The 144179-nt window shown below is 42.4% G+C and overlaps 1 protein-coding gene and 1 long non-coding RNA gene across 3 annotated transcripts; one reads left to right on the top strand and one right to left on the bottom strand.

Moving 5' to 3' along the window:
- The first annotated feature begins 51223 nt into the window (after positions 1-51223).
- kdr (kinase insert domain receptor (a type III receptor tyrosine kinase)) lies at positions 51224-134836 on the top strand. Of its 2 annotated transcripts, XM_041197801.1 has the most exons (31): positions 51225-51523; positions 51994-52444; positions 58362-58443; positions 59915-60120; positions 62863-62987; positions 67858-68026; positions 72464-72603; positions 75418-75589; positions 83505-83622; positions 84305-84480; positions 86062-86218; positions 89741-89873; positions 90174-90282; positions 94306-94656; positions 94996-95142; positions 96684-96815; positions 105455-105561; positions 106014-106149; positions 106736-106840; positions 109443-109556; positions 110084-110172; positions 111858-112011; positions 112314-112411; positions 112951-113073; positions 114128-114239; positions 114364-114463; positions 115300-115405; positions 119230-119375; positions 120596-120689; positions 123162-123247; positions 132267-134836. In XM_041197801.1, exons 2-31 carry the CDS (start codon positions 52381-52383, stop codon positions 132463-132465), a joined length of 4050 nt encoding a protein of 1349 aa, XP_041053735.1. In that variant the 5' UTR covers positions 51225-51523; positions 51994-52380; the 3' UTR covers positions 132466-134836. The 2 variants fall into 2 exon arrangements, with proteins under 2 accessions (XP_041053745.1, XP_041053735.1); XM_041197811.1 differs by lacking the exons at positions 58362-58443; positions 59915-60120; positions 62863-62987; positions 67858-68026 and having other exon boundaries at positions 51224-51523.
- Positions 54903-57191, bottom strand: LOC121283343. The gene is made up of 2 exons (XR_005944231.1): positions 56942-57191; positions 54903-55195 (listed from the first exon to the last, which is right to left on the bottom strand). It is a non-coding gene; the product is annotated as an uncharacterized LOC121283343 (long non-coding RNA).
- Positions 134837-144179: the final 9343 nt, after the last annotated feature.

The raw sequence follows: 144179 nt of genomic DNA, 5'->3' as shown, positions 1-144179 counted from the left end.
TGGCATGGATTGAGAATTGTTTGGCAGACAGGAAACAGACGGTAGGAATAAATGGGTCTTTTTTGGAATGGCAGCGATGAATAGTGGAGTACCGCAGGGATCAGTGTTTGGGTGCTGGCTATTCACAATGTATATCCATGATTTAGATGAGGGAAGCAAAGGTAATAATTCCAAGTTTTCTGATGAAACAAAACTAGGTGGAAATGTAAGCGAAGAGGTGGGTGTCAAGGCAATTTAGACAGGTTGAGTGAACAGGCAAATACATGACAGATGCAGTATAATGTGAATAATTGAGAAGTTATTGACTTTGGTAGGAAAAACAGCATGGTAGAGTATTATTTAAATGGTGATAGATTGGGAATTGTTGATGCACAAAGGGACCTGGGTGTCCTTGTACACCAATCACTGAAAGCAAGCATCCAGGTGCAGCAAGCAATTATAAGGCAAATGGTATGTTGGACTTCATCATGAGAGGACTTGAGGAACGGAACAAGGATGTCTTACTGCAGCTGTACAGGGCATTGGTGAGTCCACACCTGGTGTATTGTGTGCGGTTTTGGTCTCCTTACCTAAGAAAGGATACACTTGCCATAGAGAGAGTGCATAGAGACTGATTCCTGGAATAGCAGGATTGTTGTATGAGGAGAGATTGGGCCAACCAGACCTGTATTCACTGGAGTTGAGAAGAATCGAGGGGATCTCATTGAAAAGTATAAAATTTGGACAGGGATGGACAGTTTGGATGCAGGGATGATGTTTCCTCTGGCTGGAGGGGAGCCTAGAACAAGGGGTCACCGTCTCAGGATATAGGGTAGAGCATTTAGGACTGAGATGAGGAGAAGCGTCATGTAGTAATTATGGTTTTATTTAGTGTCCTCCTTTAAAGATAATATGTGTTAGGAAAGATCACATCAACTGTCGTCACCAATAGGGAACTAGCGTGGGCTACCTCATCAGATAGTGTAGAGATAGAGTTGGAGTTGAAAGCACACGTGTAGTTGCTGTTGAGTATATTTGAGTATATTGTAAATAAAATTAATGGGAAAAATTTTCCGCCTGTGGTGGCGGGGGGGGGCGGGGAGCGTTATGCAGGGGCAGGTCAAGGCAGATGCAAATCCAATCAGCACCCCTGATTGGGGACGCGCCACCATTTTACGTGACACTTGCCCGGAAGTGCTGTGTGTTCCCTGTGCAGGCGGGGAGGATTCCTTAAGTGGTTCCCTGCGCTCTTTCGCACACAGAGGTGCCTCAGGGAGATCTGTTTGACATGTGTAAGTTTAAATAAAGGAAGAAAAAAGCTTTCGAAACATGTCCCCTCATGTGACACTGTCAAATGAGCTGGGATATGTCAAAGAATTAATGTAAAAATTGTTATTAGATTTTAAAATACTTCATGAAACTTCATCTCGCCCGTGGATGAGGTTTCATGAAAAATGTAAAGGCCGCCTGGGCTCCTCGCCAGCCTGCCAACCTTAAGATTGGACGGGCAGCTCATTTAATTGAGTTAATGACAATTTAAAAGGCGTTAATAGGCCTTTGAAAGTTCGATGGATGTGCAGCCGAGTCGGCTGCGCGCCCGCCAAACTTAAATCTAAATGACGTGCGGTGACATTGGGACACCCGCTGGCCGACGGAAAAATGCTGCCCAATGTTTCCACCCAAGAAGTGTTTGCAGATCAGCCCAATCATTCGTAGTACAACCTGGCCACCCTGCAACAAACTGGTGATGAGAGATTGAGCAGAAGAAATCAAGTTGGAAAGAAACTGGCACTGTATCTCATCCCCTGATTGTACGTAGGAAGTTCTGTTATAATTGAAGAAGTTATTCTCTCTCAAAATGCCACAATTTGAGAGAATTGATCCTTTTGACTGGCCACAGGCCAGTCTCAATACATAGAATGCCTCATGTTCTTTTTTCAAGCGAACAAGGTTATGGGGGAAGAGAAGAGTGATCTTCTTGAGTACTTGTGGGAGCAAAACCTACAGTTTGATTCGAAGCTTGATGGCATACAGTGCCCCAGGTTTGAAGAATTTCAATGAGTTGGTGGATGTAGTGAAGGGTCACTTTCAACCAAAGCCCTCAATCACGATGCAGATGTTCAGCTCTAATTCATAAAATAGGGCCCCAGGTGAGACAATCGCATGCTACATGGCAACTCTGAAGCAGCTAACGGACCATTGTGAGTTCAGTACCACTCTGAATGTCTTGCTCAAAGATCGTTTAGTGTGCGGTGTAAAAGAGGACACAATTCAGAAAAGATTATTGTCCGAAGTGAATCTGGATTTCAAGAAGGCACTAGAGATAGCGCTGGCCATGGAAAGCACTGTAAGAGATTCACAAGCAATACAGGGTGCTCAAAATAATGCCATCCTCCACATCAGGCAAGAAACTTCATGTGAAAGTGGTGTGAAAAGGCAAGACTCTGCCAAGAAGCAGGAAACAGCCCCCGCTCGGCAAAGAATAAAGAAAAATAAATTAGCAGTGACATTGAGAAATAATTTTAATAAAGGTGAAAACAATCAGCCTTTTAGCGATTGGCAGTTTAAAAAAAACCAAATGCTACTATTGTCGCAGAAATGGACAAATAATGAGGCAATGCAAGGAAAGATTCAAGCAGGCTTGTAAACAAAAGAAGATGCCCAATGAAATCTAATAGACACGGGAGCTTCCACTGCAGTTATTGGGGAACAGATCTTCAGATATTTGAATAATGATGAACATCAATTAAGTTTAGAATAAACAGTTGCCAAGCTAAAAACATATATGGGTGAAGACATTTAAGTAAAAGGCATAAGAGGAGTAACTGTCCATTATGGAAGCCAATCGGCACAGCTACCTGTGATGGTGGTAGCAGGTAAAGGGCAAAGCATCCTGGGGTGAAAATGGTTAAAGGAGATTAAGTTAGAATGGTCTGAAATTTTCCAGTTGAGAGCAAGTGGGCTACCAGAGCTACTTAGAAAGTACGCCACTGTCTTCAAGGACGAACTGGGGAAAACCCAGGGCCTGCACGCCAAGATTTATGTGGATCCAGAAGCAACCCCTCACTTCTTGAAGGTGAGACCGTTGCCATATGCCCTGCGAGAAAAAGCCAACACCGAGCTGAACAGACTAGAGAAACTGGGCATTATACAACATTCAGTTCCCAGAATGGGCAGCACCCATAGTCCCTGTCCTTAAACCCAACCAAAGCAGATGAATCTGTGGAGACTACAAATTGACGGTTAATAAAGTAGCTAAACTAGACAGGCACCCTAATTCAATAATCAAGGACCTGTATACCAAGCTGGCAGGAGGGACAACATACACAAAGCTTGACGTGAGTCATGCTTATCAACAACTAGAATTGAATAGTGCCTGCCAGGAATTTGTCACAATTAATACTCACAAAGGGTTGCACTAATATACATGATTGCCTTTCAGTATGTCCTCAGCTTGTGCCATCTTTCAGAAACAATGGAAAGTTTACTGCAGGGACTGCCGCAGGTTGTAGTCTATTTAGACAATATATTGGTGACAAGATTCACTGAAAAAGAGAATTTGGAAAATTTAAAATTCTTAAAAAGTTTCTTGCAAGCTGAAGTGCATCTAAAAGAAAGGAGCACGTTCCAAGAGAGGGAGGTAATCTATTTGGGTCAGTGGGTAGATTCACAGGGCCGCCACCCAGTTGAGGAGGAAGTGAGAGCCATAAGAGAGGCACCTGCGCCAAAGAACACCTCAGAGTTCAAATCATTCCTAGGAATGATCAACTATTATGGGCGGTTCTTACCAAATTTGTCAACAGTGCTGGCCCCTGGCATTCTCTATTCAAAAAGAACCAATGTTGGTCTTGCAAGGCGTCCCAGAAAGAGGCTTTCATAAAGGTGAAACAATTGGTGCACTAGTCCAAATTTATTAGTGCATAATGACTAGATGAAAGAATTGGTGCTGACATATGATGCATTTCCCTATGGAGTGGGAACAGTGCTCTCTCATCGGATGGACAATGGCATGGAACAGCCAATAGGTTATGTATCAAGGACACTCACCAAAGCAGAAAAGGGATATTCACAGATAGAAAAAGAAGGCCTGTTCATCATCTTTGGTATCCAGAAATTTCATCAGTACGTACACAGCCACCATTTTACAATTGTTTCAGACCACAAACTACTGCTAGCTTTGTTTAGTGAGGAAAAGGCTATACCACCCATAGCCTTATACCCATAGCCTAGAATACGATGATGGACCTTAATTCTGGCAGCATACGAATAGACTTTTGTACATGGGCCTGGCAATCAATTTGCAAACACCGACACCCTTAGTCATTTGCCTTTACAAGAAAATGATAAGTACATTCCAGTTCCAAGGAGACTTGTTTTACTATTAAATTTCTCAGATTCCTCACCGGTGTGTGCTTGACGATCAGACACTGGACAAGTCGGGGCCCAGTCCTATCTCAAGTATGAGAACAAATGCTACATGGTTAGTCTCAGGAGACCGTATCTGATGTATTGAAACCTTACTTCAACAGGAGACATGAAATAACCAGTCTGGATGGCATCCTATTATGGGTTGCACGAGTGATAGTTCCTCCAAAGGATGGGAGCCACTTTTAGTTGAGCTACACAGTCCCCATTCAGGAGTTTCCCAAATGAAGACCATTGCATGCAGGGATGGACGGCAAAATAGAGAGTTTAGTATGACATTGTGTGCAATGTCAGCAACTGCAAAGGTTAACAGTGGCAGTTCCGTTACAACCATTGGAGTGGCCAGGTAGACCCTGGGTGAGGTTTCACATTGACTACGTTGGGCCTTTCCTGGGAACAATGTTTCTGCTCATTGTCGATGCCCATTCAAAATGGTTGGATGTATATGGGGTGAAGTCACCAACATCAGGCACTACAATTGAGAAACTGAGTCAGAGCTTTGCCATTCACAGAGTACCAGAAGTTGTCGTTTCCGATTACAGTATGGCATTTACGAGTGCTGAGTTTCAATGGTTTATCAGCCTCAACAGTTTCACTCATGTAAAAACTGCACTGTACCACATTTCCTCAAATGGACTGGCTGAAAAGGTGGTCCAAAGCATGAAAGACAGGCATGAAAAAGCTAACTGGTGATTCTTTAGCAACCAAGCTAGCACACTTTCTTTTTCATTACAGGACTACCCCTCACACAACAATAGGTGTCACACCTGCGGAGTTATTGTTGAAATGCCGTGTCAGGACGAGATTGAGCTTAATAATGTTGAGTTTAGAGGGGAAGGTGGAAAGGAGTCAGTGAAGCCAGACTGGCATAGTTGCGAGAGGAAATTTACCATGGGAGACCTGGTATACATGAAAATTTTGGGAAAGGACCAAAGTGGGTACCGAGTGAAATATGTGCAGTGGCTGGACCTGTATCTTGCCACGTGGAGGTGAAAGGCTGGATCATCCGTAAACACATGGACCATTTAAGAAAGAGAGAGACAAATCATCAAGATTTGGTTCCACCAGTGACCATGGCCTGGTCTGCGTTTCCTGTTCAGGATGCTCAACACAAGACTGACATGTCTGATGTTCCTGTAAGAATTGAGGATACAGAACTGCAAGTGCCCACCGAAGCACCTGATGTTCAGGCAACTCTGGAAAAGGAGGTTCCTGACAAAAAACCTGCAGTTGTGAAGCTGCGACATTCCACATGTACCAGGAAACCACCTGAAAGACTGAACTTGTAAATACCTTACCCAGTGTAAATATTATGTTGTCTTGAAAAATATGTACTTGTAAATATAATATGTATAGCTGAGTTAAAGGGGGAGGATTGTAGTAATTCTGGTTTTATTTAGTGTGTAATGTACCTTTAGGAATAATACATGTATGAAAGATCACACGATCTGTAGTAACCAATAGGAGAGTAACATGGGCTACCTCAACAAATAGTGTAGAGATAGAGTTGGAGTTGAAAGCACATGTGTAGTTGCTACTGAGTATATTGTGAATCAACTTAATGTTTCCACCCAAGAAGTGCCTACAAATCAACTCTATCATTCATAGTACAACTTGGCCTCTTCACTTCTTCACTCAGAGGGTAGTGAACCTGTGAAATTCTTTGCCACAAAAGGCTGTGGAGGCCAAGAAGGAAATAGATAGATTTCTAGACATTGAAGGCATCAAGGGATATGGGGAAAGTGTGGGAATGCATTGAGATAGAGGATCAGCCATGATCATATTGAATGGTGGAGCAGCCTTGCACAGGCGAATGAACTACTCTTGCTCCTATTTTCTCTGTTTCTATGGACAGAATTTTGACCTCTGTAGGCGGGCTTGGCAAGGGCAGATGGTGGCTGTCGGGAAGCCGACCTGCGCCCGCGATCGAGGCCGGAAGGCAATTTCATGTTGGCGGGCTAATCTGCCTGTGCGGGGTGGGGGTGGAGGAGGGTGAGCAGGGTGAGCTGAGCTCCGTGCATGCATGCAAGTGTGCACTTGAGAATCTCCCTGAGGCACAGGGAGACGAAGAGTTTTCAAAAAAAAAAATAAAGATTTGAAAAATGTTATAAAACATGTACCCTCAAGTGGCACAGTGGGGACATGATATAAGTGAAATTTAAAAAATTTTTATTTGATGTTGGAAAACTCACCCCGCCCGTGGATGAGGTTTCCAAAAAAATGCAAAGGCCACTTGGCCTTTTCGCCTGCCCGCCAACCATAAGGTTGGATAGACAGTGAAAAATTTAACGAAATTGATACTTTAATAGCCTTAACAGACCTGTTAATTGTCGGCGACTGAACCTTCGCACAGCTGCACGTTGACGTTGAAATGCTCACCCGATGTCAACATGCACCATTTCACACTCCAGCAGGTCGGCGCGCGCCCACCCGCCCGCTGAGGTGAAAATTCTGTCCTTTGTTTTATGAGGTTTGTAATGTTAGTGAGTTGCTGACAATGGTGAGATTGTCAACAAAAATAAGGAAATGGCAGGCAGGTTGAGTTAATATTTTCAGTAGCGGTAGACGTCAGCTTGCTATACATCCAAGGAATCAAATATTGAATTGGGGTCAGTGACATACCCAAGTTATTATAAGCAATGTAACAGTCATGATGAAAATAATGGCACTAAAGACTGCCAAATCTTAGATTTAGATGGTTTCCTGGCCAATATTTGAAAGGGAATAGGTGAGAACATTGCAGATGCTCCAACTATAATCTTCCAAAGTTTTCTCAATTCGGAAACTGTTCCTTTAGATCAGAAAATTGTGCATTGCACTCCACTATTTAAGGAAGATGACAGGGGGTAAGCAGTGAATTATAGACTAGTTAGTATAACATCTGCTGTCTGCAAATTGCTAATGTCTCTAATTAAGGGTGATCTAACTGAACACCTTGAAATTTTTCAGCTGGTCAGAGAGAACCAGCCAGCATGGATTTATAAAGGGTCGTTCATGCCTGACAAACCTGACTGAACTGTTGTAGAGTTGACTAAAGTAGTGGACAGGGAAATGATTCTGAATATTATTTATATGGACTTCTGGAAGATATTTGATTAAGTCCCTCATAAGACACTGTTAATAAATCAAAGCTCATGAAATTGAAGGCAAATTATTGGCCTGGTTAGGAAAGTGGCTGAGCAGCTGTAGACAGAGGTTCGGGATAATGGGTAGGTACTCTGGCAGAATGCAAATAATGGTGCCCCACAACAATCTGTGTTGGAGTCTCAACTATTCACCATATTTGCTAACAACTTACATGATGGAATAGAAAGCCTTTGTAACTCTTTCAAGTACAAACCCGTTTCCATCTGTTTCAGATGAAGTTACATTGTTTCATAGTTTGCCATTGTGAGATTTGAACTCTTGATCTTGGGGTTACAAACCCAGTACCATAACCACTTGGCTATTTAGGCCAAGCTAGAAAGCCTTTGTAGGTGGAAGCATAACGTTACAAAGTGATATTGCTTGTAAATGGGCAAAAGTGATGAATGGATTTCAATGTAGGCAAATTTGAGATCAAAAAGTATAGAATTGGGTAATTTGTAATTGTTGAAAGGCTAGAGAGAGAAAGTTCAAAGAGAACTGGTGATTCAGGTACATAGATCATTAAATACCATGAACAGAAAATAAAAGTACAGCAAATAATCAAAAAAGCTCATGGAATGCTGCATTTTATATCTAGACAAATACAATACAAGGGGATAAAAACATGTTTCCACTATATAAAGCCCTGTTTAAACCGCACCTGTAGTATTGCAACCAGTTCTGGGCATCAGACCTTAGGCAGGATATTTTGGCCTTGAAGGGAGTACAGCGTAGATTTACCAGAATAATATAAGAACTCCAATGGTTAAAATATGAGAAATTACACAAATCAGCGATGTAATCCCTGGAATTTATAAAGTTAATGGATAAATTAATCAGAGTTCAAGATAATCCAGGAAACAGATATTATTCCTGCTGATTGGTGAGTCGAGGACTAGGAGGCATAATGTAAAAATTAGAGCCAGGACTTTCAGGATTTAAATTAAGAAACATTTCAGCAAACAAAGGCTGGTAGAGGTTTGGAATTCTCTTCTGCACAATGCAAATTTAAACCTGAGATTGAAAATTTTGTTTAGCCAAAGGCTTTTTTTATTCTTCCATGGGATATGAGTAATGTTGGCAAAGCCAATGTTTGTTGCCAATATCTAATTGCCCTTGAGAGGGTGGTGGTAAGCCACCTTATGGAACTGCTGCAGTCCATGTAGTGTAGGTACACCCATGGTGCTATTTATTAGGAAGGACCCTGTGCCCAAGCTACATTGTTCTTGTGATGCGAGTTTTAAATGTAAATGGCCTAATTGGCCAGGAGCCCAATTAGTGGTGCCAAGCACTTCCAGGAGGCGGGAGCTGTCTATCTGCAGCCAGCAGCAAAAGTAGGCAGCGGCTATGTTGGGGGATGCTGCTGCTGATTGGAGCAGGCAGCTCTTTAGAAGGTCAGGAAGTCAAACAAAGCAGACAGCGGCCTTGCACAACAAGCTTAGTACCAGCAATCATGCCAGCACTCATTGATGTCACAAATTTGTCTCAAAAAGATCTCAAAAGAAACTTATTTGGGCCATATGGCAAATTGGACAACTGTACTATCAGGCACAAGGCTTTTTTGGATTCAATGGAAAAAAATAGAAAATTGCTTTCGTGAGTGAGCACTCCCTTTAACAAGCTCCTTATGGAGTTTAAGGGGCCATTAATTGATGGCGAGCTCCTACCTGCTGGCACTTTGAAAGTTCAAAACTGTCCTGGAGATTTCAGGATCCCATGCGATTTTCAAAGCCCACCTACTTTTGATCCCAATCGTGCGACCATTTGAAATCCGGCCGATAGAACCATAGGGCAGAGTCCTGTTGTGGCTTCAAGGGTCTTGGAGGGAATGCCCTCCAAACCATAACTAATCAGGCAGTGATGAGGCCAGCGGCAGGCCTGCCCCTGGAACCAAGACCCCGGGACAGAAGTCCCATCTAGTGAGATTTGCCAGCCAATCAGAGGCCATCAGTACCTGTGCTCAGCAGTGCCACTGGGGAGACCATGGGTGCTGCCAGAAGGACACTTGCAGGATCATTGAGGACCCAGGCCACAAGTAAGTAATGTGGTTGTGGGCTGTGTGGAGAGAGGAGCAAGAAGGTTGGAAGGAAAGACAGGGAGTGGCTTTCAGCAGGCTGCACATCCCTCCCACTCCCCGCCTTTCCTAATGTCCAGTCCCTCGATGAGGTACTGATTGCCTTTGATCAAAGGATCCAATCCCATTCTCCCCTCCCCGCCGAGGTGACAGGTGGCCTGCACAGTTTCACCTGCCGTGCCCGCCTCATGGTTAGTGGCCTACTTGCAGTTGGGTTAATCTCAGCGGCAGTAGGATGAGGCCCTTAAATGATCAGTGATTGCCCATTTAAGGGCCTCGATTGGTGACGAGGCAAGCAGGATAACAATGGGCCTTCCCTTCTAGAACTTAATTTTGGTGGAGGTGGAAATGCATCGGGGCTTAGGTACACCATCATCTTGCCTAATTACATGCTCTTCCCACCTCCAAGCTCGCTACCAGAGGGAGCAGGACCTGCCTATAGAGTGGCTGCAGCACAGAACTAGGCCATTTTGGCCTGTTGAACCCATATTAGGTCACTACAAGGGCAATTTAATTCTGTTCCTGCACCCCTTTTAGAATTGTACCCATCATTTTATACTGCCACTCTGTGTTCTTCCTACCAAAAAGTATCACTTTGCACTTCCTTGTGTTAAAATTCATTTGCGATATGCCCACCCATTTCCCAAGCCTATGTCCTCTTGAAGTCTATCACTATACTCCTATTCTTACAAGTTTTTTGTCATCTGGAAATTTTGAAATTGTTCCCTGTCCCCCTAGCCTAAATCATTAAAATATATCAAGAAAAGTAGTAGTCCTAACACCACAATATACCTCCTGTAGTCTAACAAGCAACTATTCAAATTACTGTTTCCTGTCACTTAGCCAATTTTGTATCCATCATCAGGATTGATGAGGGTAATGTGGTTGATGTGGTGTAAACGGACTTCTAAAAGGAATTTGATAAAGTGCCACATAATTGGCTTTGCAGTAAAGTTGAAGCCTATGGAAGAAAGGGAACAGTGACAGCATGGATACAAAATTGGCTAAGTGACAGGAAATTGTAATTTGAATGGTTGCTTGTTGGACTACAGGAAGTATATTGTGGTGTTAGGACTACTATTTTTCTTGCTATATTTTAATGATTTAGGCTAGGGGGACAGGGAACAATTTCAAAATTTCCAGATGACAAAAAACTTGAAAGAGTAGGAGTATAGTGATAGACTTCAAGAGGACATAGGCTCGGGGAATGGGCGGGCACGTTGCAAATGAATTTTAACACAAGGAAGTGCAAAGTGATACTTTTTGGTAGGAAGAACACGGAGAGGCAGTATAAAATGAAGGGTACAATTCTTAAAGGGGTGCAGGAACAGAGTTAAATTGCCAGTCATCTTATTGCCTGGCAGCGCCACCAGGAGCTTCTTCATATTTTCCAACTGTACTGATGAAATGCTAGAGAAAATAATGGGACTAAATGGCCACAAATCATCTGGGCCTGATGAGCTATACAAAGAATCTTAAAGGCACAGAAGGAGGCCATTCAGCCCATCATGTCTGCACCAGATCTCCAAATGAGCATTATGACTTAACGCCATTGCCTTGCCTTTTCCCCATAGCCCTGCACCCTTATTTCTATTCCAATAATCATCTAATGCCCTCTTGAATGCCTTGATTGAACCTACCTCCACCATACTTCCAGGCAGCGCATTCCAGGCCTGAACCACTCATTGTGTGAAAAAGTTTTTCTCATGTCACACTTGCTTCTTTTGCAAATCACTTAAAATCTGTGTCCTCTCGTTCTTGACCCTTTTATGAGTGGGAACAGCTTCTCTCTATCTACTCTGTCCAGTCCTTCATGATTTTGAAAACTTTTATCAAGTCTCCTCTCAGCCTTCTCCTCTCCAAGGAAAACAGTCCCAATTTCTCCAATCTATCCTCATAACTGAAGTTTCTCATCCCTGGCATCATCCTAGGGTTTTAAAAGAAGTAGCTACAGCGGTATTGGATGCATTGGTTTTGACCTTCCGGAGTTCATTAGATTCTAGAGAAGTTTCTAAGGAATTGGAAGCAGCAAACATAGCCCTGCTTTTGAAGAAAGCAGAAGAGAGAAAATAGGGAGGTACAGCCCAGTTAGCCTGACATCAGTAGTCAATAAATGCAAGAATCTATTATTAGGGACATGGTAACAGGTCAATCAGAAAATCGAAATATGATTAAGTGGAGTCAACACAATTTATGAAAGGGAAATCCTGTTTGAAAAATCTGTTGAGTTTTTGAGGATGTAACTAATAAGAGAGATAAGGCAGAGCCAGTGGATGTATTTGGATTTTCAAAAAGCATTCGATACGTGCCAACAAGAGATTATGACACAAAATTAGAATTCACAAGATTGAGGGTATTATATTTGCATTGATTGAGGATTGTTTACTGGACTGCAAATAATGTAGAATAAACAGGACAATTTTGGGTTGGCAGGCTGTAACTAGCAAGGCAGCCCAAGGATCAGTACTTGGGCCTGAGCTATTTATATCTATATGACTTAGATGAGGGAACTGAGTGTAATGTATCCAAGTTTTCTGAAGATATAACGTTACCTGGGAAATTAAGCCATGAGGACACAAACAAAATGCAGAGGGATGTAGACAGGTTGGATGAGTGACCAAGGACAATACAGCAAAGTGTGAAGTTATCCACTTTGGTAGCAAAAATAAAAAAGGCAGAATATTTTTGAATGGTGAGAGAATGAGAAACATTTGCATTCAGAGGGGCTTGGATGTCCTTGGACTTGAATTACAGTAACTTAACATGCAGGTATAGCACATCAAGCAATTAAGAAGGTAAATGGAATGTTATCTTTTGTTAAAAAGGGTCTGGATTCCCTGGGATAATCAGAATCAAGCCATTCATTCAAAATCAGCTGAATTTATGGTAATGGTAAATTAGAGCTATGACAGACCCATAAAACAATGTGCTCTGCAGGTTAGGCTACATGCTAGAAAATAAACTTAGTAGCATTAGGCTTGACATCAACATTGCAAGAGTATTATCAAAAAAATAGTTGACCGGTGCACTAGTAGTTGTGTAGATCATCACATCGGTTTGAGGATCATATAGAACCATAGAGGTTTGCATCGCAGAAGGTCATTCATCCCATCATGTCTATCCTGATTCTTTTTTAATATGTGTTCATTCTCAGGATGTGGGCATCACTGGGAAAAACAACATTTATTACCCATCCCTATTTTTTCTTAAGGGGATGGTAAGCCTCCTCCTAGAAGCACTGCACTTCAGATGGTAAAGGTACTTCTATAACATTTTAGGTGGGATGTTCCAAGAATATTGATTCACCACTGATGAAGGAAAAATTACATTTGTTCAAGTCAGGATGCTATGTAACTTGGAGGAGAAGTTCCCATTCTCCTGCTGCCCTTATCTTACCACATGGTAGAATTTGCAGGTTTGGAGGTGCTGTTGAAGAATTCTTGGTGACTTGCATCCTGTAGGTAATACATACTGCTGCTGTAATATTCCTGTGATGGAGGGGATTGATATTTAAGCTATTGGATGAAGTGCCAATCAAGCTGACAGCTTCATCCTGTAATCTGTTGAGCTTCTTGTGTGGTGTTTCAACTGCACGCATCCAGGCAAGTGTTGAATATTCCATTATATTCCTGACTTGCGTCTTGTAGGTGGGGGAGGCTTTGGTGAGTCAAAATATGAGCTGCTCACTGCAGAATACACAGCCTCTGATCTTCTCTAGTTGCCATGGTATTTATATGGCTGGTCCAGTCAAGTTCCAGCTCAATGGTGATCACAATATATTGATGGTGGGGGTCTCAATGATGATAATGACGTTGAATGTCAGGGAGAGGTGGTTAGGTTTTTTTCTCGTTAGAGATGATCCTTGCCTGGCCATTATGAAATGCAAAGATTACTTGCCACTTATCAGCCAAAACTTGGATGTTGACCAGTTTTCGCTACATGCAAATGTGGATTGTTTCATTATCTGAGGAATTATCTATTGGACACTGTAATTGTCAGCAAATGCTACTTCTGGCCTTATGATGGAAGAACAACACTGATGACTCAGCTGAAGATAACTGGATCTAAAACATGGCCCTGAGGAAACTCTGTAGTGATGTTCTGGGACTGAATTGATTGACATCCAACAATCACAACCATCTACCGTTGTGTTAGATATGACTCCAGAAAGTTTTCCCCACTGATCCCCATTGATTTCAATTGTATAGAGATCCTTGGTGCCACACCTGATCGAAGCCAAGGGCAGTCATCACCTCTGTAGTATTGTGCCTGTGTTTTGGCCAAGGCTGTAATCAGGTGTAACCGAGATCAGAATGAGGGTGATCTTGGTAGAATCCAAACTGTGTAACCAGTTACTGGTGAGTAACTGGTAGTTAAAAGTTCTGTTGAGCCTATTTCCAGCACCTTGTTGATAATTGGGATTAGATTTAAGGAGTAGTAAGCGACAAGGTTAAATTTGTTCTGTTTTTTGTGGACAGGACCTACGTGGACAATTTTTGACTTTGGGTATTTGTCTGTTTTGTATCCGTATTGGAGACAGCTTTCCAAATCTACCCCAACTGCATTGATGTATCTTAATCTATTAAAAGACCAATGGTGTCTGCCTCAACTACTCCCTGTGACAAAATGTTTGATGCATCAGCACTTGATTTTGTCAAAAAAAAATTGCTGATCTCTCTTCTCACTCTCAGAGACAATTTGAAAATGTTGACTCCTTGCCACAGATTATTCAACCAGAAGAATATCAGCATATTTCCCTATTTACGCTGTTAAAAGCCTCCCTAATTTTAAAAACCTGTTCAATTGCCACTTAGCCTTCTCTGTTCCATTGGCAACAATCCTGGTCTCTTCTCCTCTCATTATTTCAGTTTCTCATTCTTGGTATCATCCTGACAAACCAACATTTTATCCTCTCTTTGGCATTTATGTCCTCTCAATAATGGGGCACCTAAAACTTCACACAATACTCTAATGATTGTCTGGTACAAATTTATCATTATTACTTTGTCCTTTGACTCTAGGCTCCAGTCTATCAAACTCAATGGGCAGAATTTTGTTGTCGGTGAGCAGGGGGCTCACCGACATGTAAAATGACCCGGGATGACAAAGTAGGTAAAATTATTTTTTTTTACCTCTATTTCATCTCTCTTGTAACCCTATCTTTTATGCCCTCCCTTTATTTCATTTTCTGTATATAATTTTATATTGAATTAAGCAGCTTAATTTATTTCCTGGTTCAGACTCTGTGGGGGTGAATGTTAGCAGCATGTGCAGATGCCAAAATCCTCTGAGGGCTCTTGAGCTAAAACATCAGTTTAGCCTGTGTTTAGTGCAAGGCATTACCTATGTAAAGGAGCTGAAGCCTGTGTTAGGAATAGCTGCCAAAAGGCTATTTAAGGGCTGATAACACTTAAAATGACTAATAGCACTCATTAAGGAAACTGCATTTTATTTTGATGGTGAGCACTTGTTCTAACATCCTAACCCGACAGCAACCAGCTATTTGGGAATCAATATGATGTTGATGTAGATTTCAAGCATTACTTAAAGGCATGCTCATAATTTCATGTTCATTTGCTGCTGAACCTGTGAAGTGAATCTGTGATAAATTTCAAGAGACTTTCTAGGATTCTTTGGGGCTTCACCAACATTTCAGCAACATTTATTCCACAAATTCCCTGACTACTTCATCTGGTAGCGCCGCTGCAACATTTGGAAAGCTTTAAGCAAGAGCCTGGAAAAATCCCAAAAGAAGGCACAAGGCTTGAATGTATTCCTTTTTTCAGTGCTGGTGTGGGGTCAGGTGAGTAGGCCATGTATCCCAGCGATTAGCTGATTAAATCAAACAGCGAGTTCCTTTAGCGTTGTTCATAATAAGCAGAGTACAGACAGTACTCAACCAGCCCGCACTTGCAAAACCCAAAGCAAAATGTTTACCATTAGATGTGATTCCATGATAGGGCAGCACTTGTTAATCAATCCTGAGTCTGCTAATAACCACACTAACAACCAATTTAAGATAATCAGTCAAGTTCATAACATGGCTTATTTACGCTTGGTAGAAGTGACATACATACTCTGCAAACAAAAAGAATTTGTTCAAGCCTTTTGCCTTTTTTGAAATACCCAGGAGCTTAAGGAGCCTATAGTTCCCCGTGGTATTCTCCATGGCAACACCTCAGCAAATCAGTGTCAACTTGTTAACCAATCGGGACCCTTTTCTCCTGTAGCAAAATTCTTGTGATCTTTTGAAATTTGGTATTCTTGTGTTTCCCCTGATGAGTGCAAGCTGACAAGCTTCAGCAACAGTCTCTCGTTTCAGCAATATGTTTTGACCTATTTGCTAATTTCTCTTCCTTGTTAATTTGATTCAGATCCATTTTTATATCATAAACAAAAACAGAATTACCTGGAAAAACTCAGCAGGTCTGGCAGCATCGGCAGAGAAGAAAAGAGTTGACGTTTCGAGTCCTCATGATCCTTCGACAGAACTAGGTGAATCCCAGGGAGGGTTGAAATATAAGCTGGTTTAAGGTGGTGGTGGTGGTGGTGGTGGTGGTGGTGGTGGGGGGGTGGGGGGGGGTGGTTGCTGCTGCGGTTTGGGTGGGGGGAGAGAAGTGGAGGGGGGTGGTATGGTTCTAGGCAAAAGCAGTGATAGAAGCAGATCATCAAAAGATGTTACAGACGGCAGAACAAAAGAACACATAGGTGTCGAAGTTGGTGACATTATCTAAATGAATGTGCTAATTAAGAATGGATGGTAGGGCACTCAAGGTATAGATCTAGTGGGGATGGGGGGAGCATAAAAATTTAAAAATATTTAAAAATAATGGAAATAGGAAGGAAAAAGAAAAATCTATATAATTTATTGGAAAAAAACAAAAGGAAGGGGGAAGAAACAGAAGGGGGGTGGGGATGGAGGAGGGGGGTCAAGACCTAAAGTTGTTGAATTCAATATTCAGTCCGGAAGGCTGTAAAGTGCCTAGTCGGAAGATGAGGTGCTGTTCCTCCAGTTTGCGTTGGGCTTCACTGGAACAATGCAGCAAGCCAAGGACAGACATGTGGGCAAGAGAGCAGGGTGGAGTGTTGAAATGGCAAGCGACAGGGAGGTTTGGGTCATTCTTGCGGACAGACCGCAGGTGTTCTGCAAAGCGGTCGCCCAGTTTACGTTTGGTCCCTCCAATGTAGAAGAGACCGCATTGGGAGCAACGAATGCAGTAGACTAAGTTGGAGGAAATGCAAGTGAAATGTTGCTTCACTTGAAAGGAGTGTTTGGGCCCTTGGACCGTGAGGAGAGAGGAAGTGAAGGGGCAGGTGTTACATCTTTTGCGTGGGCATGGGGTGGTTCCATAGGTGGGGGTTGGGGAGTAGGGGGTGATGGAGGAGTGGACCAGGGTGTCCCGGAGGGAACGATCCCTACGGAATACCGACAGTGGGGGTGAAGGGAAGATGTGTTTGGTAGTGGCATCATGCTGGAGTTGGCGGAAATGGCAGAGGATGATCCTTTGAATGCGGAGGCTGGTGGGGTGATAAGTGAGGACAAGGGGGACCCTATCATGTTTCTGGGAGGGAGGAGAAGGCGTGAGGGCGGATGCGCGGGAGATGGGCTGGACACGGTTGAGGGCCCTGTCAACGACCGTGGGTGGAAAACCTCGGTTAAGGAAGAAGGAGGACATGTCAGAGGTACTGTTTTTGAAGGTAGCATCATCGGAATAGATGCGACGGAGGCGAAGGAACTGAGAGAATGGGATGGAGTCCTTACAGGAAGCGGGGTGTGAGGAGCTGTAGTCAAGGTAGCTGTGGGAGTCGGTAGGCTTGTAATGGATATTGATGGACAGTCTATCACCAGAGATTGAGACAGCGAGGTCAAGGAAGGGAAGGGAAGTGTCAAAGATGGACCATGTGAAAATGATGGAGAGGTGGAAATTGGAAGCAAAATTAATAAATTTTTCCAAGTCCCGACGAGAGCACAAAGCAGCACCGAAGTAACCATCGATGTACCGGAGAAAGAGTTGTGGAAGGGGGCCGGAGTAGGACTGGAACAAGGAATGTTCCACATACCCCATAAAGAGACAGGCATAGCTGGGGCCCATGCGGGTACCCATAGCCACACCTTTTATTTGGAAGAAGTGAGAGTAGTTGCAGGAGAAATTGTTCAGTGTGAGAACAAGTTCAGTCAGACGGAGGAGAGTAGTGGTGGATGGGGATTGTTCGGGCCTCTGTTCGAGGAAGAAGCTAAGGGCCCTCAGACCATCCTGGTGGGGGATGGAGGTGTAGAGGGATTGGACGTCCATGGTGAAGAGGAAGCGGTTGGGGCCAGGGAACTGGAAATTGTTGATGTGACGTGAGGTGTCAGAGGAATCACGGACGTAGGTGGGAAGGGACTGAACAAGGGGAGAGAGAAGGGAGTCAAGATAATGAGAAATGAGTTCCATGGGGCAGGAACAGGCTGATACGATTGGTCTACCAGGACAGTCCTGTTTGTGGATTTTGGGTAGGGGGTAGAAGCGGGCCGTCCGAGGTTGGGCAACTATCAGGTTGGAAGCTGTGGGAGGAAGATCCCCAGAGGAGATGAGGTCAGTGACAGTCCTGGAAACAATTGCTTGATGTTCAGTTGTGGGGTCATGGTCCAGGGAGAGGTAGGAGGAAGAGTCTGTGAGTTGACGCTCAGCCTCCGTGAGGTAGAGGTCAGTGCGCCAGACAACAACTGCACCACCCTTGTCAGTGGATTTGATGACGATGTCAGGGTTGGACCTGAGAGAATGGAGTGCAGTAAGTTCAGCGAGAGAGAGATTAGAATGGGTGAGAGGAGCAGAGAAATTGAGACGACTAATGTCGCGCCGACAGTTCTCAATGAAAAGATCAAGAGAAGGTAAGAATCCAGAGGGAGGGGTTCAGGTGGAGGGAGAATATTGGAGGTGGGTGAAAGGATCCGTTGAACGGGGAGACGACTCCTGCCCAAAGAAGTGAGCCCGGAGACGAAGACGGCAGAAGAAGAGTTCAGCATCGTGCCGAGCCCAAAATTCATTAAGGTGAGGGCGTAGGGGTATGAAACTAAGTCCGTTGCTGAGCACTGAATGTTCAGCATCGGAGAGGGGAAGGTCAGGGGGTATGGTGAATACATGGCTGGGACTGGGATTGGAAGATGGGGTGGGGACGGAGGGACAGGCAGTGGTGGAGGGTCCTAGATGGGAGTTGGTGTCGATGAGTTGTTGGAGCTTGCGTTCCTTAGCACTTGAGAGAAAGAGAAAAAGTTTCTTGTTGAGGCGTCGGATAAGCCGAAGAATAAAATGAAACTGGGGGCACGCGCAGCTTTGAAAAAGAGTACGACAGTGCTGCTGGAGGGAGAGGTCGAGTGTGTTCATATGGCGGCGCATGGCACTGAGTGTGGATCTCAGGATGCGACGGGAACAGCAGTCCAAGAAACGTTTTATGTCCCGGAAATACCTGTAATCCTGGGTGGGTTCGAAACATGAGGGGTGGAATTTCAGTTGAAATCCACATGGGGTAATTCGGAGACAGAGACAGTCACTGAGAAAGGAGATATGGCTGTGGTTTTAGTAAACACCTTGTCAAGCACCAGGAGAGAAGTGGAAAGCAATGAAGGTGAACAAGGCAAAAGAGAGATACAGAAATCTTGTCGCAGAGACGAACAGAACTTCTTCAAGGAGGTAGGCATTTCTTGAAGAGCAGTGGCAGTCAAGTAAACACAGAGATAAAAACAAAAAACTGCGGATGCTGGAAATCCAAAACAAAAACAGAATTACCTGGAAAAACTCAGCCAGACCTGCTGAGTTTTTCCAGGTAATTCTGTTTTTGTTTTGGATTTCCAGCATCCGCAGTTTTTTGTTTTTATTATTATTATCCATTTTTATATCGCTTAACTTTGTTTTTTAAAAGTCTGGCATATTCATCTTTGACTCTTTATTATACTTTTCTATTTATAGATTGAATCTTATTACATTGTGGTCTCTATTCCCCAATTCTTCTTCTACTCTCACGGCAGTTATTTACCCTGTTGTGTTTCGTAGGATCTGATCGGAGAAGTGCAAGAGACAGGAGAGAGGAGTGGTGGGGGGGTGAAAAGTGTAAGATCATTCCACCACTCCCATGGCCTGACAGGTGGGAGCTGTGTTCCCAGTGGCATGGGGAAGGAGGCTGCTAAAGATGCTACCGAAGCCTGAAATGGCACTTGTACCTTTCTGCTCCATGCAACTAAAGTGCCCTCCAATTCACCCTGCAAGCTTCATCTGGAACCACAGCCCTGGGAATTTTGGACTTCCTTTATTTATTGAAACACTTTTTTGACTTCCTGACAACATGGTAACACAAGGTTACTCTTTCCTACTTGTTTGATGAGACGAGGGGTTGTCAATTCTAAGCTTTCTTTAGCTTAGAATTAAAAGTATGAAGACGGGTCTTGTGATTGGGAAATATGTGTATATTTGTACAGCTAACAATATTTTTGACAGGAGGATTTCTGCAGCATTCTCCTGTTTTCATCATAATTGTGACAGAAGATAGATGGAAACACTGGAGGACTTATGTAGAGACATTTTTTTTAGCTATTTTGCTTAGGCTTCCCTTAGTTTTTTTCATTGGAAAAACAAATTCAAGCTGATTGCCCTTATCTCTGAACACTTTATGGCCCAGAAATTGTTGAAATTAAACAACTGTTATTAATATACAAATGGGCCAGCAACTTGTTAGAGCGAATAAATACCCCATCAACTACAAATCACCATAAATTGCTGGATGATTTGTGCAGCTCCACCATTTGTTTTGTGGAAAAACATTTTGTCCTTAGCTAGCCCTTAAGTTTCATGAATTCGCAGTATTACACCTTAATTGCCCATCAAGCTTATGACAAAAAATTAAATCTAGTAATGAAAAGCATAAGTACTCTTACAATGGCATGATCATTTTAATGTTGATCAATCAACCTTTCTGGCCTAGAAAGTGAATAAAGTGTGACATCACATTCCTTCAGGTGGTGAATTGTTGTTGGAGATTTTTCTAAATGGCAATTTTTTTTTAAAAGTTAATTTTATTTCTTTTTCTTTTCCTTTTCTGTCCCCCATAATCCAGACTTTCTCTTCCTCTTTTATTACATTTTCTGTGCCTGATTTGATATTGAAGCCACCTTCCTCAGTCATTCCTTGGTTTAAAAGAACAGAAAGATTTGCATTTATAACACACCTTTCATGACCTCAGGACATCCTTAAGTGCTTTAGAGACGATGAAGTACTTTTGAACCATAGTCACTGTTGTAATGCAGGATCCTAATATAATCTTGATCCTTAATACTCCTTGATGGCCCTGCCCACTCAGTTAGTCCAACAGCATGCTGTGAGATATCTCATTCCAACAAATTCAGGGAAAATGAAATGTCCTGGCTCAGACCAATACTTATTATGTCCTATATATCTAAACATCTCTCAGTCTGTTTTCAGTCATAACTAATCAGACATAGTTTTGCAATTACTACATCCCCTGAGTCATAGGACATTATTACTTGTGTACTTAATGAGGAACTGTGCCTCTCAAATGAACATTTGATTGTTCAAACTGTCTGCTGGGGAGACCAGCAGGATGTCATAATGTTAATGGGACTAACTTGCAGGTGGCAACTCTCCTAACAAGAGGATGCCAGGGTCAGGAAACATGTGGAGAGGGGAGCTGTGATCATGCAATTCTTCCTGAAATTAGGATCAGGCCAAGGAAAATTAAAAGCTGTCCAAATGTACTTTCATAAACTTCAATTGCAGAAAAAACTTGCACCATCTTATCTGCATTTTGCAGGGATTAAAAACCATGATAACAGGGTGTGAGTTCAGTGCGCAGCTTGTCGTAGAACAAAATACTAGCTAGCAAATTATTACATATGGGACTTAAATGTTAGTGAAAGGAAGAGGATTCAGTTAAGATGAAACGATTCAAGCACTTGACCCAAGAACATGTACTTTTTGAAGCTGTATATTAGATCTTGTGTAATTTACACTTATTAAGGTCAGGTCAGTTACACTACAGGAACTGAATGCCAAGTTGTCTTAACCTAAGCAAGTATTAGACACAGGTTCATTGCACTGTTTACAATAATTTACACAATTGTGACATAATGTAAAATTTTGGGCTGGTAAATGCTTCTCTGAATTTTAGGGCAATTTTGCATTGTGCCAGTGCCAAACTCAACAGCAACAAGGGGCTGAATTTTTCCCCCATCCCTGGGCAGGAATGAGCGTGAACCCGATCGGCATGCCCAATCAGGTGCGCTCTGCCATTTCACGTGGGCAGGCGCGACCTTAAGGTTGGATGGGCAGCTCAGTTAACTATTTCAATTAGTTTTTAAAAGGCCTTAATAGGCCTTTGATGGTTTGGTGAGTGTGCAGCCAACCTGGCAGCGTGCCCACCTAACTGAAAATCTATATGACACGTGGTGACGTCGGGATGCCCACCCGACCTCACTGCGCATCATTTTATGTGTCGGTGAGCGGGCCCCGCCCCCACTCGCCAACCGGAAAATTCTTCCCAAGAGAATGCTGCAAACAGCAGACAACCGGGGCAGAATGTTGCTGTCGGCGTGCGGGAGTGGACCCGACACGCAGACGCATAAAATGACGCGCGATGACATCGGGCATGTGTCCCGACATCATCGCACGTCATTTCAATATTTTGTTTGGCGGGCTCGCACTGGAGGCGGCCTTAAGGTTGATGAGCAGGCGAAGAGCCCAAGCGGCCCTCGGGTTTTTCAGGAAACTTCATCCACGGGTGTGATGAGGTTTCTTGAAACGTTCATAAAATAATTAAATAAGATGTCCTAACTTCACAAACATGTTCCAGCTCATGTGACACTGTCACATGAGGGGACATGTTTAAATAAATCTTTACCTTATTTATTAAAAAGTTTCCTAATCCATCCAATCTTCCAGAGGCAGCTCTGTGCTTCAGGGAGATTGCTCCTGACTCTCCCTCCTCCCCACCCCCCGCACAGGTAGCGTTACAGGCCACACATTACACTGAGCGGAACTTAATTGGTCCACCCGTGTAAAATAGCGGCGCGCAGCCGACTGCCGATCAGCTCCGTGCCCACCCCAGCCTGCCCCCCATAGGAAAAATTCTCCCCAAGGCCTGAACAGCAGATGCACCTTACTGCAAAGGAATTGATAAGTTTTCTTGAGAATGCATGGTCAGTGAGGGAAAGCCTGACTTGAGCCTTGAAAAATATGTTAATAATGGATGTCCCATACTTTTGGCCAGCTGGAATCACAGCGCTGAGTTCACTTTGGAAATATATCGCTGTCCCTTCACTGCCGTTGGCTCAAAGTCCTGGAACTCCCTTCCTAACAGCACTGTGGGTGTACCTACACCACATAGACTGCCGCAGTTCAAGGCAGCTCAGCACCACCTTCTCAAGGGCAACTGGGGATGGGCAATAAATGCTCGCCCAGTCAGCGAAGCCTACATCCCGTGAATGAATTTTTAAAAACTCTGGATATGATTGCAATCTTCACGACCTCTCTGGTGGAAGCCCCACCCATAGGATTTCCCATGCAATAAGCTCATGGGTCAAAGCCCTCTGTAATCACATCACATTATGAGTGATTGACAGGAGGGAGGGACAATACATCTAGTTACTACACTTCCTCCCCCTTTAAGTTTCTTACATTTACAATAACAAAAATGTCAGAAAAACCAGCAAACATTTCTACAGATCTGGTGATTACAAATCCAGTCTGAGGAGTTCAGCAGAGACAGTTAAAGCAATGTAGCTCTACCGAAGGAGGTTCCTGAACAGAATTAATGGGCTATGGGGCTGCACTTGGAGATACATCTTTGGAACTGGGTTGTTCTGTATTTGGCAAATCGTTAGATACATATGGAATATCAGCTCGAGGACAATCCCACACCTCAGAAGTTGGCAGCAAAACATCAATCACAGGTTGATTTTGCATGCATTGGGATGTCTCTCTGGCCCTAACGTGATCTACATTTTTAAGTACAATTTTATCTGCGACTTGCACTTGAAAATATAATGGATCTGTCTCTAAAATGGTGGCTCTTGGGGTCCAGTAGGGTCCATTTCCAAAATTACTTATGTACACAGGGTCACCTACATGGAACGTACAAGCCTTGCTGTGTAGATCATAGTTCAATTTTTATTCTGGCTCTGTGTTACCTTCCCCTCTAGATTTGGAAACACCAGAATCACAGAATTACAGAATTGTTACGGTGGTGAAATAGGCCATATGGCCCATCGTGTCTCCATCGGCTGTCTGAGCATTTTAACTTAGTGCCAAGGCTCCTGCCTTTTCTCCGTAACCCTGCACATTGTTTCTATTTAAATAAGCATCCAATGCCCTCTTGAATGCCTCAATTGAACCTGCCTCCACCACACTTCCAGGCAGTGCATTCCAAACCCTAACTACTCACAGTGTGAAAAAGATTTTTCTCATCTCACATTTGCTTCTTTTGGAAAACATTTTAAAACTGTGCCCTTTGGCTCTTGATCCGTTTGTGAGCAGGAACAGTTTCTCCCTATCTACTCTGTCCAGACCCTTCATGAGTTTGAAAACTCCTATCAAACTCCTCTTAGCCTTCTCCTCTCCAACGAAAACAGTCCCACCTTCTCCAACCTTGACTCATCCCTGGAACCATTCTCGTAAACCTCTTCTGCACTCTCTCCAGTGTGTTCACATCCTTCCTATAGTGTGCCACCCAGAATTGCACACAATACTCCAGCTGAGGTCTAACCAGTGTCCTATGTAAGTTCATCATGACCTCCCTGCTCTAGAGCTCTATGCCCCTATTAATGAAACCTAGAATACTGTATGCTTCAGTAAAAGCTCTCACTACCTGTCCTGCCACCTTTAATGACTTATGTACATACTCACCCAGGTCTCTCTGCTCCTGCAAACCCTTTAGAATAGTATCCTTTATTTTATACTGTCTCTCTATGTTCTTTTACCGAATTGTATCATCGCACACTTCTCCACATTGAACTTCATCTGCCACCAATGTGCCAATGTCCTTTTGAAGTTCTACACTGTCCTCCTCACAGTTTACAATTCTCCCAAGTTTTGAGTCATTCGCAAACTTTGAAATTGTCCCCTGCACACCAAGATCTAGATCATTTATATATATATCAGGAAAAGGATCTCAATACCAACTCCTGGGAAACTGCACGACAAATCTTTATCCAGCCCGAAAAATACCCCTTAACCATTACTCTCTGTTTCCTATCCCTCAGCCAATTTTGTATCCACCAAGTGTAAACATATGCACAAACATAGTTTCATCAGTAACTCTGACAGTGTCGAGCCTGTTGTGGTATGTGGTGTTGTACGGTAACTTAGGAGAGATCTGGAAAGACAAGACTCTAGAGTACCTCCAGATAACTTCTTACAGTATCACAGTGCAGAAGAGGCCCTTCGGCCCATCAGTCTGCACCGACATGTGAGAAACTCCTGACCTACCTACCTAATCCCATTTACCAGCACTTGGCCCATAGCCTTGAATGTTATGACATGCCAAGTGCTCATCCAGGTATTTTTTAAAGGATGTGAGGCAACCCGCATCCACCAGCTTTCCAGACTGTCACCACCCTCTGGGTAAAAATGTTTTTCCTCACATCCCCCCTAAACCTCCTGCCCCTCACCTTGAACTTATGCCCCCTTGTGACTGACTCTTCAACTAAGGGGAACAGCTGCTCCCTATCCACCCTGTCCATGCCCCTTTTAATCTTGTACACCCTGATCAGGTCACCCCTCAGTCTTCTCTGCTCCAAAGAAAACAACTCAAGTCTATCCAGCATCTCCTCATAACTTAAATGTTCCATCCCAGGCCACATCCTGGTGAATCTCCTCTGCACCCTCTCCAGTACAATCACATCCTTCCTATAATGTGGCGACCAGAACTGCACACAATACTCCAGCTGTGACCTCACCAAGGTTCTATACAGCTCCAACATGACCTCCCTACTTTTGTAATCTATGCCTCAATTGATAAAGGCAAGTGTCCCATGTGCCTTTTTCACCACCCCACTAACATGCCCTTCTGCCTTCAGAGATCTATGGACACACTCGACAAGGTCCCTTTGTTCCTCAGAACTTCCTAGTGTCATGCTGTCATTGAATACTTCTTTGTCAAATTACTCCTTCCAAAGGGTACCACCTCACACTTTTCAGGATTAAATTCCATCTGCCACTTATCTGCCCATTTGACCATCCAGGCTATATCTTCCTGTAGCCCAAGATGCTCAACCTCACCGTTAACCACCCAGCCAATCTTTGTGTCATCCGCAAACTTACTAATCCTAACCCCCACATAGTCATCTATGTCTTTTATATAAATGACGAATAATAGGGGACCCAACACAGATCCCTGTGGTATGCCACTGGACACTGGCTTCCAGTCACTAAAGCATCCTTCTGTCATCATCCTCTGACTCCTACAATTAAGTCAATTTTGAATCCACCTTATCAAATTACCCTGTATCCCATGTGCATTTGCCTTCTTTATAAGTCTCCCATGTGGGACCTTGTCAAAGGCTTTGCTGAAATCCATAAAAACTACATCAGCTGCACTACCCTCATCTACACACCTGGTCACCTCCTCAAAAAATTCAGTCAAATTTGTTAGGCATGACCTCCCTCTGACAAAGCCATGCTGACTATCCCTGATGAAACCTTGCCTCTCCAAATGGAGATAGATACTCTCCTTCAGAATTTTCTCCAATAGTTTCCCTTCGACTGACGTGAGACTCACTGGCCTGTAGTTCCCTGGTTTATCTCTACAACCTTTCTTAAATAGTGGAACCACATTAGCTGTTCTCCAGTCCTCTGGCACCTCCCCCGTGGCCAGAGAGGAATTAAAAATTTGGGTCAGAGCCCCTGCGATCTCCTCCCTTGACTCCCTCAGCAGTCTGGGACACAAATCATCCCGACCTGGAGATTTGTCCACTCTTAAGCCTGCCGACACCTCCAATACCTTGTCACTCCCTATATCAATTTGTTTAAGAGCCTCTTGGATACCAGCTTTAAAGGTCTGGACAGCTCTCTCAGCGAGACAATTGGATGAAGGATGGCAGGGAGAGGTCTTCATGTGCCGGATACTGTTCAGGCTTGTGAATCTCTGAAATTCCACGCTGGTGAAAGCTGTCCCATTATCAGAAATAATGATCTCAGGTAAACCATGTATACTGAAGGAATGATGCAGCTTTATAATAGTTGCGGTTGAAGTTGACATCAAGCCCTTTAGAATGTGCATCGATGATTAATAGGAACATGGTGCCTAGAAATGATCCCACATAGTCAATATGCAGTCTAACCCAAGGTTAACCAGGCCATTCCCGTGGGTGAAGAGGAGCTGAAATAGGTAGCTTCTGATTTGCTGGCAAAGGGAACAGTGTTTAAACATGCTCTCAATGTCACTGTCTATTCCTGGCCACCAGACGTAGCTACGTGCTAGCATCATTACCTTCGATATGCCTGTGTGTGCACCATGGAGCTCTGCCAAGAGTGACTCTCTACCATGTGATGGGACCACAACTCTTGTACCCCACAACAAAGTTCCTTCTTAACAACCCAGTTCAGTATTTCTGGAATAAAATGAACACAGAAATGTTCTTGGCGTCCTTGTAAAACAAAGTATTTGACTTTTGACAGTACTGGGTCACTTTGTCCATTCTGGACCTGTTTGGCACATACAGGTGATGAATCCAAGAAATTTAACTATAACACTAACTCTTGTGGAACGGCTGTATTGACATGACTACGGAAAACAAAAGACAACTAAGTGCATCGGCATTGATTATATGCGAGCCAGGGTGGTACATGAATGTGTACTCATAAGCTGATAGCATCAAAGCCTAATGTTATATTCTTGCTGAAGCTATAGGTGGAATAGTTTTGTCTTCACTGAGCAAATCTGTTAGCGGCTTACGGTCAGACACAATTTTAAAATGTCGCCAGTGTAGGTATTGGTGAAACTTCTTGACACCAAATACAACCGATAATCCTTCTTTTTCCAACTGAGAGAAGCCCTTTTCAGCTTGCGAAAGTGTTCTTGAGACATAGCCAATGGCTTTTTCTGATCCATCCTCTATTTGATGTGATAGAATGGCTCCTACACCATAAGGAGAAGCATCACATGTCAACACCAGCTCTTTAGATGGGTCATAATGTACCAACAAGCATGATGAATGAAGCAGTTCCTTCGCTGTTACAAAGGCTGCTTCTTGCTATGAACCCCATGACCAGCGGTGGTTCTTCCTCAGCAACAAATGTAGTGGTGCCAGTACAGTGGATAGATTAGATTAAAAAATGGCTATAGTAATTAATCATACCCTGGGAAAGGGAAAGGATTAGAGGGTGATGGTGCATCTTTAATGGCTTGAATCTTGTCTTCCATAGGATGCAACCCCACTGTGTCCACTCTGCGGCCTTGGTAGGTTACCTTCGATGCTTGAAAAGTGCATTTTGCTCGCTTTAAACACACCCCTGCTTCCATAAATCTTCTCGGCACTTCCTCAAGGCTGGCTAAATGTTCAGCTTCGGTCAGTCCAGTGATGAGAATGTTATTTAAGTACACAACCACACAAGGAAGTCACTGCAGCAGACTCTCCATGATTTGCTAAAATTGGACATGCTAATGAAACTCCAAAAGGTAATTGAGTGTTTTGGTAGAGGTCTTTATGGGTATTAATTGTCATGTATTCTCTTGATGTGCTATCCAATTCCAATTGTTGATAGACATGACTCATGTCTAGTTTTGTATTTGACTTGCCTCCTGCTAACTTGACATCCCAGTCATCGATTCTAGAAATGGGATATTTGTCTAAATTTGCTGTTTTATTGATGGTCAGTTTGTAGTCACTGCATTTTTGTATCGTCTAGTCTGGCTTGACAACTGGGACTTTGGGTGTGGCCCACTCAGAAAACTGAGTGAAAACAGGCTGAATTGATACCAGGTTTTCCAACTTGCACAACACTGCTTCCACTTTTTATTTTAGTGAATAAGGCACTGGCCTGGCCTTGAAGAAATGTGGTGTTGTCTGGGGATCAACACGCATTTTAGCTTGCACGCCTTTCAGTTTTCCCAATTCATCTTGAAAAACCGTGTAATGTTTCTTCAAGAGCTCTGGCACTCCATTGGGCTTCAAATGGAATATTTCTGACCAGTCAAGTTTTATTTTCTACAGCCAATCTCAGCCTAAAAGACTGGGCCCCTCCCCCTTTACGATTATCACAAGCAGTTGGGCTGTCTGTTGTTTGTCGCAGATTGGGACAGCAGCAATGCCTTTGACCCGAACTGATTCTCCAATATAAGTTCTCAGCTTGGCACACATCTGCTCCAATGTCAATGGCTGACTCCCTTCACTGAGCTACTTGAACATGTGCTCCCCAGTAACAGTACTTGAAGCATCGGTATCCACCTCCATCTACAGATGCTTGCCATTCACTTGCACTGTCACTGTAATGGGCTCAGGTTTAACAGCGGTCACATGGTACAGAGAGTATACATCAGTAGTAGCAGCCTCAGCCTTTGCTGTATCAACTAGCTCAATCAGATTTGTTTGTTGTTTTGCTGTTTGCCTATTCTTTGTTCAGTACTGCCTAACCAGGTGTCCTTTCCTGTAGCAATAATTGCATTCTGCCTCTTTGAATCTACAAACTTCTGCTCCAAATCTGTAGCAAATGCATATCTGATGAGCTGACATGTTATCATTAGGCTTCCTAAATCTTTGTGTGGTGGGCATAGAATTGCGTTTAAAATCTGCTCTTCTGTTTTTTTGTGCCACGCTCAGCAACAGGTTCCCGCCAACATGGAGTATGGTGCCATTATCCACATGCTGCAAAGCCTGCAAGTCTTTCGCAGAACTTTCAATAGCGAGAGAAATTCCAGGGCGCACTTGAAATCATTGTCGGATTTGCCTAGGAGGTGCTGCATTGGGTCATTCTTGACTCTGCAGACAAGTCTGTCCCACAGCATATCATTCAAGGCACCCCCAAACTCTCAGTATTCGGTTAACTCTTTCAGATTTGCCACAAAGGTAGCAATGGACTCTCCTGGGGTACAAACTCTCAAATTAAACTTGAAACGCTGCATGATCACAGATGGTTTGGGCTGAAAGTGAGATTTCACAAGTTCCGCTAACTCACTGTACGACTTAGAACTGGGTGAGTTCGGCGCAGTCAGGTTTCGAATCAGGTTATACATTTTGCTTCCACATGCACTCAGTAGGATAGCTATGAAATAGAACCCAAGTCGCTCAACATACTAGACTCCAATCTTCAATGTTAGCATCGTATGAATTGATTCTTCCGAACAATGCATGGCAGGTAAGTATTGCTCAACTTCATTTTACTCACATCAACCACGGTGAACTGCATGGCAGAAGTTGGTTTTATCCATGTCGCCAAATGTAATAATTTGATGGAGCAACAGGTTTAGTGAAGAAAAGGCTAAACTTTATTTAGGAGACATGTAGAGATGCTTGCACACCAGGAGCGATCTCTCCTTTGGAAGCCCCACCCACAGGATCACCCATGTAATAAGTTTATTGGTCGAAACACCCGTAATTGCATCACATGATACATCTAGTTACTATAGATATTCATCATAATTTCAAAACATAAGAAGGCCTTTTGCTCAAAGAGCTGAAGGCAAGCCAGGTTCATATAATAGGGTATATCTTGGGTTGGAAGCATGAGCAGCAGTTATTCTTTCTCAGTTGCTACCTCCACTTGTTTCTCCTCACAGTTGATGGGTGCTTCACTTGATTGCTGATGATACCTCTACATGAGCTCATACATCTGTTTAACATGCTTAACAAGAGCTTTAACGTAGCACATCACACACAAAATGAAGCAAAGGTCCAGATGCTTTAACAGTTGGGATGGCATCACACAATACAGCTTGATCAAAATCTTACATATTATTGTGGTTTTCTGCTTGCTCCAGAACTTCACAGTACAATGAAGAATCCGCACAGCCTAAAGAAGGATAAATATCAACAAGAAGGAAGCATTCAGGAGGCTGAGTAAGCCAAGGATACATCAAATGAAACATGTTTTACCAACTGTAAGAGCTGTTTGTCAGGTTGTCATCGAGGATAAATATCATTATTAATTCCTCCACCCCTTGTAGAAATGGCTCACCCCACATCTTAGCCCTGCCTTCAATAGATGCCCCTTTGCCTATATTTATTTTCACATCCTATTAAACTACCAAACTACCAGTTCTGTAACCTGCTGGTTCAGTATCCAACGCAATAACAAGACCAATTTCTAGGACGCGACAACTACTGCTGTATTTTGTTTTGCCCTTTGTTCAATGTGTTTTACTAGTGTTTTTTGTTGCATGTTCTACATACTTCCACCAGGATTGGAAACACCAGGTTTGTTGTCCGTGTGTCTGTGAGGACTGAGGAGGCTCTCGAGCTCTGTTAGCAGAAGTCTTCAATAGTTCAGCGAAGGTTCACCATGGCTGCAGCTATGGAGAGGTGAAAACTTTGCCTCATAAATGTAGTCCTCAGAAGTGGAGGGAGAAGATCCAGATCATCCTGAGAAACAGCAGCCCCATTGTGCCTATTCCATTCTAGCTTTTCTACTGGACACTGTTTCACCAAACTCACCAAATTTGTGTGACAGCAAATGTGACATGTTAGTCTTGGTTCATTAGTAGCACTGTCGCATACAAGTCTGAAAGTCATGGTTTCTAGCCTAGCATCAGAGTCTTGAGTGCAATATGTAGGCTGGTACTTCAGTGCAGTATTGTGGGAATGCTGCACTGTCAACAGTGCTGTCCTTGAGACAAAATATTAAGTCGAGGCCCTATCATTTATTGCATAAAACCTGGGCAGGGAGAGGTTGTCAACACTGTAGCTCCCCTTCCTCTTCATCTTCCTTCACTTCATGTTGCATTTCCTCCTTCTCCTCCTCCTCTTCCTCATATTCCTGCTCCTCAGCTTCTTACCTGATAAGTAGAGTTAATGGCTTTATGGTGAGGTAATGCAGTAACTCATTATGGTGAGGTAGTGCAGTAACTCATTATGGTGAGGTTGTGCAGTAATTCATTATGGTGAGGTAGCGCAGTAACTCATTATGGTGAGGTAGTGCAGTAACTCATTATGGTGAGATAGTGCAGTAACTCATTATGGTGAGGTAGTGCAGTAATTCATTATGGTGAGGTAGCGCAGTAACACATTATGGTGAGGTAGTGCAGTAACTCATTTTGGTGAGATAGTGCAGTAACTCATTATGGTGAGGTAGTGCAGTAACTCATTATGGTGAGGTAGTGCAGTAACTCATTATGGTGAGGTAGTGCAGTAACTCATTATGGTGAGGTAGTGCAGTAACTCATTATGGTGCGGTAGTGCAGTAACTCATTTTGGTGAGATAGTGCAGTAATTCATTATGGTGATGTAGTGCAGTAACTCATTATGGTGAGATAGCGCAGTAACTCATTATGGTGAGGTAGTGCAGTAACTCATTATGGTGATATAGTGCAGTAACTCATTATGGTGAGATAGCGCAGTAACTCATTATGGTGAGGTAGCGCAGTAACTCATTATGGTGAGTAGTGCAGTAATTCATTATGGTGAGGTAGCGCAGTAACTCATTATGGTGAAGTAACGCAGTAACTCATTATGGTGAGGTAGTGCAGTAATTCATTATGGTGAGGTAGCGCAGTAACTCATTATGGTGAGGTAGTGCAGTAACACATTATGGTGAGGTAGTGCAGTAACTCATTATGGTGAGGTAGTGCAATAACTCATTATGGTGAGGTAGCGCAGTAACTCATTATGGTGAGGTAGCGCAGTAACTCATTATGGTGAAGTAACGCAGTAACTCATTACGGTGAGGTAGCACAGTAACTCATTATGGTGAGATAGCGCAGTAACTCATTATGGTGAGATAGCGCAATAATTCATTATGGTGAGGTAGTGCAGTAACTCATTATGGTGAGATGGTGCAGTAACTCTATTCAAGAAAGGAGAGAGATAGAAAGCAGGAAACTAAAGGCCAATTGGTTGAACATTTGTCATTAGGAAAATGCTAGAATCCATTATTATAAGAAATGGTGAGAATTTGAAAGTATGCCACAAACCAACTGATAATGCACAATGAGTCCTACTAAATGGCTAGGTAAACAGACCAACACTTAAAGCATTGTTCAAGAGAAGAATATGGAACTGAAATCCATTCTAGTTAAGGCTCAGCTGTGATGGGCTGGTCATTCTCACAACACCAGGTGGGTGGCTCCCTAAGGTCAAGCTTTACTCCCAGTTGAAAGAAAGAAAGCAGAGATGTCAAGAAGGAAAGTACAATGTTATTAGGGCACACTGAGGGGAAACATTAACCATTGTAACATCACTTACATTTTGTGGGAAAACATCACAAAAAACAACAAAACCATCATTAGCGAATTGCAACTCCAGGAATCAATTAGTGCCAGTTTCAAAACATCTGAGAATTTTCAGAAGAAGGATGCAAGAGAATGAATCACAACCATGTTATATCTCAAGTTCACACTAGATAACTTTTCCATTTGCTGTATGTGAAGAGTTTACTTCCATGGACAAGCCCACACTTCTAAAGAGTCAAGATGTTACGTAGAAAGTAATCTGGGTAACAGGTCAGCCAATGAACCAATTTATTATTATTGGATAACATCTAGAAAATTCCACAATAATGTTTTTTATTCATCCTCAGGATATGGGAGTTTCTAGCAAGGCCATTATTTATTGCCCATTCTTAGTTCCCTTTGAGAAAGTTGTGGGGGGCTTTCATCTTGAACTGCTGTCGTCCATGTGAGGCACACTCACAGAGCTGTTAGACAGGGAGTTCCAGGATTTTTATCAGATGACGATGAAGGAACAACAATATACTACAGGTGCAGTGACTTGTTTCAAAAGCTGGATAATATCAGTCATGCTGGGCGCTTTGACAACATGCTGAACTATCAAAGTAGGTTTATCTCTTGAGTTATTTACAGAAGAAAATAATATAAACGAGTTATGAAAAGCAGTCCAAAAGCAGAAGTTTGGACCCAGTTCACAGGGGGTTAAAGAGATGATCCACGCTGTTGAATTTCGTTTAAAATTTCCTTGCAGGGTATATGATAAAACAAATACTTTCACAGAGAGATAGCAATCTGATTCCTTAGCAGACTGATCTAGTGCAGACTTTGCAGGATTGTCTCAGATACATTTAAAGATACACGTTCCAACTCATCGTGAGATGAAATTGAACTGAAACCCAAAATGTATGGGATTTTTATACTCGCAAAAACTCTTTGAAGCCAGATACTGATGCTTAATGTAAAAAAACTAGATCTATTTTATAGGCCATTGATATAATCTAATGGCATCTGGATCAAAGCAAGCATCCTCCTGGGTTGGGTAGAGTGATATTTTCATTATTTTTGAATCAAAATATTCATATAATGAAGATACCAGACTGGAATCCCTAGCAGTTATGGTAATATCATGGTAGAACATGGATGAAAACTGCCTGAATGTTCTGTGTGCTCCACTGGCAGTCAAATGTACGGAGATTGAGTGACAGTTGCTGTCAGTCCTAATAAGGGGCGAAATTTCCATCTACCTTTGTACAGGCATTCATTGCCCTTTTAAGGAGTTATCACTTTGATTTGTTTATTTGTTAAGTTGCCCATTCGTTAAAGTTGTACTCAAAAAACTATAAAGAGAGAGGCTGCTAATTTGTTCATGGCCAAAATTTTACGCTGGTTGTGCAGGCGCGTGCCCAACCCGACAGCACGTGAAATCGCACAAGGAGACAGTGGGTCCGCATCCCGACACCATCACGTACCCACACAATATCTTGCTTGGTGGGTGCGCACAGCTGTCGGAAGCATGCCTGCTGATAATTAAGCGGGCAATTAAGCCCATTAAGGAAGCAATTGAAATTGATTTTACCTGGCCTGCCCACTTTTACGGTTGCTGGATAGGCCAATCAGTCAGGTGGCCTTTACGTTTTCACTGAAACCTCAATCCAGGGAGGGGTGAAATATCCGGAGTGAAATATAATTTTAAAAAGATATTCAGGGACTGATCATTTTTGAGCCCTGCTGTCAGGTGCTTGAATGTGCCGCATAGACACAGTTTGCTGCAGTTTTTCTTGTCATTTAATCTGTCCAGGTCTCCAGCTCCCTGAGGCAGCTCAAAGCAGCTGTCTGCCTTCAGGGGGCTCACTCGAAGCACCCACCCACACCCTCACTTTTGTCGTGCCTGCCCTCACCTGCCCTGAAGAAAAGTCATATGGACTCGAAACGTTAACTTTGTCTTTCTCTCCACAGATGCTGTCAGACCTGCTGAGTTTTTCTAGCATTTTTTGTCTTTGTTTCAGATTTCCAGCATCCACAGTATTTTACCTTTATAAACAGAGACCACCTCTTTAAGGGACAATAACTTTAATTTGATTTGTTTATTTGCCAATTTGTTAAAGGCATACTCAAAACGTATACAGGCAATCATAACAGTGGAGCAATAAATGGGAACCTTAATTTAGGTGGATTCCAAGTTCCTAATCTCACAGGAACCTGGTAAAATGTTGGAACCCAATAAACCTGAATAGAATAAAAGCAAAAAACTGTGGATGCTGGAAATTCAAAACAAAAACAAAAATACCTGGAAAAATTCAGCAGGTCGGACAGCATCATTTCGAGTCATACGGACGCGAAACGTTAACTGTATTCCTCTCCGCAGATGCTGTCAGTCCCGCTGAGTTTTTCCAAACCTGAATAGAAGGCAGGCACCAGTCTCATGAAGGGTGAAAATCAACCCAAACAAAGGAATACAGACAATCTTTATTACAAGTAATTTTTTTCAATATACTATTTAACTGCAGCCCTTGTGCAAAGTATGCCATTTGAAGGTGAATATCTGTGTGTCTGGGGAGGCCTCAACATCACCCCACTGGACCTGACATGACTGGCTCCCTGGCAGCTTGGGGCAATAGCGGATGTGCCATCAGCTGGTGTTCTTTCCTGACACTGCATGCTCCAGTGGGGTCAGTGCTGAAAGGCAAATGAAGTCTTGACATGCATAATGGAATCATGGCCAGAATTTTATGTTGGATGAATGGACGTGCGCCTGACACAAACCAGAATTAATAGCACGAGAGGATGTCATGCGCACGTCCTGACGTTTTCGTGCTCACACACATTATGGTCGGCGGGCGGACACAAGAGTCGGAAGCATGCCCCCCCGACAATTAAATGGGCAACTAAGCCCATTTACAGCCCAATTGATCCAAATTTTATGTTACCCGTGTGCTTTAGCACTTGTCGCACAGGCAACACAGGCAGGCAGCCAATCTGGTTTTTCTCATTTTTCATCCAAGAATGGGATAAAAGGGGACATGAGCACTGGCTGTGTGAATTGTTAGGGGTTCAGGTGAGAGTTTTCTGATGATTAGTCCTGGGATTTCACGCCTTTTCCGTGGTTTCTGCTGAAGAATTCGCTTTGTTAGCTGTTTTTGAGGACTCTTTAGTTTTGTTGACTCTCTTAGAAGATTTCTGCCGAGTGCACTCTTCAATGCCCAAGGCAGTATCATCAGCATTTCAGCAGATGGGGATTGTCTATTCCACTGGTGAGACCTCCTCTAAAGAAGAAGCGAGGGGCAGAAGGGAGAGGAAGCCGGGTGTCCACAGGCAGCGTCCTAGGGAAAGATCTGTGGGAGGGGAGGCGCGGATACAATGGGTGCAGGGCCACCAAGGCAGAAGGGGCGACAGAAGCTGCCACTGTCCTGCTGCCAGATGTACAGGCAGCGATCCAGCTACCTCAACATGTTTGAGGTCTAGTGCCGCAGGAGGCTCCGCCTTTCGAGGGACACTGTGACATCCATATGCCAGATGTTTGGGCCAGAGATCATCTCCAACTGTGTGGATAGGCAGCCAATGCAAGAGGCTCTGAAGGTCACTGTAGCCCTTACTTTTTTCGCATCCAGATCTTTCCAGGGGTCAATGGGGGATCTGTGTGGAGAGTCCCAACCAGCTGTCTACAGTTACGTCAAGCTGGTCATTAACGCTCTCTTCATATGGGTCATGACATTCATTCATTACCGGACAGACGAAGCCAGCCAGGCTGAGCGAGGCAAAGGCTTTGCAACGAATGCTGGGTTCCTCCACATCCAGGGTCCATTGACTGCACACATGTGACCATCAAGGTGCCATCATGTCATCCGGGTGCCTTCTTGAACCGAAAGGGCTTCCACTCCACGAACGTGCAGATAGTGTGTGATCACAAGGCACAGATTCTGCAAGTTAATGCAAGGTACCCTGGCAGCTCCCATTATGATACACCCTGTGATACTCCCAGGTGCCAAGGCTGTTCATGGCTCTAGCTCGGCTGGATGGTTGGCTCCTGGGTGACAAAGGATATCCCTTGAAGATATGGCTCATGACACCATCCCAGCATCCTAGGACAGAAGCGTAAGAGAGGTACAATAGGAGTCATGTCTCCATAAGGGCGGTGGTTGAGAGGACCATTGGTCTGCTGAAGATGAAGTTCCGCTGCCTGGACCGATCAGGGTGTGCACTGCAATACCCGCCAGAGCGCATGTTGCTTACAGCCGCATGCTGTCTCTGCATAATTTGGCACTGGCAAAGGGGGACCAACTGGAGGATGAGGATAGCAAGGCAGATCCACACACCTCAGAGAATGACTCTACAGATGGATCTGATGAGCAGGCCGGGCAGGCACAAGGTGAGGACATGGAGGCAGAATTAAGGAATCTTCAGGGAGGCAGGGGCACCAGGGAGGCCTTCATTCAACTAGGCTGTTAAGGCATGGCTTGATCCCATGACAAGGGTGCCGCCTCCTTACTACACATTTCTGAGGAGGCAATCCCATGACCCCAGTGTCGCTTCACAACCTCTGTAATAAACTTTGCTGCCCCTGCCGTCTATCATAAGGCACTGATGGGGCCTGCACCTATAGAAAACATGAGGGACACTCAGGGCATTGAAACAAAATCTAGACTTATATCTATTCCAGTGTTGCAAAAAAGGAATATAGCATAAGATAGTTGCTACAGTCACACAAAAACAATACATAAAATTGATTAAATGAAAGAATGACACCCATGAAAACCCCATCTTGTGCTCACGCTTCCTTAAACTTACGCTTGTGAGTGCAGCATTGGAGGCAGATTGCTGACTCAGTTGTCATGTCGACTCTGATGACATTGGCAGTTGCCTCTGGCTGGTGGGGCCTGAGCAGGCTCTGCCTGCAAGGGTGCAACCAGCTGGGCACTCCTCAGTCGTCCTCGTCTCATCAGATGCCAAGGGGCGGAGGAGCTGCCACCCTCATCCGGAGTGCCACGAGAGGAGCCCACAGGGACTGACAGCTCATCTGCCTGCATGAGGTGCGTTTGCACCGCCTTGTTCACTAATGATGGATGACCACCCAGCAGAAAGACTAGGTGCCTCATCCATCTTTCACACTGGCAGTGACCTCCTGCGGTCACTGCCGGTGTGTGGGAGTGCAGGTCCAAGCACAGCCCCAGGAATCACTGATTCTGTTCCTGGACCTGCCTCTCCATGAGAGTCATATTCTCGCAATGAAGGAGGCAGTGCACTCAGCCATGAAGGTCAACGCAGTGCTCATGCTCCGCATGGACTCCTCCACAACAGAGATCATGGCATGCATATCCTCATGGATCTCTGCCAGGTCTTCCCATGCATTCCACTGGACATCCAACATCTATCGCCTGATGGACAACTCCAGAGCTTTATCATCTGCCTCGGACTCAGCATCGTTCTGATCATCAGCAGTCCTCCGCCTGTCGGTGCTTTGGGAACTGTCTGCCTCTGCCAGCTGCTCATGCAAGTGTGATGTGTCTTCACCAATGTACACTACCAACTGATCCAATGAACTGATGCCTACCAACATGCTTGTATCTGCGCTGGTACCTGGTAGCGAGAGAGGTGGTGATGCTGGTGGATCTGTCTATGGCTCCTCCTCAGATATCAAGGAGGGGCCCTCAAGGTCCCAGCAGCCTCTGGAGGATGGCTCATCTGAAGGAGGAAGACAATATGTCAGTATATCAATCATCTCATCAGATAGTCAACATGCATGCTAGGCAGGCAGGAGAGACTATGGACAACTGCACCATAGTGGCACAATGATTGCTGGATCATTGGGGACCTTGCTTAGAAGTCCTCAATTAAGATGAGATGACCCTACATTATTTGCATTCTCCGCCATTCTCGCATCTGCCCACTAGCCTCTTACCTTCCTCCGACACACCTGCCTCTTCACGACCTGTGGACCTTGCTCCTCGTTGGCACTCTAGCTCAAGGGTGTCCATCTCAAATTTGATCAATTTGAGCAGGTTGGCCACCTCACCTGTGCTTCACAGCATTATGGATTTTCTTCTCCTGTTTGGAGCAAAGTGAATTCAATAGTCCATCTTCTACATTCAACAGCATATCAAACTTGCCACCAACCTCCCCCCTGCGCCCCCCCAGCACCCCCACCCCACCCACCCCACCCCCCAGAGGATGAGGTTGATGAGCCCATCAAATGTTCATACCTCACTCTTCTATGCCCCCAAGACTAGTGGCCAGATCTCCCAGCCTTGGTATATGTGCCTTTTGTCACTCTGATTCTTCCAGTCCTGAGCATCACAAAGGTCAGCCACCTTTCACGACACCTCCATACCGTATCATGGCAATCTGGTACTCACCCTTGCTGATCTCAGAAGATCATTAAACCATTGAGCACTACGCCTACTGACCTGGTCTGCCACCTCTGAACAGACTTTCTTTATCTGGTATGGTGGCCTCCTCTTGCTACCCCACAGCATCAGAATGTCCCACCTGGCACTCACTGCCTCCACTAGAGTGTGCAGGCACTCATCCAAGAACTGGAGAGGGGACAGTTAGAGCGCCCACCAGTGTTGCCCTCCCGCCTTGAGTGCCCAGTGGGTGCTGAGACCATAACTCCTGCAAATTTCAAAAGTCTCTTCAAGACAGCTCCCTGATGCTCCCCAAAACCTCCTGGCAGTCTTCCTGGAAGCTACCTCTGCTGTTTTCAAATGCCCCGCCAGGTTCCCATTGGCCTGGCACCCACCATGCCCCTGCACCTGCTGCCAATGCATCACCAATGTCCGGGCACATTTCATGTTGACCAGCCCTTAATTGGCCAGCCAGTGTGAAATCTCTTTTGGTGCCCAATCACAAACAGAAGTGAAAATTGCTTCCGTGCCGCCATTCAAGCACTCTAGCCCATGCCTTGTGGAAATTTGGGCCCAATATGTTCCCAACACTGAATAGACATCTCCACGATTTAAGCCAATGCATTTGCTATGACAAAGTTAGGTTATCTTGAAAAGACTGGGGTTGTTCTTCTTGGAGAAAAGAAGATTGAGGGGAAAATTGATAGAGGTGTACAAGGTTATGAAAAACTTAGATAAGATAGACCAAAAAAAAACATTCTTCCCATTAGCTGATTGCTCAAGGACTAAAGGACACAGAGTTAAGATTCTGAGCAAGAGTAGCAGGGAGAATGTGAGGAAGAATCTTTTTACGCATCAAGTGATAATGACCTGGAACCAGAGCAAGGGGGTGGGGGTAGGGGTGATGATGGGTGTGGAAACAATCAATGATTTTAAAAGGAAATTGGATAGGCATTGAAGGAAATAAATTTGCAGGGCTACAGGAACCAAGCAGCAGAGTGGGGCTGACTAGATTGCTCCACAGAGAGCTGGCAAGGACTCAATGGGCCAAATGGCCCCTTTCCATGCTGAAAGTGACTTTATGGCCAGGATGCAGCCAGCTGGCCAAACGTCCATTGACTTGCACGGCATCGGTAAATTCCGCCAGTGGGCAGGACTGGAAGTGCCCATCATATGACTCTATGAATTTCATTTTGACTCCGAAACTAATTTAAACTAAAAGGCACAGTACAGAAAAAGAAAAAAAAAATGCTCAAAAAAATTCAAATTTTACCACATTACAAAACAGAACACAATCAGCAGAAGGTCAAACATTGCTCTGTGATTTAACTGTTACTTACACTTTGATTGCCAAGGCCACCGATGTCTGAATTTATGGCCAAACTGAACAACCAAAATAACCTACATTATGATAATGAATGGCCAATAATTTGGGAGTAGCAACCATTATAGCCATTTCCTGGAAACACATGACTCTGAGTCCAATATTTGCTGTTTCAGCAAATCTTTTTCCAATAAAATACAAAACTAAAACTCCCTGAAATGTGACTCATAGCTTAAGCGATTCAGTACAACATTTTTCTTCAGCTATTGCCTCAGAAAAAGAAAGCCCACTCAATAACAAGATTCAGGTTGGTCATTTCCAGCTGTTTAGCTGGTTAGAAAATGGCACTGTTGACAGTTGGGTGGCAATTACCACATTAATGCTGGAGGAAACATTCTTAACAGCCACAAACAGGATGATGCCACCCATCATTTTTAATGGCTGGATTAATGAATTACAGCTGCTCCCAGATGAATGTACAGATCAACTCGCAGTACACTCCTCAGAGCAGGAAATCAAAATTACTTTTTGCTTGGTCCTGAAACAGGGAAACGGTCGGTCTGATTGATTTATACAGTAAAAGTATAGACATCTTTTTGTCCCAATGCATTAATGGTATCATTGAATATAGTAACCAGAAAATGTCTTCTCTTCAGAATCTACACCAAAATAACAAACTATTCTCAGGGTCAACTTTCCAGTGTAAGTGCCAGGATGTGCTCATGGTTGGCTTCTGCTCCTGACCTCATGAAAATATTGGGCTCAAATTTATTTACATGTTGTCAGTGGGCTCCTGTACCACTATGAGTTTATCTTGGGCTCCTGCAGTAGCTTGTGAACAATGTCTGTTCTGGGGCTACCTCCAGAAATGTGCCACAACATGGTTTATAAGTATCTTTGATGAAACAAATCATCAGAGAGAGGCCATAAATATGCGGCCCCACCTGGCACACACTCACTGCAAATCCAATGGCTGTGCTGCTCAGTAGGCCAGGGTCCAGATATGATGAAGCCCTCCTTCTTCTTCAGTGCCTGTGGAGCTAATTTAAGATCGGGACCTTAACACACCCCAGGTAAGGTCTCATGTGTCAGAGAGGTCGTGGCCAAGGGAAGGGGACTTTTAAAGCGGAACTTCTTTTGACCAAACAGCAGTTGCGTAGAAAAGGCATATTGACTGCTGCTAGGCCCCATCTTGGCCGATAAAGGGTGCTGATGGGCTAACAGGCATATTTGCTAATTATGGATTGTGGAAGTGACTCTTGATGGGATTCCTTTTCAGTACCTTGGAAGATAAGAACAATTTGTATCAATAATGAAAAGGCCATGTGCACAGATCTATTCTTGTTCTGTTTAATACTAAGTGGCTGACTAACAGATGATTGCAAAGCCATTCAGCACAGCTGCCACAGCTCTTTCAACAACTAAATCTTGGGCATGGAAACAATAAGCAAATTATTCATTGATCTTAAGCTTTGATTTACACATGCATGTTCTGGAATGCAATGATTGTTAAAATGGGCAAAAGCACAGATTAACAATGGTGTTCTACTATTGGGATAACTTGATGCAAGATAGAATTTTTTTATGATATAGCACAAGCTTGTTGGAACAGGCAGATCTGTTGTTCCAGCTTATCCAAAAGCTGTTTTAACTATATTTATTTTAAATCGAAACATTGCCTGTCAAACTTCACTTACTTCACAGCAGAATACAAACAGCAAATCAACAATCTTCCCATCTATGATAATTTATTGATAACCTTTAGCTGTGTGTATTTAATTTATCTTTATGGCTAGATTGACAGATGACTGACTGCACACTTGAATTAAGAGCATCATTCCCCTCGCCCCATAACAAGTAGTGTTTATTATTTCATAAGTGCCATGGAGAACAAAATTATTTCAGACACAGTAGAACTGCAGCTAATTTGCCAGCATTTCCTATAGCTGCAGCCAATTTAAATAAATAAACATCAGTACAGACCAATTATTGCTCTATTACAAAGAGTGAGACATGCATTACTTTTAATGCATTTGGTTTAGGAAAATTGTGTTTTGTCTAATTTATCCAATTGGCTAGACACAATAAATGATGTAAACAGTAATATAATTTTACCATTAATTTTATCATAAGTTTTTCAAATGTCATAACAGTTATCACATTAACTTCAGGGTCCAGATGGTATAGAAGTATCATATCCTTCCTCTCTTCACTGAAATATGAAGTTAATAAAAAATGTTTTTTTATCTTGATTATAGAGATGCCTTTACGTGTATTTTATAGTTATGTAGATATGTATCAGACTTGCCTCACTTTATCAAACAAGTATGACTAATAATCATGACATCCTCTACCTCTTGCTGACTCATAGATTCCAGTCCCACACCATAAGCTTACAGGATTCTCCAGAATAATTCATAGTGATCATGAATTGTTATTAAGTATATTGCCATAATGTTAAGATTTTTAAAATGGCAAATTTCCTTTCATGGCCATTTTTATTTGACTCTTTTTCAAATTTCTGTGGTCCATAGCATATTTTGGAGCTGTCAAATTGATCCCTGGGAAGATTCATGCTGGAACAAGAGAATGACAAGACATAACTTGTAATTGTTGGTTGTTGGTTCTGGTAACAAACTGTTGAACTGATCATGGGTGCCTGTCTGTATATAATGACATAGTGGTCTACAGCGTATACGTCTGCAATAACAAGGCGTTAATTTACTAAACCTGGTGGAAAAGCCGATACCCATTCAGAAAGTCCCTTCTGTACTTATTCTACTATTTTAACAACAGGCTTAACTCATTTCCTAAGCTTCTTGAGTCAGGCCTATTGCCAGTGCATGCATACATTTAGGAAAATGGAACCAAAGTTGGCAGCAGTAAAAGTTAGTAGCATCCCTATTAACAGTATTAATATATTGACCTAGCATCAGCATAAACAGACTGGCCCTAGTAGCAGCATCTCTCCTAATTTACTGTACAAAGGATAATCTGGTCTAATTAGAAAAATTCTGATTTACCTGAGTTGATCGTAACCATTCAGAATCATATTGCAATTAATATATTAGATTATTATACTACAATGCAAAAGGCAACCATGTGTGCATGCCTGATATATTCCAGAGGCAGAACTTTACACCGGCGGGATTTTATGGTCCCACTGAAGTCGATAGACTTTTGAACGAATCACCACATTTTACGGCCCTGCCTCAACCACAACGGGGCCATAGATATGCTGAAACATAGTATGATTATTACATGCCTCAGTATACACAGCACTGTTGCATTATAAAAATAAATTCTGAGGCCACCAATGGAAGTATCAAAGGCATTCCCAATGGTATATAGGTCAAATATACTGCTTGGTGTCATACACATAAGGGAAGTCTGATGGTTAAGCACCAGCTGTGCTGAATTGTTTGGGGATCAATGCAATTTTCAATCGGGGGATCAATGCAATTTTCCTCAGCATGCTAGGCTAAGGAAAGGAAAAGTCAACTAGGGTTTCTACTTATAATTGCTAACCAGTAATTCCTGTTGAAAAATGCATGTGTAGAAGCTGAACACATATTATTAAGATCATGTGACAATCTCTAAGGTGAAATATTTAATCAACTATTCAATCACTATCCAATTCATTATTTAATCAACCTCATGAGGAATGGGCACTAAGGCGAGGTACCAGAATTTTGCCAGAGTCCATGAAACTGGTACCTCAGTAAAAAGTCAGTGTTTTCAAGAAAGAAATGAAAGCTGGGGAAGATGAGGATCGACATCCATACACCAGTAGAAACTGAACAATTTTATCATGGAACTACCATGTCAAATCTATATCCGTTTGACATTTTGTGCCAGTGCTGGGGTGGTTTTAGGATACTGGACAGTTTTTTGAGAGTGTTAACATCTCTGTTGAAAAGTCACTGTGTAAATGTCTATATCTCAAAAACAAAAACCTCAATTTTGACCAGACACATCCAGCAAGAAGTGAGCATGTTTGGCTCAGATGGCTGATTTACATGTCCTTCAATTTTTGCCTCCATTGAAGCCAATGTAGCATTAATTTGGGCAGGGTGTAAAATGGACTTGAGACCCCAATGTGCCCCATTCTTGCCTGGCACGTTAGGCTGAAATCAGGGCTTAAATGTCTTCTGTGTTGAAATTAGTTTACTTTTTAAACTTGCTATAAACAGACAGTGATGGGTTTAAATGCACCTGAAGTGTTACAAGACTACTGTTCATAATATCATCTGACTCACCAAATATCTGAAAATGATACACTGATACTATTCCTTGGAATGTCATATTGTGTTAAAATTGCTACAGAAATGTAAGCTGTTGTATTAATTTCACTGGGTTAACCACAGTTGCTCAAGACACAGCCATATAAATAATGGTTGAATTAAGGGCCATTATCCAGTGAAATTTTGAAAAAGATGTAATTTTTATATGCTTCAGCAGTGGGTCTAAAATAATGCTTTCCAAACTGTGGGTCGTGGGTGACAGGAAAATAAAAACAAATAATTGCGTCCAGTTGTGTCGGATCACTTGAAGGTGAAAAAATTTGCATGGATGGCAACTCAGAGAGCAAAACTATCCCATTCTGCCTTCACCAATAGCACCTTTGTGAAAGGCTTGGGCAGAAGCAGAACTCAAATGCCACGCAGTTATCACAGAGCAGAACATTGTTTTTGGTTTCTCCCAGGTGACTAACACTATAACCTCCACTATCATTATTGTATGCTGCATACGCTGCACAATGTTGTAATGCAAACAAGCACAAACATGAAGGGTGATTAAGGTCCAGCCACACTCAAGGCTAGAGGAAAACATAAAAATCAACAGAATACCAGCAGAAAAGCAGCAGATTTTTGTTATTATTATTTCATGGGACATGGGCTTCACTAGCTGGGCCAGCATTTATTGCCCATCCCTAGTGGTGGTGAGCTGCCTTCTTGAACCACTGAATCCATGTGGTATAGGTACACCCACATTGCTGTTAGGAAGGGAGTTGCAGGATTTTGACCCAGTGACAGTGAAGGAAAAGCGATATATTTCCAAGTCAGGATGGTAAGTGACTTGGAGGGGAACTTGCAGGTGATGGTGTTCCCATTTATCTTCTGCCCTTGTCCTTCTGGATGGTAGTGGCCATAGGTTTGGAAGATGCTGTCCAAGGAGCATTGGTGAATTCCTGCAATGCATCTTGTAGATGGTACACACTGCTGCTACTGTGCTTCAGTGATGGAAGGAGTGAATGTTTGTGGATGTGGTGCCAGTCAAGTGGGCTGCCTGGACGGTATCAAGCTTCTTGAGTATTGTGGGAGTTGCACTCATCCAGGCAAATGGAGAGTATTCCATCACACTCCAGTTTATGCCTTGCAGATGGTGGACAGATTTGGGGATTCAGGAGGTGAGTTACTTATTGCAGGATTCCTAGCATCTGACCTGCTCTTGTAGCCATTATAGTTATATGGCTAGTCCAGTTCAGTTTCTGGTCAATAGTATGTTGATAGTGGGGATTCAGTGATGGTAATGCCATTGAACATCAAGGGGTGATGTTTAGATTCTATCTTGTTGGAGACAGCCATTGCCTGGCACTTGTATGGCGTGAATGTTACTTGCCACTTGTCAGCCCAAACCTGGATATTGTCCAGGTCTTGCTGCATTTGGACATGGACAGCTTCAGTGTCTAAAGAGTTGTGAATTGTGCTGAACATTGTGCAATCATCAGCAAACATCTCCACTTCTGACCAAATGATGGAAGGAAGGTCATTGATGAAGCAGCTGATGATGCTTGGGCCTAGGACACTACCCTGAGGAAATCCTGCATGATGTCTTGGAGCTGACATGTCTGAACTAAAACAACCACAACAATCTTCCTTTGTGCTAGGTATTACTCCAACCAGTGGAGAGTTTTCCCCCCTGACTTCCATTGACTCCAGTTTTGCTAGGGCTCCTTGATGCCACACTTGGTCAAATGCAGCCTTGATGACAAGGTCATAGGTTTGGAAGATGCAGTCCAAGCAGCCTTGGTGAATTCCTGCAATGTACCTTGGGAGTTCAGCTCTTTTGTCCTTGTTTGCACCAAGGCTGTAATGAGGTTAGGAACTGAATGGCCCTGGCGGAACCCAAACTGGGCATCAGTGAGCAGATTTTTGCTTAGCAAATGCCAATTGATAGCACTGTTGATGACCCCTTCCATTACTTTACTGATGATCGAGAGTAGACTAATGGAACAGTAATTAGCCAGGTTGGATTTGTCCTGTTTTTTGTGTACAGGACATCCCTGGGCAATTTTCCACATAGCTGGGGAGATGCCAGTGTTGTAGCTGCACTGGAATAGCTTGGCTAGGGGCACGGCAAGTTCTGGAGCACAAGTCTTCAGTACTATTACCGGAATATTGTCAGGGCCCATAGCCTTTGCACTGTCCAGTGCTTTCAGCCATTTCTTGATATCATATGGAGTGAATTGAATTAGCTGAAGACTGGCATCGGTGATGCTGGAGATCTCCAGAGGAGGCCGAAATGGATCATCCACTTGTCACTTCTGGCTGAAGATAGTAGCAAATGCTTCAGCCTTATATTTGCACTGATATGCTGGGCTCCTTCATCATTGAGGATGGGATATTTGTGGAGCCTCCTCCTCCAGTGAGTTGTTTAATTGTCAACCATCATTCACGACAGGATGTGGCAGCATTGCAGAGCTTAGACCTGATCCATTGGTTGTGGGATTGCTTAGCTCTGTCTATCACTTGCTGCTTATGCTGTTTTGCATGTAAGTAGTCCTGTGTCATAGGATCACCAGGTTGACACCTCATTTTTAGGTATGCTTGGAGCTGCTCCTGGCATGCTCTCTTGCACTCTTCATTGAACCAGGGTTGATTCCCCTGGCTTGATGGTAATGGTAGGGTGGGGGATATGCTGGGCCATGAAGTTACAGATTGTGTTCAGTACAATTTTGCTGCTGTTGTTGGCCCACAGAGCCTCACGGATGCTCAATCTTGAGTTGCTAGATCTGCTTGAAATCTATCCCATTTAGCGCCTTGGAAGTGCCACACAACACGATAGAGGGTATCCTTAATGTGAAGGAGGGACTTCGTCTCCATAACAACTGTGCAGTGGTCATTCCTACTGACACTGTCATAGACAGGTGCATCTACAGCAGGCAGGTTAGTGAGGATGAGGTCAAGTATGTATTTCCTTCCTTTTGGTTCTATTGTCACTTGCTGCAGACCCAGTCTAGCAGCTATGTCATTTCGGACTCGGCCAGCTTGGTGAGTAGTGGTTCTAGCAAGCCACTCTTGAAGTTCCCCAACCAGAATACATTCTGCGCCCTTGCCACCCTCAGTGCTTCCTCCAAGTGGTGTTCAACATGGAGGAGTACTGATTCATCAGCTGAGGGAGGATGGTGGATGGTAATCAGCAGGAGGTTTCCTTGCCCTTATTTAATCTGATGCAATGAGACTTCACGGGGTCCAAGCTGATGTTAAGGACTCCCAGGGCAACTCCCTCCCAACTGTAGACCACTGTGCACCACCTCTGCAGGGCCTGCCCTGCCAGTGGGATAGGACATACCCAGGGGTGGTGATGGTGGTGTCTGGGACATTATCTATCTGTGACAGTCCTTGTTCAGCCAGATAATCTGTTCAATTTTTAAGATAGCCATTTAAATTGTACCGAAAGAGCACAGGGCAGGCCTGAAGTGTATGTTGACTTTTCAGGGCCATGCTGCTCATGATTTTCCAAAAAAAAATAAATAAATTTACAGAAAATCGTGTGGAGCCTGATCGAATTTACAATATGCATTTTCACTAAGTAAGGTTACTCGTTGTCAAAGTCAGGAAAGGAGCCCTTATTACTCACCATAGGGAGATTAGGCAGGCACTTAGATTAACCCGTGGACTGTGTACTGTGAGCTCTCTTGTAATACTGCCACCTTGGCCTTCACGTGAACTAAAAGTTTATTTCTTTTTATGTTGATAAGAGCCAGGCCAGAATGAGTAGGGTACATGGACGATATACAGCGCGCCTCATGCTTATCTCATAGAAAGCCAGAAACCCCACAAGTCTTTTTTTCCTAAACTGGAAATCGTGACAGAAACTGGTCAGGCGTGACTGCAGGACATCATCTGCAAGGCGCAAAAAACATTCCTGCGAGCAGGAAGTTTTCTCCCATTGTGGAAAGAAAGCACTTAAGGGAATGCAGCTTTTTTTCCGATGTGCCACAATAGCTCATTTTAACTTATGTGGAACAGTTAGATCCCGTGTAAACCATAGCGCAACATGTGAGTCTCACAGTCACAGACGGGACCTCCTCCTGTTCGCTCTGAAGTGTAGTGTTGTTGACAAGTCAGCAAACCGACAACATGTGACTTGACTAACCGGCCTGTGAGAGACTCTGGTGATTAATGGTTTCTGTGATATTTCATATTTGCGAGAATTGATTGGGACATCATTTCATAAAGATATTAGTCTTTCCCTAAGCAAATCATAACACGGATGATGTTATGTCACCCAAGGCACACAGCTGCCTGAGTCCAGTTTGTGGTGCGCAAGGGCTGTGTCGCCTTTAGTGACAGAGACCCCTCAGAACTCGATAAGGACAGGCAGCGCCTTTACCAGCATTAATCTTCAGTGTTTGCCCACATCAACTCGGAGCAGCTTCCATTGAGTTAGTTGTTGGGAGTGTTATACAGATAAGCAGAGCGCAAATACTGCATCAGGCGGGCCACTTCTCCGGTTTCAAAGGTAAAGCTCATTGCCTGAAGGTCCTGAAAATAAAAGCCCTTCCCTAGTGGTCATTTCCACGACCTTCAAGTTTATGGGGAGCCCACACAATGTTGAAAACTTGCTGAATGAAACATAACATCGGTACGTGACAGGGACAGTCCTGAACACCGAGCCGCAACAATGTAACAGGACAACGGCAGCCACCGTGCAACTCTGAAACACAAATAAAAAATGCTGGAAATACTCAGCAGGTCAGGCAGCATCCGGAGGTGCAGGGACAGGGTTAACACTTCACTTCGCTGGACTCCCTACAGAAGGTCATCGGCCTGGACTTCGTTAGCTGTGTGTGGAGATAACACTTGACAACTTCTACTTTCTCCTGTGATTGTTAAGCATTTGGGTGCATTTTAATACCCTCTGGATTTTGATTTTCTGATTGGGGCTGTTTCTCTGCTTGATTTTATTTCCACACTCCACTCCTGAATATGGTGATTCATGTTGGGTCATAACTCCACATTGATCATGCCCATGTGATTAATTTTCATGTATAGTCGAGGGCAGTGACTATCCTATCATAGGGCAAAACATGGCCAACTTAATTCGGATATTACCACAGAAATAGTATGCTTCGATCACCTTTAGAGATTTGTGGTTTACAGTATCACAGAGATCCGAAATAAATCCTTTTTTTGTCGATTTTAATGGAAAATGTGCTCTTACTGGAAATTCCAAAGGACTCTCAATGTTCAGAGTTCTTAAATGACTGGAAACAGGATCGAGTAAAGTGCTTGAGATAAGACCTAATAGGTCGGAAGCAATGTCTGCAGCAGCTGACTTTTAAACATAGGGTAACAGATGCATGGAAGTGTTTGTCTCGAAAGGAGTTGAGTCGTTTCGAAAGTGTCAGAATGAAGTTTGAGTCATTTATTTATATAGTCACCTAAAGCCAAAAGGTGTTTACACACAACTGTAAATGTTTAAAATAATCCACCGGACAGTAGTATACGCCGCAAGGCTGAAGAAAGTCAGCATTTTCGCCCACAGGCATGACTCAGATCAGGAGACCGGTATTGTAGGGACTCGCAGTTGTCAATCACATCGCTGACGGCTCGAAAGGCTGTCTTCCGAACGTGTTTTTTTTTGTGCATCGCGTGTTCTTCGATGCGAGGAATAACAATGCTAGGCTGTTGTGCGGGGCAGAATGGTAGTGGGGGAAATGAAACGTTCTCCTAAGGCACTCGGTATTAGTAGAAACACTTGCAAGTCACTCAGCCTTTAACACACCAATTTTCTTCCCCCAGTTTTTCCACCAATTACATCGAATGAGGCTGTCAGTTAGTGCCGACTGGTGCCAAATTAAATATCGTTCTCTTCTCTTCATCGCATCTGAAATGATGCCCTTGCCTATCTCAGTGGATTCATTGCAGTCATCGCATCCGACTCACGGGTCAAAGATTAGGGAGTGAGGAGAGGAACTTAGATGTGTACTTGGTCGTGAACTTGCAATTGAAATGAGTTCCAAGGGGTGCCGATACAATAATTCATCAAGGAAGGGCAGCAGGAAGGGAACAAGTCACCAACATGGCAAAGTTTTTGTAAAATATGACGGGAAAGCATCAGTGAGTCACAGGCGTTCATGATTGTGCGTATAAAATAACACAATGGTAATGTTTTAAATAAAATCTAAAATGTGCTGTCTGGAGATAGCAGATGTATTGAAAGTAAATGCGTGTAGTCTAATTTATTGTATTTGCTTGTGGTCCTTGTGTTCATTAAGGGAAAGGTGCCTCTGTTGGTGAATAGGACACTTACATTACATGCACCCAATGTGAGGATTAGCGATTCATTATCAGATGAAACACAGGAAAATGCAGAGTGAAGCTCCCTCATTGTACTCCCAATTTTTTTTGGACGGATCTCCCACTGACATTCTGTGGCTTTCGTGAGCTACCAGTTTGATCCAAAATTTAGCAGCTTTGTGCTGCTGATTCACACCCTCCAGGAAGTGGACTGAGACTGCTCGAATGTATTTCACACAGGATCATTAAAAACTGTTCAAGGGATGCAGGTAAATCATCAGACTGATAGACTAGAGCTCACTGCGGAACTCAGCAGCGAAGAGATCTGACGCCACATGTTACTGGCAATGTTAAGAAAGCTGTGAGTAATTTAACCTACACATTCAAATCGCTGGGTAGTAATAGGTGCTCATTGTAACAAGGTGGACTAATTTCTCTTTTAATTCTCATTGTTTGATTTGTGGCAAATAATTGGAAATAGTAATGGGTCCAGATAAAACGTTAATGCACATTCCACTTCGTACAATTAATTATGTTTTTTTTTAAAAGTGCATGTGTTCTTGGATTGGGCCAACAAAACTCCTTTTCATTTCCTAATAATATTAAAGGGGTGCCGTGCTACATCATTTCAACATTAAGAAAGTTTACTTACGCATTTTAGAACTGTTAGGTTTAAATATGATCTTATTTTCAACGTTGTGTGCGAATGTTGTTTCTATACATATTTCAAGATGCGTTTTTAGCGCGGGCTCGTTTTTATGTGGGTGATCTTACACCCACATATACTTACTGCACTTTTTGTAGTCAACTGTGATTACCTTCCCTTTCTAGATTGTTTGGGGTCTTTTTCCCTTTTTAAGGATACACTACTCTCTCACGTCACGTGATGGGTGGATCAACGTTTGGTTTGGAACCTCCTCCTGTATATAATCAGCAAATTGCCAGGTCCACTTGACACTCATCCAACTGAACCCAACGTGTAACATCTTCCCTTACTGGATTATCGCTTTAGCGACGTTTGCAGAATTCCCCTCCTTCTCCAATAAATGAAAGGTGACTTTAGTATGTTTCGCGATCTGATCGACAATAAGAGAATAAGACTGTGAAGCTGGAAAGCATCCAATACCTATTTGAGAAAATAGGCGTTTCGGAGCAGCGGCTGCGAGAATCATCCACTGGAGATCACGTCAATCTGGATCCCGGGGTTCCCATTGTGACATGTCGAAAACATGGGTTTTCGCGCTGTTGGTGTGGCTGCGGATGGGATTTTCTGATGCAACGGGTGAGGGCTATTTGCAAACTAACACAGTAATGTTGTTGTTGTGTAATAGTTAATGGCACCAAATTCAACCCGAGGAATTAAGAGCACAATTCAAGTTGTAGGAAGCCCAGCAACTGTTTCGTAATGTAAAGTTGAATTAGTTTTACAAATTAGTGAAAACATTCTGCAATTGAGTTTTATCTTGAAGAGGAATTTAAACCTGTGTGAGATTTAATTTCGTTTGAAGCTAAACCCTGAGTATGAAGTATACAGATTAAACACCGACTACAAAAGGTGGCTTGTTGAGTTTATATCACTTGATTGTGTGAAACATATTATGTATCCAGAAGCGGTGGTTAATTTGAGCTGTCATAATGCAACGCTGCCGACTCCTTTAAACAGCCATATACTCTGCCAAGATGACAGCGAATTGTAGGATCACTTTATGAAGGTAAAAAGCAAGGGGGTGGGCTAGAAATATTGGATATCTATATTCATGATCGAAATGATTATACTTGGGCTCCCTGGTCAGGGAAATTTTAACAATAGTTAATTGTTTACAAAGGATTGAGGATTTAAAACAAAAAATTGTAAAAACCTTTAATTTGCAATACAGCTCGACACCGGGCTACTCGCCGTGTACATTGCATGAAGTCTTTCTCATTGTCCTGCTAACTGGTGGGACCCAGGGGTTGTGGAAAGTTGAGCAGGGAGTCGACAGTTTTGGTACAACATTCATGTTAAGACTGGAGAAAAAAATACGTCGACTCTTCTTTGGGCTGATGGTGTGGGGATCTATAGGCAGAGCCCAGTCATCAACCCAAGTGAAACATAGGACTGAGGAACAGGTGTTGGCCATTCGGCCCTTCCAGCCTGCTCCGCATTCAATAAGATCATGGCCGATCTGGTTGTGGTCTCAGCACCACTTTCCTGTCTGCCGCCACCTCCCCCCACCGCAACCCCCCCCTCCAATTCTTGACTCCCTTGTCGATCTGTATAGCTCAGCCGTGAACAAATTCAATGACCCAGATCCACTGCTCTCTGGGGAAGAGGATTCCTGCAGATTAGTGATGGAGATTCAGCGAAATCAGTTCAGGGAAAACTGGGAAACGCAGTACTGTAGCTGGAATCTATCGGGTTACTGTGTGCGAAACCCCCCTCCCGCAGTTGCTCAGCTTCAACACTGTGGAGTATATAGCGAGTCTCTGATGCGAGAGAGCAGATGGTCCAAGCCACCGGGACAAGGGTGCTGGCGATTTCAGTTATCTGAAGTTCAGAAAGTCTGAAATGATCAACAGATGTCCCAATGTCCAAGTATTCGTACCTTGCAGCTTTGTTTTCGAAGCAGTGTGTGCTAAAGTTGGTGCAGGCTTTGGCTGCCCATTGAGGATATTCTCCAGGATCTGGAGAGGAGGGTGTTCGTGTACCGATGTGAGGTCTCATTTAGTGATCGCACTCTACTGTAAGATCTGTATAAGCAGCCCGCCAAACAACCAATAACGTTCAAAAAACAGAACAAATACCAGCGGAGAAGCTCTATAGATAAATGGGTCCGAGCCTCGTTCCCATCTAAATACAAATAACTCCAGGCAGGAACAAATTCACTATTTGTGATCCAATTTAGACACACCTTCTTCAAAGTTAAACCTATCTGTTCTCTCCCTTTTTATATAGTTTACAGTTTTCTGAATTTCATAAATATATTTTGATTTCATCGCGTGGATTGGGCACCTCTCATTTTTAAATCATGGTGCACATAATTTGGCCTCCGAAGGAAAAGAAATAGAACCAAATAATCTGATTAAAACCGCCAGTTTTCCCACGTATTCCTAGTAAAGGAAAATTAAAAAGGCCGAGGGGCAGAGAGGCTTTGAAACCCTCTGGCCGTTATTCGCTTTTACAAGGTTATGAAAAACCAGTGCGGTGAATTAAATCACTGCAGTTCCCCAGTAGCTGATTAAAGGTGAGCTGGTAAATAGTGTGTGGTGGTGTTGGGGTGGGGGGGGGGGGGGGGGGGGGGGGGGGGGGGGGGGGGGGGGGGGGTGCGGGGGGAGGGGGGGTGGTGTTGCGGGTAGTGGCAATCGAATCGCTGAAGTCTGCTGTCAACGCGGATTGTCTCACTGAAGTACCTCATGACAGACGGGCAGGAGATGTGGGAGTAGTTACTGATCAGAGGAAATCTGTTACACAATAAGTGCAAGTACACGAGAACAGACAGTGGTCTTCCTAATGAGGCGAATCTGTGCCCATTTTAAACTGAATTCAATTCTGGATTTGGACCCACAATTGTTTGTTCCTCCTGCACCCCTCCGAGATGGATGTCTATGCTGCAATATCTTAGACTATTTGTATCAGTCACATTTCTCAAACTGTCACTGCGATTATTTGTCATAACAATAATCGTGCTGTTAGCTGGGCATAAGGAAGTTATATAAAGATTGCAGTCCACCCATAGAAAGAAATAGAGAAAACTTGTGTACTGTTCATTGCACAAAGTCCAAAACATTTCATAATGGACTTAATTATTCAATACTTATTTAATTTCTTTATTGATCCAGCAATTTGAGAAAAGAAATGTTTAGAGAAAACCTTGATATTTCCCAATGGGTGAAATCATCTGCTGATTGTCCATTTCATTCCAATATTTCACATCCTTTGTAAGTCCTTAAAATTGGGCAACTTCAGAAAATCAGAACTCTGTCCACAGTTCTTGAGGCTTCAATGAATCAACTAATGCTTGACCATCTGCTCTTCACCCTGTTATGATAGAGACTGCAGAGCACCACACTATGATTTAAAGATATAGTATTCTCTTTATCAACCAATATTTCAGAACTATTGCACCACAAAACAAAATACTCTGGATGTCCCATCAATACATTCCTACCATTGTTAAAATGTTCATCTAGTTATTCAAACATTTCCTTTTGAATGCTGTGTTTCCGTGAATCACATGAAGTACACTGCTTGCCATCCACAGTCACTGTATCATGTTTGGCTTTCTTGAGATAGTTAAGCATAGAAATAAACAATATTGTGCATTTTTCACTTTTCTGATATATCAACTTGAAGCATTTTGTGGATTAGTAGAATGTGTATTGTGTCACATAAAATCACAAGATACTTATAGGCCCATCCTAATCCACCTGTTCAGAACAATATAACACTCCCCCATATACAGAGTCATAGAATCATAGCCCCTAATTGTTTCTTTAGTGATTCCAGGGTCTTTGTTTCCACCAATCCCATGGTGGCCCATTTTAAATAATTAGCATGAATATATTATAATATTTGTCATTGTGTTCAAATGCAACAATGCATGTAACACATATGCACACATCACATATACTAAAGAGCTTTCTGGTCTTTGTCATCTTTCAGTTTTCCCTTAAAATTCAAAATGCCAAGTTGGACATAAATTATTACTATTTTTCAAAAGCTACACTATAGGAAGCAAAGCAGAAGTCTAACCTACAGCTGGTGAAAGTCAAAAGTTAATCTTAAATGCTCTGAATTAACTACAATTTAGAGAAGCAACATCTTTACTAATAAGGCTAATAATATTATGCCTAGTAGCCATAGTTGCCAAATGCTTAAAGTGAAGGTTAGTTGTACTATCAGTTTTTGGGGCAGGTAGGCCTTCTCTGCACCTGTTGAATGCACCATGGGGGTAATGCAATGGGAAATCATCAGTGTCACTGAGGGCCAGCATACCAGTATTGCGCTAGTTATTGCTACCCCAAAAAATATTTAAGAACCTTGCTTTATGACATAGTTTTGGTCCCTGACAGCACTGCTGGACCTCAGCACCCATAAGAAATAGGTACCTTTTAATTGGCCCCTCAGCCATGTTGACTCTAGTTCTGTAAGTGTCTCTATTAGGCAGTTGCAAAATCTTGATGCAGCAATTTTGTTATTTACTCATGGATTTTGCTATTGTTCCTTTTTAAAGTTGGGCCTCATTTGTCATCAGTTAGGCAAGGGAACTATAATTGAGCTCAGCCTAATGAAGAACTATGGGTATTCTACTGCTAATTCTAAAAGAGGAAGGACAGGACAGAGGAAGCAAGTAATATGAGTTGACCTTGGTGTTGGGGATGATTGATATCTGGTGGGCCTTACACAACCTCAGCATTCAAAGGAATACAATAAGAAATGAAGTTCCCTCAATCAGTCACAGGCATCACCTAATATACCTGATGCTCAGTGATTGTTCCTAACATATCTCATTGCTACACTGAAATGGCAGTAGAGAGTGCAGTGCTAAAAATATGCATGCCTGTTTATTTGGAAAATAAGTGAGGGAATGTGCCATGGATTCTTGCTCTGTGATGTGTCACCAGACTTACAATAACACCTTTTAAGATTCATTGCTAAGCAACACTGTATAATTAAGCAAAGCCTAAACATGTTTAACCTGGCAACATTTCAGAGAGCAGCAACTTTCTTCCCAACCTGTTCCAGCACCTGGCCATGGTTGAGATACATTCATACTTTGTGCTACCTCCATCCACTTACCATTGTGCTAGTCTTCAGAGAAGGTATCCCCTGCTCCGGAAAGAACTGCTCTTCTCTTCAGCACCACTTTGCAACATGACATCCAAAGGTCCATCCTGGAAGAATGTTGTTCATCGCCATGGGCCTGATACAGCCATTTCCTTTTTAGCAGCAGTACAGTTTTAACTTTAGCTTGCAAGAGCTCTGGACAGCATTTCATGAGCCTCTGTTCTTCATGTGCTGTGTGCTGATAACACCACAATGTTATGTAAAGGAGCTGACCTCACATTGTAATATGAGTTCAGCTCATAGAATTAAAAGTGCAGGCAGCACATCACTCTCATTACTACAGCACTGTGACTGTGTGAATGAAAAATCATCAAGCTGCAATATTTTGTCGATATGTCATTAAAGGAGTTAATTAGTTAAAAATATATTTTTTAAACATGCCTGGCTCTTTTTGCAGCCATAAATGGCATTCCCTAAAAATGGCTTTTGTGTCACCATGCTGGCTCCTGAATTAAGCTTGTCATGCAGTCAACCCTCTTCTGGAATGTTTTTTTTATATAATAGGTTCTGTTAAACAAATGTTTGCTAATTAGGTCACCATATTTTCCATTAATCAAATTGATAATTTGCTTCATTTTCCTAAATGAGACATTATGTATCTACATAACTCTTGGTAGAGTCAGGCTTTATTTATTGAAGATAAAGCTAAAGCACAGTCCATGTTTAATAAAATAGAACTTGCATGCAAATTAATGTGAGATTTGTAGCCAACATAGTGTATGTAATATAGTTGCACATTTGCATTGTTTATTGAAGAATTTGTGATAGAATGTCAAGATAGAAAGGTTTGTCATAACAACTTCACACAGAAAATTTACTGTGATTTATTAAAAGCAACACCAATGCAATTGGTTAATTTTCAGGTATATGTTGGACTTCCACTACCTCATCCTCATTGTTTTATTACAACCTCCAATCTTTGGCTGGATCCTCAAATATTGCAGCGGGCATGGTCTCAAGTGCAGGAAAATACATATTTGAAAATATAGTTTTGCAAAGTTCCTCAGGGGAAACAGTCCCTGGACCCTCCCTAGAAGAATTTCCTTCCTATCTCCCTACAACAGTAGTTACATATTTTCTAGTCCTTCCTGGCTACACCCTTGTACTATGCATAATGCAATGTCAATTGACGGCTGATACATGGACAGGTTTCCATTCAATAACACTAATAAAACAGTGAGGTGGCAAACAAGTGTTGTAAAACAAGGACAACGTGTTTTGTTCTCACAAAAATCGTGTGAGCATTTGGATTTTTCAGCCTTCAAACTGACTTCAGCATATCTATAAATAGCCAACTAATATGCAAGAGTGTATTCACTCTTGTTTTTACAGATGTTTCTCTTTAAAATTAATCAGATGTTTTAATTTGCAGGCTCATACTCTTCCCCACACCTAAGCATCCAGAATAAAGACCATGTAATTAATGCTAATGACACGTTAATAATTACTTGCAGGTAAGAGAAGATTCTGCATTTACCTGACATCTATCACATAATCTTGCACTTATTTTGTATATTTGTGTGTGTGTATATGTTATAAATGTGTTTATATATACATCTTTATGTAAATATATGCATATTTCTGTGCATCTATTCAATCCATCCATTCATCTATCCATCCATACATCTATTCTACCTACTCTACTCTATTCTATCTATTCAATCTATCTACCTAATTATCCTTACGCATACCAACTATGACCTAAAATTGCTACTGGCAATATCAGTGGACATACACTTAGTTTATTTGTATAAGATTCTATTAACCTTGCATAAATGAGGACCATTTGAGATAAACAAGTTAACACTTGTGTTTAAAATTTACAGCGTGAGCAGTAAGTTCATCCTATGCCTGTAAACAGACAGCTGTCCTCCATTTCAGGTTGTTCTGTATTAAAACATATTGGCTAGCTACAACTTTGAAAGAAAAAGCAAGACTTATAAAATCTGCTATAGAAGTTTCACAATTACCTCTAATTATCTTTCACTCCAGTCAAATAGAAAAAATATGATGTTGTCATACACAGCCCATTGTTCGTGTTACATTTCTGTCAACAAAAGTGGCATGTGGACAACGCTTTGAGTTCATATAACTTCTCCCACAAACTCTCAATCAGAAATTTTCAAAATATCTTAAAATGTATATTTAATGTAAACATTGAATTTGACACCAATTTTTTTTAGAAACTGCTGAAATGTTTTCATTTTCTGCATAATGTTTTTACCGTTATTGGATTGATTCAAATATTTCAAAAAGAATATCCAGTTGCTGTGCAAATTTCTTCCCTGACTTCTCCCTTTGTACTGCCTGCTTCCAATTCATCTCTCTAAGCTGAATATCCCAGTATATGTTGATGCACCTAAGGCAAAGAGCTGTCAATAGCAGAATGCACACTGAAGGCTCCTCACCAGGGAAAGCTGCTGGTTTTAGCATTACTCCATGAAGGCAAAATAGTTCTATAACATGTAATGCTCTGGAGCTGCTTTTCTTTGCAATTTTCATTTTTAAACAGTAGTGAAATTGCAGCAAATGTGTATTACAGCAGTCTCTAATTTATTAATTATGGGACTTAAACTTTCATGAAATTATCTCACTGTGCACCACTCTGACCTATGTAATATATTCTAAATAATTGCTCTTTATTTCTATTAAATGATTATTGCAATCCCCTCCCCGAAGAACATCAATCTATAAATTGTAATAAATCTGTTTAAATAATATGTAATTTGTATCCTGGTCTTTATTCCTTTGTGGAAACAAAATGGGAAAAAAATGTGTAAAATCATAGTTCAACACTTCATGTCTTCATTTTGGTAAATGAGCTTTTATCATTATTTGTGGTTAAGAAAGCAACTAAATAAAAAGAATTTTATGCAGCTCTGCATTTCTAATTGAGAACATGTTGCTTTTGAATGATTGCTGTAGTGGACGTGAGCCATTGGAATGGTCATGGCCCAGAAATCACAGTAGCATGGAGCACAGGATATCATTGAGTGACTGCACCAATGGGACTTCATTTTGCAAAACTCTCATTCTGACAAAAACCATTGCAAATGATACAGGAACATACCGGTGCTTCTACAAACACTCCACGGTGCAAGTAGCTGCAAGTATCTATGTCTTTGTTCAGGGTAAGAGAACTTTCCTTAAAAAATCATTATGGCCCTTGGAAAGAAATTTGTTGCGTATGTTCCAATAAACAGCAAAACATTTCCACTTCACCTGATTACTCCCTTCGATGTCACTTCTTCTCTGTTTAGTATATAAATATTCCAATGTTGAAATTTAAAAAGACAATAGTAAAGGAAAAAATTAGAACCAACTTTTTATTAACCTAGCATTATAAGTGAGAGCAGCAGCAATAGCAAATAATTTCAATTCTAGCATATGGAAATAAATACAAACAGAGCTCAATTTCAATTGGTTACAATTTCTCCAGTAGGTAGCATTTCAATTTAAAACTTGTATTTCCTGCAGCATGTGGATTCATTCTGTTTTGCTCTTTGATCTCACGGCAATGCTTCTTTTGTGGGAACAGATACAGATTCTTATCAGACGCCGTACAAATGATCACCTTTGCTTTGACTGGAGTAGTGTACCCACAATAAAGCCCACCACATGCTGAGGTTAACCTCCATAGGGTTCCTGTTCTCTGACTTCCAAAGCAATGTGGTTAAATGCAGATTGCCTGCAGCACTTCCTTCTGTCTTACCGATCAGACAAAGTTATAATGAGAAAACAAACCAATTTCCTGATTGGTGTCCTTGACGCCCTGCATTTTATGTCAGTCATGCTATTATACTTCATACAATTGCGAATCAACCTCAAACAGCAATTTTTATAATAAAAGATTGCAATTCTCCTAGAGCTATAATGCTTAACAAAATTACACTTTTGAAGATCACCTTGTAAATTTATTGGGAAAGAATGCTATGTGTTCTATTTAAAGTTAGTTGGCCCAAGGATCTTATTAATACCTGATGCAACTCAATTACTCAAATATTTTATAAGATAGTTTATTTTAAGATGAAACATACAGCAAATCCATCAGTGTCATATAAATAAGGAAAGCATCAGTAATGAGCATAAACAGTCTGAGAGAAAGCTCAAACTTTGGTCTCAGCATAGGTTGACATTCTTTTAGCTTGTATCTTAGTTACATGCCCAATATCTATTGCTTATAGATGAGTTTCTAATGAGATTGTTTCTAAGATCACTAACATCACATTTTGATCCATTTCTAAGCACCCTCCAGCTTTGGAATTTTTGGTGTGTCATTGGATTTTCGAGAGGTTGCAATAAGATACATTGATTTACAATTGTTAATGTGGCTGTAGGTTTTCAGGCTGATACAAAGTTCCCTCAGAGATCTGTAAGTCTATCTTGTTACAAAGTTTTATTCATTGAATGGACAGTCTCTTACAAGCCTTTGGAAACTTTTTACCCCAATACTGACATTTTTGTTTACCTATACTTTATTTTAAACGTGTATCAAAATTGGAAGGAGGCAGGTAAACATTTGTCAAATGTGAATGACAAATTGCCTCATTGTTCTCACTGAATTTTAGATGTGGCTCAATTAACTTGCAATTAGTTGATGAATGCTTCATATGAAAATTGTTTCAATAAAACTGCAGCCGAAAGAAAAAAATGAATCAAAAGATTTAGGCCCAGCCCATAGAGATTCAGCTATCTTCCATCCTAATCCTGATGAGAGTCTGGCTGATCCCACCATAAAACAAAATCGGCCTGGTTGTTTGGCAACCTCCATTTCTGGAATTTCCCAAAAAGCCTTGTAAGGCACAGAATTATTCCCCACCCCATCCAAGGCCAGCAATGTCAGGAGGATCCCACTAAGATTATTAGCTATGGTGTGGGAGGGTGGGGGCCTCCTTATCCTAGAAGTTTGTGTTTTCCTGGCTTAGCTGAGACCTAACTAGAGACCAGTGTATCAAAAGAGATGAGGATACCAGATCTAGATATGCCAAAATAGGCCCCACAATACAGGTCAGGGAAATGACCAGGATGACCAAATAATGGAATTTAGGCAAAATAGTAGATATGGATTGGACTTTTTCACAGAGAGCTGTGGGATTGCGTAATCGAGTCTGCAGAGAACCAGGAAAATGCCCATCCCCCTTCACAAAGATGGACAGGGAACAGATTTCCTGGCTGAATGGGGCAGGTAAATGTTGGTGTTATGCCTGTAGTGATGTAGGTGCTCCCTAGCTCAATGCGAATTAGGTGGGCTCCCATTGACTCAGTGTGGTCAGCGTAGTCCGCTTTAACTGCAAATTTTCGGGCCCTTAAACCTGTTTTTTTTCAATACTCCTGAAGTTAGAGCACCCTCCTTCAAGAAGAAGGAAATATGGATTTTCTGAGTGATGGATCTTTTGCCCACTATGGCCAGTATTTCATTCAACCCATGCATACTTTGCAATGCCAGAATTACTGAATTTTCCTTTTCAAGATGAACTGAGCTTTAACTTGAGACGCTCATAGCAAAATTGCACGTTAAATTGGTAAACCTGTGAAGGCTGGCATGCAATCCCAGATCTTAAGAATGGGAAATCAGTTGTCTACCAGTAGAGCAATAAAAGAACAATACACTTGGCACCTTACCATTTAGCCTTAGTTTCAGTAAGTCAAGTGGACCTCTACTCTTAAGCCCAACCAGAAACTATAGGCATTGTTTCAAATGAGTGCTCCAAATAAGCAAAAGTCTTAAAGGACTTTGCAATTATATTGCTCCAAGGATTTAATTGAAGTCATTAGCATCTGTTGATATCCTAAAATATGCTTTAGAAGCATCTGCCAGTTATAACAACTAACTCTACCTTTGGAGCTAAACAGATATGTTATTTGCATTTTAGACTATCAGATTCCCTTTGTGAATTCCTATCCTGGGAACCCAGAAGCACTGTATATAATGGAGACCAAGACACTAGTCATTCCATGCAGGGTTTCCATGCCGGATCTTAATGTGACCCTACAGACGGTAAATAAAATTGCTTATGTTACACTATGTAATTGTTTTAAAATACAGTATACCTTATAACAGCCATGCTATTCAAATATAAATGCATGTATACATCAAATGTAATGTTGTTAGTAGTGTGATCACATTCAGAATAATTTGATTTTTTTTTTGTCTGCATCATTTTAGAATATTGGCGGTCTCTCTGAAATGGGAATGATCTTAATCCTCTGTTAAATTAATCATTTTAGTATACTGTAAAGCACTATATTACAGAACAATGATATGGAGATGGCAGGCATTGAGGTCCTACCATTAGACTTTCAGGAACTATGGAGCAAGTTAAAAAGTAAGACCTCTAAATGTAGCAATCTCCAGTCTACTCCTATTGCCATGCATCAGCGAGAGTAGGAATAGGAAGATAGGGAGGATCAATATGTGTCGTGAGGCATGGTACAGGTGGGAGGGTTTCAGATTCTTGGGTCATTAGGACCAGTTCTCAGGCAGGAGGCACCTATTTAAAAGGGAAAAGTTGTACTTCATCAGGACTGGGTCCAAAGTCCTCATGAGGAGTTTCATTAATATATTTGGGAAGGATTTAAACTAAATTGGCAGGCAAATGGGCACCAGCATATAGAAGGAAAAAAGAAGAATAAGTATATAAAGTGATGAAAATGTTGGATAGTAGTAGAGGAAGTTGTACCATATCAGATAGGAGCAGACTAAGGGAAGCTACACAGTATAAAAGACAGGTTTAGAACGAGTGCATGCAAATACACAAAGGGCCAGATTTTTTCAGAGTCATGGAGACCACATGGGACTTTAAAAATGATGAGTAGGACCTGAATTTGGAAGCCCCATCTCAATTTCCAATAGATCCCATTTTCACCATTAGGGGAAAGGGAGTGACGTGCAACTCACACATGAGGGAAACCTGAACTTAACAGGTCCATTTGCTGAGTTCAAACAAACCCAATTTTCACTGTCACAAGGACCTTAACCTGCAGTGTGGGAGACACAAGTTTTTACAGTAGATGTAAAAGCCCAAAAAGGGTGGATAAGGTCTGTAGAAACAGTCCAACTATGAAATTATTTCATCCGCAACCCTTTAAAATAAAAAAAACGTAGGGCAGGATTCTTACCTCATGGGCCGGGTGGGCCCAGGAGGGATCGCGAAACTGACCGCTGCCTGTGATCAAGCCCCAACTGCGATTTGACTCTGGCTGGCTAATTAATGGCCAGCCAGCGTGAATTACGTGCTGCAATGCTGAGCACTGTCGGAGTAGGGGTGGGAGTAGGATAGGCGTGGAAGTTTGTACATGTGCGTGGGTGCACTGAAAGTTCCTTGAAGGCACAGAACTGCCTCAGGGAGCTGAAGAATTTAAAAATAAATAAATAAATAATTTGAAAGTGTGAACAACAAGTCTCCTCATGTGGTTCTGTTATAAACGAGATTTCAGCATTTTCATTTTATTTTTAATTCCTCTTGGAAACCTTATCCCACCCATGGATGAGGTTTCATAAAAAAATCCAAATCTGCCAGGCAAGCAGCGAAAAATTGCATTTAATTATTATTGTAATGGCCTTAATAGGCCGGTTAATTGGCGGCGGGCATGTGCAGAAGTTGGCAGCGTGCCCGCCAACCAAAATATTGCGTGAGTGCACCATAATGTCAGGACACTTACCTGATGTCATCGCGCATCATTTTACACTCAAACGGGTTGGGTGCACGCCCACTCGCTCGGTGAAAAATTCTGGCCATAGACTGCCTGTGTCAGTGTGAGTTGAATAAAGCTGTTCTATCAGTTACAATAGCTGTTTATTGACATTGTTAATGTCAATGCAGGCTATCATTATTAATGCTTGACTGTTTTCCACAAACAATCTCAGCAGGGGTTTCCTAGTTCATGGTTTTATTGACAGCTCAAGGAAGTTATAAAAGGATTAGCTGTTTTTTGATGTGAGGAATGAATACGTCTGTGTGTTTTATAAGGGATTAATTGTTAGAGGATATTTAATAGTTTTGAATGGGCTTTAATGAATGGGATTACTTTTTACTATAGTAAAGGCTGTAATAAGTAATTGGAGCTTTATTTTATTTCATTTCAACATGACTCCTAAGGTCTGTCCATTGGTGCTGGGTATGTTAGCATGGAGGGCACAAGGGTGGTGGGTGGGGGGGCCATGATTTGGCATGAATTTCCATTAAGTTTATGGGGGCTTTAAGGGGCTTTGGGAGGGGCTGGGGGCTTGGGTTGGCATGAGTTAGCATTAAGTTGGCATGGGAGCTATAATGGGTCATGGGGATGGCTGAGGGGCATGGGTTGGCATAAGCTGCCATGGCAGCATGATGTAGCATGCAGAGTAGGTTGGGGATGATGGGGTGCGAGGGATGAGGGTTAGAGGGCCTAAAATTTATGGAAACAACTGGTATGAAGTGCCAGAGAACTAAGGTGGGTTGTTTAAACAGCCCGTCTTGCCACTCAGGAGTCCTTGTGGCTGCCTCCAATCTGTGTTCAGGAGTGGCATGTCCAACTCCACTCTGCACCTCACCACCACCCTCCACCACCCTTCCGGAGTAAAAATCAGGTCTTATGGAGCACCTTGTCACAAGGCTGGTGCAGTGAGCCAGGAAATTTCCTGACTCACATTGTTTGCCTTGAGAGAGAAAATCTGGCCCAAAGTGTGGGAAATAAGATTGGTGATCTGCAAACACAAATAGCCAAATATTGCTTGGGATAATGTTAGGGGTTAAAGCATAGAGTTAGGAGGCTTGCATTCCAAGTTGCTAAGGGAGTTAGGAGTGGCAATAGCAGAAGGGCTTGTCATAATCTTCTAAACTTCCCTTGATACGGGCAAAGTCCCAGAAGATTGGAAAATGGTAATTTTTTCAAAATTCATTGACGGGATGTGGCCCTCGCTAGCTGGGCCAGCATTTATTGCCCATCCCTAGTTGCCCTTGAGAAGGTGGTGGTGAGCTGCCTTCTTGAACTGCTGCAGTCCATGTGTTGTAGGTACACCAACAGTGCTATTAGGAAGGGAGTTCCAGGATTTTGACCCAGCGACAGGGAAGCAGCAGTGATATATTTCTAAGTCAGAATGGTGAGTGATTTGGAGGGGAACTTGCAGTTGGTGGTGTTCCCATGTGCCTGTTGCCATTGTCCTTCTAGATAGTAGTGATCATGGGTTTGGAAGGTGCTGTCTAAGGAGCTTTGGTGAGTTCCAGCAATGCATCTTGCAGGTGGTACACACTGCTGCTACTGTGCATCAGTGATGGAGGGAATGAATGTTTGTGGATGTGGCACCAATCAAGCAGACTGCTTTGTCCTGGACGGCATCAAGCTTTTTGAGTGTTGTGGGAGCTGCACTCATCTAGGCAAGTGGGGAATATTCCATCACACTCCTGACACGCTTGTAGAAGAAAGTGTGTAAGGAAATTCTTAGTAACTATAGGCTGGTCAGTTTAACATTAGTGGTGGGTAAAGTTTTGAAAACAATAATTAAGGAAATAATTAACATGCACTTAGAAAAGTATGAGTTAACTAAGCAGACCCAGCATGGATTTGTAAAAGGTAAATCATCTTTGATTTGAATTAAATCATCTAATTCAATTTTTTTTTGAAGTGACAGTGAAATTTGTTGAGGGGAATGCAATGGAAGTTGTATGAATTTTAAAAAAGCATTTGACAAAGTATCACATAAAAGGCTGGCTAACAAAATTTAGGCTCAGGGAATATGACAAACTCAACTTGAATTAAAAAAATTGGCTTCAGGACTAGAACCACGGCTTTTTGAAACATATAAATGACTTCGATATTGGAATATGGAGTAAAATTTTAAAATTTGATGATGCCAAACTTGACTTTTGGCAAACTGTGGGGGTGATACCAATTGACTGCAACAGGACATAGACAGACTGGCAGAATGGACAGATAAGTGGCAGATGGAAGTTAATACAGAGAAGTGTGGGGTAATGTATTTTGGCAGAAGGGATCAGAGAGGAAATGTACATTGACTGGCACAGTTCTAAAAAGCCTGCCGAAACTGAGGGATGTGGTGGTTCGTGTGCGTAGATCTTGGAAAGTGCCAGGACATAATGAAAGAGTGATTAGCAAATGGGATCTTGGGCTTCACATATTGAGGTATTGAATACAATAGCAGATATATTATGCTGAACCTTTACAAACCTCTGGTTAGGTCACAACTAGAATATTGTGTCCAGTACTGGTCACCACATTTTAGGAAGGATGTGAGGACCCTTGAGAGGGTGCAGTGGAGAATCACTGGAATGGTTCCAGTGATGAGGGATTTTAGCTATAGGGTTAGGTTGAAAAAACAGTGGTTGTTCAACCTGGAGCCAAGGAGATTGAGAGGAGATTTGATGGAGGTGTACAGGTTTAGATAAGGTAGACAAAGAAAAGCTGTTCTCATTAGCTGGTAGTGCAAATACTAGGGGGCAAAGATTTAAGGTTTTGGGCAAGAGATATGGGGGGTGGGTGTTGGGGGGGGGCAGTGGGGGGGTGGGGGGGAATATGAGGAAGAACTTCTTTACGCAGTGTGTGCTAATGACTTGGAACTCTGCCTGCGAGGGTGGTGGAAGTGGAGACAATCAAGGATTTTAAAAGAAAATTGGATGTCACTTGAGGGAAATAAACTTGCAGGGCTACAGGGACAGAGCAGGTCAATGAGACTGACTGGATTGCTCTACAGACAGCCAGCATGGACTCGATGGATGAATGGCCTCCTTCTGTTCTGCTATACCTTATGACTCTATGACATATTTTACAACATTAAGTAATCATTGCATGTAATCTTAACCAAAGTTAGCAATTATATTTTAATATTACATTTTTTTAGTCCACAAAATAATCCCTGTTTAATTTTTGAACAGAAATATCCGGAAAAATACATTGTTCCTGATGGAATGACAACTTTCTGGGACAGTCAGAAAGGGTTCACTATTTTGAGTCACAAGATAAGAGATGTAGGAATGGTCACGTGTCAGACAACAATAAATGGAAGAGTCTTTCGTTCCAACATGTATGTGGTGGTAGTTTTAGGTAAGGTGCATTTTGTACATTTATACTGAAGAGGCTAAATTTTAAATTTCATATCTAACTTCCACTACAGAATTAATTTTGAAATATACATATAGCGCAGATATGGGACAATTGTTTGCCAGCACAAAGGTTTTGTCATGGGACCCAAGCCAATTTTTGGCGAGACCTCATGCAGTTTATTTTGGTGAGTTGCCAGCCCAGAATGCATTCCTTATAGGCAGCTCACTGATCTGATGGTGGGATATTCAGCAGGGCCGTTGGATTTCAAATTCCTGTTGCAGCACCATAACGAAGAGTTGGAAGCATTGGGAGTGATATGGAGAAACTAGTTTTGAGGAGCAGACAAAAGCTTACAGCATTTATAATGGAAAGGGCAACAATAGTGGAAAACTTTTATCAATGTGAACAAGCAAGTGGCATGAAAAATATGGGTCAAGCTAGCATTCAGGTTTCCCAGAGATAAAAACAAAAAAACTGCGGATGCTGGAAATCCAAAACAAAAACAGAATTACCTGGAAAAACTCAGCAGAGTTTGACGTTTCGAGTCCTCATGTCGAAGGGTCATGAGGACTCGAAACGTCAACTCTTTTCTTCTCTGCCGATGCTGCCAGACCTGCTGAGTTTTTCCAGGTAATTCTGTTTTTATTCAGGTTTCCCTGATTGACACTGAAAATTCCTTTGCTGTGCACGCAAATAGCTGACTCAATTTCTACCACCGATATTTGGTAGATGGGGGCCAGGAACTGGTGGTAATCTGTTGGGCAGAGATAACAAAAAAATGGCTTTGGTGGTCAGATCTAAATCATCTGATCTTCCCTGTTCCTGGAGGAAACTTTAGCTTTCTAGCTAAGATCTATCTGAAAATGAGAGCAGGCGGGAACCGTTCTTCAACCAGCCACACTTTTATGACCTTGCAACCGTCCTGTTTTGAAGTGCAAATGGTGCGGTAACAACACAAAAATCATTGTAGTTTCTTTCTACTCTTCCCACTCAAAATATAATTACGGCATAACAGTGGGAACACAGTCCAATGACTGGGGAAGGCATTCTAATGCATGGTCTAAACAGTTTTCTGATGAAAATAATATGGATGCTTATCAGCCTATAACCTGAAACATCTGTAGCGTGGCCCTTATGTATCTCACTTTAAAAATACTACAATGCAATCTGTAAACTGAGATAACAGATAATTGCAACTGGCCAGTTTATACTACTTCTCACAGTGGGGCTGCACTGCTGGCTGATAACCCTCGGCACAGCTACAGACGGTAGGATGTCATTTCATGCTTATTGCCTGCTGGGATAGAGGTTCAGGTTGGGAGATCGTTTATACTATTGTGTCTCCGGTTTTATCAACAGGAAACCTAGTTCTCCTCCAGTAAACAACGTGATTGCTTTTACAGAGCAAATTCTTTTGAGAATCTGGACCCTACCAAGTTCATTAGGCCTGAGATTGATATTGCAATTGGTTGGAGCTACACCCAAGTGTCTCTCTTATTTCCTAAGGCGTTTCATTTGTTTTCACCACATTTCTTTATGCCACAATTGGTCACCTGACTGGCAAGGATAGAATGTCATCATCACTCTAAGGCTTGCTGCAGCAAGCTAATGAGCTTAGCTTTCCTTTGATTTACTTTCATTCTCTGCCCTGCATCTAAAAATACTGGCATGTCTACCAGTGAAAGTTGACTATCTGAGTCATTGTCTCCCTGAGACCCTTAGGCGTGTAGCAATATACTGGGCCATAACCTTCGAGCTCCCCAGCATTGGATTTGGGGGTGGGGTGGGGGGGTACCCTAAGGATGCACTGGGGAATCCCTCTGGGAAGTTCCCAGGTGACGGTTTGCATGGCAATTGCCCAGAAATGCACATTTCTTATGGACAATCACGCTGCACCGGGAACCAAACAAAAATGCAGTTTAAATAGCAAACTTCGGATGGTTCTGCCAGGGTTACAATAGCTACTCAGAAAAAGTTATAAGAATTGAAACCTCTTCTAATTTCTGGGTGACTATTGTAAACATCCAGACCGACCCTCACAGCACTTCCACCACCCCCCCCGACCTCTGACCCCACACACCCGCAATCTCCGACACCCCCACCCCTTGACTTCTGACCTCCAACCCCCCCGACCTCTGACACTCCCCACTCCCCAACCTCTGACTTCCCAACACTCTTCCCCCACCCCCAACCTCTGACCCACCCAACACCCACCCCCTGACCTCTGATGTCTCCCCATCCCCCCAGCCCTCTGGGCCTCCAACCTCCCCTATCCTCCAACCTCTGACCCCTCAACCTCCCACCCTCTTGACTTCCGCCACCTGGCAAACACCAACTCCCAGCCTCTGGCACCCCCCACCCACCTCCCCGGGACTTCTAACCTCCCCTACCACCTGACCTCTGTCCACCCCCAGCCTTCCATCCTCCTGTCCTCCATCCCCTCGAACACCCACCCACCCGCCCTCTGACCACCCCAACCCCAATCGCCCCAGTGTTCCGACTCCCCCAAAACCTCCAAACCTCTGAACCCAACCCACCCACCAATCCCCATGGTGACCTCCGACCTCCCCACCCGAATCACCCCCGCCGTCCAATCCACTTCCACCCCCCAAATTCTATCCACTTATCTGAGACACTTACCTTCTCCCTGGCCTGTCAATTTCGGGGGCCCTTTAAACTTACCTACTTTACGGCAGCTAGTGCCCTCTTAAATCTGCTGGAGTGCACTTCGCTGGGGCCTGCGAGGAGTTTTTTGATGCAGGCCCCAAGCAGCTCCAGTGAATAGAAGTGTCAGTGTAATTTTCAAGGACAGATAAGTATATATTCATTTCTATGAATTCTTGCTGGCCATCTCTTTCCAACGCTAGTTGGAATTTATGGCCCACTGTGCTGTGCTGCTGCACTGCATCACAAAAGTGCTGAACCCCTTTTGGAGATTGTTTCCCAAAGGACACTGGGACTTACTCCACTGAAACAACAGAGATTTAATTAGTGGGTTCAAATTATGCCCACAGTGCTCAAAGGAATGGGCATTTGGCATGTTTGAAAAAAAATGGCTGAAGCAGAACTTACCAAGAGTTTAATACCCTCTCCCGAGGTAGGTTTCCTGGTAGGGGATATTTAACTGCGCGTGCAGGTGGCGGGTGGGGACTCTGCCCACCAATTAATGCCCACTTAAGAGCCTTATCCTGCTGCTACCTATATTCACCCTGTTAGGGTTGCTTGACAGCTCTTGGGTGGGGGAGGGGGTGGGAGGGGGTGGTGGCATTCCGTCGTTCAAAGACACTCAGTGCCTGATTGAGGGACCCAGATTCAGGAAGAGGGAAGCCCATTGAGAACCACCCCCCTGCCCTTAATGCACCCCGCTTTCCCCTCCTTGGAAACCCACACTGCAACCCTTGCCTGCCCCCATCCCTCCATTACTCACCTGTGGCCTGGATTCCTTGGTGAGTGCATTACCAGCAGTTGCCACCATTCCCATTAGCGCTGCCAAGCAATGCACAGCTGCTGGCCCCTGATTGGCCAGCAGCTCTTGGGGGCAGGATTTCTGGCCCTGAAGTCCTTGATCCTGGGAAAGGCCCACCACTGCCCAGTTAAGTGCCTGATGGATTTGGTGGGCCTTCCTGAAAGGAAGTGCCACAGGGTTCTTGCCAGCTCTCCAGCTCCATTGCCTCCATTAAGTACAAGCCTCTCATGTCATAATTTAAGAGTAGGCTGGGCAAGTCATTGAAGGAAAGAGGGGAAAAGGGTTATGGGAATTGAGTGGCCATCTGCTCATGTGGAGAAGAACTATCAACAGGGAGTGTTTAGGCCAAATATTGGTGTTGTAATTTCTGTGTAATTCTATGCCAGGTCATCAAAAAGAAGCAACTACCATGTCTTTTTTATATAGTGGACCATATTGATTAAAGTCTTTTACTACAAGCTAGCCAAAAGTTGCTGTATTATTTGTCAGTAAAACATTCTCTGCTTGAAATTTGGTGCAGTTTTAACCCAAAACAAACTCTTGTTGCCCTATGATATAAAGCTACATGGTGAGTCCTGGTTGCCAAAATGACAGAGCTAAGCAAGTTTTGGCAGTACTGGCAGAAGTTAGATCACCAAGAGCAAAACTTGGAAAGCTCATAAATGGAAAACACGGAAGAGCGTATTTGTGTCACCAAAAATACAGAATTCTAGATCTATGTTCAACACTCAGACATGGTCAGGGATTTAGATGGTATTTGTTAATACAGGGAGATTTCCTTCCTATGTTTGGTGTAGAGAAATTGTAAACGTGCTCTTTATAAATAGGTTTAAACTTTTTCGCACTTAGTGCACAAAGCAAAACATCTCTACAAATTGTTTTATTTTAATGCTTGTCATGACTCGAAACTTATTTCTATTATTATTGTGCTATCAAAAAAGGGATAATTGTATAATTTATTCTCCCTACAGGAACCAAGATTCAGGAGCTTACATTGAACCCTCAGTCGCAAGTTGAATTAGCAGTAGGGGAACGCTTGATACTTAACTGCACTGCCAAAACTGAGCTCAACGTACGGCTAAACTTTGATTGGAAGTATCCTGGAATGAAGGTATATCACATGAAAGCCTTGTGGTTTTGCTTAGTTAGGAAAAAACAAATTTAAATATCACAATGGAGCAAATCCACAGGGAGGAGGAAGATGTGTTCAATCTCTGATACTTCAAGCGTGAGGTTAGTCCTTTCAATAGGGGAGGGGAAAGTAGACAAGAACATGGTATAAAGGGTTAACAGATGGGATTTGCTAATGAATGACATAGATGGTGATGTACCACTGACACCAGTCAGTCATGTGTTAGGCTCTCTGTAGAGAGAGGTTGGAATGATGCCTAGGAGCTATGTGCCTAGAGGTAGTACTAACTAATAAACAAGTGTTAACCAGATACCAGAGTATGTCTACAATCTGTCGATTAACCAAGTCCCATGCTTATAGTCGAAGGCAGAAGGACTAATCGCAAGAACAAAGAAAATTGGGTTGGAGACAGTAATCTCAATGTAATCATAAGTATAGAACTTTTATATGACTAACTTGAGGCAATTCTATTCCAGGTGCAGGTGTTGAACAAGTAAAGTGTAAAATAGCAAATCAAATACAAATATCAAAAGAAATATTGTCAGTGAATCAGTGAACCCTTCTTGTGCTGCACAGTCACAGAGGTGAAAATCTCCAAAAGCTCTTAGTGTTACATTGTTGAGGCAAAACTGAATGGAAATGCTTTGTTGTTACATAATATTCTTGAATTTCCAGTAAAATTAATTGAAGCTGCATTGTTTAACTTCTTCAAATGGAAGTGAATAAATACATGGTTGAGAACTGATTTGTGTTATAGGAAAAGGTATAGATTGGGTGATCAAGTACTCCATGGGGCAGTTTGCTATTGCTGCGGGTGATAGTGCTGTTCTCTGAGGAGGCCAACAGTTCTGAATTAAACTAGAAATATGAGAGGCCAGAGTTCGATATAAAAATATTGACATCTGAACATTGCACACAATTAATAATGTATAAATCAGGCAGCAACTGTTGATGAGGACAAGATACCCTGGGAGCTGCGAATCACCACAATTTGCCAGCCAATTTGCACCGCTCTGCCAAAAACTGCTTAACCTCCCCAGTATTTTCATGAAGTTGCTGCATTTGCACATTTACTGCCCATTAAACTCCTCACAGAAAATATTTAATTGCACAAATACTTTTCCTAACAACGTGATAATTGTTAATGACTACCAATCAGACTCACTTGTCAAGAAAGTAAACAATTTTAAGTGGGGAATCTAACTTCTTCAGGTTATAAATTGTTTCAAAAGATTTTTTAAATGTCAAATTTTGCATTTTTACCTTTTAAACTTTTCCTTTCTGTCTTTCTTCTCTCCCTTTTGAATTATTCTTTCTTTCTCACTCTTTATTTCCCTTTCTGTACCTGGTTTGGCATTGAATTCACCTACTATAATTCACCCTCCTCAGTCCTTCCTCTGTTTATTTCTCAATCTTTTAATCTCACTGATTAAGGAGGTTCATCCCATTAAGGCCCCAAGATCCCTGATGCACTCTCTGTGCCGAAATTAGCTTGGACTTTCAGGAACTTTATTGATAAAAAATGCTTTAAACCTGAAGTTAAATTAATGGAGAATGCAGCGTGATGTCCCACTCCAGCAAAGACTGGCCCAGTGATGATGATAAATATTATGGGCTTTTACTTGATTACCTCAGGGAAACTTTGCCTGAAGAAATGAATTGGGTCTGTTGGAGTCAGGCAGATCATTTGTGGGCTGAGAATGAATGTGCTTGATAGTTTGAATAACAATTTCCCATTTCATGTTTTCCTGGAGATCATTTTAATTTTGGGCAATTGGATAAAATAGGTCATATTGAACTGACTGTTCAACATATTCTTCGCCAATCTTCCGTTCCATCTATGCCAACGGAAGACAAGTTGCCATGAATAATGGGCAGCTCATTTAATAACTTCTTTTACTTCATCACCCAAAATTAATATTTTACTTCTTATATTTCTATGAGATGGGTTACCACACAGATATTTCCACATTAGTGCCTGGCTTTCAGCCAAAAACTTGGAAGTAAGTTTGACCAGTATAGAAAAGAACCATTCTTCTCTTCCTGAATGACAATCATATCGACTAGCTTCCAAAAAAAAACCTTAGCTTGAGTAGTAGTTGCAATTTCAAGTTGTGAATAACATTATCTGAAGATAGCAAGATATGCCATGGGAGTATAATATTTTCATTGCTATCATAAATATTTCATTCAAATTAAATTTGATTTTCTGCACATAGCCCAAAAAGTCAGACCTGATTATTGCACTATTCTCAATATGAAAGAAAGAACTCAAATTCATATAGCATGATGTCATGCCCCAATACACACAATGAATTATTTTTGAAGCATAATCACTTGCTATGAAGATTATATGACAGTCAGTTTACATGTAATCAAATTCCACATATAGAAATTTAGATAAATGACTAATTAACCTGTTTTCATGGAGGGAGGAATGTTGCTCAGGATATCAGGAGAACATCCTAACTTTTGTCATAAGACCTTTTAGATTCATTTTAACAGAGCAGACAGGCTTTCAATTTAATGTTCTACACAAATGCAGCATCTTTGATGAGGCAGAGCTTCCTTAGCATATTACCAAAGCATTGTACGTTTAAGCCCCAGAATGGGGCTTGAAATCTTTTACTTCAAAGAATACTGCCAAATGAGCCAAACTGGCACATAAGTAGCATTCAAATTATTTAGAGGATCCGCATCCCCATAATGTAATCCACTTCAGAATATATCCAGTAGATTTTGAAACACAATTTACTGCATCTTTCACATTGCATGACTTTTTGTTAATTACAGCACAATCCACACCTATTCTTCAAAACAATTAAACAATTAGCAACTAAAGGACTGGAACTCTCAAGCATTCTGATCATAGATAATGTGACAAAAAGAGATGAAGGAACATATTTCTGCAGCGCTTCCAGTGGAGTCATGACAAAGGAGAACAATACTGACGTCATCATCTATGGTGAGGTATTCTGTTTAATGTGCTGTAAAAATACATGAACACAACTCGGGAGGAATTCTTGCAAAACATTGTTAAAGCACACCATTGTTAACAATTGAATGAAGAGATTGGCATTAATTGATAACCATCATTGATAATGCAATTTTGGACAGGATTTTACTGTCGGCGAGTAGGGGGCGGCGACTGCTCGCCGATGCGTAAAATGACCTGGGATGCCATTGGGCAGAACCGCCCACCTGTCAATGGCCAATTGAGGTCATTGACTGGGTCAATTAAAGTAATTAGTGGACCTAAAATAAAAACAAAAAACTGCGGATGCTGGAAATCCAAAACAAAAACAGAATTACCTGGAAAAACTCAGCAGGTCTGGCAGCATCGGCGGAGATGAAAAGAGTTGACGTTTCGAGTCCTCATGACCCTTCTACAGAACTAAGGTTGGCGGCCAAGCCAGGAGCTCTGGCGGGAAGTAGAAAAAACATGAAGCCTCATCCACAGGCGGGATGAGGTTTCATGTAGGGTTTTAAAAATTTTAATAAAGTTTTGTTGGAAATTATGAACATGTCCCAACTCATGTGATATTGTCACATAAGGGAATTTTTTTTCTCTATTTTTAATATTTTTGCACGTAAAGCCGATCTCCCTGAGGCTGCACTTCGATTCAGGGAGATGAGTGCACAGGGAGCGCATAGTGCTTCCCTGCGGACGTCACACTGGGTGGGCCTCAATTGGCCTGCTCACGTAAAATGGCGCTGTGCCTCCGATCAGGGGCACCAATCGGAAGCATACATGCACGTGCCCGCCCATCAACTTCCCCCTCAACGGGGGGAAAATTCAGCCCTCATAATTGCAAATTCCTACATCAGAACGGCTGGCCAGTTAAAGTGTGAAGAATACATTTATCATTTCAAACTTCAACTTGTTCACTTGTTGAAAGGAATGGACTGGGTTTATTTTTATTTGTACTTTCATAGGATGTGGGCATCACAGACTAGGCCAGCATTTATTACAAACCCCATTGCCCTTGAGTAGGTGGTGATGAGCTACCTTCTTGAACCACTGCAGTCTATGTAGTGTAGGTACACGCACAGTGCTAATAGGAAGGGAGTTCCAGGATTTTGGCGGTATATTTCCAATTGAGGATGATGTGTGGCTTGGAGGGGAACTTGCAGGTGATGGTGTACCCATGCAACTGCTGCCATTGCCCTTCTAGATGGGAGAGGTCATGGGTTTGGAAGGTGCTGCTTATCAATCGACAATTTGAATTCAGCATAATCCACAGTGTTATGGATAAGCACTTGTTCTAAGGTTTATAGCAAATGCATCTTAATTTTATGTTAGTGATGGGAATGGAATGCTTCCCAATTTTATCAACATCAACATCAGCACCCTCAGCTCAGTTATAGACAGATATGAAATAAAGCTCACACAACTCGAACCCATTACTAAACCTAAATAGCATCCTCTAATGCAGCAGAATAAAGGTTTTTTCCCCCCATTTTCCTCAGTTGCCTTTCTCTGGCCACCCTGACTGTCAAAGGTGAAATAGGGAATGGTAGCAGAGTGGTTATGTCACTGGACTATTAATCCAGAGCCCTGAACTATTGCCTCTCAGCCTCAGCTCTTGACTTTGACGAACAGGCACAAGGTACTTGCCAATTTTGTAGTTCAGCACAAGGACTGCAGGGTAGATGAGTATACTGACCATGGCACCGGGCTACAGGATGCTATTCAAGGGAGAGTCATGAAAAGGAATATGGTAGTGATAGGGAACTGTATGATCAAGAGGACAGATACTGTCTCTGTGGCCGTGAATGGGAGTTCAGCAGGTTGTGTTACCCTGCCCGACACCAGGGTTAAGGACATCGCCTTGTGGCTGGAGATGAATTTGGAGTGGAAGGCGGAAGACCCAGTTGGTGTGGTCTACGTAAGGACCAATGATAAAGATAGAACTAAGAATGATGTTCTGCTGAGAGAGTTTGAAGAGTTAGTGTCCAAATTAAAACACAGAAAATTAAAGAAAATAATTTCTGGATTGCTACCAAGAACCACATGACAATTGGTTCTAAGACAGATGTGGGAGGAAGGGAATTTGATTCATGGGGTACTGGCAACAGTGCTTGAACTCACTGAACAAGATGACTATTCCAGAAGAAGGGAGGAACTCAAGTCTGGGAGCTTTCAACTTCCTACCCACCTCTCCCAGCCCTCTTACCAAGAAGAGTTTGACTGTGTATTGTCTGTGTACTTAGAGAAAAGATAGTGTTGCATCATGGCAACATGGGATTTAACATTGCTCATTGTTTGTAATGCAGTTACCTTTTCATTGTTAGTTATTTGTTTTTGTGTGATTTAAAATGAACAAGCAGTGTGCCTGAGGTGAATTTCTGAATGGACAACAATATTTGAATTGAATTGAAAAGGGGGAGCTGTTCCTTTGGGATGGGCTCCACTTAAGCTGGAGAACATCTAGAAATTAGGGCAGAATTTTTTGCCAGTCGGGTGGGCAGGCCCGATCCAATCTCCAGTGGGCGGGGAGATGATCCCCACCAGAGAAGCGGGCCCCACTGCCATTTTACGTGGGCAGGCCAATTAAGGCCCAATCAGCATGACGTTCGCTGGGAAGTGCTATGTACTCACAAAACAAAATCACAATTACCTGGAAGAACTCAGCAGGTCTGTTGAAGGGTCATGAGGACTCGAAACGTCAACTCTTTTCTTCTCCGCCGATGCTGCCAGACCTGCTGAGTTCTTCCAGGTAATTCTGCTTTTGTTTTGGATTTCCAGCATCCGCAGTTTTTTTGTTTTTAACTCAGTGCTATGCACTCCCTGTGTGGGCAGAGGTGGGGGGGTGGGGGGAGGGGTGTTCCCCAAAAGCGAGAGTGTTCTCTTTCGCGCATGTGCACCAAAGAGCGCACATCTCCCTGGGCTAAGTGCTGCCTCAGGGAGATCGCTTCCACTTTGAAAAATATTAAAAATAGAAAACAATGTCACATGAGATGGGGCATGTTCATAATTAATATAATAAGTTTATTAAAAATTCTGGCCTAAAAATATAATAATGTATAGCCAGCCTGGATTTCAAAAGGGAAAATCCTGCTTGACCAACCTTATGGATTTTTTTGAGGAGATAACAGAGAGACTAGATAATGGTAATGCAGCCAATGTAATTTAACTGAATTTTCAGAAGGCCATTGATAAAGTGCCCTATAATAGACTAATGACTAAAGTCAGAGAATATGGTGTTCGGGGACAAGAGCCAGAAAGCAGAGAATGAGAGTAAAGGGTAGTTATTCAGAGTGGCAGATGGTGGGCAGTAGTATCACACAAGGATCAGTGCTGAGACTGCTGCTATTTACAATTTACATTAATGATTTAGACTTTGGAATCTAAACCACAATTTCTAAGTTTCTGGATGACACCAAATTGGGAGTGCAGTTAATATTGAGGAGGATGGCAACAAATTACAGGAGGACATTAATAAACTTGCAAATGGGCAAGTCATTGGCAAATGAAGTTAGCACAAATAAATGTGAGCTAGTACATTTTGGTCGGAAGACTAGGGAGTTAATTTATTACTTGGAAGATACAAGGCTAGGTGAGGTAGAGAAACAAAGAGATCTCGGAATACTAAGACATCAATCGTTAAAATGTGAACCATGGCCATAAGAAAAGCAAACTCAGTACTTGGTTTTACTCATAGATGAATAGAATTGAAAAGTAGGGAAGATATGCTAAACCTGTATCAAATGTTGAGGTGAGACCACACATACATTACTGCATAAAGGATTTAGAGGCGTGGGAGAGGCTGCAGAGAAGATTTTCAAGGCTGATGCAGAAATGTGTGGGTAGACATATCAGGAAAGGAGTGACAGGCTGGGTCTCTTCTCTCTTGAAAATGGAAGGCTGAGGGGTGACCTGATAGATGTCCTTAAAGTTATAAAGTTCTGAGTGGATACAGGGAAAATGTTTCCTCTTGTGCTGAAGAGCATAACTAGAGGCCATTAATAGAAGATAGTCACCTAAAAATCCAATAGGGACTTCAGAAGAATCTTCTTTACCTAAAGAGGAAACTAGACAAGCATATGAGCGAAAAGGGAATAGAGCATTATCATGCCTTTACCTAAATTGCTGCACTGTACTATTGTCTCAGCTTTTCTCTTTAGATTTCTAATTTTCCCTTCATTTGAACCCTCTGCACACCCCACCACTGCCCCCACCTTTCAGTTGAAAACCCAGTCCACAGCCCTTTATACAATGTACCTTCATCCTTGCCCAGTTTACATAGGATACACAGGGTATGCAGCCTGGACAGGCCATTCAGTTCAACCAGTCCATGCCAGCGTTTATGTTAACTCAAGCTTCCTCCCATCTTTTCTCATCTAAATCTACCATTATAATCCTCCATAATTTCCCTTAATGTGTCTATACTTTCTGCTTCAAACACTTCCTGCGCTAGCAAGTTCCATATTCTCACCAGTCACCATTGGATGTAACCCCCAAGTTTATACTTCTCCTTTACTCTCCCCCTGTCCTCTCAAACCTGGTCCCCAGCCCCCTCACCCACTTTGCTGGAGCCTGCAAGCTTGGTCCAGGTGATGCCCTGGACTTACAGTGCAGGCTCCTCTTCCTTGTGACTGCCTGTAGTCCCAGCAGCGACCACCTGTTCTACCTGGCACTGCTGGGACTACAGGGCTGCTGGCCATCCAATTGGCCAGTAGCTCTCTCTGGGCTGGGACTTTCTCCTGGGATAGGGGCAGACATTTTGCCACAGAGCAATTAATGCTGTTCCTAGCATGAATTGCTGTGGAGCAGTTGTTGGCTTTTTAGCCGGGGGCGTGTGAGTGGGTGGTTAGGAACCACAATGCTATGTAAAATCCTGCCAATGATTACAAGGTGACCAAGATTTCAAAAAGTTGGACAAGTTGGAATAGGAGGAAGAGTGGCCCTGATAATAAAGGATGATGTAAGAACAGTAGTGAGTAGTGATCTTCTTGCTCAGAAGATCAGGAAGTTGAATCAGTATGGGTGGAGATTAGGAATAGCAAGAGTCAGAAAACATAGGTGGGAGTAGATTATAGGCCTTCTAATAGAACCAGAGCATTAAACAAGAAATATTTGGAATTTAGAACAATTGGAATTGAAACAAAGGCAATGTAAAAATTGTGGAGGACTTTAATTGTTATATGTACTGGACAAGAAAATTGGCAAAGGTGGCCTAGAAGTTGAATTTGTAGAATGCTTTTGTGACAGCTTTCTGCCACAATACATTATGGGACAAATTAACAATAAAGCTTTAGATCTAGTATTGTGCAATAAGGCAGGGTTAGTTAGTAATCTCACAGTAAAAAATCTGTTGGAAAAAGGTGAACATAATACAATTGAATTCCATAGTACTTGAGTTCAAAATATGAATCTTAATTTTAAACAAAGCCAGTTACATAGGTATGAGGGGAGAGCTGACTCTGTGACAGTCCTGTGACATCAAGTCATGACTGATGGTGGACAACTCAACAACTAACAGGAGGAGGAGGTTCCATGAGCACCCCCACCCTCAGTGATGGCAGAACCCAGCAAATTAGTGCAAAAAACAAAGCCAAAGAATTTGCAATCGTCTTCGGCCAGAGGTGCTGAGTAGATCATCCAACTTGGCCTCCTCCTGAGGTCCGGCATCACAGATGCCAGCCTTCAGCCAATTTAATTCACTCACAACACATGATATCAAGGAATTGCTGAGTGTGATACTTAGAGCAAAAGCTATGGGCCCTGACAACAACCCAGCAGTAGGACTGAAGACCTGTGCTCTAGAGGTAGCAGTGCCTCTAGCTATGCTGTTCCAGTAGACCTACTCCACTGGTACCCCCTTGAGAAAGTGAAAAACTGCCCACAAAAAACAGGACAAATCCAATTCAGCACATTCACCCTCCCATCTGTATATTTTCAATTATCAGTAAAGTCATGGAAGGGGTCAGACAGTGCTATCAAATGGCATTTACTCACCAATAATCTGCTCACTCATGCTCAGTTTGGTTTCTGCCAGGACTGCTCAGCTTCAGACCTCATTACATTCTTTAGTTGTGGATTTAAAAAGTGAATTCCATAGGTGAAGTGAGAGTGACTGTTTTGACATCAAGACAGCATTTGGCTGTGTGGCATTCAGAAGCCCTGGTAAAATTGAAGTCAGTGGTAATTGGGGCAAATCTCTCCATTGACTGAAGTCATACCTTGTACAAGGTAGCTGGTTCTAGTTGTTGGAGGCTAATCTTTCAGCCCCAAGGCATCACTGAAGGAGTTCCTCAGGGCTTAGAGATCTTAGGCCCAACCATCTTCAGCACCCCATCAATAGCCTTTTCTCCATCGTAAGGACAGAAGTGGGGGAGTTTACTGATGACTGCACCATGTTTAGCTCCATTCACAACTTCTCAGATAATGAAGTAGTCTGTGCCCACATGCAGCATGACTTGGACAGCATTCAGCCTGGGCTGATAAGTGGCAAGTATGATTTGTACCACACAAATGTCAGGTAATGGCCATTTCCAACAAGGGAGAAATTAACCACTTCACTCAACATTCAACAGTGTTACCATTGCTGAAACCCCCACCATGAACATCCTGGGGGCTACCATTAACATGGATCCTAATTGGACAAGCCATATAAGTAATGTAGCACCTAGAACAGGTCACAGGCTGGGAATTCTGTGGTCAGTAACTCATCTCATGCCTCCCAAAACCCTTTCCACTATCCACAAGAAACAAGTCAGCAGTGTGATGGAATACTCTCCACTTGCCAGGGTGGGAGCAGTTTCAACAACACTCAACATCATCCAGAAAAGAACAGCCCATTTGATCAGCACCCTATTCACTACATTAAGCATTCAATTCCTCCACCGCTGGTGCACCATCGCCTATAAGATACACTGCAACAACTCTCTGTGGTTCCTTCAACAGCTCCTTCCAAACTCGCGACCTCTTCCACCTATCAGAACCAGGGCAGCAGACGCATGGGAACATCACCACTTACAAGCTCCCCTCCAAGTCACACATCATCCTAATGTGTAACTATAATGCAGCTCCTTCACGTTCACTGGGTCAAAATCCTGGAACTCCCTACTTAACAGCACTGTTGGTGTGCCTACACCATTTGGACTGCAGTAGTTCAACAAGGCGACTCACCACTGCCTTCTCAAGGGCAATTCAGGAAGGACAATAAATGTTAGCAATGGCCACATTCCATTAATGAATAATAAAAGTAGCCTATTGGTTATGGTGCTGGAGTAGGAACCCAGTAATGACGAATTCGAATCCCAGCCTTTCATATTGTGAAACTTGGACTGGAATTTTCAATGATATACCAACTAAAAAAACTTATGGATGCTCCCATTATACACTTACAAATGAAAAATGACTATTTGAGTGAGGGACATAAAGGGGATTGGCATTCATATACCTGTTCCCTGACAGGGTGTGTCATCAGGAGAGGGGAAAAGATGAGGCAGAATTAACAGAAAAATCAGGAAATACCCTAGTCTGGAGCTCAATTTTTCCTCAATTAAAGACAGGGCAATAAAGGGAATGAGCTAATGCTGTTTTAATGTCAGCTGAAAAATGGACTTTTTAGCATTAAGGAAGGGCTCCAGTGCTTGTTTGGAGAATGAAATTCCTGGCAAAATAAATGTTCCTTATAATGATGACTTAGCACTCTTCATACCATTTTGTCAATGCTGGATGCCTAATTTTCACACACTTTTGCTGAACGTTAAGATTTGTTTTCCCAACTTGCTCATACAAATATAATGAAGAATGCTGCCTTACACAAACAGTGTCAGTTCTTCTGGTGCTCAGAGATTTCCAAACCTCATGTTTTCAATAAGAACACTAGCTTTTAGGATCTGACTTTGTTTTCATTATGTGCTTTCAGACAGACCCTTCATCTTCATAGATCACAAAGCCGGGTCGATAGTCGAGGCAGTGCTGAAAGAAAGGAATGTCAAAATTCCAGTGAAGGTTTCAGCCTATCCCCAACCAGAAATGAAATGGTAATTACTAAATAAATGATACAAAGAAACAAAGAGAGTTACTTTTTAGGAATACCTTATCATAATTTCAGTGTTATAAAGTAGAGCATTACTGTCATTTATTCTACTACATATAATTGTCAATTTTATGATTAATATTGGCATATTTACATTCAATAGTGGTTGTCTTTGAGTAATTACTGTGCTGAAACAGAGTGCATTAAATTGAACAGTGAACTCCTGAACTGGTTTTCAGGACTTGAACATTTTTGGCGGAGTGCACCAATAATATGCAAAAAAGAATCAAGAATAATTTTTGTAAGAATTTCAGAGATTTTAAAATGTGATATTAAATCAGTAACTTCTGAATCTATTATAAATATGCATTATTGCTGCTTGTTAGATAATTTAAATAATTCTATTGCCTCTTTATGTGTGGTAAACTATTTCATGGTAAAACGTGCATTCTTAAAATCATCAATATTAGAAAAAAGCAAGTAATAAAACCGTACAAATAATTCCAATATATTTTGTGCTTAATCAAATCATCAATTGCTTATTCAATCACAAACACACTGCATTGTTTATTATTGCCATAATGCTGCACATTTTTTTAGCCATTTTCTAATGGCTGCTCTATTAATGCTTAAAAGGCCTTACTGCAGTGTGCTTCACAAATGTTTCTAATGGTTTGTTTTTTTAGGACCAAGAATGGAAGGCCAATTAGTAAGGATCAAGCGCACTACAGGATAAAGCAAGTTGGATATACATTGTTGATCAGTGATGTGACTGAGAAGGATGCTGGGAATTACACAATTATACTTAGGAATCCAATGACAAAAGAGGAGCAGCGTCACACAATCCAACTCATAGTAAATGGTAAGAAATGCAAAATTCTGTACTCACAGGCATTTTTTTTTAATTGAAGGATTTCAGGTGAAAGGCCAAAGTCATTAGTGTAAGGGCACCACCAAGATAGGAGAAAAGATAAGGTAAATCAGGACGTAGCCCCTTTTTTTAGTTTTTAAAGCAAATAGATTATAGGAGGAAGGAAAGACTAAAAGAGGTTAGAGGCTTTGCAGTTTTGGGAAGGATTGGAGCTGAAGATGGTTTATATGCAAAAGCTATACTGAGATGTTTGTCAGTATTGGAACTCATTGCAAAGACACTTGTCCATGAGGTTTCACCATGCCATTTCAATATGGAATAAAGGCTTTACTATTGCATTCATACTGCAAGCAATTAATCCTTTCTTTCTGGTATATAAATTTACATATGCAGGAAAAGAAATGGCTAGGTCTGCTAGTGGCAGGCAACTTGACAAGGATATTTATTTAAGTTATGAAAGTATGAATGCATCTTTAATTGTAAATTTGATAGGCTGTCTTGAATTTATGGCTCGGTTCAATGCTTATGGGTTTATGTTTTTATCCCACAAAGCACCAGATATAAAATGGTGATGGAATTCAATTTTGATTTGGATATCTAAGGGTGGTGGTGGATTGGCTGCCTTTCTACAATCTCACATCTGACAGCCAGTTTAAACTGGGGAGTTTAACCTCAGTGAACTATTAATCCAGAGACCCAAGCTAATGCTCTGGGCACACGGGCCCAAATCCCACCACTGAATCTAGTGCAATTTAAATTGAATTAATTTAAAAGAAATCTGGAACTGAAGGTTAAGTCTTACTGATGGTGACCATGAAACTATAATCAATAGTTGTAAAAATTCATTTGGTTCATGAATATTTTTTAGGGAATGAAATCTGCGATATTCTTCTGGCCTGGCCTACATGTGACTCCAGACTCACAGTAATGTGGTTGACTTTTAACTGCGCTCAGAAATGGAGTAACAAGCCACTCAGTTCAAGATTAGGATGGGCAACAAATGTTTTCTTTGCCAGTGATGTCAACCTCCCATTAAAGAAAAAAAAACTATTTTAAGACCTTTTTTTATTTATTCTTGTGCTTTGAGCAACACCAGCAAGGCAGTATTAATTGCAAAACCCTAGTTGTCCTGAGGTCATTAAAAATAAATAGCATAATGTGGGATCATGTAAAGATCAGAGCAGTTAGGAATGGCATGGTCCCTTCCCTGAAACACATTAGTGAACCATTTGGGTGTTCATAGCAATTCAGCTGTTTTCGCGGTATTTTTTCTGGTACTAGCCCAGATATAGCCCAAATATTAAAACATTTATTGAATTCAATTTCATAATTTCCTGAAGAAAGTCATACAGACTCGAAACATTAACTCTGTTTCTCTCTCCACAGATGCTGCCAGACCTGCTGAGTTTTTCTAACATTTTCTGTCTTTATTTTATTCTTTCCAGTGGTAGAATTTGCACTGAGGTCTTTTGAGTTGCTTATCCAGTATCATACCCAATAGGCCGCTGTATTGAATGTTTATTCACAAGATCAGGTAATTTCTGAAAATGTGTTTTTAATGTTTTTTTGCAGTTCCTCCAAAGATTCATGAAAAAGCTGTAGCTACACACACTGACTTTTACAGCTATGGAAGCAGGCAGACTCTGACTTGCACTGTCTATGGCATTCCTGCTCCCAACAGGATTATGTGGGAATGGCAGCCTGCAGAGAACTGTAGCTTCCTCCACCAGTAAGTAATTAATAATATATTGTCATTAATAATTGATCCACTTATGAAGATTAAAAAATACATGCTAATTTATTGTTCTCAATTTATTGTGCATCCCAAGACTAGGTGGTGGTGATCATACATTTTCCGTTTATCAACTTATTGAATACATTGCTTGTGAAATGTTTCTAAAGTGAAGCATTAAGGTGCATCTATATGTATGATATATATACATGTAAAATATCATAAGCAGGGCAATGGGAAATAAATAAGGAGCAGGTTCAACAGACTTATTGATGTAATAAAACCTAATAAATGATTTGTGAACTGAGGTGCTACAGGCCCTTTAGTACTTCACGAGACACACACCCAGTATTTCAATAGCCACCAACTTGTAAAATAGTAACTTGTACTATGCAGCAATTGAACTCATAAACAAAATCTGACTCTGTGTGTCTATGCAAGATGCATTCATTCTAGAGGAAGTTTGTTGATTGATGTTCAGAATGAATGACAACCTCCCACACTAGGCCCAAGAGGCCTCTCTTATCTTGGCTCAGCAGAAGGTCCGGTAGACTTCCTGCATGACAATCCTGGGCAATCTGCTTTCCTGTTGTTTGTTTGGCCACTAACTTCCACTAGCTCTTTCCTCCACCACCCCCATTGTTTTCCCTTTCCAATCACGGATGCAAGAATCTTACTGAAGACTGCAGAGGTTTCTCTGTCTCCTTATCTTCCTCAGAAGTTGAATTATCTCTGGCAACAAGCTTCATTTATCAAAGACTTGCTTCCAAAAATAGTTATTTCCTTCTATACATCCTAATTGGAAATCACTTAAGGAGGTTGAATAATATTTTGAGATTTATTTCTATATTTGTTATTGTTATATATATAACATATTATATATGTATTAAAGGTCATTTGTTTTTAAGAAAAACTGTTTTGCAAGCCTTTCTTTTTTTGGTTGGGAAAAGACATGCTAGAAGAGATGGACTTCAATTTTATTGAAATAACGATACTTGCAAGTGACCCAGTAACGGATTCCAGTTTGAATTACATTACTTCCTTGTTTGTTTGGCAAACCTTATTTCAAAAGTTTACGGAATCTTTTACATGAAGGTGGCACCCTCTGTCAATGTCATGGTAAAGTCAGCTAACAAGTCAACATTCTGTCCTGACTAGTTCAATGTAAAAGAGATATTTTCAAATACTGTCTAATTACATTAGTAAAATACACTTTTATTAACTTGCTCTGTACAAAACACTTTCTCATTTCTCCAAGAGCTTAGTTTCTTTTGGGTAACACCTCTCACATAGTAACACTCCATTTGTGAGGCCAAAGTGAGTGCCAACAAGCTATTCAACTGTTAGCGTTAAAGGGGTATTACAATCCTCACCACCTTTGACATCCACATAGCTATCAAGAAGGCAATCCTGGTTATTCCACAGGAATATCAAGGCCAGCTATAAAATTTGCGTTGCCTACCTATCTGAGATCTGCTAAAAGTGCAGACCAGGATAGAGATAAGGGCTTCACTGATCTGCATATTCCAGTTTCACACCAGGCAGTACATTGACTCACTGAAGTAGTAGAAGAACAGACACATTGAACTGAATAATATGGGGGTGAGGGATGGGGAGTAGTGGCTGCCGGTGGGTGAATGGTGTGAGTGTGAATGTGCATGAATCCCAAAGAGCTAACACAAGTTCAACAGGGAATAGGGAAGGCAAATGGAATGTTGGCCTTTATTTTAAAGGGAATGGACTATAAAAATAGGGAAATCTTGCTAAAACTATACAAGGCACTAGTTAGACCACACCTAGAAACTGTTAATAGTTTTGGTCCCTTTATCTAAGGACAGATATATTGGCATTAGAGGCAGTCCAAAGAAGGTTCACTAGGTTGATCCCAGGCATGGAGGGATTTTCTTATGAGGTGAAGTTGAGTAGGTTGGGCCTGTACTCATTGGAGTTTAGAAGATTAAGGGGTGACTTAATTGAAACATATAAGATTCTAAGGGGGCTTGACAGGGTAGATGCTGAGAGGTTGTTTCCCCTTATGGGAGAGTCTAGGACCAGAGGTCATAATCTCAGAGTAAGGGGTCGTCCATTTAAGACAGAGATGAGGAGGAATTTCTCCTCTCAGACGGTAGTGAATCTATGGAATTCTTTACTGCAGAGGGCTGTAGAGGCTGGGTTATTAAATATATTCAAGGCTGAGATAGACAGATTCTTAATCAGTAAGGGAATCAAGGATTATGGGGAAAAGGCAGGAAAGTGAAATTGAAGATTATCAGATCAGGCGTGATCTCATTGAATGACAGAGCAGACTCAATGGGCCAAATGGCCTACTTCTGCTCCTACGGCTTATGGTCTTATGGTCTTATGGCATCACACCCCGCCCCCAATTAAGGCCATTGACAGGATAATTAAGGTAATTAAAGGCCCTGCCCGTCCAACTTTAAGGTTGGTGGGCCGGCCAGGAGCCCCAGCAGGCAATAGAAAAAACATAAAACCTCATCCACTGGCAGTGTGAGGTTTCATGTCTGCTTTAAAAATGTTGAATAAATTTTACGTGATATTTATTAACATGTCCCATCTCGTTTGACATTGTCACATGAGGGGGACATGTTAATAATTTTTTTATTTTTCTATTTTTTAAGTTTGTAAAACTTTCACTGATCTCCCTGAAACAGGACTTAATCTCAGGGAGCAGTGCGCTCTTTCGCACACATGCACGAAAGAGCACACTTTGACAGATGGGGAATCCCTCCCCCCACCGCACAGGAAGTGCATAGTGCTTCCCGTTGGGCAGGCCGCTGGGCAGGCCTTAATTGGCCCGCCCACTCAAAATGGCGGTGGGGCCCGTTTCGGCGGCAGAGTTTGGCTGCCCACCTACCAACTTAGGGCAAAATTCTGCCCTTAGGATCCCTGGAGAAGGTAAATCCTGGGTCTTGGGCCTGGAGGGTTTGGGAATGTTAGGGATGGGGCGATGAGTGGGAAAGGGTGGATTTAGGAGAGGGAGCAGATAGGGAGAAAGAGGGCATTCATTCTAAGAGAGGCCGTGATCAACAAAGGGAAGCCCCCGAAGCGTGCCCCCCTTTCTTTCCCGCACTTCAATATTTCAGGTTAAAAATCAGGCTTTCCGCTCCCACCTTGCTGCTCATGCCAAATGTTTTATAGCAGCGTATTATTAGAGTCAATAGGCTTGGTAACAAGCCTAATTCACCATTAAATGGTTATTTTATCATGGCAGATGGTTTCAGCACATGTCCGCACCACCCCCTTACCCGCACCACCCCCTCCACCCCCCAACTCCCGTATCATGGGGATGAGCCCCAGAGTTCGAAGGGAGGTGGTGGGATGGGCACCCATCCCATGTTACATGCCCCCCCACCCCCACCCACGGGAAACACATCTGCTGAGGGCACATAAAATTCAGCCGATGATTTGCTAGAAACATACATATTTTTCATACACATTTTTTTAAATTTGGAGGCATGATCTGATAAAGATGCATTGATGTCAATTCCTTTCTGATAGCTCACAAGGAGAATTGGGAACCTCTTCTAAGTTACATGAAAATAAAAACTGGAAGAACATTTCGGACAATGATGGCAACAACAAGATTGAAATTATGGAGCCTCGGATCATGTTTCTTGAAGGGAAGCATAAGGTGAATTAACTATTAAAAAACAGCTGATTAAAGACAATCAATTTTATGTACCACTAGTTTAATAAATATATTAAGTTAACCAGCAATATTTACTCAGTAGTCTTTAAAAAAAGCTAAATAGTGCAACCTGATGTTTAGCTAGAATTAATTATTAGTGTTTCAAGTCTTATATTTTAATTTATTGCTTTTAAGTATTTCTTTTAGTATGCACTCCTTTGATTGGAAGGTATACTGATAACTGAGCTCACCTCTGTGGATTTGTTATTAATATGGTATAATTTTTCTGATGTTTCCTACTAGATGGTCAGTACCCTTGTGATTCAGGCAGCAAATGTCTGTGCTATGTACAGATGTCGGGCTATTAACAAAGTGGGACAAGATGAGAGGGTTATCTTCTTTCATGTAACCAGTAAGTACGGCATGCCTACTGCAACATCTCATTAGAACAAATCCCATGGAGAGATTAAAGAGTCTGCTCTGAACTGAACTTTGAGATTTGACACCTAAATGATCAAAAACAGAAAACTTGTATGGTACACAGTAAAGCTGGAGAGGCTGTTGTTTATGCATCAAGGGTTAAGTTGTACAGTGAATAAGCTCATTGTTACAAATAACTTTACAATAGATAACTCAAATTGTGAATGTGTCATTTTCATCTATTCAAGCTCACTTTAATAAGTCAAAGTAAGAAAGGGCAGATTTCACAAATTAGCAGTCCAAACATGACAATTATTGCAGGCCCATGGTTCTGCAGAATTTTTACCCATTACAGTTAATGAATGGAAGGTCATATGGGTGGCGCTTATCTCTGTACCTCAAGCCCTGCAGTGGAAGTGTTAATCCCTAAAATCTGCTTAAAAATTTTAAACAAAGGGATTGAAATGAGATAAGGGTCACCATTCCAATCTTAAAAGATATTGAAAGGTGGGGTTGTGGGGATGGAGCGAGGTGGTGGTGCAGGCAGTGGGGATTGATGTTCATACCAAGACTGTAAAGAACACTGTATTTTTTTTTTACCTTAAAAAATAAGCATGTGTTGTAGTTTCAATCCAGTGGAGAATACTGAAAGCAATTGTTGGCTTCTTTTAAAAATCTTTTAACTCCTTTTAAAAAATAGCATGGGCAGAATTTCTCCGTTATTGGGTGGGCGTACGCCCGACCCGAACGAGTGTAAAGTGACACGCGATGATGTCGGGCGAGCGTCCCGATGTCATCACGCACTCGCGCGATATTTCAGTCGGCAGGCGCACATGGGAGTCGGCAGTGCAGCCGCCGACAATTAAAAGGTCTATTAAGGCCATTAACAATCCAATTGATTTAAACTTTTCACTACCCGTACAACCTTATGGTTGGTGGGCAGGCGAAAGGGCCAGGCGGCCTTTGTATTTTTTGCGAAACCTCATCCACAGGTGGGATGAATTTTCGCTCCGTCATTCTCCGTCATTAAAAATAAAATTTTCATACTTATTTCTAACTCACGTGACAGAGTCACAGCTCTGTGCCTCCGTGAGCTTTTCCAGCGTGCACCCGTGCGCATGCGCAAAGTTCGCACATGCCCTCCTACTTCTCTCCCCCCACACAGGCAATGTTGAGCACTGCAACATGTGTTTCACACTGGGTGGGCCTTAATTGGGCCGCCAGTGTGAAATCACAGTCTAGCCCCGATCGCGGGCAGAGGTCGAGCCTGCCTGACGAGGGCAAAATTCTGCCCCATTTATTTGTTAACAGTAGACCTGTGGCCCATCTGATCTCACCTCCCTCTTGTTATTATTAGGTGGATTGGCACTTGCAATAATGATTGAAGAGAGTCTGTCACTTTCCCACTTGTAGTCTGGGAGACAAGAATAGGTTGCGGGTGAGCAGAAACTTACAGGCAGAATTTTGCCTTTGGCATGCGGGCTCGGCAGGGGCGGGCAGGGGCAGACAGGAAGTTGACCGCCGCCCATGATCGGGCCCAGAAGGCAATTTCACACTGGCGGGCCAGTTAAGACCCGCCCAGCATGAAATGCAAATGGGCAGCACTGACCGCTGCCTATGTGGTACGGAGTGAGGAGGGCGAGCGGGCTGAGCGTGAACTTTGAGCATGCACATGAATGCGCACTGCATAATATCAGAGAGCAGAGAACTGCCTCAGGGAGATGATGATAGATGAAAAAATATAATTTTAAAAAATATAATGCAACTTCCCCTCATGTGCCTCTGTCATGAGCAGGGACATGTTATTGATGAAAAAGTAAAGTTTCTATTTGATTTTTATTTGCTTTTGGAAACCTCATCCCACCCATGGATGAGGTTTCCAAAAAATTCAAAGATGGCTTGGCCTTTTTGTCTGCCTGCCAACCATAAAGTTGGATGGGCAGCGAAAAATTTCTTTTAATTAACATTTTAATGGCTTTATTGGCCTTTTAATTGTCGTTGGGCATGCTGCCAGATATCTGACCCAAATATCGCGTGAGTGCACGATGGTGTCAGAAAGCGTGCCCGACGTCATCATACGTCATTTTATGTTTGGTCAGGTTGAGCACACGCCCACCCACCAAGCTAAAAAAATTACCCATAATCTACTCACCCACCTACATTGAAAAGCATGGTCTAGAAATTGGGATTACACCCAAATCCGAATGCAATCCAAATGCAGTGCATTTGCCTGAGGCTTGTAGCAGAACCACAGCAAATTGGCCTGTTAGCCTCAATAGGATGGCACAGACAAATAAGCTGCAGGCATCATTCGCGGTCCTAGAGACAGCTTGATGAGAACACTAAGATCAAAAAAACTGCGGATGCTAGAAATCCAAAACAAAAACAAAAATACCTGGAAAAACTCAGCAGGTCTGGCAGTATCTGCGGAGAGAAACACAGTTAACATTTCGAGTCCATATGACTCTTCAACAGAACCTGTTTCGGTTGAAGGGTCATTCGGACTCGAAACGTTAGCTGTGTTCCTCTCCGCAGATACTGCCAGACCTGCTGAGTTTTTCCAGGTATTTTTGTTTTTGATGAGAACACTGATTGGCAATAATTATTAGCAACGTGAAACCCATGCTGACCCAGTAACATACCATGTTCTGCTATTGCCACGGCCTTCTGAAACAACTGAAAAGTTAAAAACAGACTTCTTCAAAAGAGATAGGTACAAATGTGATTTGTTTTGTAAAATATGTTTTACTGCCTTCTTTTCATTTCAAGAATGTTATCACTTTTTGTAAAAATTCTGATTAATAAGTTAATTCTTTTCATAGTCGCGCTGGGGAGTTGAGTTAGTTTTTATTTAAATAAGTTCTTCTGTCAAACTGCACATGTGAACTGTTTGGGAAACTCTTTAGCTCCTGCATAGAAAACAATTTCATGTGACCTCATTGGGCTACAGAAACCGGTCCTTGCTGAAGAAGCAATGACATTTTACTAAAGTTTTACTAAAGTAGCAGATATATATTTGGGCAGGTCTGTTTTTATAGTACTGCTTAGATTAATGTACAATCCCTTTACAAACCTTGTGTTCATAAAATGTTGCAGTTACAATTGCATGAAAATAGTGGGAAAAGGGTTTTAATTTAGCTGATTTAAAAAAGCATTTAATTGAATGATAATTAAAAGACTAAGTGTAGATGCCTTTTAATATTTGAAGACCTCCAGGTGCAAAATATTGTTTTCATCCCTCGGCTAAAGGTTTATATATCTACTATGTACTGCCACTGTAATACTCGGCCCATAAATAGTGTTGGCTAGAGTGACCAGACCAAGCAGAATGTCTTCTAATTAAAGCCTCTTAATGCTGTGCAGGGGGAGGCGGCCGCAACATGATATTGTCACTGGACTAGTATTCCAAAGACCCAGCGTAATGTTCTGGGACCCGGGTTTGAATCTTACCATAGCAGCTGGAGGAATTTGAATTCAATAAAAACCTGCAATTAAAAGTCTGATAACAACCATTGTCGATTGTTGTAAAAACCTTATAGCTTCATTAATGTCCTTTAGGGAAGGATCTCTGCCATCCTATCAGGTCTGGTCTACATGTGACTCCAGACCCACAGTAATGTGATTGACTCTTAAATGCCCTCTGAACAGGGGCAATTAGGGGTGGGCAATAAATGCTGGTCTAGCCAGTGATACCCACATCCCAAAGAACCAAATTATATGAGTGACTGAATCTAAATAAGGGAAATAATTTTATAATTAAGGTGGTAATTAGTTTAATATTTGAGCACTAAAGTATATGTTAAGTGCCTTATGCTTGTTAACATTAATTATATTTGTGCATTTTAAAAGAAAACATAATTATTAAGGCTTTCATTAGAAAAACAAACAAAAAATGTCCCTAGAATTCAGGAAGAGACTGCAAATTTCAGTTCCTTTAATATTTCTTTAGTTGGTGTTTCACAGCATTTCTGTAGAAAAAGAACAATTGATGGGATTAATATTCTTGATTTTTCAGAGGGTCTGGAAATTAATTTGCAGCCTACTGGGCACCCCATTGAAAATGATAATGTAACTCTTCAGTGCAAAGCTGACAGATTTACGTACGAGAACCTAAAATGGTACAAGATCCACCCCACAATTCTCCAAAGCTGCCGTGGCAACCTTGCCATCCTCCCATGTGAAGACCTCAAACGTGATGCACAAGAGATGGCCTGGAGGATGATTTCTGGTCACAAGACTGGAAATGTCACCATCGAATTGTGCTTTGGCAATGTTTCTCTTCAAGATCAAGGAGTCTATCTTTGTGAAGCCCAGAATAAAAAGACAGGTGAAAGGCACTGTATGATGAAGACTCTTTCTATCGAAGGTGAGAAAGAATACCATGAACTGATGGGTTGTATCATATGTAACCTGTGTGCCACTATTTTTGGTGAATACTTGTGCTTACTACAGTGAGGAATACTGACATTGTGAAATGGAGCATTTTCTGATTTTGGGCAGCCACTGGCAGCATCTCCATTTAATATTAAATAGAGATATTGCACATAAACAATTTCAGGCTTAGTTTAAAGAAGTAATCACCTGCCCCAATTCAATTTTCAGTTCTATTCATGTCATGCTATCATTTTACAGTTCTAAACTTATGTGTATTTGACAACTCACAAAGACATTGAATGAGTAAAGTTTCTTCTGATATTTATTGCAGCTCAACAGGCTCCATTGGTGCTTCAGAATCTGACAGACCAAACAGTGAATATGAGCTCTTCCATAGAGATGAAGTGTGATGTGGTTGGGGCACCAAGCCCATACGTTATATGGTATAAAAATGACAAGCAGCTTCTGGAAATGTCAGGTAAGTTGCTTATAGTCACCCAATATTATACAGTTGTTGAAATATGTGTAAAGTAATAGTGCCATCTTTCAAATCTGTCTCAGAAGACAAAATCTCTAAACTAGGCATATAAAATGTGATGGAAATTATTGGGTGTAATGTTGACTTTGGATGATGGTGTTAATACAGGTGATACTGAATCCACTACCTGTTATCCATATATCCTGATCTTCATTTCATTCAATGAGAAGTAAAACAGGCAGCTGAATTGATATTTGTGTATATAAATATATATACATATTTGTCGTTTATTGCAAGGGGAATGGAATATGAAGTAAGGATGTTTTGCTACAATTGTATTGAGGGTTGGTGAGACCACATCTGGAGTATGTGTATAGTTTTGGTCTCCTTATTTAAGAAAGAATATAATTGCATTAGAAGCAGTTCAGAGAAGATTCACTCAACTGATTCCTGCGATGAGGGTGCTGTCTTATGAGGAAAGGTTGGACAGGTTGGAGTATTGAAGAATGAGAGGTGATCTTATTGAAACATATAAGATCCTGAGGGTACTTGACAAGGTGGATGCTGAAAAGATATTTTGCCATGGGAGAGACTAGAACGAGAGGTCACTGTTTAAAAATAAGGGGTCTCCTTAAGACTGAGGTGAGATTTTTTCTCTCAGTGAATCTTTGGAAAACTCTTCACGAGAGCAGTGGAGACAGGGTCATTGAATATTTTTAAGGCAGAGGTAGATAGATTCTTGACTAACAAGGGGGTGAAAGGGTATAGGGGGTAGGTGTGATTGTGGAGTTGAGACCACAATCAGTGAAGCCATGTTCTTATTGAATGGCAGAGCAGGCTCGAAGGACTGAATGGCCTACTTGTGCTCCTAATTCATATGTTCATACGATAGCATCCATTTTATGTTATTTTCAAAGTCAAAATCACCATCCTGTCAGTGCCTTTAAGGAGGTAGTTTTATTAATTTACACTCTTCCTAATCTAAAAAAGAATCACACTTCCTGTTTTTGATCACTGCTTGTCGATTCCCAGTAAAAAGTGCACAACATTAGGTAAGGGTGGTATTTGGCTCTTCTGATGTGGTCAAATAGCAAGCTTCACTGTCTCAGGCAACAAGGATGTTCACTCCTTTGGAGCTATGGGAGGATGGCAATTACTGTGCAGATATACCTAATATTATCTTCGGCGGGGGTGGGGGGGGGGGGGGGACGGGTGCGGGGGTGGGAGTGGGGTGGGGTGGGAAATTAGATTGGAGGAGAGTGAAAAAGGAAGAATGATACCAATTGAATCTAATAGCAAATGCTCATTGCTTCACAGTATACAAAGAAAGCACATAAATTTGTAAAAGTTTTCAAATGTTATAAAATAAATAATCATTGTAAAAAAAAAGGTATTTGGCAGTGTGATTACTATTATTCTTTTATATTGCCTTATTATTCAGTGTATCCGGTCATTTCTGTTCGCACTGTGAATTGTAACATTGTGACTGCTGCAGGAAATGGTGTCTCACTGACCTAATGTCGTGTGTCTGTGTCCTGCAGGCATTGTTCTAGATGAGCTGAACAGGACCTTGACCATCCAGAGATTGAAGAAGGAAGATGAAGGGATGTATAAGTGTGAGGCTTGTAACATACAGGGCTGTGCAGAGACTTCTGCAATGATTGCCGTAGAAGGTTAGGAAGTTAAGAAAAATAAAACTGATTTTCAGGCAAAATAACACCTGGGTGGTTTTGAACTGAAATGTGCTAATTGTGCTCAGTCTAAGAGGCAATATTTTTGCCCATAATGTAAGGCTTTAATGACACAAGTTATCTGATACTTGCGATTAATGTTGAAATAATGCAGATGCTATAAATGATCAATGGACATGAATTTACAATTTGTTTGATACCACAACACAATTGTTGCTTTCTGTATACTATAAAATGCAGAACAGCCAAAATATAGGGACCCATATTTTTTAGTAGGAATAAGGCTGAGGCTATCAGCGCACGCATGAAGGAAATGTCAGACAGCAGCTTCCAGCAATTGCACATGTACAGTTAAATGCAGAAATCAGAACTGAGTTCCCCAGCCCCCCAGAAACTTAGCTCTAAGATTATCTCACCCAAAGGGTGGAATTTTCTGTGCCCACTGGTGGCAGGCGTGATGGATGACTTGAGCGGACAATATGGCGCGATTGGCTTCATGATGGCAGGAAGGCAGGTCGCAATTGTCTGCTCAGCCCGCTGATGGCAGGCCGCTTTTCCCACCATCGGTCGTCGGGAACCTCATTGTAATATATCAGCATATCATTATCAGGCCATCCTGCCAGGCTCTTGCACCCTGCTGGATTGTCCGTCCAAGTCGGTGGGAAAGCACGCTGATGTGTTTCACAACAGCACAGAGGCGACGTGCACTTGCCGGCCTGCACTTTGGGTGAACTGGAGGTGAGTGCACAGCAGAGCTCACCAGGGTTACCTATTGCTTTGCAGACTTCAGGGGCGCCGGGGGGGTTGGGTTAAGGGCTACCCTGTCCGACTGGTGGTGTGGGGGGGTGCGGGAGATCAGGGGGCAAGTGCAGCCCTGCCTCTGAGGCAACTTTTGAGGGTGATGGGGAGCGCTGTGACGGGACTTCAAGGAGGGTGCCTCCAGATTCCTTTTCAGAGGTTTCTTTGGGGCTTGATTGAAGGCACTGGGTCATGGACTCCATCAGCTGTTTCCCAGAATGTGCCTGCGAAAGCAAAGGAGAGATAATTAATGTATGGCAGTGGCCAGTGAAAGAGGACACATCACTCACAGCATGGTTGTCTGATGGATGTTGCACTGATGGATCCTCACTTGGTAGAGCAGCATCGACGTCACTGGTCCAGATCCTCACCAGCCAGCTGGATGGCTCCGTTTTCAAAGTCCGTGAGGTCCTTGATTTCGGGCATTCTGCCACCGGCCTGCGACCTCTTTCTCTTGCTGTGCGCCAGTTCATCCTGCATGGATAGAGATGGAGAAAGTATAAGCAGGACGCCTGCCAGACCAGATGACAAGTATGCCTGGTATATGTGGGTGTTGAGACATCCCATGGTTGGGACAAGGACAGTGATGGTGAGTCTGAGAGAGTGAATGGTGATGTCCCTTGAACTGGCAGCGAGTGAGGACCCTGTGGATGTGTGATGGGTTTGTGAGCATGTGAGTTGGGTGATGAGATGAATGACTTACCCCGGTGGAACAGAAGCGATCATTCATCCTCTTGCCTCACTGGTTGGCTGTGCTCTTTTGCAGGGCATTGGCACTAACCACTGTTGCCGCCGCCTCCCAAGCTGGGTTAGTGCTGTTGCTACCGATCCTGCGGCTAGAGCAGGGGTAGAGGACATCCTGATGGGCCTCCAACGCATTCAAAAATTGCTGGGGAGATGCGTCGCTGAGCCTGGGGGCTGCAGTCTTCTTCAGTTTCAGGGCCATGTCTTCCGTGCAGCAGTGGTGAGCTGGAAGCACTGAGATGTGTGCTTGCGGCTGGACCTTATGGTGCCTGGTGTGATGCAGCGGCGGGGTGATGGCAGGCGGACAAATGAGAGACCACCCACCGTGGAAACAGGTGTTTCCCAGGAGTACATAAATAATTAGGTGGGTTCGAGACGATATGGCGTGAAAACCGGCCATCGCGGCCGGTGGATTAAGTGTCGTTTTGCCTGCCGACTACTGCATTTCCTGCTATGCCTCCACCTCCTTCCATCTTTCCCGGAGAAAGGTTCATAGTGAATTCAGGGAAGCCCCACTTCCGAGGTGGAAAGCCAATTGAAGTTAAGAAGGAAATCAATAGGGATTTTGTGCACGGATTCCCTTTTTCCTAACAGTGGAGTAGCCTCACACTGTGCTTCTAACCTGTTGGAGATGGCAAGCCTACGGTGAGAAGGATTTCCTCAGGGAAACTGAAAGGCTGTGAAGACTTTGATCAGTCGCACTGAAGAGCCATGATCTGGGCCTGAATTTTTCCCGCATTAGATGGGTTCGGTGGGAGTGGCCGGGGGCAGTCAGGGAGCCGCCCACCGGCCACAATCGGCTCTGCACCGCGATTTCACGCAGTTGGGCCAATTAAGGTCCACCCTGCACGGATGGCGAGCAGTGGCTGAGTGCTACCTGTGCAGGAGGGGGGAGGAGGAAGAGTTTGCGCATGTGCGCGAAAAAGGGCTTCAATCTCTCTGAGGCACAGGGCTGCCTCAGGGGGATTGGAGAGCTTTTTACAAAAATAAATAAGACAATAAAAACTTAATGAAACAAGTCCCCTCATGTGACTGTATCACATGAGATGGGACAGGTTTTTATTTTCAAAATAAAGGTTTTATTTAATTAGTATTAGCTTTAGGAAACCTCACCCCGCTCGTGGATGAAGTTTCCTAAAAAATGTAAAGGCTGCTTTGCCTTTTCACCTGCCCGCTAACTGCACACCCGCTGAACGAAATATCACGCGAGTGCACAATGATGTTGGGATGCGCGCCCGAGGTCATTGCGTGCCATATACATTCTGGTGTGTCGGGTACATGTCCGCACGCTGAAGGTAAAATTCAGGCCAAGGAACCTATACAAAGCATTCCGAGAGTGTTTTCACGGCTTGAAGGGTGATTGCCAATTGTTTGGAAGATACTTCACATGGCCAAGCACTTCACTCACCTCCAGCTGCACTTCCTTGCTCCCAGACTTCAGAATGGCACGGGAGTTGATAATGCACCTTTGAGGGTCAAGGCTTACCATTTCTAAACTCCAGCAGCAGCTTCTCAGCCACATACCCCTCCATAGGGCAAAGGGGATGGACACCAAAATACAGCTGGAAAGAGGCAAGACCCCTATCAGAGGGTCTACAGGCAGAGGCTCAACTCACTCAACATGCATGAATACCAATGCCTCAGGAAACTCAGGCTCTCATATCAGGTTGCTGCTAACATCTATGTCCTTATGGTCTGCCTTCTCAGTGGACTAGGTGGGCACACATGGCTGATAAGGCCTCTGTCACTTTTAACCACTTCCTTAATCTGCCCCGCCACCTTCAACGATTTGTGCACATATACACCAGGTCTCTCTGTTCCTGCATGCCCTTCAGAATTGCACCCTTTATTTTAAATTGCCTCTCATACCAAACTTAGAGGTGTGGCAAACAGTGAATGCGGGTCTTCCCAGCAACATCTATATCCCATGAAAGGATAAAAAAAGAACTTTGAGTATATTCAACTCAAAGCATTAACTCCCTTTCTCTCTCCACAGACGCTACCAGACCTGCGGAGTATTTCCAGCACTTTCTGTTTTTGTTATCTGCCATACACATCCATTTTCTACTTAATCTTACTCTCTGCCTCTTTTGCCATCCAGGGAGCTCTGACTTGTTGTTCATACCTCTCCCCTCATGGGAATGTACCTTGACTGTATTCAGACCATCTTCTCTTCAGGGGCAGCCCAATATCTGTTACAGTTTTGCCTGCCAACCTTTGATTCCAATTTACCTAGGCCAGACCTATTCTCACCATAATGAAATTGGCCCTCATCTAATTAAGTATTTTTACTCCAGATTTCTCCTTGTCCTTTTCCATAGTTAACTTAAGCCTTATGATATTACGATCACTGTACTTACTCTACTTACGTCCCTACCAGACACTTGATCCACTTGACCAACCTCTTTCCTCAGAACCAGATCCAGAAATACCTCCTTCCTCGTTGGATGGAAATATACTGATTAAGAAAATTCTCCTGAAAACATTTGAAAAAAACTTTCATCCTCTTTGCACTTTATGATTACTGAGTTTGTATTAGGATAATTAAAATTTCCCATTATCACTACCCTATAGATCGGGATTTCCCCATTGTAGTGGGACTTGCCACGGGAGATGTGGTAGCTCAGCCAAAAGTCCATTGACTTTCGGTGGGACTGGACGATCTTGGCGGTGGGTGGGGCCAGAAAATCCTGCCCATAGTTTTTACACATCTTTGTAAATTCTCCGCAAATTTGTTCCTCTATGGCTTTCCTACGATTTGGTACCTATATTGTTTTTTAGCTGTAACCAAACAGATTCCATCCTTGACCCAAGGACATTCTCTCTCTGTTTGGTTGAAGTGACATACTGTTGTCTGCCCTGTTCACTCAGGTGTCAGATGCCTTGTAGTGGATGCTATGCCTTATCAGAATCATGATTGCTATAACTGAATTGCCTTGTCAACACCATGAAAAGTCTGTAGATAGCTGTGAGCAAAATGAATGGTGAACTTCCTTCATTCACCAGTGACAGTAAAATCCAGGCGATTACTGGCATTATGCAGTGATGGTCTCTTTACATGATCCACCCTAAATACAGTGAAACTCAATAACCCCACTGTACTGATCCTGCACTTTCCATCCCTTTGATTTTTGTCTATCTTTGCACCTAATTTAATTTGAAGATCCATTTCTGCTAGTCTCTGCATCTCTTGAACTCTTCAATTCTGCATACAAGAGATTCGACCTGTTCTTGAATGTTGCCAAAACAAAACTCATGTACCAACCTTCACCTGGTTAGCCAAATATTCCACTTCCCCTATATATTGAAGGAGAGACTCTGGAAAATGTTGAGCACTTCCCATACCTTGGCAGTCACCTCTCTCAAAAAGCTATCATTGATGAGGAGATCCAACACCAGATCAGCTGTACCAGCTCAGCCTTCTACAAACTATGTCAGTGAGTGTTTGACAACAAAGACCTCTGTAAATCAACAATAGTCCTATGGTACAGAGTAGTCGACGTCACCACACTCCTGTACTGCAGTGAGACCTGGACTGTGTATCAGCGACACATAAGTGCACTAAAGGAACTCCACCAGCAATGCCTCTGCTGCATCCACTCGATTCAATGAGAGGACTGTTGAACAAATGCTAGTGTCCTTTTTGAAGCCAGCTCCACAAGCATTCAGGCAAAACTACAAAATTAACTTCAATGGACTGGACACTGTGTCCAGATGGCTGAAAAGTGTCTCCCCTGCCTGGTCCTGTTTTCTCAATTTACAAATGGTCAACATTCCAGGTGAGGACAAAGATATGCTTCAAAGACACTCTGAAGCTCTCCTTGAAGTGCAGCAGCATTGATATTAATGACTGTGAAGAGTTTGCTACCAAACATTCAAAATGGTGACAACTTGTCCATCAAGTTGCATCACGTTTTGAGTCCAAACTCCTTAATGATCAGGCAGGGCAGTGGCAGACAAGGAAAGAAAAGGAAGCAAATCCTGCACCCTGGATCCCATTATCTCATGGGATATCCTGCCTGTTCGGTCACATAAAGACATATGGCAGAACTTAACGACCTTGAGTAGATGCCATCCTTGAATCAAGAGACAGCCAATGATGACTTTGAAACTCAACAACCCCACTGTACTGATCCTGTACTTTCCATTCCTTTGATTTTGTCTAACCCTGCACTGATTTAATTTGAGGACACATTCCTGCCAGTATCTCTGCATATGCCTGCCCACTCTCTTTGCTGGTTAAGCAAATCTTGATGCTCACAAACTATAGTTATTATTTGTGTGTAGAAATAAAGGGTTTTTACACACGGATGTACAAAAGCTTAAAATTTTATTATTCAAATCTTAGCCCTTGTTATTCACATTACAATTTTTCTAATATCCACATTCCAAACAATTAGCATCCACACACCAAGTAGCATACATCATTTTGCTCTTTTTCTGATCTGTCCCTTCAGGCATAAACCTTGCTGGGTGCCCGGTTTTCTTGGGCAGCAGCACAGCCTGGATGTTAGACAGGAACCCACTCTGGGTGATGGTGACCCCTCCCAGTAGCTTGTTGAGCTCCTCGTCATTGTGGATGGTGAGCTGCAGGTGGCTGGGGATGATGTGGGTCTCCTTGTTGTCCCTGGCCTCATTGCCAGCCAGCTCGAGGATCTCAGCCATCAGATACTCAAGGACTGCAGCCAGGTAGATGGGGGCTCTGGCCCCGACACACTCGGCATAGTCACCCTTGCGCAGCAGCTGGTGGATACGGCTGACGAGGAACTGGAGACTGGTTCTGGGGGAATGAGTCTTGACCTTGGTGCGCCCTTTGCCTCCAATTTTAATGCGACCAGAGACCTTGTTGTTGCCCTTGCTGAAAATCTTCACCAGTGTGGTAGTACCCTATTTAGAAAGCAACAATTGTGCATTGTTACCAAATAAATTGTAATACCATGTGCATTTATAACTCAATTACTGACAATTAAGTTAATTGGTGACAATATAATAATTAAGGTGTTGACTGAATCTAATGGTGATTACTAATTGAACCTAATTAAATACTCTATATTTAGTAAGTTTTCTGATCATTTTATTTATTGACTAAATATAAAGAACCTATAAACCTAGTGCGGTCATACATCAGAAATTAAAAAAAAAAATGATAGAAATCTTGAATGAAAGCAGAAGTTGCTGGAAATATGCATCAACCCTTCATCACTGAGATAGGAAGTGTAAGTTTATATTTAGGATAAAGATCCATTCTGATGAGGCACCTAAAGATGAAATGACAACCTGTCTTTTCATTTTTCAGATGGTGATAGATTTGCAATATATTCCAGCATTTCCTGTCTTTTTTAATTATAAGTCATTGAGTTGCTTATTTCAATTAATAATTAAATTATTTAATAAACTAATTTATTTACAACATGACTTACACTTATTACTTACCCTTGACAATCTACATCGGCTGCAAGTCCACCAACAGTTCCAATTTAAAATTCTTATCCTCGTTTAAATCACATGACCTCATCCCTCTCTATCTCTGCAACCTCCTCCATCATTACAACCCCCTTCCCAAAACTCAGAGGGCTTGATCTTCCACCCCACTGCAGGCAGGTTTGAAGGTAGGGGGATTCGTAAAATCCAGTGGTTTGCCTTCCCGCTGCCTACCTGCCCACCCCAACCTGTGTGAAATTTTACAGGGGCAGTGGGGGCATTAGGCAGCCCACCGTTCTAGTGCTTATTGAAAACTTTAAGTGGCCAATTAATGGCCACTTAAGGTCCTCATCCTGCTCCCACTGCTATGTTACCCACAGCAGGGGGAGGCGCATGACAAGTAGGTAGCTTGGCAGCTTTAGCTGCGCAGCTGATGTCAGGAAAGGCAGGCCCCCTCTGCCCATTGAAGGCACTCCCCCAAAGATCACCCCAACACCCACACCCCTTTACACCCTCCTCACCCTCCCTTCCTGAGGCCTGACTCTGGCAAGATTTTCACCCTCCCCCCACCTTTTCCAGCTCCAGTGATGATCTTCGCTGGGGACTGCCTGTAATTCCAGCAGTGGCCATCACTCCTTCCTGGTGCTGGCAGCTCTTTGAGCTGGGACTTCCTGTCCCTGAGGGTGGAAATCCTGCCTGCAGCCTATTAATAGGTCAATTGGCTGTTAAGTGATAGCCGGGCAGTGTTCCTTCTGTTGGCAGGAACCCGACTTACCTTTTAGCTGAGGTGGGGATGGGGTTGGTGGTTGGGGACTAGAGAGCGCTGCAAATCCAGCCCATTGTTCCTTGAACTCATTTCTTGGTCTCCTCCTCTCCTCTTTCTTCCACCATTGACAGACCATGCCTTCAATCATTCAGGCCCTACACTCTGGATTTAATCTCTCAGCCCATTGAACTCTCCACCTCTGTCCACTTTTAAGACCCTCCTTATAACCATGCTCTTTGGTGATAAGCTTCTGGTCAGCCTTCCAAGTATCTCTTTCTTTGGCTCAGCATCCAGCTTTCATCTGATCGCATCTCTGTGAATCACCTTGGGATATTTTTCTGCACTGAAGATACTACATAAGTACAAATTGTAATGAATAGATGGAAGAGTAATGTAACATTTTAAAAATATCTCATTTTGGGTCCCAAGACTTGCACCAAATGACTTGAAAATAAGTTGAAGGAGCTTCTGCAAACATACTCCCCCTCCCCCCCACCCCGCCCACAATGCATGCACAAGCATACAGCAGAATACATTAACACAGTCCTGCAGATTAGTTATGTGCAACACACAGGAGATCTGTTTGTGCTTCATAAAAGCATGTAATACATTACTTTGGACTTATGTACTGCTTGTTCTCTGTAATGTAAAGCGATCTGTATTTCCTCAAGGTAGTAAATCATGTTGTACTGTGATACTTTGTTTTTTTACTTAAAATAATTTGTATAATATAAGCTTATCTTGTTCATTCTATTTTCCAGCTGGTTTAATACCTATGTAGGGTTTCATCTGTGTATTTATAGTTAATTTATCTATTCCTGTATAAATTTCCACCTCTCTATGATCACATGCATCTCCGCAAAACTGAAATGATTTTTTTCTTCTGTACCAGGAGTTGAAGACAAGGCAAACCTCGAGTTGATCATCCTCGTTGGCACTGGAGTGATCGCCTTGTTCTTCTGGTTGCTTCTAATAATCATCTTGCGAACAGTAAAGCGGGTAATAAAACAATCCCAGAATTGTCCCATGGGAACATACATTGCCTGACAAATGAAAACTGACTGTAGCCCTTTTATGTGGATCTTTTCTTTGTGTTTAAAACAACACACATTTTTTTTCTTTCTTTCTGTAATGCTGCTGCATGATTTAACGAAGGATTGACTAATATGTGTTAATTAGAATTGCCATTCATGAAGGAGAAAAAGCCTTGTTGCTCAATGCTGCTGCTTAGGATGGCCCTTGTGTATTACAATAAAATCTGAAGTAATTGCGAGCTAGGCATGCATGTTCAGTTCAGCTGGTGTGATGTATGCTTTTGTTTGTTTGGCAACATTTAATTCTGGATCATTGACTGCTCTGTGTCCTTACTCAACAGTCACTAAAGTGAGCATGACCACTCTGTGAACACAAAGCTGGCAGCTAAAGTAACTTGACTCATCACTCTTTTCCAGCCCAGTGATGCAGAACTGAAGACAGGGTACTTGTCAATCATCATGGACCCTGATGAAATACCTATGGATGAACAGTGTAAACAGCTGTCGTATGATGCCAGTAAATGGGAGTTTCCTAGGGATCGACTTAAATTAGGTGATATGTTACTGTCATATATATTCCTCCCTTTAGAATAAAACCTACATACATAGTCTCTGAATCAACCATTAATCCATACAATGCTTATCTTTGACATGATACTAAGATATACTTTGTTCTGTGTTAGTAACTCTAAATCCTTTAGTCTGCAAGTTTTGTTAAGGATTTTAACATCTGTAACTGAGAGTTACAAAGCATGTGGTTGGGATAAAATCAGATATCATTGTGCTGTACGTTTTCTTATTTATCAAATTTCAGAGCGAGTAACAGCCCTCGTCAATAAAACTTACTAAAACCTGCTCTTCAGTAAATGACCTGCTGCTGCAGTTGTTTTGTATTTTTGTATCCACCTATGGATAGTCATATTGACCTGTTCCTCAGCATACAGCTGCTTCATTAACAATACCAGAGCTGTTGGATTTTCCTCAGCAAAACCTTTTCTCTTTAATATTGTGCACCACTGTCTGAAAAAGCCCATTTTGTATTCCCTGTAGTGTGGGATTTGCCAGGAACATTCAAAGAGATGGATTTATTGTTTCATATAATTTTCATGATGGAAAGACACTTTTATTTCTTTAACCAGGCAAACCATTGGGTTGTGGAGCTTTTGGCAAAGTGGTTGAAGCAGCTGCGTTTAATATTGAAAAAGTCTCCACTTGCAAAACTGTTGCTGTCAAGATGTTGAAAGGTAAATGACAGTTGGAAAGATTTCTGTCCCAAATTATAATCGTAAGGTTGTTGAACTGCTGAAGGCTGTTTTTCCAGACCAGGTGCAATCAATTTATTGAATGTAAATCTCAATCAATACACAGCATTTTAGAGCAGCCACTGGGTGAAAATCAATTATTTTTGAATTAAGTTAAATCCTCTACTTAACATAGGGTTGGGTTTTACAGGTCATCCGCCGGTGAGGAAGCTGGTGGGTGGGTCTGTAAAATAGGCTGTCATGCCATCTGTGGCGTGCCCATCACCTGCCTGCCTGACATACGCCCACTGCGATTTTACAAGCGTTGGGGGAGGGGTTAGGAGGATCACCCACCCATAGGTCAATTGTGGCCCTTAAGTTGGCAATTAATGCCTATTCTGCTGCCACTCTAATTTAATGGGCAGCTGGGAGAAGCCTGTGCCTAATGTGCAGCCTAGCAGGTTTGGCCCTGCAGGCTGGTGGCCTGTCAAGGGGGAAGGACGCTCCTCTTTTCAAAGCCCCAGGTGCCAATTGGAGGTCCCCCTCCCACAGTTTTCCCTCCCTGCGTCTACCCTCCTCCCTTGCCCTGTTCAACATATGCCACTCACCCCCATTTGCTGGGGCCAGGATAGCAGGCCTCAGCGAGATTCCGAACTTATCTTTATGTTTGGGTCCATCATTGAACAGCTCCTCGATAAATTTGGTGCAGTACCGGAAGTGGCCACAGTTCCCAGTGGCGCAGACAGTACTACAGGGCTGCTGGCCTTTGATTGGCTGACAACTCTCTGAGATGGGACTTACTTGAGGGGCAGATGTTCCGCTCCACTCTATAATTGGCCAATTGGCCATTAAATGCCTGCAGGGCAGCCATTCCTCAACTGGACAGCTCCCCACCCCATAACATTTAATTTGTGGGGTGGAGAGGGCTGAATGACGTACCCCTGATCCTATTTTCTATGTTTTCATATTTCTAAGACCCTACAGGAATTTCAGCCCGTTAAAAAAGCGCCAGCTGACCTATATTCTTGATTTACATTCTGAATGCATAGATCACTGCATCAAGAGTGGAAATTCATAAAATCTATCTTAAAAAAAAACTGAAGGATGGCTGAAATTCTATTAACAACATTATTGATGGAGAGACCATAAGTTGACATCAACTTTGAAGGTATATCCTCAATGTTTTGCACATTTCAATATTATGCCCTTTCCCCTCTCCTGATCGCCGGCAGCCCATTTACAAAGATCCCTTTTATTTCTGATGCCACTTCCCAGCCTTGTGGTGGGAAGAAACTCTTCCCTCAGAAGACTATTTTTGAAAATTTATTGCAAGGGAACTCAGGAAATACCTTGATGCAGCCTTGAATTTTTGTGGCCTCTGTTATTTTTAAGTTAAGCGTTTGGGTTAGAAATTTAGTTTAAATAGCATTTCCCATAAACAATTCAGATGATTAATTTTTGTCTGCATATAAATATTCTTGGGATATAGCTGTAAGTCAGTCACAGCAAAGAATCTAATCATGGAGCACTGAGAAATGTGCCATTTACGCGATTACTAGTTCTTTTAGCTTGGATCGTCAAAAATGGTGATTTCCTGCATCCTGGACTTACTTCTTCACTTAGGCTTGTCAAGATGAAATACGATGTTATATTCATTTTGCTATTTACCAGTTAAATCTAGCATATAACTAATATCCATTAGTGTATAAGCACATTTAATCATCAAACTATACACTTCAGACCGTCACTTCAAAAGATGGAACTGCAGCATATGATATTAATTCTTTTAACTGAATGTAACATTTACCAAGTTAGTTAAATTCATAATCTCAAAATTTGCATAATAATAGAGAAATGTACTCCAAAATAAAGTGAACTCTTAAAATCTATGCAAACATTGAAAGTTTTTGGTGACATGATTAAATTTCTGCACATGCTCCAAGCCCGTGTCTGTACCTTCACAGCATTATGTGTAGATACTAATACATACCTGTATTTATGAATGGGCAGAATATTCCCCCCCCAGTTGGGAGGGTTGTGTGGGGGCTGGCGGGAGCGAGCGTGAAACTGATCAGTGCATGCAAAAGAGCGCAGAAATCTCCTTGAGGCACGGAGGTGAAGAAAATACTTTAAGACATGTCCCCTCATGTGACACTGTCACATGAGCTGGGACATGTCAAGGAACACTAATGATAAACGTAATTTAGTTTATAAAAACTTCATGAAACCTCATCCCACCTGTGGATGAGGTTTCATGAAAAGTGCGAAGGCCGCACGGGCTCTTTGCCTGCCCACCAACCTTAAGGTTGGATGGGCAGCTCATTTGACTATTTTAATTAGTTTTTAACAGGTCTTAATAGGCCTTTGACAGTTCGAGGGGCGTGCAGCTGAGTTGGGTGCGTGCCTGCTGAACTGGAAATCTAAATGACGCGCGGTGATGTCAGGACACAAGCCCAACATCACTGCGTGTCATTTTACGCGTTGGCGAGTGGGCCCAGCCCCTGGGCACCGACCTGAAAATTCTGCCCCTTGGGTACACATCCTCTGTATTTGCTTTCTTTGCAACTGAAAGGTTCATATTCATTTATCAGATTGCTTTTTTCAGATGGAGCAACATCCAATGAACAAAGAGCATTGATGTCGGAACTGAAGATTCTCATTCACATTGGCCATCACCTCAATGTGGTGAACCTGCTGGGAGCCTGCACAAAAGCAGGAGGTGAGCCCGTACAATCTCTTCCCTAATTTGGCCACTTTTAGGGCGACAGTTTTTTTTACTGCCTTTTTCTGTGAAAAAATATAGCAAATAATTCATGGTGGCTGCTACTTTTATTAGTGTCCATCTTCCATAAGATTTTGGTGATATACGCGTTACCCAGTTAATCTCAACATCTTTACATTTCTGCACTCCTCCATTCTTTTTTAGATCCCAAGCCATTTAAAATAGAATTGTGAACCAGTGGCCTCTCCCATTAAACTAATACAGTGTCCGATGAGTTGTTTGTGTTTTTTTGAATGCTTATTAGCTGCAATGATAAACTATTGCTAGACAAATCTGAAATACTACAAAAGAATAATCCCCTGGGTTTGCATTGATGAGATTATGGCATTCATTTCATTGATAATTTGTGTAAACAACAAACAAAATTTAATATAAAAGAATACGGAAGAGAAGAATAGGTGTACATTGTATCGGCACATTTCTGGAAGCTATTAATACTGCTAACCCTGCTGTTCTAACTTCAGGTCCATTGATGGTGATTGTTGAGTTTTGCAAATATGGGAACCTGTCAAACTACTTGAGAAGCAAGCGAAACAACTATGTCCCCTACAAGGTGATCTATGTTGCTCTGCATTACATGTTACATAAGGTTTTCTAAGCGGCACAGATTCAATAGATCACAGAGGTCCTCCAACTCTTGGCTAATTGAATGAAAGAACTTCCATTTTGTCTTTTATAACCTCAAAATGACCAAAAGTCCTTCATAGCCAATGAATTATTTTTGCAGTGTAGCCACTGGTATCATGTGAAGAAACACAGCTAATCTACACAGCATAGTCCCAAAAACAGGAATGAGATGGTAACCAGTTAATCTGTTTTTAATGATGTAGCCATGGGATTTTTTATGTACGCCTGAAAGGGCAGACAGGACCTTGGTTTAACATGTCACCTAAAGATGGCATCTCTTACATTATAGTATACCTTAAGTACTGTATGTAACTAAAATGCCAACCTGGATTATGTGCACAAGTCTCTGCCATAACCTTCCCACTCAGGTAAGATTGCTACCAACGGACCTAATGCTGGCACCTTTGCACAACTACCTAAATCTCACAGATCGGTTAGACAGTAGACCATTATTAAGTAAATAGCATTCATCTCTTGATAAAAACAAAAAAACTGCGGATGCTGAAAATCCAAAACAAAAACAGAATTACCTGGAAAAACTCAGCAGGTCTGGCAGCATCGGCGGAGAAGAAAAGAGTTGACGTTTCGAGTCCTCATGACCCTTCGACAGAACTTGCGTTCGAGTCCAAGAAAGAGTTGAAATATTCATCTCTTGATACTGTCTATGTGTATTAAGATTAATTTTACCTTCTAATTTTACTCTGAGATTTCTCCACATTTCCAAATGTTACCTCTCATGTATTCCTAATTTTTTTTTGCTATACCATTGGCAGCTGCGCTTCAGATACCTAGGCCTTAAGTTTGTGGAATTTGCTTCCTAAACCTCTTCTGCCTGACCCCTTCTATCTTCTGCTTTATGTCACTCCTTGAAATCTATCTCTTTGACCAATCTATACAATGTTAAAATTGCTATATAAATGCAAGTTGTTATTGTTAAGTAAATGTTGTTATTGTAACATTCAATAATTTTAAAAGGACAAATTAATTTAAAAATGGAAATAGAGCTTTTTGTTTGTCAATCTAATAAGTTGTATGTGACAGTTAAAACAACCCAGTTGGCAATTCCCCCACTGAAAACAATGTAATCAGAGCACAAAAGAACTGTTTTTCCAGAGTACCCCTCTGTTTGTTGCCCTTTTATGATCCCATTGTCTTCAGTGAAATGAAAAAAACTGCCAACAGAATTCCTATGTGACTGAGTCATATCAAAAGGTAGGATTGAAATGACCAGACTACAGACACATAACAACAGTGGCAAACCTTTAGCACCACATAAAAATTAACAGCAATTTCTACAAGTACTCAGTAATTATAATCAATTATGGTTCTTTGTGAGACAACCTGGGACTGAGAGTGGATCACAGGCAGGAGAGCATGTCCATGACCTGTTCAATGCTTCCTCACACAGTGCTGAGAATAGATTATCAGGTTCATCAATGTTCATTTTATCTGCTAATGCCCATCCACTTCAACTGACATCTAGTTTGCTAGGTTATGATATTTTTGTACACATTATATAATACTTTTTTGTATATATCAAGTTAAAAGGTTCTGTTTACTTACTTATAATTTGCATACTTGTTACCCACCCCTCCCCCACTCTTGTTACAGAGTAAAGCACTGAAGTCAGGGCAGATAAAAGAAAAGGATCCTGCTGAGATGGAGAATGAGTTTAAACGGCGTTTGGACAGCATTGCTAGTGAGAGCTCCACCAGTTCTGGTTTTGCAGAAGAGAAATCACTTAGTGATGTGGAAGAGGAGGAAGGTAAAGTGATGATACACCTCATTCCAAATTTCCATAAGTCTACCTTTGATGGGGCATCATTATTTAATTTCTGAAATTGTGATGAAGCAAAGAAACCCCACACATGAAAGGATGCTCATTTCATATTTAAAAGCTTCTTGCTGAAGTGCTGGATGAATCAGTTTGCAAATGGAAGTTTATATTGATAAAACATAATTGGAAGTTTATCAGTTGGCATCAAAAGATGCACATAAATGTGCCTTAAAATAGAAGCAGCTTTTTTTTGGCCCAGCTCCACCAAATCATACTTCTCTTTTTTACAGCTGCAGATGACCTTTACAAGAAATGGTTGACAATGGAGGACCTTATCTCTTACAGCTTCCAGGTAGCCAGGGGGATGGAGTTCCTGGCATCACGAAAGGTAGGACACCATAATATGCCCTCGCTTTTCACTAATTTCCCATACACATCATTTCCATATAACATGGAGAGTGATGAACCTTCATCAATTGCATTGCCTTTTTATCAATACATTATGTTTATGTCAGTGGTCACTGCCTTCTTTTAAATGACTTGGGGTAGATGTTGATTTTGTGCGATGAGTGATAGCAAGCGGCCTGCCTGTTTTTCATCTGCTCTCAATGGAGATAAAAACCAGGAGAAAGGTAAAACAGGCTGATTTGCCAACACCCATTGCACAAAATCAAGATCTACCTAATTCTCTATAACCATGTGCTCTGACTTCTTTTAAAAGCAATGATAATTCATTTTCCTGCAAGGAAAATATATCTTTCAGCCATTCTTGTAGACATTTCTCCATCAGGTTCAATGAGATGGCTGCCTGCTGCTGGTGTAGTGACTAAACAAGTGGTGAAGTGATCATAACTGCCTCATGAGAATGACAGAGAGAGAGAAATAGAAAATGGGACAAGACCAATAAGTTTCTATTTTCTATTTCAGTGCATTCACAGGGACCTGGCTGCTCGCAATATACTCTTGTCAGAAAACAATGTGGTGAAGATTTGTGACTTTGGATTGGCTCGAGATGTTTATAAGGACCCAGATTATGTTAGAAAAGGAGATGTAAGTATATGAAAATTAAACTCTGCAAGTACAGATTGTCTTTAAGCAGCAGCTCAGTAATCTGAACTGAGAGCGCCTTGACATGCATATTAAAAAATTATGGGCAGGATTTTTAGCTCGGTGGATGGGTGCGCACCTGGCCTGACTGAACGTGAAATGACATGTGATGATATCGGCCTAGCGTGCTGACGTCAATGCACAGTAGCGTGATAGTTCGGTTGGCGGGCGCGCACTGGAGCTGGCAGCATGCCTGCCGACAATTAAAAGACCTATTAAGGCCATTAAGTTATCAATTGTGCTGAATTTTTCCTAATGGTTAACGTTTGAAAAGGTCAAGCGGCATTTGCAATTTTTGGAAACCTCATCCACGGGCAGGACAAGGTTCCTAAAATCAAATACAAATGAAATAAAAACTTTAATTTTTAATTAAAAATATGTCCCTGTTCATGTTTCATTAATTTTTTTCTGCTCTTTATTATTTTTAAAAATATCTCTTCATCTTCCTGAGGCAGCTCCATGCTGGGGGAGATTATTCAGTGCTCTTTCGCACGCATGCGAGAAGTTCATGCTAGGCCTAGGATTGGAAATTGAACTGGTTCTATCATAGATGATTGATCCACTTAATTACCACCTGTGCATTGAAAAATAAAGTTGATCTTGTTGAATGGCAGTGACCAGCACTGTTGAACCCAAGCATTTAAACCCATTTAAAGCAGATCCAAAGTTTATAACATTTTATGAAGCCTTGGTTCCACAGCACAGCACATGAGAGTTGTGTCCCTGAATCTATCATGTGCCATTCCTATAGACAGCAGCGCAATTTCTTAAAATTACCCCCTGCAATTGATGCCTTTAATGAAGAGCTTCTGCTGCATATAGGTCAATAGGACAAAATTAATAGGTACAATTCTAATACATTTACTGATTACTGATATGTACCCTACTTATACATTATGATTATACTTTATGATATAAGAGAATGTATCCTTAATTCATCCTTTGGAATATTTAGGTAAGAATTTATATTATAAACTAATAATGTGTTCTTTTCTAGGTACGGCTACCTCTTAAATGGATGGCCCCAGAGACCATTTTTGACAAGGTTTATACAACACAGAGTGATGTGTGGTCTTATGGGGTTCTACTGTGGGAAATATTCTCATTGGGTGAGTGCTTCCAGTTATGTTTTCTTCACATTGAATAATCAGGAAAATGTTTCTAAGGAAGATGTTAAAAAAATGATTTTCCCAGCAAAACTGGCATGTCTTACTCTTACTAATCACTCCTCAGGTGCTTCTCCATACCCTGGTGTTCAGATTGATGAAGAATTTTGTCAAAGACTCAAAGAAGGCACACGAATGCGATGTCCTGAATATGCATCTGCAGAAATGTAAGTCCATGCCATTATTTCCATGACATCTTTGTTCTATAGATTCTCACTAATAGGGCTATGGCATTTGAAATGCATTTGGCCAAAATTTATTCAATCACACCCTTCTCTAATCCAGTAGGTAAGAAGAATACCCACAGGGGTGTTTATTCTCCTAAGAACATGTTGTTTTTGTAGAGTCTTATAGGAGAGAAGGCCTTTGGCTCATCAAGCCTGTACTGGCTATCCAATTAGTCTCACCTCCTCTTTCCTGATAGTATTGTAGTTTCTTTTCTCTTTTCAAGTATTCATACAATTTCCTTTTGACATGTGAAAACTGGCAAGTTTTTGGATGATTTTGCTGTGGGGCAGCAATTGGATGAAAAATTGGAGGGGGCCAAGGATAGATTCTTCGGGGACACCAGGGCTAATGTCCCAGGAAGAAAAAAACATTGTTGGTTATTCTCTGGCTACAATTAGATAAAGAAGAATGCAGTGAGGCAAGTACAGTCCCATCTAACTGGCTGATGGTGGGGAGGTGTTGGAGGAGAATGGTATAGTTGACCATGACAGAGGCTGCATACAGGTTGAGAAGGACCAGGAGGGAAAGTTTACCTTTGTTACAGTCTCATAGGATGTCATTTGTACCTTGATAAAAACTGTTTTGGCACTGTGGCCAAGGTGGAAACTTGACTGGAGGGATTCAAACATGGAGTTCCGTCAACAATTGCCATGATTTGGCAAGCCGCAACACATTACAAGACTCACACATATGACATGAACAGGGCCCTTTGAATGAGTTATTTCATGTAGTATCCAAATAAATGTTGAACACCCTAATTGTTCTGTCCTATCAGCTATCAGACAATGTTGGACTGTTGGCATGGGGACTACAAAGCAAGGCCTGTCTTTTCTGAACTAGTGGAGCACTTAGGAAACCTACTGCAGGCAAATGCTCAACAGGTAAGTGTGTCTTTGTAACAATGTATACACATTGCAAAGTAATTCCAGTTGATTTTCTGCAGGTATAATAATTCAATATCTGAACCACAAAGTTCCACAGTATGCCAGATATTCGCCACAATGGAGAGCCTCTCCATCATGATGAAAACAGCAAACGAGCCCGGAGATCCTAATTCCACCACCACCCTCCCCTAACCAAACATGGCACTTGCTATTTTTGCGGGGCAGGACTGGAGTCAGGCTATGGTTCACGCATGTGCAGTTTAGGGAGGCAGCCGGCCATTTAAATCATCAGCCAGCTCCACTGAAGTGGGATTTTGGTAGGCAAGGAGTGTGAGAGTGTGTAGATCAGACCAGGTAAGAGTTTGTGCAAACTTGATTGATTAGATAGCCAGAGTACCCCTTTTGGGAGAGGTAAGGCACCATCTGCGATTGTTTAAAATAAACATGATTATGTGTAAAAAGTGCATAAACTCATTGAACTTTCGGAGCTGTCAAAGAACTGTCAAAGGATACTATGCCGGTTGGCATGAAGGGGGTAATGGCAAAGGCTAGTGGGTGGGAGCATGGGTTGGCATGAGTTGGCACAAAGTTGGCATAGGGGCTATAAAGGGCCATGGGGATGTGGGGAGCATAGGAGTATGAGTGGTCATGGGGGTGGGTGGGTGGAATGAGGTGGTGTAGATTGGCATGGATGGGGAATGGAGAGTGTGTGGGTGGTGGGGGGGAGGGATGAGGGCTGGAAGCTGTTTTTTGTTTCAATCATTTTTTAATTTACTTCAACAAAATGCCAGAACACAGAGGCAGGCCTTCTGCCCAGCCTACCTCTGCACCCAGCAGCCTCTGCATTCGTTCTGGGTGGGGTGGACCCAGTTTGTAACACAGCCTGTGCCCTTGAAACGAAAATCAGAACTGCGGGTGGCCATTTTTAAAGGTCAGGTTCGCAGAGCCGGGAATTCTTTCATCTCTGCATACTTCACTAAATGTGGGACAGTTTTCCTTCAGCAGGCCACTTGCATGATTTTCCAGGCCCACCTGCCATCTTGCCCACCCCAGCGGGCTCCATTAAATTCCGCCGTAGGAATTCTAGAGTAACCCACCGCCTGAGTCCCGAAAGCCTGGCACAAGTCAGGAGTGTGATGGAATACTCTGCGCTTGCCGGGATGAGTGCAGCTCCAACAACGCTCAAGAAGTTTGACACCAATCAGCAAAAAGCAATCCATTTGATTGGCACCCCATCCACCACCTTAAACATTCATTCCTTTCATCACCAGTATACAGTGGTAGCAGTGTGCACCATCTACAAGATGCACTGTAGCAACTCACCAAGGCTCTTTTGACAGCACCTTTCAAACCCATGACCTCTACTACCTAGGAGAACAAGGGCAGGAGGCACATGAACACCACCACCTGAAGTTCCCCTCTAAGTCACACACCATCCTGACTTGGAACTGTATTGTCATTCCTTCACTATTGCTGGCTCAAAATCTAGAAATCCCTCCCTAACAACACTGCAATGGTTCAGGAAGGCAGCTCAGCACCACCTTCCTGAGGGCCATGAGGGACCGGTAATATATTTTGACCTTGCCAGGGATGCCCACATCCCATGAACAAATAAAATAAAAGCAAAGGTCCATAACCACCCATGGTATTCAAAGAGTAATTCTCCTACCTCACCTTCAGCAAGAGTTACTTGCAGGGAAATGGTGGTGTAGTGATGTTGTCACTGGACTCGTATTCCAGAGATCCAGGGTCCTCTGGGGACCAAATCCCACCATGGCAGATGGTGAAATTTGAATTCAATAAAAATCTGGATTAAAAGTATAATGATGACCATGAAATCATTGTTGTAAAATCCCATCTAGTTCACTAATGTCCTTTAGGGAAGGAAATCTGGCCTACATGTGACTCCAGACCCCTCAGCAATGTGATTGACTCTTAAATGCCCTTTGAACAAGGGCAATTAGGGATGGGTCATAAACACTGACCTAGCCAGTGACACCCACATTTCATGTAGAAATTTAAAAAATAGAAACAGATGTCAATAAAGACATCTTCACAGAAATCAATCACTTACTGCAGCCTCAGAGCAGAATGAGGACTGTATTACCTGCTGAGTTTTTCCAGGTATTTTTGTTTTTGTACTGTATTACCAGTGATTGACTGTGTCTGGCACCTTCCAGCCTGTAGCAGGTGGTATTTGTCATCAGCTGTTGCATAAGGGAAGTCACTGAAGCTCTCTACGTGAAGATGGTGGTGGATGGGTGCCAATCAAATGGGCTGCTTTGTCCTGCATACATTTCATTTTTTCTTGCTAGAGAGAAGCATATGGAGCCAGCATCAGCCTTCACCAGGATAGCCAGCTTCCCTATGATAAAAACAAAAACTGCGGATGCTGGAAATCCAAAACAAAAACAGAATTACCTGGAAAAAATCAGCAGGTCTGGCAGCATCAGCGGAGAAGAAAAGAGTTGACGTTTCGAGTCCTCATGACCCTTCCACAGAACTGAGTGAATATAAGGAGAGGGGTGAAATATAACCAGCTTATATTTCACCCCTCTCCTTATATTCGCTCAGTTCTGTGGAAGGGTCATGAGGACTCGAAACGTCAACTCTTTTCTTCTCCGCCGACGCTGCCAGACCTGCTGAGTTTTTCCGGCTTCCCTATGATGCAGGATGTCATTGGCTGCATGCATGTCATTATGTAAACACTGCATGTCAACTCAGAAATTTATCACAACTAGAAGGGATTTCACTCTCTTAAAATCCAGCTGGTGTGTGACATACACAGTGCATCATGCAGGTCAATGCCTGTTATCCTGGCAGCTGTAAAAATGCCTTCATTCTGCATAAGTTAGCTGCCCAACCTGCATTTAAACCACTATGACAATCCAGAGAGTGACCACTGTGCGAACTGTGAAATGTGGATGTGAGGCTTGTAGCAGTGCTAAGTGTGTGAGGGTGTAATGAACCAATGAATGTTCATTTCCTCATTGATGTTGGTAGGTGAGTTATGGGAGTGTGGTGAATTAAACAGTGTGCGGGGCTGATAGTGCAGTAGGCAGGAAGTGGTGTCTGCAGATATTTTCACTGATCATGACCACTTGCGTCAGGATATTGAATTTTTGCAGCATTGATTCCAGGTCTTTGGGCTAGACTATTGGCATTGATCATGTTCGCTCTATAGCCCCATTGCTTTCATAATGTCTATCTGGGGGACCTCCTGGCTCCCTGTGGATAGAGGACCTCTCCACCTCCTGCACCAAGGCCTGTGGTCAGACAGTCTTCCCTAGCCTCTTCCAGCACTTGGCTGGATGGTTTTAAGTAGTGCAGGCTTGCTTTAAGTGGTACTAACCTTGCACCAATGTGGGCTTTCTGCTGAGGCATGCAGCTACCTAACAGTGCATTTAGCCAGCAGCTCTTAAAGGGGTGGTGTATTCTGGCTAGAAAAAGAGCTGGAAGTGCTAAATAATTGTTTTTTTTATAGAGTCTTCTTCATGTGAACGCTCTTAGCAATATTAAATTTTGCCTTTGTGTTTTGTTATTCCTGAAGGATACTTTATCCATTAATTGCAATTATGTACCTAAATTCATTCCATGCAGTTCATACATGTTGCAGGAGTCTGATTTATTGATAAATAAATGATGCAGATATCAGCTCATTTGGGAATCGAAGACAACATTGGAATGTAGCTTATTCAACCCTTCATATCGGTTTGAATCAGAAAGCAGACAATAGCTGTTTCAGTATTTTAAATTCTGCACTTTTTTCTGCAAGCAATGTCTACAACAATCATGAAAATGTCTCTCCCTGAAATATTTAGGATGGAAAAGATTATATTCCGCTCAACATGTCACTGACTATAGAAGATGATTCCGGGCTCTCTCTGCCAACTTCACCTGCTTCCTGTACAGAGGAACAGGAAGGGTGTGATCCAAAATTCCACTACGACAACACAGCAGGAATACGGTAATTACCTGATGGACATCCTATCATTCCTGAAAGCAGCCTTTATGTGTCGGTGAACAGAAGGAAAATAAGCGGAAACAGTGTTGAGCCATTTCATTTGATTTGTAGGTCAGCTCAAAGGGTTAGGCTTAAAAGTGTATGATGTAACACCAAACAATGAATGGAAAATTTATGGAAACATTCCAACAATACCAACAATAGATAAAATCCAAAGTGTTAAAATAGTAGTGATAAAACAATGTATCAGTTGATGAGACCACTACTATAAATTACAATAGATAATAAAATAATTTGCTGATAGCTCATAGTGAGTAAGATGTATGCTTTCAGTATGACAAGATGGCTGTTAGCAATGATAATAGGCAATATTTGGTGCGGTTACCTTCAAATATCATTGGATGAAAATCCCTGGTCCTTCTTTGCTAGTGGAAGAGCAGCAGAGTGGGCACATGTTATTTCTGCTTCTGACTCCACGAGTGTCTGGGGTTAGAGTTGGGGTAATTTGGTTGAATGGCCTACTGCCACTCTTATTTCTTATGTTTTGAATACTGTTGGCAGGTTCCTACGGGACTATGAACTTTTCTTGAGATGAGCAGTAGCAGGAACTGGGTCCACTGATGGCTGCTTTGCGAGGGCAGCTGATATGCTCCCAGCCTAAGTGTTGGCACACAGGTGGATCAGACCCCTATAGAGGAGAAAGTTTCTGGGATTTTCATGCAGGCTGATCAACTGTGAGGAAATAAACTAAGGGACTCTTTGAAGTGGGGGTTGTGTGGGGTGGGGTGGTTGATGTGGAGACCAGAGACCGGGGTGGGAGAGGATGTGTGGTTCTGCTGGCAAGAACTGAGAGCTGGGGGGATGGGAGGAAAGTGCTGTTACAAATTTATTGGTCTGTGAATCCCACAGGATCATCGGGCGATTCTGTGATTCGGTACTCCCTTTGGGGACCAGTGCTCACAAGGAGTGAATATTGGGAAATTTTAGGCCTTTTAGTTCATAAATTGCGGGCACTATTCTGAGATGCACTCCTGTGAGTTCCGGCCTATGCTGGGAGTGCTGGATTGCAGAATTGCTCCTTACATATGTTTATTTATAGAATTGTACCTGCTATTTGATAACATTGCTACAATGGTGTCTATTGGAAAATAAATCCTTTCTAGCATTTTGGAACATGTGATTTTAGCACTGTATACCATGGACTATCTTGTTTCTTTTTCTAGATACCTGAATGGGAGTAAAAAGCGAAGCAGGCCTGAGAGCGTTAAAACATTTGATGAAGTACCAGTGGAACAAACAATTATCATTGTGCAAGAGGTACGTATAGGGCAGAATTTCACCCTTGTTGGGCGGGCTTGGCGGGGTGGGTGGGGGCGGTTGGGATACCGACTGCCACCTGCAAACGGGGCCGGAAGGCGACTTTGCGCTGGCGGGCCAGTGTGAAACACGAATGGCAGTGCTCAGCACTGCCTGTGCGGGTGGGGGGTGGAAGGCAAGTGGGGTGAGCGTGAATTTTACGCATGCGCGCGAGTGAGCACTTGAAAATCTCCTTGAGGCACAGAGCTGCCTCAGGGAGATGAAGAGTTTTTTAAAAAAACTTAAAGAAATTAAAAATGTTATAAAACATGTCCCCTCAAGTGACTCTGGTCTCCACATCAACCACCCCACCCCACACAACCCCCACTTCAAAGCGTCCCTTAGTTTATTTCCTCACAGTTGATCAGCCTGCATGAAAATCCTAGAAACTTTCTCCTCTATAGGGATCTGATCCACCTGTGTGCCAACACTTAGGCTGGGAGCATATCAGCTGCCCTCGCAAAGCAGCCATCAGTGGACCCAGTTTCTGCTACCCCTCATCTCAAGAAAAGTTCACAGTCCCGCAGGAACCTGCCAACAGTATTCAAAACATAAGAAATAGGAGCGGCAGTAGGCCATTCAACCAAATTACCCCAACAAGCAGGGACTTGTTATTAATTACGTTTTAAACTTTTTATTTTTACTTGTTTTAGGGAACCTCATCCTGTCCGTGGATGAGGTTTCCTAAAAAGTGCAAAGGCTGCTTGTCCTTTTCACCTGCCCCTCAACTGAGTGGGCAGTGAAAAATGTAAGTTAATTGATCCTTCAATGGCCTTAACAGGCCTTTTAATTGTCGACGGGCATGCTGCCGAGTGCAGCGCATGCCCACCGAACGGAACATCGTGTGACTGCATGTTGGCGTTGGGACGTACGCCTGACATCAACGCATGTCATTTTACACTTGAGGGGGTCGGGCACATGCCCGCCGAGCTAAAAGTTTTGCCCATAGATACACAAAACAAACTCTTAGGGCAGAATTTTGCCCTCGGATGGCGGGCGGGCCCCACCGGCTCGGTGACGGGCAGGCAGCCGAATCCTGCTGAAACGAGGCCCGCCGCCATTTCAAGCGGGTGGGCCAATTAAGACCCACCCAGTGGCCTGCCCGATAGGAAGCGCTATGGACTTCTTGTTCTGAGGGGGAAGGAAACCCCAACTGTCATAGTGCGCTCTTTCACACATGTGCGCAAAAGAGCGCATTGCTCCCTGAAGCAAAGCGCTGTCTCAGGGAGATTAGTCAAAGGTAAGTAAACTCTAAAAATAGAGAAATATTAAAATTATTAACATGTCCTCCTCATCTGACAATGTCACACAAGATGGGACATGTTAATAATAAACACATAAAATTTATTAAATTTTTTAAAAACATACATGAAACTTCATCCCGCCAGTCGATGAAATTTCATTAATAATCTACAGGCCGCTGGGGCTCCTGGCCTGCCCGCCAGCCTTAGGGTTGGCCGGGCAGGGTGTTTAATTATCTTAATGAGCCTGTCAATGGCTTTAATTGGCAGGTCGGTCGGCGGACAGCAAAATCCCGTCTTCCTTAAGATTTAAATGGCCCGGGATGACATCGGGGATTTCTCCCGACGTCATCCTGCGTCATTTTCCCCTCGGCGAGCGGGCCCTGCCCCCAAATTGCCGAGGAGGAAATCCTGGCCTTATTTTTCCGTGTAGAAATCACAGATTTGCCTTCTTATTTATTTCTTAATGATGTTAAGATAAATCGAGGCATACGTAACGCAGTTGTTTACAGGCAGTTTGAGTTAGAGCTACAAACACAAAAATGGAGGGAACAGGCTCAGAATAAACAAGCCTAATACCATTGTGGGAGCAGTGTTAGCACCAGCATGGCAGCAGTTCAAGGAGAGAACCCATCATCATCTTCTGAAGGTAACAAGGAATGGGCAAAAAATGAGGCTCTGCCACTGTTGTCCTCATCATGAGAACAAAAGAATAGTGAATCTAGAGGTTGGGAAAAATTCAGTGCACATGTGGGTATAGAAAAGATTGCTAGAGTTTGAATCAGTTCATTACTTACAAAAGCAGAGATATAAATATCTATCTCAAATAAGGTTTTCTGGCTGTAGAGACAATAATGTGTGCACTGATAAGATCAAATATTCAAGAGGATTTAATAGGTCTTGAGCTACGAAGGAAGGAATGGAGAGTGGCAGCTGGAGACATGGTTTATTTGTAGGATGACAGGTTGGGATTTGTTGTATGAATATTCTGTGGTTTTGCTCAGCTGCCTCTGGGAATCAGGGTGCATTTTTCAGAGAAAGTTTTCTCAGGGGATCAAATGAGTGAAGTAGAGCCCATGATAGGTTATGGCCTGTGGAAGGAGCAGACTTGGTGAGATGATTGCCCCTTTCTTATTCCATGCTGTTTTATGAAGAGTTTACTTGTCTTCACTGAGTGCTTTTTCCTTACTAGGATAACCAGACTGACAGTGGCATGATACTTTCATCAGAGGAACTTCAAACACTGGGAACAAGGCAGAGTCAGAGTTTGGCATTTAGGTAAGCTTTCATGACCCACAGTGGTTTATAGTAATTGCCTTCATAAGAACATATTTTATTTGGGGAGTGATAAGGTATTCAATAGAACTGAGAATCATTTTTGGCTAAGAGAATAATGTGAAACACCAGCTTGTTTGGCACCTTATCAGATTTTCTTTTCCAGAGCGGGTGTCTCTCTGCTAATATCACTGATGAGTGTCATAGGTTTCAGGGAAATATGAAAACATTTTGCAAGGTGCACCCCTCTCCCCAACATTGTGAACTTTCAGGGACACCTCCAGCCCTAACATGAAGCTCTTCCATGTTTTCATCCCCAGGGTGTCTTCAGTGGTTTACCTGATTTGTCCCTTCATAATTTTTCCCTGCAGGAGGATGGAATGCTCCAGCTATTACTAACAATGGAGTTTAGAATAATGGAGTAAAACAGAAAAATGTGATTTATTTTGGCAGCTTAGTTTTGTGTTAAGGAAGTTGTTTCCTGATGAGCCAAAAATCTCTAATATCAGATATGCTTCCCAATGGGATTAGAACATGTGTTTGGAGTCAATATCACCTTTAGTTGGTTAATATCAAATGGATTTTTAAATCCTAAAATATTAAAACAGTGCAATGTTATTCTGCTGTCTCTCAGAGGAACCATAAAGGTTTTATCACAAATTATTTGTTATCAAATGATGGAAAATTCCATTTAATTGCCAGGTCAAGGTTTCTCTCCAAGGGGCTGGAAGAAATTACTAGTTAAGAACAGGCAGGCTTTTGCTAAAGCTATTGGCCATACATATTGAAGATCTTAATGTTTGCCTTTAAGATCAATAGGAGTGAAATTGGTCTTGATGAATTGGTGACCCGTTTTTCATCAACTGGATTTCCATCTCCATGAGATGCAAAATGGGCTGTCAAGCGATTGTGCGATTGCCAAAGGACAGTTTCACTCCCTGTATTCCAGTGGCTTACTAAATGTATTGGGACCAGAAATTTTATAATATTAACATGTTGATGGTTACTGCCTTAACCTTATTCCTGATATTTTTTTCATTCATTCACGGGATGTGGGCTTCGCTGACTGGGCTAGCATTTATTGCCCACCCCTAGTTGCCCTTGAGTAGGTCTTCTTGAGCTACATTCTTGAACTGCTGCAGTCCATATGGTGTGGGTACACCCACAGTACTGTTAGGGAGGGACTTCCAGGATTTTGACCCAGCAACAGTGAAGGAATAGTGATATATTTCCAAGTCATGATGGTGAGTGATTTGGAGGGGAACTTCCAGGTGGTGGTGTTCCCATCGATCTGCTGCACTTGTCCATCTAGATGTTAGTAGTCATGGGTTTGGAAGGTGCTGCTGAAGAAGCTTTGGTGCATTCCTGCTGTGCATCTTGTAGATGATGCACACTGCTGCACTGTGCGTCGGTGGTGGAGGGAGTGAATGTTTGTGGATGCCAATCAAATGGACTGCTTTGTCCTGGATGATGTCAAGCTTCTTCAGTGTTGTTGGAGCTGCACTCATCCAGGCAAGTGGGGAGTATTCCGTCACATTCCTGATTTGTCCCTTGTACATGGTATGCAGGCTTTGGGGAGTCAGGAGGCGGGTTACCCATCGCACTGTTCCTAGCCTCTGATCTGCTCTTGTAGCCACAGTATTTAGATGGCTAATCCAGTTCAGTTTCTGGTCAATGGTAACCCCCCAGGGTGTTGATAGTGGAGGATTCAGTGATGGTAATGCCATTGAACATCAAAGGGTGATGGTTGGACACTCTCTTGTTAGAGATGGTCATTGCCTGACATTTGTGTGGTGCGAATGTTACTTGCCACTTGTCAGCCCAAGCCTGGATATTGTCCAGTCTTGCTGCATTTGGACATGGACTGCTGCAGTGTCTGAGGAGTTGTGAATGGTGCTGAACATTATGCAATCATCAGCGAACATCCCCTTATGACTTTATGATGGAAGGAAGGCCATTGATGAAGCAGCTGTAGATGGTTGGGCCGAGGACACAACCCTGAGGAACTCCTGCAGTGATGTCCTGGTGCTGAGATAACTGACTTCCAACAACCACAGCCATCTTCAGAGTTTTTCCCCTGATTCCCATTGACTCCACTTTTGCTAGGGCTCCTTCATGTCATACTCAGTCAAATGCAGCCTTGATGTCAAGGGCAATCACTCTCACCTCACCTCGGGAGTTCAACTCTTTTGTCCATGTTTGAATCAAGGCTGTAATGAGGTCAGGAGCTGAGTGGCCCTGGCAGAACCCAAACTGGGAGTCAGTGAGCAGGTTATTGCTAAGCAAGTGCCACTTGATAGCAATGTTGATGACCCTTTCCATTACTTTACTGCTGTTTGAGAGTAGACTGATGGGGCAGTAATTGGCTGGATCGGATTTGTCCTGCTTTTTGTGTACAGGACATATCTGGGCAATTTTCCACATAGCTGGGTAAATGCCAGTGTTGTAGCTGTACTGGATTAGCTTGGCTAGGAGCATGGCAAGTTCTGGAGCACAAGTCTTTACTACTATTGCCAGAATATTGTCAGGGCCCATAGCCTTTGCACTATCCAGTGCCTTCAACCGTTTCTTGATATTATGTGGAGTGAATCGAATTGGCTGAAGACTGGCATCTATGATGCTGGGGTCCTCCAGAGGAGGTCGAGATGGATCATCCACTTGGCACTTCTGGCTGAAGATCTTAGCAAATGCTTCAGCCTTATCTTTTGCACTGTTGTGCAGGGCTCCTCCGTCATTGAGGATAAGGATATTTGTGGAGTCTCCTCCTCCAGTGAGTTTTTTAATTGTCCACCACCACTCACGATGGATGTGGCAGGACTGCTGAGCTTAGATTTGATCGGTTGATTGTGGGATCGCTTAGCTCTGTTTTTCACTTGCTGCTTATGCTATTTGTCACACAAGTAGTACTGTGTTATAGCTTCACCAAGCTGCCACCTCATTTTTAGGTACGCCTATTGTATCATATATAGTTGTAGAAAGTGTTGGAAAATAATTTTCTTCTCTGTCTGTTCTGACATACTGCTTGCATAACAATTAGGAATATGCTGGACAAGCTGGAAACTAATCTGGGGTAGGGGTTCCATTCTCATGCCATAGTTTCCCTAGTGGTTTCTTGGGGTTGTAAACTCTGTCGTTCTCAAATATATCCATCAATTTATGAAGTGGCAGAATTTGGCATGGGTGAGGACTCTGAATGTCAACGTTCCAGCTGTCTGGCCTTCACTGGGTGTGCAGTTGGCAGGGATATATCTGGTAACACCAGACAGGGGTAGAAATGAGGCTCACCTGTGGGTTCAGGCTGGGATCAAGGCTTGAAACCATGAAGAAAGAAGACACTTCTAAACATGACAAATTTTAAAGCTGTGTTGGATTTGGAGACACCTACATTAGATTCTCTAGTTTCTTTTATATAATGGGTGCCCTAGATTCTTAGTAGGATAAGCACTGACAATTTGCATGTTAATTAAAGTCCTCTTACTGGCACTGGAATATTATTTGGGAATAATATCAGAGGTTCCTGGCAAGCACAATCCTAGCATAAGTGCTAGGATCACTGGCCGACTGATTTTCAAAGCCTCAATCCTTTGAGATTGATTTATATCTTAAGGAGGTTTCATTAAGAGTTTACTATTCATTCATACTGACTCTAATATAATTAGGGGAGGCAGTGGCGTATTGGTATTGTTGTTGGACTAGTAATCCAAAGACCCAAATAATGTTCTGGGGACCTGGGTTTGAATCCCACCATGATGATGAAATTTGAGTTAAAAAAAATCTGCAATTAAAATTCTATTGTTGACCATTGTAAAAACCCACCTAATTCACTAATTCCCCTTTTGGGAAGGAAATCTGCCATCTTTACCTGGTCTGGCCTACATGTGTCTCCAGGCCCACACCAATGTATAAAAATGCCCTCTGATACACTCAGCTGTATCAAACCACTAAAAGGTCTCAAAGGAATGAAACTGGTTGGACCACCTGGCATCGACCTAGGCACCGGAAATGACAAAGGCAAACTCAGCCCTGATGACCCTGCAAAGTCCTCCTTACTAACAGTTGGGGGCTTGTGCCAAAATTGGGAGAACTGTCTCACAGACTAGTCAAGCAAAAGCCTGACATAGTAATCCTCACGGAATCATACCTTACAATATCCCAGACACCATGGTAACCATCTCTGGGTATGTCCTGTCCCACTGGCAGGGCAGATCCAGCAGAGGTGGAGGTACAGTGGCATAGAGTCGGGACAGAGTTGCCCTGGGGGTCCTCAACATTGACTCCAGACCCCATAGAGTCTCATGGCACCAGGTCAAACATGGGCAAAGAAACCTCCTGCTGATTACCACATACCCCCACCCACTCAGCTGATGAAATAGTACTGACCACTGAGGTTTTCAAGGGCGCAAAATGTACTCTGGGTGGGGGACCTCAATGCCCATCACCAAGATTGGCTCAGTAGCACTACTGACCGAGTTGACCGAGTCCTAAATTAGCTGCTAGACTGGGTCTGCGGCAGGTGGTGAGGGAACCAACAAAAGGGAAAAACACACTTGGCCTCATCCTCAAAAACTTGCCTGTCACAGATGCACCTGTCCATGACAGTACCGGTAGGAGTGACCATCTCACAGTCCTTATGGAGACAAAGTCCCATAATCACATTGAGGATACCCTCCATCATGTTCTGTAGCACTACCACCGTGCTAAATGGGATAGATTTCGAACAGATCTAGCAACTCAAGACTGGGCAACCATAAGGCGCTGTGGGCCATCAGCAGCAGCAGAATGTATTCAACTATAATCTGTAACCTCATGGCCTGGCATACCCCCACTCTACCATTGTCACCAAGCCAGGGGATCAACCCTGGTTCAATGAAGAGTGCAGGAGGGCATGCCAGGAGCAGCACCAGGCATACTGAAAATGAGATGTCAGCCTGGTGAAGCTACAACACAGGATTACTTGTATGCCAAACAGCATAAGCAGCAAGTGATAGGCGGAACTAAGTGATTCCACAATCAACGGATCAGATCTAATCTCAGCAGTCCTGCCATATCCAGTTGTGAATGGTGGTGGACAATTAAACAACTCACTGGAGGATGGGGCTCCACAAATATCCCCATCTTCAATGATGGAGGAGCCCAGCACATCAGTGCAGAAAATAAAGCTGAAGCATTTGCTACAATCTTCAGCCATAAACGTTGAGTGGATAATCCATCTCGGCCTCCTCTGAAGGTCCCCAGCATCACAGATATCAGCCTTCAACCAATTAGATTCACTCCACGTGATATAAGAGACCGACTGAAGGCACTGGATACTGCAAAGGCTATGGGCCCTGACAATATTCCGGCAATAGTACTGAAGACTTGTGCCCCAGAACTTGCCGCACTCCTGGCCAAGCTGTTCCAGTACAGCTACAACACTGGCATCTACCCGGCTATGTGGAAAATTGCCCAGGCATGTCCTGTACACAAAAAGCAGGACAAATCCAATTTGGCCGATTACCGCCCCATCAGTCTACTCTCGATCATCAGTAAAGTGATGGAAGTGTCATCAACCGTGTTATCAAGTGGTACTTGCTTAGCAATAATCTGATGCTCAGTTTGTGTTCCACCAGAGCCACTCAGCTCCTGACCTCATTAAAGCCTTGGTTCAAATATGGACAAAAGAGCTGAACTCCCAAGGTGAGGTCAGAGTGGCTGCCCTTGACATCAAGGATGCATTTGACCAAGTGTGGCATCAAGGAGCCCTAGCAAAATTGAAGTCAATGGGAATCAGGGAAAAAAACTCTCCGCTGGTTGGAATCATACCTCGCAGAAAGGAAGATGGTTGTGGTTGTTGGAGGTCAGTCATCTCAGCTCCAGGACATCACTGCAGGAGTTCCACAGGATAGTGTCCTTGGCCTAACCATGTTCAGTTGCCTTATCAATGACCTTCCCTCCATCATAAGGTCAGAAGTGGGGATGATGCTCATGATTGCACAATGTTCAGCACCATTCATGACTCCTCAGATACTGAAGCAGTCATTGTCCAAATGCAGCAAGACCTGGACAACATCCAGGCTTAGGCTGACAAGTGGCAAGTAACATTCACACTACACAAGTGTCAGGCAATGACCATCTCCAACAAGAGAGAATCTAACCGTTGCCCCTTGACATTAAATGCCATTACCATTGCTGAATCCCCCCCCCCCCACTATCAACATCCTAGGGGTTACCATTGACCAGAAACTGAACTGGACTAGCCATCTAAGTACTGTGGATCCAGGAGCAAGCCAGAGGCTAGGAATCCTGCAGTGAATAACTCACCTCCTGACTCCCCACAGCTTGTCCACCATCTACAAGACACAAGTCAGGTGTGTGATGGAATACTCCCCTCTTGCCTGTATGAGTGCAGCTCCACCAAGACTGAAGAAGCTTGACACCATCTAGGACAAAGCATTCCGCTTGATTGGCACCACATCCACAAACATTCATTCCCTCCACCACTGATGCACAATAGCAGCAGTGTGTATCATCTACATAAACTCACCAAGACCCCTTTGACAGCATTTTCCAAACCCATGACCACTACCATCTAAAGGACAAGGGTAGCATATACATGGGAATACCACCACCCGGAAGTTCCCCTCCAGGCCATTACCATCCTGATTTGGAAATATATCGCCGTTCCTTCACTGTCACTTGACCAAAATCCTGGAACTCCCTCCCTAACAGCACTGTGGGGATACCTACATCACATGAATGGCAGCAGTTCATGAAGGCTGATTACCATCACCATCTCAAGGGTAATTAGGGATGGGCAATATATGTTGGCCGAGCCAGCGAAGCCCACATCCCGTGAATAGATTTAATAAATTAAATCTTGTTTTTGGGAATGATGACATTTGTGCTCACAGAGATGCAAGATATAATTTCTGAGAACCTGAACACTTTCACAGTTCAGGAACAGTATGAAGCACTACCTTGTTAGGTGCAGTGCAGCCAGGCCTAAAAAAATGCTTCCCTCTTGCTTAGAGCAGTAATCCTCTTACAACAATCAGCAAAGTGATGGGAGGGGTCGTCGACAATGCTATCAAGCTGAACTTACTCAGCAATTTCTTGCTCACTGATGCTCAGTTTGGGTTCTGCAAGGGCCACTCAGCTCCTGACCTCTTTACAGCCTTAATTCAAACATGGACAAATGAGCTGAACTCCGAGGTGAGGTGAGAGTGACAGCCCTTCACATCAAGGCAGCATTTGGCCGAGTGTGGCGTCAAGGAGCCCTAGCAAAATTGGAGTCAATGGGAATCAGGGGAAAACTCTCCATTGGTTGGAGTCATACCTAGCACAATGGAAGATGGTTGTGGTTGTTGGAAATCAGTTAACTTAGTCCGAGGGCATCACTACAGGAGTTCCTCAGAGTAGTGCCCTCAGTCCAACCATCTTCAGCTGCTTCATCAATGACCTTCCTTACATCATAAGGTCAGAAGTGGGGATGTTCACTGATGATCGCACGACATTCAGCACCATTCGCGACTCCTCAGATACTGAAGCAGTCTGTGCCCATATGCAGCAAGACCTGGACAACATTCAGGCTTGGGCTTAGAGGTGGCAAGTATCGCACCATACAAGTGCCAGGCAATGAGCATCTCCAACAAGAGGAAATCTAACCATCACCCCTTGACATTCAATGGCATTACCATCGCTGAACCCCACCCACTGCCCCCCTCACCAGCCTATAAACATCCTGGGGTTACCATTGACTAGAAACTGAACTGGACTAATCATATAAGTGCTGTGGCTACAAGAGCAGATCAGAGGCTAGGAATAGTGTGATGGGTAACCCACCTCCTGACTCCCCAAAGCCTGTTCACCATCTACAAGGCACAAGTCAGGAGTGTGGAATACCCTGCACTTGCCTGAATGAGTGCAGCTCCAACAACACTCAAGAAACTCAGCACCATCCAGGAAAAAGCAGCCTGGTTGATTGGCATCCCATCCAGCACTTTCAACGTTCACTCCCTCCACTACTGATGTACAGTGACAGCAGTGCATATCATATATAAGATGCAATGGAGCAACTCACCAAAGCTCCTTAGACAGCACCTTCCAAACTTGTGACCACTACCACTTAGAAGTGCAAAGGTAGCAGGTAGCCACCACCTGCAATTTTCCCTCCAAACCACTCACCATCCTGACTTGGAAATGTATCACCATTCCTTCACTGTTGCTGGGTCAAAATCCGGAACTCACTCCCTAACAGCCCTGTAGGTGTATCTATATCACAAGGACTGCAGTGGTTCAAGAAGGCAGCTCACCACCACCTTCTCAAGGGCATTTAGGGATGGGCAATAAATGCTGACCTAGCCAGTGAACCCCACATCCCATGAATTAATTAAAGAAAAACAATCCTTGTAAGAAAGAATGATAATTTAGGAACTGCAGTTCTGGTTTTATACACCACGAGATGCACAGGGGGAAATAATCAGGGCACAGGCCTTGTGTCCAGTTGGCACTTGGTTTTTTCCACTGGCCCTATGCTAGGAGTGCAGGAGGCCTGCGAACCTTATTGGGCGTTAATTTTCTTTAATTCATGGATGCATTCCTGCCACAAAATTCCTGATGTGTCATGCCATTGGTACACTGTCAAACTGCACCTTTGAGTTCTGCATATTGCTACCAGTACATAGCTACCAGAAATACTTTTAAAACTAGTGTGTCTGATATTTTGAAGTTATTCGGCAGTCGTGCTTTTGGGACTTTTTTTTGCTTACACGTTTAGATGCTCGTTCTGTTGTTTTTTTGGCTTGTACCTTTAACTTGTTGCCCTTTTATTGGTTTGGATTTTCATGTCACTCCATTCACCATTAAGACAGTTTGCCTGAGATAGACACCAGTGCTCTGTGGACATCATTTTCATCCAACCAGTTTGGTCTGAGTTCAAAACCAACTCAGAAATGAAAGGAGACTTCCTCAATTGTATTTTTGTGTCCACACTATTTCTAAATTATGTACATAAATGGTAACATTCATTTTCTTTTATCTACAGTGCTTTAACTCCAAGCAAAAGTAAAGAATCTGTGACATCTGATGCCTCCAATCAGACGAGTGGCTACCAGTCAGGATACCATTCCGACGACACTGACACAGCTCCTTACGCCAATGAAGAAGCAAAAACAAAGGAGAATTACTGCACCTTACCAGCTGATTACAACCTTGTGATTCGATACAGTGCGCCACCTGTTTAAGAATTCACTGAAAACTCAGAGGATGCCATCTTGTCGCAAATTCACCTAAGCCTTAAATGAATAAAGTTACCGCATATGTTATCTAGAATATTGTCAAAATATGGACTTTGTTCTAAACAATAGAACTATTATTAATATTGACACTAGATATCTTTATATAGCAGATAATGGCAGTGGAGTAACTTGCAGTCAATGATATATCCACTGTTTAGCTGAGCAATTCATCAGGCCAAGCTAAGTCCAGTCTGTTCAGCTCTTGGTTGTCCAATACATAAACTCCATCACACAAAATACAAGAAGTAAACAAGGCTGTCAGAATTGCTTTCTGGAAAATGTGGTAAACATTGACTATTATGTTGGTGCCCAACATCACTTCACAATAAGGCACTGCATCAAGTTGACTATTAAAACTTCAAGCGATTCTAGGCTGAGGAGATGCAACTATTGAATGAAACACTGCACAATTGAAAGTTACCTGGTAACTAAGGCTGGGTTCCTAATAGACATTGAAACTGTCTGAATGTATAAGTCCGATATTGCCATATTTCATCCCTGTTTGATGGATAGCTCTCCAGATAGACATTTGAGTGTGTGCGGAGAGAGTGTGAGAGAGGAAGTATAGATAGGCACCTATTTATAGCAGCTGAGTGTTGAATGTCTGCATATTCACGAATAAATGTAATATATTGAACAAAGATAATAAGATTTTCATTGAATGAGCATTTTGTATACAGGACACATTCTTACTGCTATGTTTCAAGGAATGTTGGATTGATAAGGGCAAATAGTCAAACCAGGAAAGGTTTATCTGGTGGTACATACATTCTTTTCATTGAGTGGTAATCAAAATAAAATGCTTCCAAGTAAACATATATAAGCATCGGACTGGAAGTGAGAAACGATTGTGCTGTGTATAATATATATTGATCAAAATACAGCTCTTTTACTACTTTTGAATGTGAATATTTGGAGCCTTCATTATGGTTTGCACAATCACCATAGAAAAGGTCCAATGTATTAATGATCAATGCATTGTTTCATAAATGAAAGATTCTTTATTACAAAATTACTTTATATAAAGAGAATATTTGAGCAGCTACTCATTTTACTTTTCTAGTTCTCTGTCTTTTGTCTTCCAAAGTGAAATATTTCAAAAGACAATGCAGTGTTACAGATGAATAAACATCTGCTCAAGGCAATTCATGCTATTGTAAAATACATGTATTATGTTTTTGCAATTTCTTAGATTTGACTTCAGTTTGTCAACAATAATGTTATAGAAAATCAGTGTTTTATAGTAGAAGCATTTGGTAACGTTAAAGGAAATTAATTGTTATGTTAATCTAAATTTGCTTGCTGGGCAGACATTTAAATTCAGAGAGGACCAAACAATTAATTCTAGCGTTTTGTCTACCCCTCTCCCAGATAGCTTGTTCTGATTTTGGACAATGCACTTGGAGCATATAGGCGATGGCAAGAACTTACTTCTAATGTTAATCTGTCAGTTATTGACCTGAATGCACTGAATTGCAACCAATTAATTTAGTACTTGTGATTCTCACACATCCTTATGGAAGTTTGCAGGACAAGCAGCTCTATTATCAAATAGGTGAGATAATAAAAGCCATGCGTCTTCTAAAAGTGCCAGTATAACCTAAGTCAATTAAAAGGAAAATGTTTTAACAAGAGAATTATGTCTAATCCAATTCATTTTTTAATGTAAAACAATTTGGTTTCCATATCAGTATCCCAATAAATTGGATTAAAACCAACCACATTCAAAGTAATCAACTCTTGCACAGAGACTTTGGATGATTTTGCTAGGCGACAAATATTTAAAGATTAAGCTCATTTCATGGGGAGCAAACCATGAATAAAGTTTTCCTTAAAAACATTGACATCAAATTAACTGATACATAATGATTTTTTAAAATTCCTTTTGTTGAATTAATGCAATCATATACAATCATAGGGTCTGTTATATGTCCCACAGTCAGGTGATGAAAATTGTGATCAAGGCAAATTGGGCCTCATGCATGATTAGAAGTTGGTCCACTATCAACAGTTTTCTGCATGACAATGAAAGTACCAATCTATTCCACAGGGTTTCATTGGCTCATTTATTACCAGCGCATCTCTGGTCCATGATAATTTGTTGAACTCAACCATGGTGAAAACTGGAAATTTAATGTTCACAAGGCTGTTTAAAGTTTTAAACTAAATACAACTCAAATCTCAAAAGTGAATGTGTGTTGAATGTAAAGAAACAATTTTGTCTATACATATTTTGTTTTAGAGTTCTTCGGAATTGAACAATGTGTAAAAGGTTCACTTCTGAAATTTTTTTAATAAACATTTTTCATATATTTGATACATTTTGTGGTTACGTTCTTCTCCATGCTTTTTAGATTTTGGATTTATGTTAAAGAAATTAACCTCATATACATTCTAAGTATTCTCACAGAGACATGATAACCGGACAGCCAAAGCTGCCAGATTAGAAATTGTATGTGTCTTTTTCCCTGCCTTGGGGAAGTTATGAAGTTTCACAGGAGCTTCAAATGTTTCACTCAAATGTCCAACTTTTTATCTTGCACAGCTGTTTGCATATTTGGAATGAGTTTCAGAAATACTCTACATTATTATAATGCAGACTCCCCCAGTTTTACAGTAACCTTCAGACTACAAAAACCTGATATCAAAGCGGTGATGCCAATCATCAAAACTACCCCCATTCATCATTAAGCTAACACAATTCAATGGATAAAATATGAAATACATGAAAGCCTTAAAAAGATAAAAACGGGATGGGAGGCATTTTGGTTCATCGTACTTATTTTTCTTTAAAAATCTATGATACTTGGTTCACAGCGTCAGACATCTCCTTGAATGATTCCAGAGTTATTTCCATTATCCTACTCTACCTATAAGATCACTTTATGAATTATTCCACATGAAAGGCTTACCATGCCTTCATCCAGTTTATGTCTCGGTCCCATTATCCTGCAGCTATGATTTGGAGAGTGCAAGAAGAGAACCCTGGGACAGGCAGTCAGCAGCACCTAGCACCAAGCATCACAGGAGAAACATAAGTTAATTGGTTGGTGAGAAACTGCTGTTAGGGAGTGTCATCGAGTAGATGAGATTAGAAAAGCACCTTTTTAAAATAAGGGGCTACTTATATTTAAGTAAGAAATACAAGCAAAAGGAAAATAAATTTAAGTTGTGCTCAGGTAAAATAAAGTTGCATAAGTAAACCAATATAAAATAAAGTTAATGCGAGGAAAGTAAATTGAAGCCATGGCAGGACAGTTCGGTCATGTGGAATGTCCTGTAATATGTGGGAAGTTGTGGACGCTACCAGTGTCCTAGCTGACCACGTGTGCAGGAAGTGTCATCAGCTGCAGGACCTTGAGCTCTGGGTTTTGGAGCTTGAGCAGCAGCTGGATTCATTGTGGTGCATCAGCAAAGCTGAGAGCTACGTGGATAGCATGTTCAGAGAGGGAGGTCAGCTTAGGAGCCTGGAGGCAGAGAGGGAATGGGAGACCACCAGACAGTCCAAGAAAATTAGACAAGTAATGCAGGAGTCCCCTGGGGTCCCATTCACCAATTGGTTTTCTGTTTTGGATACCAGTGAAGGCTTTGGTTTCTCAGAGGAGTGCAGTCAGAGCCAAGCTTGTGACATCATCGGCAGCTCTGCTGTACAGGAGGGGAGAAAGAAGAGGGGAAGAGCACAGTAGCAATACGGGATTTGATAGGGGAACAGACAGGCATTTCTGTGGCCGTAGACATGACTCCAGGATAGCATGTTGCCTCCCTGTTGCCAGGGTTAAGGATGTCATGGAGCGGCTGCAGGACATTCTTCTGGGGAAGGGTGACTAGCCAGAGATCATGATCCATGTTGGTACCAAACGCTTAGGTCGGAAAAGGGATGAGGTCCTGAAAGTAGACTTTAAGGTGCGAAGAAGATTGAAAAACAGGACCTCTAAAGCAGTAATCTCAGGGTTGCTCCCAGTCCCACTTGCAAGTGAGTATAGGAATAGAAGAATTGAGCGAATAAACACAAGGCTGGAAAGCTGGTGTAGGAGGGAAAGCATCAGATTTCTGAGGCATTGGGACCAGCTCTGGGGAAGGTGGGACCTGTACAAGCCAGATGGTCTACACCTGAACAGGACTGGGACAAATATCCTCACAGGGAGATTTGCTAGTGCTGTTTACGGGGGTTTCAACTAGATTGGTAGGGGGTGGGAACCTGAGGGCAAATTCCGAGCAGGGAATAGGAGATGGAGAACTAATGAGTGACTGTGAAAGACAGGAGTAGCACAGGTTAAAAATTGTACAGCACAGAGATTTGGCAGTGCTAAAATGTATATATGCAAATGCAAGGAGTAAATAAAGCCAGCTGAGGGCACAGATAGACACATGGCAGTATGATATCATCATTATAATGGCTTAAGGGGGGGGCAAACATGACAGCTCAACATCCCTGGATATAGAGTTTTCAGGCAGCATAGAGAGGGGGATAAAAAATGTGGGGAAGTAGTATTATTGGTTAACTTTATTGGTTAAAGAATTAATTACAGGTGTGAGGAGGGATGATATACAAAATGAATCATCAAATAAGGCCATATGGATTGAGCTCAGAAATAAAAAAAGGGGCAGCCACACTACTAGGAGTGTATTATAGACCCCCAAATGGTGGAAGGGAGTTAGAAGAGCAAATACGTAGACAGATTTCTGAATGCAAAAAGAATAGGACAGCAATCGTTGGGGACTTCAACTACCCTAATATCAATTGGGATATGAACAGTGTAAAGGGCACCAAGGGCACAAAATTATTGAACTGCATTCAAAAGAACTGTTTTAGTCAGCACGTAACAAGCCCAATGAGAGAGGGTGCAATTCTAGATTTAGTCTTAGGAAATGAAGCTGGGCAAGTGGATGAAGTAGCAGTGGGGGACTATTTTGGAGATAGTGACCATAATATAGTTAGATTTAGCATTTTTATGGAAAAGGACAAGGATTGAACAGGAGTAAAAGTTCTAAACTAGGGAAGACAAATTTTACAAAGCTGAGAAGTGAGCTGGTGAGAGTGGACTGGATATAGCTATTAAAAAGAAAAACCGTGTCAAATCAGTGGGAGGCATTCAAGGGCGAGATTCTATGAGTACAGTGCAGACATGTCCCCACAAAGAAAAAGGGTGGCATTGACAAATAAAAGCAAAAGAATTAGAAACAGGAGTAGACCATTCGGCCCCTCAAGCCTGCTCCACCATTCAATAACATCATGGCTGATCTTCTTGTGTTTTGATTCCCACATTCCCATCTAACTCCGATAACCTTTGCTTCCCTTGCCTAACAAGAATCTGCCTTAAAAATATTCAATGACTCCGTTTCCACCACCTTCTGAGGAAGAGAGCTCCAAAGTCGCACAACCCTCTGAGAGAATAAAATCCTCCTCATCTCTGTCCTAAAAGGTGACCCCTAATTTTAAAACAGTGCCCCCTAGTTCTGGACTCACCCACAAGAGGAAACATCCTTTTGACGTCCACCTTGTCAAGGCTGTTCAGGATCTTGTATACCCCTCACTCTTCTAAACTCCAGTGGAAACAAGCCCAGTATCCAACCTTTCCTCAAAAGACAACCCACTCGTTCCAGGTATCAATCAAGTAAACCTCCTCTGAATGGCCTCCAATGCATTTACATCCTTCTGCTCGCAGTATTCGAGGTGCGGTCTCACAAATGCCCTGTATAACTGAAGCATAACGTCCTTACTTTTATGTTCAACCCCTCTCATAATAAAGGATAGTATTCAATTAGCTTTCTTAATTATTTGGTGTACCTGCATACTAACTTTTTGTGACTCGTACTAGAAAGCTTAGATCCCTCTGCAACTCAGAATTATGCAGTCATTTTCCATTTAAGTAATACTCTGTTTTTTTATTCTTCCTGCCAAAGTGAACAATTCACATTTTCCCATATTAAACTCCATTTGCCAGATCTTTGCCCACTCACTCACTCAATCTATCTATATTCATCTGCAAACATCTCTTCTCCTCTTCAGTACATACTTTCCTACCTATCTTTGAGTCATCTTCAAATTTAGCCACAATGTCTTTGCTCCCCTGATCTAAATCATTGATGTAACTTGTAAAAAGTTGAGGCCCCAGCACAGACCCCTGTAGGACTTCACTTGTCACAACCTACCAGTCCGAAAAATATCCATTTATGCAGACTCTCTGCTTTCTGCCAGCCAGCCAATACTCTATCCATGCTAATATGTTATCCACTACACCAGCGCTTTTATTTTCCGTGATAATCTTTGATGTGGCACCTTATCAATCGTCTTCTGGAAATCCAAGTACAATACATCTACAAGCTCCCCTTTATCCATTGCGCCTATTACTCCTTCAGAAAAACTCCAATAAATTGGTTAAACATGATTTTCTTTTCACAAAACCATCTTGACTCTTCCTGATTGCTTTGAACACTTCTAACTGCCCAGCTATAACCTCCTTAATGATCAATTCTAAAATCTTCCCCATGACAGACATCAAGTTAACTGGCCTGTTTTCTTCTCCCTCCCTTCTTGAATCGTGGGGTTATATTTGCTGCTTTCCAATTTGATGGAATCTTTCCAGAATCTAGTGAATTTTGGAAAAGTAACACCAGTACATCAACTACCTCATTAGCCACCTCTTTTAAGACCCTAGGATGCAGTCCACCAGGACCCAGAGACTTGCTAGGCCGCAGCTCCATCAATTTGCTCAGTTTCCCTAGTAATTTCAATTTCACCAAGTTCCTATCTCCATTTCACCTCCTGATTTGCAGTTATTACTGGAATGTTTTTTGTATCCCCCATAGTGAACACAGAAGCAAAATATTTGTACATTTCTTCCACCATTTCCTTATTATCTACTATTAACTCCCCACTGTCACTCTCTAAAGGACCTACACTCACTTTACTTACTCTTTTCCTTTTTAAATACCTGTAGAAACTCTTGCTGCCGCTTTTACATTTCTAGCTAGCTTCCTCTCATGCTCCAATTTCTTTCTCCTGGTAAACCTTATATTCATTCTCTGCCATTCATTATATTTTGACCAATCATCTGTCCTGCCATGCATCTTTGCGGAGTTGTATGCTTTTTCTTTAAGTTTGATGCCTTCCTTAACTTCTTTAGTTAATCAAGGATGATGGGTCCTCCCATTAGAATTTTTCTTTATGATAGGAATGTACTTATTCTGAATACTCTGAAATATCCCCTTAAATATCTGCCACAGCTTCCCTATAGATCTCTCCTCTAGCCTAGTTTTCCAGTTCACTCCAGCTAACTCAACTTTCATCCCCACATAGTTGCCCTCATTTAAATTTAAGACACAAGTCTTAGATCCACTCTCTTCCCTTTCAAACTGGATGGAAAATGCTATCATATTGTAGTCGCTGCTACCTAGGGGTGCCTTTACTCTGAGGTCATTAATTAATCCTGTCACATTACACAATACCAAATCTAATATAACCTGCTCTCTGGTTGGCTCCAGAACATGCTGCTCTAAGAAACTATCTCAAAAGCATTCTAAGAACTCCTCGCCCAGGCTACTACTGCCAATCCAATTTTTCTAGTTTATATGTAGATTAAAATTACCCATGATTATTACTATCTCTTTATCACAAGCACACAATATCTTCTCTTGAATACTTTGTCTTACACTGTGGCTACTGTTAGGTGGCCACTAATGACTTTTCTCCCTCTACTATCTTCATCCAAACTGATTCTACATCCTGATCTCCTGAACCAAGGTAATCTCTAACTATTGCATCAATGCCCTCTTTGATTAACAGTGCTACCCCTCCACCTTTACATAGCTTCCTATTCTTCCTGAATGTCATGTACCCCTCAATATTAAGGAATCTTTGTCATCCTGCAGCCACCTGTTATCAGGTCACATTTATTTACTTCAATGTGGGCCATCAATTCCTTTACTTTGATATGAATGCTACATACCTTCAGATAGAGAGCCTTCAATTTTGTCTTTTTGTTACCTTTGTAATATCTAGTCTTGACTGTTGATATATTCCTGGATTTTTTTTCTCCCTGTCCCTTCCTGCCATTCTCTGACCCTCATTTCTCATATTACTATTTTGCTCTCCTATCTTGACTCTACACCTTGAATGTGACCTCTACCCAAGCTTGATCCCTCACCACTCCTGTTAAGTTTAAAACCCTTTCTACTTCCCTGGTTATGCAATTTGTAAGGACACTCGTCCCAGCATGGTTCAGGTGTAAACTGTCCCAATTCTACAGCCCCCACTTGCCCCAGCACTGATGCCAGTGCCCCACAAACTGGAACCCACTTCTCCCACACCAGTCTTTGAGCCATGCATTCACTTCTCTAATCTTAGTTGCTTTGTGCCAATTTGCATGTGGCTCAGGTAATAATCCAGAGATTATCACCTTTGAGGTTCTGCTTCTTAATTTGGTACCTAGTTCCTCATGCTGACTTTGCAGAACCTCTTTCCTAGTTCTATCTATGTCAACAACTGGATCCTCCCCCTCCCCCTGCAAGTTCCTCTCCAACCATGAACAGATGTTCCGAGCCCTGGCACCAGGCAGGCAACATAGCCGTTTGGACTCTCACTCTTTACTAGGGCCCCTGGTCATCCAGAAGCATACAGACCGGGGTAAAGCAGGAAAAAAAAGCTTATGGTGGACACAGAAGCCTAGAGGAGTATAGAAAGTAAAGGGGTGAGGTACAAAAACAATTAGGAAATCAAAGAAAGATATGAAAAAATATTGATAGGTAAAATCAAAGAAAACCCTAAGATGTTTTACCAATACATGAGGAGCAATAGAATAACTAAGGAAAATGTAGGGCCTATCAGAGATGTACACGATAACTTGGGGTTGATGCAGAAGATGTGAGCAGGGTTCTCAAAGAGTACTTTGTCTCTGCCTTCACTAAGGAGAGGGATGATGCAGACATTCCTGTTAAAGAGGGGGAGTGTGAAATATTAGATACAAGGAGCATAGTGAAAGAGGAAGCACTAGGAGAACTGGCATCCTTGATGGTGGATATATCACCAGGGCCAGATGGATTGTATCCCAGGCTTAAGAAAGAAGCCAGGGAGGAAATGGCAGATGCTCTGGGGATCATTTTCCAATTCGCAAGAGATCCAGAGGATTGGAGGTCTGCAAACATTGTGCCATTATTTAAAAAGGGTGTGAGCGATAGACTCATAGACTCATAGACGTTTACAGCACAGAAGGAGGCAATTTGGCCTATCGCGTCCACACCAGTCAACAAAGATCTGACTACACTAATCCTATTTTTCAGTGCTTGACACATAGCTCTGGAGGCTATGGCAATGCAAATGAATATCTAAATACTTCTTAAATGTTACGGGAGTTTCTGACTCAACCACCCTTTTAGGCAGTGAGTTCCAGACTCCCACCACCCTCTGTGTGAAAAATTTCTCCTCAACTCCACTCTTAGCCTTCTACCACTTATCTTAAATCTATGCCTCCTGGTTATTGACCCCTCTACTAATGGAAGAAGTGCCTTCCTATCCACCCTATCCATGTCCCTCATAATTTTATACACCTCTATCATGTCTCCTCTCAACCTTCGCTGCTCCAAGGAAAACAGCCCCAGTCTATTCAATCTTTCCTCATAGTTTACCAGGCAGCATCCTGATAAATTTCCTGTACACCCTCTCCAGTGCAATCACATCCTTGTTACAATGTGGTGACTAGAACTGCATTTTATACAGTTCCAGCATAACCTCCCTGCTCTTGTATTCTATGCCTCAACTAATCAAGGCAAGTATCCCTGACGCCTTCCTGACCACCTTATGTACTTGCCCTGCTACCTTCCGGAATCTGTGGATATGCACACCAAAGTCCTTCTGATCATCAGTACTTTCCAGGGTCCTACCATTCATATTGTAATCCCTTGCCTTGTTAGCCCTCTCCAAGTGCAATACCTCACACTTTTCTGTGTTGAATTCCATTTGCCACTGCTCTGCTCACCTGACCAGTCCATTGATATCCGCCTGCAGTTTACAACTATCCTCCTCACTATTTACTACCCTACCAATTTTCGTGACACCCAAGAATTTCTTGATCATACCCCCTACATTTAAATTCAAATCATTTACATACACCACAAACAGAAAGGGCCCCAACACTGAGCCCTGTGGAACCCCACTGGAAACAGTCACAGAATCATCCCTCTACCATCATCCTCTGCTTCCTGCCTCTCAGCCAATTTTGGATCCAGCGTGTCACTTTGCCTTGGATCCCATGGGCTTTTACTTTCTTGACCGGTCTGCCATGAGGGACCTTATCAAAATCCTTGCTAAAGTCCATGCAGACTACATCAAATGCGTTACCCTCATCAACACTCCTGGTTACCTCCTCAAAACGTCCGATCAAATTTGTCAAACACGGCTATCCCTCAATAAATCCATGCTGACTATCCTTGATTAATCCGTGTCTCTCCAAGCACAGATATACTCTATCCCTCAGAATTCTTTCTAGTAACTTCCCCACTACCGAGGTAAGACCGACTGGCCTATAATTTCCTGGTCTATCCCTTCCTCCCTTTTTTAATAATGGGACAACATTAGCAGTCCTCCAGTCCTCTGGCACCTCATCCATGGCCAGAGAGGATTTGAAAATTACTGCCAGGGCCCCTGATATCTTTTCCCTTGCCTCCCTCAACAGCCTGGGATACATCTCATCCAGGCCTAAGGATTTATCCATTTTTAAGGCCGCTAAACCCGCCAGTGTATCCTCTCTTTCTATGTTAATTTCCTCTAATATTTCACAGTCCTTCACCCTGATGTCTATACCCGCATCGTACTTTTCCATTGTGAACACCAATGCAAAGTATTCATTGAGGACTGCACCCATGTCCTCCAGGTCCACTCACATACTACCTCTATGGCCCCTAATTGGCCCTACTCTTTCCCTAGTTATTTTCTTGCTCTTTATATATTTATAAAACCCCTTTCTGTTTTCCTTTATTTTACCCACCAATGCTTTCTCATGCACTCTCTTAGCTTTCCTAATTTCCTCTTTAAGTTCCCCTCCACACTTTTTATACGCCTCTAGGGACTCTGCTATATTGAGGCCTTGGTATTTACCATAAGCTTCTCTTCTTTTCTTAATCCTAACCTTTATGCCCCTTGACATCCAGGGTCCTCTGGACTTGGTCCCCCCCCTTTGACCTTATGGGAATATATTTGCCCTGTATTCTCCCTATTTTCTCCTTGAATGCCTCCCACTGCTCTGACACAGTTCTATCTGCAAGTAGCTGCTCCTAGTCCACTTGGGCCAAATCATACCTCATCTTAGTAAAATAAGCCTTTCCCCAGTTTAGAAATTTTATTCCCAGCCCAACCTTATCCTTTTCCATAACTATCCTAAATCTAACTGAGTTATGGTCACCATCTCCTAAATGTTCCCCTACTGATACGCCTTCCACCTGCCCAGGCTCATTTCCAAATATTAGGTCCAGAACTGCCTCCTCCTTAGTTGGGCTTTCTAAGTACTGGCTAAAAAAGTTCTCCTGGATGCAACTTAAGAATTTTGCTCCCTCCCTACCTTGTACACTAAAACTATCCCAGTTAATAGTTGGGTAGTTAAAATCCTCTACTATTACTGCCCTATTATTCTTATAGCTCTCTGAAATTTGATTACATATTTGATAAT

Source organism: Carcharodon carcharias, chromosome 1 (assembly GCF_017639515.1).
Source record: "Carcharodon carcharias isolate sCarCar2 chromosome 1, sCarCar2.pri, whole genome shotgun sequence".
NCBI classification, from domain to species: Eukaryota; Metazoa; Chordata; class Chondrichthyes; order Lamniformes; family Lamnidae; genus Carcharodon; species Carcharodon carcharias.
Note: the sequence above shows the minus strand (reverse complement) of the source record. Positions and strands in the feature narration are given on the sequence as shown.

What these genes read in the sequence shown, in the direction of transcription:
- kdr (XM_041197801.1), top strand. Translation starts at nt 52,381, where the DNA reads ATGTCGAAAACATGGGTTTTCGCGCTGTTGGTGTGGCTGCGGATGGGA. An exon ending in TGCAATGATTGCCGTAGAAG is followed by an intron (nt 96,816 to 105,454) that starts GTTAGGAAGTTA and finishes CTTCTGTACCAG; the next exon opens with GAGTTGAAGACAAGGCAAAC. An exon ending in GACAACACAGCAGGAATACG is followed by an intron (nt 119,376 to 120,595) that starts GTAATTACCTGA and finishes TTCTTTTTCTAG; the next exon opens with ATACCTGAATGGGAGTAAAA.